General features: G+C 47.8%; 4 protein-coding genes across 9 annotated transcripts in view; 1 reads left to right on the forward strand and 3 right to left on the reverse strand.

Moving 5' to 3' along the window:
* The window catches only part of PLD4 (phospholipase D family member 4), a 15,513-nt gene extending 1,765 nt beyond the window's left edge, over nt 1-13,748 (reverse strand). Inside the window, exons 1-10 of the mRNA XM_009944456.2 lie at nt 12,981-13,748; nt 9,727-9,816; nt 7,866-8,074; nt 7,005-7,188; nt 5,473-5,593; nt 4,979-5,106; nt 4,620-4,820; nt 4,087-4,226; nt 1,365-1,530; nt 224-320 (exon numbers count right to left, since the gene is read on the reverse strand). Coding sequence (XP_009942758.2) covers nt 224-320; nt 1,365-1,530; nt 4,087-4,226; nt 4,620-4,820; nt 4,979-5,106; nt 5,473-5,593; nt 7,005-7,188; nt 7,866-8,074; nt 9,727-9,816; nt 12,981-12,983 — 1,339 coding nt within the window. The 5' untranslated portion in view covers nt 12,984-13,748. The remainder of the gene's footprint in view (nt 1-223; nt 321-1,364; nt 1,531-4,086; nt 4,227-4,619; nt 4,821-4,978; nt 5,107-5,472; nt 5,594-7,004; nt 7,189-7,865; nt 8,075-9,726; nt 9,817-12,980) is intronic.
* A 4,745-nt stretch (nt 13,749-18,493) lies between these two features.
* CEP170B (centrosomal protein 170B) lies at nt 18,494-80,475 on the reverse strand. 6 transcript variants are annotated; one of them, XM_075426961.1, is made up of 21 exons: nt 80,393-80,475; nt 78,350-78,485; nt 66,310-66,399; nt 63,146-63,226; nt 58,699-58,755; nt 57,237-57,375; nt 49,111-49,212; nt 46,388-46,864; nt 44,083-44,145; nt 42,470-43,233; nt 40,208-40,396; nt 39,905-40,013; nt 36,669-38,441; nt 33,166-33,415; nt 30,799-30,958; nt 27,356-27,394; nt 26,650-26,793; nt 25,017-25,105; nt 24,360-24,453; nt 23,384-23,435; nt 18,494-22,652 (listed from the first exon to the last, which is right to left on the reverse strand). In XM_075426961.1, exons 2-21 carry the CDS (start codon nt 78,452-78,454, stop codon nt 22,414-22,416), a joined length of 5,016 nt encoding a protein of 1,671 aa, XP_075283076.1. In that variant the 5' UTR covers nt 78,455-78,485; nt 80,393-80,475; the 3' UTR covers nt 18,494-22,413. The 6 variants fall into 6 exon arrangements, with proteins under 6 accessions (XP_075283076.1, XP_075283077.1, XP_075283078.1 ...); XM_075426962.1 differs by having other exon boundaries at nt 80,381-80,464; XM_075426963.1 differs by lacking the exon at nt 80,393-80,475 and adding an exon at nt 79,765-79,833.
* Nucleotides 80,476-102,085: 21,610 nt separating this feature from the next.
* On the reverse strand, nt 102,086-109,255 carry LOC104338422 (THUMP domain 2 tRNA and snRNA guanosine methyltransferase). Its single transcript, XM_075427170.1, is given in 9 exon segments — nt 102,086-102,249; nt 104,003-104,117; nt 104,742-104,813; nt 105,433-105,464; nt 105,467-105,516; nt 105,827-105,879; nt 107,231-107,308; nt 108,512-108,926; nt 109,248-109,255. Coding segments are annotated over 9 exon segments (987 nt in total).
* Nucleotides 109,256-130,834: 21,579 nt separating this feature from the next.
* Nucleotides 130,835-132,165, forward strand: LOC142362051 (uncharacterized). Its single transcript, XM_075427171.1, is given in 3 exon segments — nt 130,835-131,038; nt 131,040-131,110; nt 131,112-132,165. Coding segments are annotated over 3 exon segments (1,329 nt in total).
* The last annotated feature ends 11,126 nt before the right edge of the window (nt 132,166-143,291 follow it).

The following is a 143,291-nucleotide window of genomic DNA, read 5'->3' on the forward strand; positions in this document are numbered from 1 at the left end:
ATGGAATCATCTCTTACTGAACTTGACCGACATTATTTTCTCTCCCTCACATCTCTTCTTCTTTACCCAGGGCAGACATTCTGATAAAACCATGTGCTTTGATAGGTTTGTCTGCTTTGGACGGCAAAATGAGGTCTTTTTTGATATTGTAGCCCATCCTATCTCAGTCTCAGTCCTATAGATCTGAAGACACTGTCAGTGTTTGGAATAATGGAATACATACCAATATAGGCTACTTTATCAGTGACCATATATTTGTTGTGATTCACTCTCCCATGAGGAATGTTTGTGTGATTCAGAACGGGAACAATGAAGAGTTTCTGGATGGAGAGAAAGGAAAAACATAAATAGAAATACCAGAGTGAGGAACAGATTGAATAATTGGACGACACAGATTTTCTATATTTTCAGAGAATAGAATAGTACAGAAAGAATGGAAGATAATATTCCACACACTGTTATTAAAAGTACCATAAAAGAGATTTTACTCTTATCCAAGAAAACTAACAAATAGTACTTCCACTACACATAAAATTGGATAAGCAATTGAGATCAGATAAGGATTATGTTAGCTTCACAATGTTCCATTAGTGGCACAGCTATTATCATTACAGGGCAGACAATTAAATGCAGTTTTAGGCAGCTGTTTAATAGATCTTCATTTACCACTGATTGCTGCTCTTATTTTGTGCTGGAATGGGCTGATCACAGACACGAGGGGAACTGCAGGCAACAATAATGCCTAACTTTTTGTGTTGACTCTTACTAAAATCCACATCTCTCTTCCTTTTTTTGGTTTTTTTAGTTTTTGGTAAAAAATATTCCTTCTTACTTCTTTGACTTCTCTCTGTCGTGGTAACTGCATCATGTTGGGAGCTTCCACACCATCCCCACTCCACCTGAAGCATTCCAGCCTAGTGCCTATGGCCTGTGTGTAACATTTAGTGTTGAAAATTGGGTCCATTTGTATAGGCAGTCAGCAGAGCTCTCAATTGTAAACAACTGATAGTAATTAGACCCATTTAAGATACTCCATACAGGAAGAGGTCTATGAGAAGAGTACTATCTTGCCACATAAACTGTTACTGTCATGGTGTTCAGCAAAAGCAACTGCCTGGATAATGTTGCAAGGGCTGCCGCCAGGCACATCCCTTGGTATCATTAGTAGTTTGCGATACCTGCTTCTTCAAAGATTATCTCTCAGGCCTTATTTTCTCAAGGACCTGAAGCAGTCACTGCACCAATGGACAATCTGCTTCTGTAAAACCTGACACTTGCACACGCAACTGGCAGCTTAGACTCAAAACTCAATGCGGGGCCCCTATCCTCATGCTGTCTTTCCAAAATCAAGTTTCTTATCATACCACATCAACGCTGATGTTGGCCTGTGGGTTGTTGAGAGCACGCAGGGACCTCAGATAATAGAGCATGGCTGGGTCAGAGTGGATCCAGCAGCTGACCAGAAGCCAGATTTGTACTCTGTGGTTGAAAGCTGCACGTCTCAGAGCATTGTCAATGGCTGGCCAGTATCTAGAGAAAAGTAGATGGGTGGAAAGGGGATATCTTTGAAACAGTTCGGTAGAAAGCTGTAACAGTAAAACTGAAAACACAAGTGATGCCATGCATAGATGAGATCTCTGATGTCTAGTAAGAAGAGCACTTGCATCTTCACTGGATGTGTAAATAAAATTTCTGCCTTCTACTCAGCCAGTTCTTTTCCCGGTGAGTGTTGAGACCTCCAGTCTCTGCCAAATCGGGTTGAAATTGATCAAAAAGTTTGAAGCTTCACAAAGTGCCAGTACACAGATACACACTCTGCATGGTGCCATCATGCTCATTTCCTTAGGAAACTACAAGTGACAACAGTAATTCCAATGTAAAGCCGGATCACACAGCACGAAGTGAAAAAGACAGTGCAGAGCCAGAGGAAAGCCTAAGAGCCATTTTGCAGAATGTGGTCATTTCAGGATCCTGGAGACTGTTTCTAGTGTCCGCAGAGGCTCTGTGCCATCGGCCAGTGTGGACAGGCTCTGTCCCTCCCCATCCCTCCTTGCCCTCTTTAGTATGCCATGTGCCCCAAGGTGCCAAACGCAGCTGTGCTCTCGGGGGCTGTCCATTTGCCTGACATTTGGGCTGGCAGTAGCTTAGGGAAAATTCTGTAGCATCCTTCACACCGCTACACGACACTAAGAGCTGGACAATGTACATCGCAGGACTAATAGCTCCAAATGCCCACATAGCATTTTAATTCTGTAGATTCAAACAAGTGCTGCACGGAGGAAGACAATCATCTTTAGCACAGATCAGAGGACCAATACAGAGGTAGGTCCGGCACTCGCTCACAGTCCCACGAGCAATGATGAATTAATTTGCCTAACTTATGCCTATTGGTCTTATGTACAAAAGCCTGAATTCTCAAATCCTCCCTCACACATCATCCTATCATGAGCAACAGACAGGCCATGTGCTTTCAGGCTCAGGCTGACTCATAGATCCTGAAAAACTCAGAAAAACGTGCTATTTAGAAATGCTGGTTTTGAACAGTTTCCATTTTTTAACTATATCAATTTCTAGTTGATTAACACTCAGGCACTAAGCAGCATTGTTCCCTCTGCCTCAGCTGCTGGAGGAACCTAACCTGAACTAATCAGCCTCAATTCATTGCACTACAGCTGGTTGCTGTGGAGATAGCCCGAGGCCCCTGCACTTTCCCTAGGCCTTTCAAACTCTTGTTTGCATCAGATTAGGCCCTAGATGTCAGAAATGGTGGATTACGGCTTCAGATGAAGAATGAGGAGTATTAACATACTCCTTCCTAGGGGAAAAAGGACTTTCTGTGAACCTACTCATAGCTAAAAGGAGGAGATGAGAAACCCAGAGATTCAACCATACGACATAGAAACCTAAAATCCTCTGTTTGATTTATAAAAAATATCCTCCAAGTAGAAGCTAGTCTTTAAGATGTTGTTCAAGGGCAGTAGAATTATCTGTGTCTGTCTATTATCCTACACTCTTCCTGCTAAAACACACACACACGCCCAGCTAAAGAACAGAGGCTTTATACAGTCATGCCACAGGACATGAAGCGTGATGTTATTCTGGCTAAATGGTAACATAGAGCTCACTCTGTTCTTTACAAGCCATGTTGTACATGATTATTTTGCTTGCACTTCTTTCTCAGATTATTTAGACGATTGGAAAATTCAGAAATATTATAAGCAGGTAATACTCAGAGCACTTGGTTGCATGCAGACATCCTAATTCAAGCATATCCAAGAGGATTTGGAGTCTTAGAGGTTGCCCCATGACTGACTAACTTCCTGTGTTACTCAGATTTGGGTGGATGTACAGAGTTTCCATAACTCTGCTGTGACCTTGGGCACCCCACTGGGACCATGGCAGTGGTCCACCACACACAATTTGGTCATTCCGGATCACCACCACCACCTTCTCTTTGAGAGCTGCTGCTGCATGCCCCCAGTGTGCTTCGGGAACTTGGATGTCCTTAGGTGGAACTATAAAAAAAGGAAAATATAAGCCCAGAAGTTTCTTTTAAAGTCTGTTTTAGCTATCATTGCAGAGGTCAGCAAGGACAGTTAAGAATCAGCCTTTAAACTATAGGTCAAGTACATCAAACAGGCATCAAAGCCAGAAGTCAAGAGCCTTCAGAAGTAAAGAACAGAAAGGGAGAAACAGGAGCAGAAGCGGGAGCAAAGCAATATTTTCTCTGAAAAGTCTGATGTCAGATAGATTTCTGCTATTCCCATTCCTCTCTCTATTTATGAAGATGCTCTGTTGTATTTGGAACGGAGCTGTACCGGACTGTCCCTAGCCTGGCACTTCACAGTTTTCTTGCTGTGTGAAAGGCACAGGAGGCTGCTCTGAAACACGAGCGACGCGCATGGGCAGTGTTGGATACCATCCTTCCTGTAGCATCAGCACATGCACAGTCCACGAGGCGGTCGTGAGTGCAGAGCAAAGCCTCAGTTCTCTCCAACCTGAATGTTTTCACTGCAGAAGGAGGGAAATAGTACTTTTTTCCTTTAATAGTGCAGTCAACTGATTTGCTCAGGATTAAAATTGTACCTTTCTGGATGAACAAAACGGCTGGTAGGGAAATATTCCATAACAGAAACATAGACAAATTTCTGTGCCTCGTTGATAATACTAATTATAGCAGAGAGGTCATGGGTGCGACCTCCTGGACAAAACGCGGGAGGAGAAGCCTGTAAAGAAGAAAACACACAGGTCAGTGATTTCATCCTTTTTCTATCAGGTTGTGATTCATTTATACTCAGAACTGTTTGGTTTTCACTGCAACAGCATGAAGCACTTGAGGTGGACCACTACCATTTCTCACGCCTGCCATGTCCTGATGGGTCAGGTACTTATTGGTATACTGAGCCCACAGCTGATTCAAGGAGATCTCCACCCCATCCTTGCCATACCACCTGATAGCTCAAGCTGGATCAACCCTTTTTCCTTGAGTAGTTTGAGGAAAAACCTATTGAATTAATTATTATCCAACTGGAGCACAAGTAACTGAGGACTGCTGAAGAAACTTTTCTGGCCAATGCTTAAAGATTATGGTCTATCTTGTTATTTTTAAATATACTTACAGAAAAATAGGCTTTTGTCAGGATTCCATTAAGTTCTACTTTCAGAGGCCGATACTTGTTAATGTGGGTGGAATAATTAAGAGGCCAAGGGAACGGAATGGTTGCATTATCATGTCCAAGATCCCAGTAAGTGCTGAAAGTTTTCCAGAGGTCTTTGGCTAAGCAGCTGCAGTTGTGTATCACAGCACCAAACTCTTTCACCTGCAAAGAGAGCAAGCTCTGTCACAGCCCCAGAGAGAGACACCTCCAGGGCTTTCGTTGTCATTTCTCCCACTCAGTCAACATTTTACATCATTATGATTTTTCGCCGTTATGTGCTAGGATGTGAAGATTTTTGAATATGCAGCAGCAGAGCTTACCTGAGACAAAGATCTCCAGTCCATATTTGCACTACCAATATATATGTGTTTCATGTCCACAATCCAGAATTTGCTATGCAGCACTCCTCCTGTCAAATGTCCAAAATTTATCTTTTTCACATGAGCCCCTAGAGAAAGATGGGGAGGGGAAAAAAGAGTTTAATAACAGCATGGAGATGGTAATCTATACTGCTCCCCTGACAGCCAGAGCATGTCTGGATGTCCAATACTTGCAGCCAGTAAGAACTATGAAAATCCACAAGCACGCGTTCCTGGGAAGACAGAACTTGCAAAAATATACTAAACGTGAACTTTCAGAAAAATCCTTAAGGGCATGACAATATACACAGAAATCACAAACTAGTGAACAGGCAGTGCTTGTCCTGTGAACCCATGTAAGCACCGTGCCAGAATAGGCCTTGGAGACCAGTTTCTCCCAGATGCCTTTTTGCAACACTGAAGCTCTGAGTGCATCACTGAAGTGAGATAATTACCTTTTTCCGCTAAAAGCTCGAGGTCAGATGAATTTGTAACCAAAGTTGGTATACTTGCTGCAACATACAAAGAGACATTCTCTGCAAGTAATCTCTCAAACCTCTTCAGAATATCTTCACCCTGCATGGTACGTTGTTTGTTAAGTTTTATATTTTGTTATAGAGCATTTAGTAATATATGCAAGCTCAGGGTTACTAACAGATTCTTCTTTTGAAGAACCCCAACACAAGGAAGGTCAGAAATCTCACCTATTTCTGAAGTGTTTCAGGTAGAGAAAAAAGGAAACAAAGATTCTGATCCAATGTATGAATCAAAGTTATTTTCTATCATTTAATGCTATTAGATATAAGGCTTAAAAGTACAACCACAAACATCCCAGACTTCAAAGGTGAACGCCTCGATGAAGGCCAACTGTTGGATGTTGATGCTCAACAGACATACTGTGTCATTTCTCCCTGAAGATAAAAGTAACAGAGACTGTCCTACCCTGAGCTGTCCCTTTAGCAGAGACAGGGCTCAGCCTTCCATCTGCCACTTTCACTTCTTCTCATGTGGAGGAAATGAGTCAGCTTGCAGCACCAGACCCGCCTGGTGAGGAGGACAAGGAGAGCAGTCCCGGACAGCCATGAAGGCAATGAGGAAGGTGTGCCAGGAGGGAGGCAGGGGCTCTGCCTGCAGCAATAAACAGGCCAGCATCTGGTCCGTCAGCAAACAACACAATTCCTGACACATCACTAAACTCTGTACATGCCTGAAATAGGGTGGTCTTGTCCCTTCTGCTTTTCATAAAGGTCCCCAGACCATGTTGTCCCCCAGACCCTGCTCGGGATTGCCTGGAAAGTTGGCAGCTGCCAGAGGCCAAAAGAGTGCTAAGGGACAATTACACATAACAGATTGTCACTAGGTGAGCCTGTGCCGTGGCCTCTGTGCTTTACTTTTGGTGGTGGAGCTGGAGAGGCTCCAGGGGAAGGCTGGGTATGGAGGGTGCCCATGAGGACAGCCTTGCAAAGGAGAGTGAATGTCCTCAGCTGCTGTCGTCTGACGGCCTGGTTCAGGGACACCTGCAAAATGGGCGAATGCAGATGCTGTGTCTGTGCATGGGGGAGAAGTAGCCTCTCACACAGTCAAACATCCAGTAGACTTTGCTTTGCAACTCTTCCAGCTAGCTGGTGGGAATCGGCATGTTCACTTGCGTACGTGGGATCCTGCAGGCTCTTCCACCGTGCTACTGGCTGCCCCTACCACAGCTGACCTTCTGCAGACTAAGCAAGCACGGTTTGAGACTGACCTCTGGGATGCTCTTAAAACACAGCACAGAAATATTCAGAGGCACGGATAGAGCCCAGATGGAGTCTAGCTTGGCTGGAGGAGGAAATCTGTGTGCTGCTTCAGACCAGCATGGAAAATCTTTCTGGGTTTGCAGGAAGAATCATACAATGTCTCTGGGAGACAGACCACAGTCAGTTTGCCATCTGCCACGTGTGTGTGAGACATACAGCCATAGATGTGCTTGTCATTGATTTTCTCCTACCTGCTTAGAAGATGAATCATTGACATTGATATCCTTCCCAGTAAGAGACCAGTAGTATGAGGCCACATGAAGTTTTTCCTGGGCTATATCAAGGAGTCTCATCCAGGCTTGGTACAAGGGTCTGGCTGCAGTGCTATTTATCTCAAAAGGTAGGTCATAAGGAACGTTTTCCACAAGTTCAAAGCTGCAAAGGCAATTGTATATCATGAAGCAAGCAGTTGTGACCTAAGCAGGAAACCAAGCACTTGTGAGGCCTCACAGTTGGCCATTTTGAGTGTCAACCTCAAAAGCAAACAAGCTGAGCTGGACAAACAAATTGGGAGTACTCTGTATCCCCAGTTTTTTATAGCCAGTTCTATATATACATTGTCCTCCCAAATCCAGCAAAATGGCTTCCCAGCAGCTGTTCTGAGCTTTGAATCTTAACATCCTAAAGACAAGGAGAAAGATAACCTCCTGGGGCTGGGAGTCGCTTTGGTACCCTCTCCACCCTCTGTCCCCTCCAGCCCCTGAAAGAGGGTGAGTGGAGCAGAGGCTGCACTGCCCACTGGTCGTTCTTCTGCCTCCTGCCATGGCCACGAAGGGAGGATGGATGGAGGTGGTGGAGCCCCTACAGAGCCGTGCTGAGCTTACAAGCACAGGACCAGTAGTGGAGCTGCAATGCTGCCCCTATCTCCCCTCATTATGGGCAACTACTGATGGTCCAGTTCCTAAGCAACACCCTCACTTTTCCCAGATTAGTGGTACTTTATCACTTATTATACAATGGGAAGACAACAGAAGTCATGCTGATATTGTTAGCATTGTAACTGTTTCTCCACCTGGTGATTACTTCTCCATGTGCCATTGCGCATGGCTTACCTGCAGGAATCATTACATCTATTGGTGTCCTCCTCAATTACTGTGGTTCCCGGGAGATCTCCATAGAGTCCTTCTTCCTCCTCCACCTCTTTGTAAATGCTCACAACTGCTTCTTCTCCCTTAGGATCAGCTATGCTGCCCACTCTCACAAAGTAAACAGCCGTCAGGACAACAAGGCCAAGTATAAAAATTGCCCCTAAGGTTTCAAACTAGAACAGAATCCAAAGAAGAGAAAATTTAAGCGATCACCAAGTCACTGGTACACCAGCTAATGGATGACTACCTGTCACGTGTGAGTAAACCACAACCACTGAACAGCAGCTCTGCTTGCAGCTACTGACAGACTGAATTCTTCAACACATCACTGAAAGTGAGGACCACGTGCTATGCAGGGTTTGGTTTACAGGAGGACCATGATTTTAGTCTTGTTTTAATTTTTCCTGTGCCAATATATCAAACCCCTCTTTCTTCCAAAACTTTATGACTAGTTTGACATTGATTAGTTTTAGTTTAGCACAAGACAAACAAGTGTGCAACAAAATTCCTGCCAAGATCAAAACAAGGAAATCCCTAACACAGGATTAGCTGTGGGATCAAGCCCAGCACTACCATAAAGAGGAAGCTAATGAAGTCAAGGGGGGAAAAACAGGTCTGAATATGTCCGAAGCAGAAGGACATTTTGTGATTTCTGAACATGTTCTGGTTTTGCCTTTTAACTTAAACCCCACTTAAGTGAAACTACACAAATCTCCTTTATCTGTATGGCGAGCGAATAGTATTTTCTTGTCATTCTGGCATGGTGAGTTGGCTTCCTTTCCCTTTTTCTGTACTTCCTTTTTTTTTTCCTGAACAACCATGAAAAAAAACCCCAGCCTGGCCACCTGGTATATCCAGATCTGGAGTCCAGCCAGTCAATGGTGTGACATAGAGCACCAGGCTCTATATGTTGCTCTCCTTCTTAAGAGGAAAAGACAGCCACCGGCGCAGATCCATCTCCCCCCAACAATTATCACGCCTGGCTCCTGACGGCAGTTTGTGGGAGCTGGGACCATCCCCCACCCTGCGATAGGCAATGGGCACTTCAGAGTCGAGCTTTTGAACATCCAGGCGGGAGAGCCAAGTCTGGGAGTGCGTGTGAGGCTGTAGCTATAAATGTGAGCTCCCAAAAGGGTACATATGAAAACTGCACAGAAACCAGCTGCCTCTGAAAGTATCTATTTCAGTTTCTATACAGATGAAGTTTCTTACTTTTCATTTTCTCTGCTTTTCTCAAGACCTGCAGTGCTGCTGTCTATTTCAGGCAATGATTTGAGTGATAAAAACATTTTTAAACTGGTTGTCTACCTAAATTTTTGCCCTCTGGCTTGTTCTCCCTCTCATTCACGGCAAAATAATCCCACCAATTTTTAACAGTCCTGCATTTCATCCTGTGAACACGTTGGCAGGACTTCAACATTGCACAGGTTTTAGAAGACATTTGTAAGGTGAGAGTTCTATTTTGAAGTCATATTTTAGCTGGCACCATGCTGCACACTGTGATGTCCAGGGGCTCTAAGCATGTTCAATAAATAAATAAATGCTCTGCTAATCATGGAAGTGAAGCTATTTGTATGAGCAGGATTTACTGTCCTGAGCCAGGGCTGCAGGATTAGGCTGCAGCCTACTCCCTCTCGGCAAGGTTTGATCAGCCTACTGGATAAATCGATGAGGGTTTTGTCACTCACTTGTTTACAGATAGGATCGAAACCTACATGGGTTTATAAAACAGGCAATAAAGTCATTCTTGATCTGTTATTTCTTTTCAGAAATGTCAGTGTAATCTCAGATCTGGTAAGCAAATGTAGCATATCCCAATAATTACCGTTTTGACGTCTTTTTGATTGTTCACGCTTAATTTCATGTTGGAAGACTCATTAAACATGAGGGAAGTGTTCAACACTTTTTTCACAATCTGCAAAACAGAAATGTATGCAAGGGGAAAAATAAAGCTTTATGGCAACATTTATACAAAGCCAGTTCCAGACTAGCGATGCAGGTTACTGCCGTTGCTTTACACAATGCTCTGAGATTTAAGTACGGATCTGTGCAACATCCACACAGTGTTATGGGTCTTGAGTGACATTAACAGACTGCAAAGTGAGAGAGACAGGTCCCTGCAGTTTTTTCCTGGTGCTGTCTACACACAGAAATCACTGCAGTAATTAATGTGTAAACAACTGCATCGCTGCCTCTTCAAGTTATCCCCCAACACCCACTTATGTCCTGTTGCAGGCTAACATGTTTGCCAACAGGCAATAATTGAGCGCAGAAGCCATGGGTGATAGTGTAGAGCATCAATGTCATCCTGTGGGTGACTCTTAGGCTTCTGCTCTCTTCCTATGCGCAGGAGTCGTCTTCAAGGCTGGTGTCTCTGCCGGAAAGGACTCTGTTAAGGGGACATGGACCAGGCTGAAATCTAAACTCCTCTTCTCCCCTGTTGCACCATGTCCCTGGGAAGTAAGTTCACTTCTTTTGCTCCTCAGACAGTATTGCTCCAATGTTGTGTTATCACTAGCAGAGGCAACTACAAGAGCAAATACCAAAATATGCCCCAACTCACAGCAGATGGTAGGGGAGGGGTAGTTGGCCGCTTGCCCATTCTGCCTTCTCAGAAGTTCAAACCGAAAGCTTCACACATGGCCCACACATGGGCCGTGAATCATCCCTGTGCTGGCAGAGGTGAATTTACCCCGTAGGAGTCAGCTGTTGGTTTTCATGCTCAGAAGCAAGAAGCACATCCTGAGGTACGGTGCATTTCAAAAAGCGCTGACAGATGATATCACCACCTGTCCAGTCCCCAGACTGCTGCTTCGCATCCCCGAGCCACCGGCTGTTCGTAGCCTGGAGGACGAACGTGCTGTAATGGTATCAGATACGCAACTGCTCTGTGGGTGGCCACAAGAACAATTTTTAAGTAGGAAGGATCCCGCCAGGCTTGTCCCATCCATCTTGCCATGTGTTCATAGCTATTATCACCTGAGCTGAATGGGCTCATGGTGTCACAGAATCACAGAATGGTCAGGGTTGGAAGGGACCTCTGTGGGTCATCTAGTCCAACCCCCTGCCGAAGCAGGGTCACCCAGAGCAGGCTGCACAGGACCTTGTCCAGGCGGGTCTTGAATATCTCCACAGAAGGAGACTCCACAACCTCCCTGGGCAGCCTGTTCCAGTGCTCCGTCAGCTCAGAGGGAAGAGGTGTCTGCCCTCCCACAACTGTAAGGCAGCATGGCCGTACACGTCCATGCTGCATCCAGCTCCCACCCACTCCCCCCTTTCTGTAGGGATGCTGTGACCACATGGAGCAGGTAGGAGCAGGACACAGCATGGACATAGCCCAAAGACTTCACGTGGGACCCGACTCACCAGAACTAGCGGGGCTGAAGCAGACAGGTGGAGGATGTCTCGGCAGACAAGGGAGGCGGATCTGAAACAGTGGCTTGGGAAATGCAGAGAGGGAGGTGAAAAGAGAGGACCCAAGGTAAAGAAACAAACAAAGGAGAATGAGAAAGATGGAGGGGGAAGAAAACAAATGAACAGTCGTGCTTCAAAGTGTGCTAGAGCTGTAGAGACGAAAGCTCAGTTTCTGTTTCAGGGTCTGCTTGTTATTATCAGCTGTAATCACCACAGCAGTGCCTGCTTGCCAAAGCAACTTTACTCAGAGTTCTTGCTGGTGCTTCCTTTTGCTGCCCCCAGATCCAGAAGTAAGCTCTCACACAAGGAACAGCTATAAATGACAGTAGGTAAACACCCGTGCTCCCAGCGCTAGGGAAACTGAGCTGCTGCCAGCAGCTGAAGACAGCTGGCTGTTCCCTGGTGGATGTCAGGTCCCCAGGCCCCTGAAGCCCCAGTTCACGCTTTAAGCACAGTGCAAAGACACGGCATCCCACCCCGCAGAGCTTACGGCCCACGCAGGGAGGGGGGCTGTCACACACTGTGCAGAGAAAGCTGTGTGACAGCAATGCACACCATTGCCCCAGAGGGAAAGCGGCCGAGTGCCAACCCTGAAAACTTAGTGGGACGAAGAAGAGAGAGCAAGACAGAAGATGCTGAGGAGTTTGGTAGGAAATGGAGCCAATGGGGTTTTCAAAGGAGGAGGAGAAGGAATTGAAAGCCAGCAGCAGCAGCCCTTCGGCCGGGGCCAAGAGTGTGCAGTGGGGTCGCAGGTCGTGCCCCACGGCTCGCTGCCCCAGCCAGTGTGGCTACCTGGCGCCAAGCAGACCCCTCCTGGCTCTCACCACCGAACCAGAGCCTGAGAGGTGTCCGCTCGCCCCTCCACCCCCCCTAGCCGGACGGCTCCCCACGATACGTTCGGTGACGCAGGCAGTGTCTCGGTGAGGAGCTGTGGCCGTTGGTGCACTTAGAGCCCCGTGATGGCTTCGGAAGGAGGGAGCTTGTGAGAAACAACTTGTTTCAGTTCTCTTTTTCACCAACAGTTAGAAAATGGCTTCAAAAAGTGGCATTTCTTTCAAAATATGAGAGCAAGCAGACCTCATCTGTGCCATAATAGAGTCATCTACCATTTGATTCAAAGTCCTTCTTGGTATCTTTGACCATTGATGGGTTAGATTCCCAGCTGCTACTCAGAAGTCACAAAAACTGCACTAAAATATGCAGTTTAATTTTCAAGAAAGAAAACATCACAGACTCCAACAGAATTCTGAAGAACAGAATGGTAGCTGGTCAGTAATTAACTATGGCTCCCTCGAAGCTTTCAGGGCTTTACTATCTGCCAGTTTCAATGACTAAAGTTCATCCAAGAGCAATAAAAACAAGCACAACTTAGCGTTGCTTCACAGGCTGGAAGACAAGCTAATACCACAGTCTGCTGAGTACACATGGGAAACTGTTGTTTATAACATTCAGACTGCTCTCTCCCTGCCCCCAGAATAACTTTTAGTAATTCTTTTCTCCATCAGCACAAAACTGTTTCAGATTTTGGATTTCAAACACAAGGATGAAACTTTTCAGCATACAAAACCCTCCCTGGAAGCTGATTGAAGTTCCTCAGATGAACCAAGCGCATTCATCTCTCCATGACCACCCCCAGCACTCTCAAGACAATGGCAATGTACCTACCATCCTGGAAGACCTCCTGCTGTGTGGATGTCCTCCTGTAGTCTGATGTTACTCCCAATTCTACTTACAAGAGGCAGCACAGTTGCTTTTCACCAGCAGATTTGTTTCGGGTTCTTCTGGTTTTTTTCCTCCTCCCGCTGCAGATCACTTCCTCTTCAACACTGAGTTTCACAACACGCGCTGACAGAGTCCCAAGTTATCATCTAGTTGTTGCTACCCAGTTCTTAGACTCCATGTCCTGATCTTCACCTGTTTGGCATAACTTTCTGCAGTGCCTGACCCGGCTCAAGTTCTGCAGAACGGCAAAGTTCCCACTGCCCTCAGCGGTGTACGGTTGGAGCCTAGATCAGCACTAGAAGACACCAGCTGAAAGGACTGCTCCGCTTCGGTGCAGATTGCATCCTAGACACAGAGGTATTCTCACTGCTTAACCCACCAGAAGCTTCATTATAAACAGACAAACAAACCCTCCAAAACCACCTCTCTACCCAGTTCCTCTTGCAAGCACTCTCCTGTCCAGTCGTCCTTGGACAAGCATAAGGGAGCAAACTAGCTCCTTTGAAATCATACAGCTTTTGTCTTAAACAAACGGCATCGGGTATTTGCAGCGACATTGATGAGGGAGAAGGTTACATGCAATGTTGAGTTTGAGGCAGCTTCTAAGAAATGACTTCTTCTGTAAAACTCCAAAGGCCTCACCTCAGTCGAGTGAACTCCATACGGCGATGCTGCTGTGTCCCAACCCTGTTGAACCGAAGGATGCAATTCCCTAGTTCAGTACCTGAGGAAGGCTGCTGGAGGGGCAAAAAGCCAACGGAGTGACAACTGAGAGCCAAACAGGATCATGAGGCTTTATCACACCTTGTATTAAGCTGCTGAAGATGGAAAAGCCAAGAGGAGCCAGAGGATAGGTCAGGTACGGCAGAAAGGGGCCTTTCTGTGGGAAGCTGAAGGTGTCGTGAATCCTCTGCTTCCCCTGGGGTCAAAGCACAAGCAGTAACTCAAAGAAGGCCAAAAGGTAGAGAAAAGAAGATGGTGGAGCACACAGGACACCTGTCTGACCAGCCAGCCCTCTCCTGCATTTCCTGCTGCACGAAGACCACCTCTCACTGGGGCCATCCCAGATCTCTGTTAAAACAGGGCTTAAAACCAAGGCAAACGCTGACACCATCCCTTTAGACTCAGGTTAGCAGAGAGCTGAAGGATCCTGCTTGGACAAGGCTTCATCTGCAGCCAGGGAAAAGAGGCAGTTCCAGCGAGCCACCATGCTGAAGGTCCACATGGCCTCTGGAGAGGGTCCCTGTCCCCCCGCTGACTTCAGCAGCTGAGCATCCAAGCCGAGTGTTTCAGCTAAGCGCCTTGCGAGTTGGGGTCAGCGTGTGCTGCACCCGCCAGCAAGCGCAGCTGCGAGCCCCCCTGCTCTGCTCCTCCGCGGGGCTGAAACCCCAGCACCAGCTACGCCAACAGAGAAAACCAGGGCTCCCACTGACTTCAGCGAGGCCAGGATCAAGCACCAGCACGTCCGCATGAAGTTCAGGATTTATCATTAGCTGCTCCAATATCACCAGTTTAGTTTAAACTGGGAGAGGCTGGGTTGTATCAGGAGGAAAGGCAGCTTCCAGAAAATGGAATTGTATTTCTCCTCCTCCTTGGCAGCATTCTAACCACTTACAGCTCTGATTAATCTCATCGTCCTCCTCCTCCTCTCCAGCTTGCAAAGGCTTGATTTCCTTCTGCTTATCTGTGATATCACATACCAGCCCAAGATCAGCTACGCACTTCTGATCTCACTAGCAGTGGTGTAGCAAGCAGGTTTCTAGGGAGAATATGGTTTATTTGATCAACTCAAGCAATTGGAGGGAGGAAAGAAAGAAAGACTGGCAAATTTCAGGGCAAAAAAGCAACCTTTTTTATTCCTCCCACAGAATCACAGAATGTTCGGGGTTGGAAGGGACCTCGGTGGGTCACCCAGTTCAACCCTCCTGCCGAGGCAGGGTCACCTACAGCAGGCTGAACAGGACCTTGTCCAGGTGGGGCTTGAATATCTCCAGAGAAGGAGACTCCACAGCCTCCCTGGGCAGCCTGTTCCAGGGCTCCGTCACCCTCAGAGTGAAGAAGCTCTTCCTCGTGTTCAGACGGAACTTCCTATGCTTCAGGAAGTTCCCCTTCTCTCAGACCAGGCTCCTTCTACCAGCTGCTCCGGTTGGCTTGCCACCTTCCCACACACGGAGTAAACACATCTCTCACCGCGCAGTTGGATGCCAGGCTGCAGTTAACGTACTCCTTCTGAAAAGCATGCTTGGACTCCAGTTTCTTACAAGGGTGCATAGAAAGATGCAGTGAAAGATCTTTTAATGCCTATGTGGGAGGTTCACCAAGCACAAAGTGCCAGTGTAACACGCTTTCTTCTCCGAGAGCTAATAATAGATGAAAACGTCGCTACCGCTGCAGAGATTACTACAAAACTACGCTTTCTGCTTCACGAGGGCTTGGCGGCTGGGCTCCGAACGCCAACAGTCAACAGAAGGATGGGAGGCAGGAACAGTCAGGGTCCTCACACTTGGAAAGAAAAATGCCTTATTTATACTTTGTGCCAAAAGATTGTATGCGCAACTAAGCTGGGGGGTGGAGGGGAAGTCATTTCAGGCCAAGAACTGGAAAGTCATTCAGACAAGCAGCCCAGAGAAAATTTCAAAGTCTAAATAAAATTGTGATTTTTTTTTTTTGATATGGAAATATTTTTAAAGATATACTCAATTTCCACTTTTTAAAAAATTCAATAAATTCACCAAAATACCTAACCCTAGACTTGAAGTATTTCACTTGAACCATTTAACACTTACCTAGAATCATTTTGTTCAACCCATAATTCAATGCTTGTCAGCTGTATTTTAGTTAGGAAAAAAATGTTTTATATCCTTTTAAAGCAAAATAATTATTAATTTGCATAGCTCTAATGATTGGTCTCTCAGAGAGCCCTTTGCAGTCCCAGTCACTCCTCTTGTGTGGCACTCGCCCTCCAGCCCCACCTCGGAAAAATGACCTACCAGGATTAGGAAAAGCTTCAGCGTGTTCTGTCTGCCTTGAATGCATCTGGCTTTGTACTACAAAACTCACACTCCTTGGCTTTGCAAAGCATCTGGGGACCCAGGAACCCGCTGGCCTGGCCTGGCCACTGTCCTCGCATCCTCCTGAAGATGCAGAACATTTTTCTCGCTCACAGGGAGGTCGCTTTGCCTGCTGTGAAGGTGTGTCACCGGCTGCGACGGAGCCATCCTCTGTGCGCTCGCCCAGGTCCCGGCACCCGGGAGGGTGACGCGGTCCCGGGGAGAGACGTGCCACCCAGCTGTGTGACCTGCTGTCCGCCATCATTGCTGGGCTAACGCCGCGCAGCCTCCTGCTGAAACTGGATTCCATCCGTGCCTCTGGGTCTTGCCTTGTCCACGAAGCATCCCCAGGGCCAGGCAGATGCCACATTTCGGGTTTGTATTTTTTTTTCCCTTTCCTGTGGTTCCTGTGACTTGGATGTTGACAGAGGCAGAAGCGTTACTGCTGAACAAGCCTTTTCTGGCACCAGTTCTTCTGGCAAGTACAGTATTTTCAGTAATTTCTGTTCGGAGGAGGAAAAAAAAAAAATCTTAAGCAGGGTAAAGTCCTAGTGAGTACTATTTTCTTTTGTTGATTTTTCTTGGCTTCCCTTGCTCAGCCCATGTCATTCAGAGACCTAAGAAGTCAATGCATTAAAATAAAACACTTGTCCTAGGTAACTGCAGGAAGCGTGCTCCTGCGCACGGGTGCCCCAAGCCTCTGCAGGTCTGCAGCCAGATGTTTGTTCCCCTCCTCAGGAAAGGAACACAGGCCACAGCCAAACCGCCCGCTGCTACCCCACACCGACCCATCGCACCAGAAAAAGCTGAGACCTGCAGGGCTTCGCTCTTGAGCAGCCCACAAATGTCCTCATTGGAAAAGGCATGGTCCTCTCACACCATCGTGCGGGCAGGACCCAACTGATGAGGGTCTAGTGGTAGATCTTCACATGACACCAAAAAATGAGCACTGTCTCTCCGATGAGTTACAGTTTTCCTTGAAGGAAGGATCCTGCAAACCCTGCTCAAGGCAACACGTTCCGGTGTTCCCTTCTATACATACATGGAAAACCAGGCTGTTTCTCAGCGCAGATGAGGACGTTGCAGACCCAGGCAGGATTGCAGCTGAACTCTCAGCAGGAAGATGCACAGAGGAGATCATTACTTTTTTCCATCAATCCTTCATTTGCAAATTCTGCCAGGTAGCAGCTCTCACTATGCTGCAAATAGTTTTACTGCCTCTTACATTTATTCAGTCAGACTGCCAAAAAATTAATGCAGTGGATGCACTACTGATTTCAAAAGGGCACTTCAGTAGCATCCCACCTCAAACACCACTCCGCGCTGCTGGGGAAGCCTGCGGAGAGGCCATACCCAGCCCCGTGCTTCAGAGAACACAAAGAGCCTTCTCTGCAGACACAGCATACACAAACTAAGTTTAAGAAAGGTTTTTCAGTGAGGTGGAAGAATTCCCGCCCCCGCCTTTTTTATTTAAACACAAATTCCCTCCCTAAAACGTTAAGCATAAGTAGTCTCACATTCAAGTATCCAATGCAAAGGTCACGAGGGGATGGGAGTTCTCCCACTGATCCTGGTTAGGTACTAATTTCCCTGCCTCCCCCTTGCCTGCATTTTAGTTATGGCTGGCAAACGATGCAATGCTTTTATCAGCTACACACGTTCCACTTCCCACAGAGGCTGTGCCAGGGCAGAGGACGTGGAGGCAGGGTCCCAGGCAGCACCGAGCAGGGTGGGGGAGGCTGCAGGCACCCGAAGGCTCTGCAGAGGGGAAGAGGAACGAATGCTATTTCAAAAGTGCCAGGAAGAATGCAAAGGTCAGACAGAACTGCAGGAGGGAAGGACAACGGTGATGGAATGGAGGGAAAAAATCAAAAGAATTTCACAGACACAAAGTCCAATATATGTAAGTATGTATCTATACAAATATGTATATAAAAACATATATATAAGGTGAAAGCCAAAGAGTGAGTGTAATAATGTTTTTCTATAAACACATACCTGCTGGGGAATGATGATACGCAGGCTGGATTTAACTACCAGCATTAACCCAGGCAATGAAACAGAACAGTACTAAAAATTAAATCAAGCATCACCATACCATACTCGGAAGTAAGACCACCCTCAGGTGGTGGGGCCTTGGGGGCAGCAGTCCTGTAACTATGGGGGATGGGGAAAGGGGACTCCTGTACTACCGGAGAGGGATCTGCCCCGGCCGTCGGCGTCACCAGGTCGGATCCAGCTGCACTGTGAGCCTTCAGTTGCTGACAATTCTTTCATTACACTCTGCTTAACACCAATGTAAACAGGCAGTTGAAAGAGTCCACCAAACACATTCTCCCCCCCAAGTCAACATACGAAATCCAGAATCATTGTCACATGATAAAAGAATGATTTATTAGAGCAACTTTATGATAAAATTATATAAAATAACAATTTATTTTTTTAAAGACATCCACAATATCACCTTGAAACAAAATGTACATATACCGCCTATAATCCAAACAAAAATAAATTACCATTCAAAAAAAAAAAAACCAAAAGCAGAAAAAAACAGGGCAGGAGAAACAAATCAAAATTATACACAACATTTCAAGAGGGTGTGGAAAAGAGAAAGTCATTAATTGATTCAAGTTATACAAACGTGTTTCAGCTTTACTCTCAGACAGCTCAGCTTGCATTTGTGTTGCATGCAAATGGAATGATCCAGTGAACAGTTCAGAACAGCAGAATCAGCAGCGTAACAACAGCAGAGTGAAATAGGCACAATTCAGCACGGGGCACATTGAAAGTGAACAGGTAGTTCTGTCTGGTCTTCGCAAAAAAGTGATACACATCTACTGAACTTCAAAAATATCCAGTGCGATCTGCAAAACAAGAGAAAACTAGTAGAGTCCTGCACTTCAATACTTTACACTTTTAAATCGCCTGTTTGTCTCCTCTTTTTTTCAGTAGGCCGTATGTGAACATTCCACTAGTTGTACCTTTACTACCATACTCGAAGATGATGCTGCAGACGTTCTTCCCTCCTGGAGCACGAGCACAACATGACATCACCGTAGACACATCTAGGTCCTCGCTCGCAAAGCTCGTGCACATTCTCGCAGGAATTTACATTCGTGCCATCAGAACAGAGCGACAGGTTATTACATTTGAAAGCGTCGAACTGAGAACGTGGTTTTCAAGTATAGCGGCAGAGCTGAGGGCTGGGATTTTGAAAGGTGCTCACGGTGTCGGGCACCCAAAGCCTATGGAAACCCAACAGGACCTGAGCACTTCCTTCTCCAGGACTTTGAAAATCCCACCCTTCGGTACATTTCTTTCATCAGATACAAAACACAGGAAAGCAATGTGGTACGAGAGTGACCCACAAGTCGGCACCACCCCTACCTGGCCCAGCCACAGCTCACAGAAGCCAACCGGTATCTCGCACACTGATGCTGGGTCACCCAGCCACGCCACGACACGTCTGTTACGGTCACACCGGAGTCACGCGGAGGCATGTTTTCATGGTTGCATACAGTACTGCTCGTAAGAATGAACAATCAGCGAAGGAGTAACGGTCAGGTGGGTTAGCTCTTTGGCTTATCTGGAGCAGACAAGTACAAATGGGGTGCACTTCAGAAGCAGAGAATACAAGAAAAAATATCTTGCATTTCATCATTGTCTAGCAAAACTGTCTTAAATGCAAAGAACCGAGGATGAACATTGTGTCAGGACACAGAAGCACTTTATAGTTCGGCTGAGTCACAAATAAAACCTATCAAGCTGTGCATCCTCCCCCCCTTCAGACACTCATTTCCAAACTATAAACAGACACCGATTGTTGCACCCTTATTAGCCCCTTGAAGAGGGTTGGTTTAATTGATGTAAGGTGTCTGTGGGCGCCCTCTCATGTTCAGAACAGAGCAACCAAGGAAGAAAATCCATCCCTGATGTGTTCATAAATGAAAGAAGAATTAAGCATTTTCAAGTGAAAGTATACCGAAGTCCCATCACGGACATGTTGTAGAGAAACAAAGTCCACTAGAGCATAGCCATGAAGATGTGGAAACATGGGTAACAAATAATAATAGAAGTCAGATATCTGAGTAATTCACGTGTCTCCACAGCAAAACTGAAACTAACAGCAACACCCCATCTGTGAAGGTCCTTAACTCCTAGAGAGTTGGGGTAGCACCTGGTTGGTTCAAACCCTAACCAAGAAGGGCCTGATAAAATTGTGTCTGTCAGGAACGATACCACCACCTATGATATTCATCAAGGACACAGTCAGGTATCTCAAGAAAAGACAGATCAGAATAAACGACTGAATTAACACATTCAGATAGTGCATATGTTACAGGCAGAAGAATATCAAATGCAAATCCTGTTTTGATTCTGCATTCATCTACGTGAAATCCAGCAGATTTCTTCATGGAAGAGCATCTCCACACAAGCAGATGAGTCTTATAACCTACTGGAAATCTTGGAAGGGTACTTGCACCTATTGTTTACCAGCCAGCATCCTGCACGCTCAAAAGAAACTAATGGCCTGTTGGCATACTCCCATTTTGGGACCGCTCCTCTTGCTGCTGAAACTGATAGCAAGCTCCCACTGGCTTCACCAGGAAAGCAATCACGGTCTTCACTAGTAAGACTAAACACTTTGTGAGCATCCCTATTTATTTCAATTACTTTAGCAGGTTCCCACTGTTACAACATTCTAGCAGAAAAGCTCAGGTAACTACTGAAGCTAACTAAGGAATCCACTACTACCCACCCCAAAATATAAAGTCAGCACACAAGCAGCAGTCAAGCTTGGGAAACCATTTTCACTGGTTAAACTACACACTGTGTGAGGGCAAAGTAGAACTCATCTGCTCACCTTTCCCAGTAAATGTATCCTCCACAGCTACAGAAGAACTTCTTTACCCCATTACTGTTTATTGACCAGGAAGAACGAAAAAGGAATCGATACAAGACAGGAAAAAAACTGGGAGCAAACACGTCTGGAAGAGGTCCCCTCAAAAACAAACCTTTTGTTCTTAAAGCAAGAAAAAATTGCTTTGCATTTTACAGTTTAACTGAAAGACAGAACAGAAAAACCATCTTTTTTTTAAACAAGGAATTGCTCAGTGCAACTGCACGTAATCCTTAGTGTTCCTAGGATTACAACAGACCAAAAATAAAATTCAGACAAAAATCCCAAACGTACCAAGTGCTTGACACTGCTGAGTAGTTTCTGAAGAATACCACGGAACGGTGTCTTCAAGCACTTTTGCATTGAAAAAAAATTCATAACAGATCTAGCCATAAAGGTGGAGCTACATTTAAGCCATTATTTTTTCAGGGCTGTCAAATGAACACTAGTTCACAGCAACTGTGCAATCAGGTTTATTACATGAGCCATTGGAACAGATGTTTTTCTCAGCAATTAGCTGATGGCAAACATCTTCGTCTCTGGCCCAGCCAAGAGCATTTGTAGCTCCTTGTAAAAAGACTGTATATTTAAAAGAAAAAAAAAAAAAAAGAAAAAAAAAAAAAAAGAAGAAAAGCAGCATTTGTACCAAAATCGTGAACATTTGGCAATCTAAACTGTAAAATCTGACTTTTTGTACCCACCCTAAACTTTGGGCCTAAAACACCATCAAAAATAGTAACTGTATTAGTAGTCTTTACATTCATACCATTACTAACTTTTACACTATCCTACGAGAAAAACAGAAGGGTTTATTCTGTCTTATTTTGGTTTTTGGACTGAAAATATGAGGATGTACAACTTCAGTGTGGTCACCTTTTTATGACCGCTGCAAAGGACTTCTTACACAACCGTACTGAGAGTTTCTCCTAGAAACTCATGATATTGCACAATCATTCTGTTGAGTTTGCACGTGGATTCCAACAGAGTTGTAATGTTTCACTTGTACAATTAAAAAAACCCCAAACAAACCCAAAACAGATACAGTACCAACAAAAGTGTTTTTTAAATTGCGCCTCATTACAACTGAATAATTAAGAACAGGGCAACGCAAGAACACCTTAGCTTCAGCAGTACTGAATGGAGCGTATGCAAAGCCTGTTTTCTTATGGCACACTGGAAGAGTAAGCGAGTAATCTTCTAAAAATCAGCTTGCCTTTATGCTGAGTATGTGCTGCTCCACAGTGCTAGTCTTGTTTAAAAGGCATACACAGACTTTCCATTCACCCTCACAGCATAGACTGGGGTTTTTTTTGTGCAACATGTTAGCAATCTAAACAACTGCTCCACACAAACTGTCCACTAACCACTCATACACAATACTAATGCGACAGTAGATTACAATATGATAGCAATACAAAATATTCTATCAGATCACATATTTCTCTCCTTCTGGAATGAAATTTGAATCTTGTAAGCTAGAAGACCCACAGTTCGATTTCTGTACGTAGTTTCTCCTCTGCGCTGGGGACACAGTCTCCATCGTGGACCCAGAAGTGTTAGCAGTCCTGACTTTAGTGGCTGTAGATTGTTTAGCAGCAGAAGATGATGCCTTGTTACTGGCAACTACATCCAAGTTTCCAGTAGGGTCAATGATAGCATTTATGACTGGGAGGAGGGAAAAAAAAGAAAAAAAAAAAAAAGAGACATACAACAACATATTAGCAGCACTCAGCAGAGTTTCTAAACAGAAGGTTGCTGCCTTCATTTTGAAAGCAGTACTCGCATTCATTTTAGTCATGATATTCTCTTCTTGAGTACCTTCAGGCCTAGGCAGTTTTAACAAGCAAAACGTCTCCCAAACTGAAGCTACGAGGACACTCAACTTTCCGGTTAAATTGGAAAAGACAAACTATAGCAGCCAAATGGCAAGCTTTTAGCAGGAGCCTTAAATGACACCTGTATGTTTTTATACGTCTTTATTAAGCTTCTAGATGATGCAAGAGCTTGTGTTGCCTCTTCTACTGCACAGAGCTCTATGTGCAAAATTCAAGTCCAAAAAGCCTAACACAGCTTATTGACTGAACAAGCTGCTAAATATTATTTCAGCAGAACAGACCTTTGCCAGTTCACCTTATGGGAATATGCTAATTACCACAAACAAAGCATTTCCACAGCAACAGCTTCCACATTTCTCAAAAGTCAACAATTTTCTTAGAAATTGGCATCACATGATAAATCTACTGTTCATTCCATATGCACTCGTCAGAGAGCACTGAGCTAACAAACTGAACTTCTGCATCCTTTCCCAGCTTTCACTGGCAAATCAAGCCACGTTATTTAATTTTCTGCAACTTATTGGCACTTGAGCAACAAAAAAAACATTTTAAATGACCAACCTTCAAGCTGTTTTTGAACCCTCCTGAGCTCCTTCAGGATAGAACTGATTTCCTAGAAACAAAAGCATCAGAATGGAAAATTAAGCAACAAAGTACTCAACTGACACAGGAATTTAGTATTACTCCTTCTGCCTTATCTGATCAAGAAGATTCAAAGTCAGTTCCAACCTTGCTTGTTTAACAGAAAGACAAAGCTGGTAACTGTATCGAGGTGCATTTGGTCAGTGCACAGGGACCTCTGCTCTAAATCATTTCACGAAGTGCTACAAGACCACCCAGTTCATAGCCAGGCTGATTTTTAGATTTGGAACGCTAGCCAGACTAACTGCACAAAGGCTCCTCCACATCCTCCTTAATACCAAATTCATCAAGATATTTGTAAACTCAACTCCTAGACTAGGAAAAGCAATTGGCCACACATGTGCTGCTGTAGCACCGAGCTACACAGGACCTCCACAGCGTTATACGTACATTTAGCATTAACCATATTTGCTGGGTCCATTATTGTACTTAAATCCCTACTGGCAGTTCCCAAAGACGGTAAGAGGTCAGGTGAGCACAAACACCACCTTAGGGCTAAAGCTATTTTACTGCCCTATTATCAAACTGTTACGGGTGAAGAAAACAAACATTCACGAGAAACACCTGTCTACAACTGAAGCTGGGGCAACCACATGGCAGGTGATGCTTTGGCAGATGTTTAAATAATGCCTAATGACCCTGAACTTGAACATCTGTCATTGATGTCAAGATGACTCACAAAGGGAGAGAGGAAGAATTTGGTGAAACACCAACAGCTGGAGGAACTCACTTTGTCACACTTCATACAGCAATAATAAACAGTAGTTCAACACAAGCACACGGACTAGAAATTTCAGAAACGGATTTGAGAAAGGCCAGCGCTTGTTATTTTGGTTTCTTACAAAGCTTTCATGGACACAAGCCTTAGGTGTTTCACTTGTTCGCATGGTCTTACCTTGTTTGATGTCTTCAGAATTGGCACTTCGTTTTCTGAATTAATTTTGGCCTCCATCTCCTCCCAGGTCCTTTCCGAGTTTTGAAACAGAATCCTGCAGCACAAAAAGTGGAGCAGGTCTTAAAATTGCCATCCAAAAGCTTCTTGTTTAACAGACTTAACTACCACAAGATGTGGCAACAAGGGAGATTAGTGGATTAGTGACCCGACAAAGCGTCTTTCAGCTGATTTAGGAACAATCCAAAGCCCTTCCTTAACTGATGTCTTCTAGAGCAACAACAGGCTTTGAAGAGCTTTCACAAGCCCTGGTGACCTGCAGGCTTTCTGAAAGCCTTGGGACAGGGGAGGAAAGAGGAGACAATCCACCAACAGGAATACATTCTCTGCTAACTATTTGCACAGGCAACATTTCAAAGTTAAGGCATCCACAAACATTACAAATTCAGCATTAAAATTCCAAAGGCCAAACATGAAAACAAGAGACAGCAAAGAATCATGTTACCTCTCGTTCACTACACACACAGTTTCCTACATCTAGATTCCCTGCATCTTGATAAGAAGACTTTCCAAGACAGCACTGCGTTATCTTCCACAAGTAGCAAGCCAACAAACCCAGCAACAAGTCAACATTTCAAGCCAGGGCTGAAAGTTACTTACTTCATTTTTTCAGCTAGGTTTTCTGTATTTTCACGGATTGCATGTGACAACTGGGACACTGGGTTCAACATCAGATTGTCAAAGATTACCTGAAATATAAGGGTGGATCAGAGAACTTTTAGCAGAAGCGACATATTACAAAACTGGAAGTTTATACAGTAAATGATCTCCACTGAAATACCTTCATCTATAGGGATATTTGAAGTTAAAGGGAGATTAAGATTACATGCAGCTTTGTTGAAGCACTTTGGCAAAAAGACTAATACTAACTTGTCTGGATTTTTTTTTCCTTGAGAAGCGTACTGTTGTCTGCAGTAAGATAACTATTTAAGCATTTCTGAAAGAAAAAGTTTAAGACTTTCCAAGCCTCATAGGCACCTCCCCACCCCACCACCCCCCAAAAAAAAAACCCCAAAAGCCAAATCACAATGCAAGAAGTCCCACAAGCAGTCTCACTGAAACCATCTAATGTGATTTATATGAGTTCAAGCGACCTTCACACCCATGTAATCCCACCACGTTACATCGTGCTTTATTAAAAACAACCATAACAAACCAACAAACCCCAAATATTCTAGTCCTGTGGTCCAAAAGAGCCCCCAGGCTTCTGCCAGGAAAGCCAACATCAGCTGGGGGCACTCTGAACCTCCACCTTTATTCTGCCTTGGCATGTCTTTACAGGGGACCGAGGGATTGCTTCAGGTCAGTGACAGGGCAGGATCGGTGCCAGTGGCCCAGCCAAGCTCCCCTCCATCAGCCCCTCTGAGTCACAGTCCCCCTCCAGAGCAGCGGAGCCACTGTGCTGGAGCCCAGCTCTGCCCTCCTGCCCGCCCTGCCTCCCCGCAGCCTCTGCCCCAGCTCTTCCTTCTCAGCTGGAGCCGGCAGGTGGACAGGCGAGCAGCCTGCCCCTCTGCTCTCCGTCACCATCACCCCGTTACGTCCCTCCAGCACCATCCTCCAGCCCTGAGTCTCAGGCCAGGCTTCCTCACCCTTTAGCACCATCCAAGCGATTTCCAGGTTACCCTGCTCTCTCACCCCAGAAGAATTGCATCAGATTGCACACGATGGAGGGAACAACGCAGAACAAGTGGCTTGCTGTCTGCACAGCACAGCACAGCACCCCAGCTGTGCCACTGCGCTCGAGCCCAGCTGCAGAAGCTCCTCGTGAGGTCCAGATCCTGCCATTGCTGTTCTATGGGCAGCTCCGACCAGCATGCCCATTGCAGAAAAATTAGGTGCCTTTATTAATTAGGAACAACTGTTTTCATGACAAGATCTATTGCCATTAACCTATCAGTGCTGTATATTTCAGAGTTGAGATTTTTGTGGTTTTCTTTAAAAGAGCAGCAAAACAGCTTAAGTGGGCTCTGACACTGAATGCCTCCCCCCAGACAACTGACCAAACCTCAGGTTTTAGTAGAGTTTTACGTGAGAGGAAAATTCCAGTCAGTATTGGCAAGAACGGTGATTCTGCTCCTCTTTTTTTCTTTTTTTAAACACTGTTTCTATAACAACAAGTCAGTATTATTGGGAAGTACATTTTTTTGAGTAGCCTCTTTTGGCAGCTTAGAAAGAGCAGGTATACATACTGCAGCTTAAAGCAACATTATATATAAAGAAAAAGGTGGCCTGCCTCCTCACGGTTTCTTGTCCTCGTTTTTCTTGAGGGATCATCTTCTCTATTATCATTCATATTTTGGTCAAAATCCTTCAGTTCCACTGATCCCGGAGGCACTTTCTGGTAGTTCAGACTTGCTTCTGGAATGTGCTGCACCAACTTGAAAACAATGAGTAATGCGTCATTAAGAATTAGTAGGGAAGGAGGCACACAGGCACTTACTGCAGGTATTGCACATTTTCAGGCAACCCCCAGAGGAACACTGATTCATTTAAGTCTTGTTCAGACAGGTATGGGATCCCAAGCAAATTACTAGACCCCAATCCTGCAAGCATCCACCCACTGGAGTCATCCTACAAAACTCAGTGGGGCTATTCCACTTTAATTTTGAGACTTGAGCATGTAGTCGAAAAGCACATCTTTACCCTTTTTTAAATTTAGGCTAAAACTCAAAAATGCCCTGTTTTCCCATATCTTATGTTTTAATATATCAGTGCAACACATTAACATCACGCTAAAATTAATCAGAAACCATTTAGTAACACATGGAAGAGATGAAAAAGCAATACAAAACCACTGATAATGCAAATCATTAACAAGAAGAACAGAAAAGGCAAGACACCTGTTTGGTTGACTGACAGACAAAAACTCTAAAAGAAGGGGAGGAAAATAACAGTGACAAGACAGAAGAGGTACAAAAATAATGGGATGGAAAGTGCACCTGAGATGGATATGCCAGCCGAAAAGATCTACGAGCAATCTGTGTTAAAACAGAAACAAAGAGATCAATGCTAGTGAATGACTGTGACAGCAAGTATCAAAGGGAACGCGTGGTTCGGGGTTATTTTGGGTTGATACTCCCAAAAGCGCATTTCTGAGGACCAGCACTCGCTGCCCACCCCCTGCATGCACTGAAGCCCGTGGAGGTCCTGGTCACCAATCAATTCTGCAAAGGTGGTCTCGGGCAGCTCCCCAGTTACTTCAAAACAGACCGTGCCGAGTGAAATCCAGCAGCCCTCCCAGCACAGAGAATGGGCTAAACATACAGCCCAGGAGGCTCCTGGGTGGGCAAAGCACATAGCTCTTGCAAGGAAACCATGTGCCATCCAAGGTCCAGGCTCCCCACACTCCACGCAATAGCACTTGGGTTATACACAGGCAGAAGGTACAAGTTATTATGGTACTGGGGCACAACAGCCAAAATACTTAGCTAATAAGCTTCTCTATTTTAAGCATCCTTTCATGAAGTGCAGAAGAGTAAGTTAGGCTGCTTGCAGCAGTGAAACAGCGTCAGAAGAGAATGAGACATTCCTACAGTCCAGCAGTTCTCAGCACAGCCAGTTGAAAACACGGTAACAACAGCATCTGCTCCGCCACCACCAGATTTTCGCACATGACCTGGTCTGTTCTTGTGCCTTCTGTTCTGTCTGCACACCCGTAAGCATTCCCTCTTGTCATACCAGCACTCCTACTGCGTACGCTAAACACCAACTTAACAAACATAACTGGGCTTTTAGGTTTTTGCCATGCCATTATCAACTTTAAAAAAAAAAATAATCAACCAAAAGAATTTCCCACAGGGCTAAAATTTGCAGAAGTGGCCAGTGATTTGGGATGACCCACGGGACCATGCTCGCAGCAGCAGCTGAGCTTTCAGTCTGACTGCCTGGCTCTGCAGAAAGCCAGGTCCTGTACAAGCCTACACGCCCACCACCCAAGGCATCCCAACCACCCGTGGCTTTGGTAAACAGGAACCATTAGCCCTTGCTGAACTCTTTTTTGTTTTGCTTGGGTTTTTTTTTTTTGCTTAATTTGTAGCAGTACTCAGCTCAGTATGCCAACAATCTAGGTTATTATAAACTACACAGCTGAGGCTACAAAAACAAACAAAACCACCCCAAACACAACTGAAAACCTCCCCTGCAAACATCCAAGCCAACACTGTACCAGAAAGGACAGAACATAAGAATAAGGTTTAAATCTAAGGCTCCATCTTAACTTTTAAGGGAACACTCATGATTTTAATCTTTAACCAAGCTTCATAATAAAAGTAATTTAAAAAGCAATTCATTTGAGGCTGAGAAATGCTGTGCTGCACACTGGTCTGAAGTGAAGCTTCTGGTACGGCATTAAACCCTCAAAAGTGATTCCAGCATCAGTCCTTGTTTTTCTTGCATTTTTCCCCACTTTATTAGAATAGGTATAATTATTTAGTAGTAGAAAATCAGGAGCTAGCAGAACAGCATACGCTGCTGTGGCTCTTGCAGTAAGAGACAGTCACACACAGCAAACAGTTCTTATTCACATACTTCCTTTTATCAGACGTTTCAATGCATTACTGCTGTAACTACAGTAGCTATTTCTCATCACTGTATTAAATATTCTAGGGAAGGACAAAGTTGTTTAATAAACAGTCACAAAACTCACAGTGCTTAGCATCACACACACCAATCTTCTGGTATTTCCCAGCAACTCCCCTGCATTAAGCCAAAATAATTATTTTAGCACAGGTTCAGCAGAACCTAGACTGAGGGAAGCGTATCAGCTGATTCTAGTCCAGTTCCAAAGATGAGATGTGTCTTTATTAATCCCACATCAGTTTATATTGCTACCATTCATAACATGACCCCCACAATGCACGGGTCAGGATCACAAGCTATTCAGGATTCAGCTCTATGTCTCCCCATGGTAGAAAGTCCTGCTGATTTAACCTGTTCCTGCCCACCTCTAAGACAGGGCAGCTCCACTGATGCATGGTGGCATTTTGGGTGTAACTCAAGTGGCCCCCGAGCCGCCAGCCCTGCCGAAATCACAGTGCTATCCAACCCTATTTGGAGTGAATCTAGTTAAAAGCCTTTATGGTGGTTTCAGCCACCGCTGGCTGAACACACCAGAGGTTAGGGCTCCTGATTTGTCTTCACAGGCTCCTACCAGTGCTGCTTCTTTTACACCCCTGTAAGGGCTCAAGAACTGCTCTAGCAGTGGGTACTGCTGGCAGCATTACCCTACAGCGCGACACAGCCCTGCTGCAAAGCCACGTCACAGAGAAATCCCCAATTCTCCTGGGTCCGAGCAACCCTGGCTTTGTGCTCCTGCCATTCAGCATCACAACCACAAGCTTTGAAGCCCATCATTTTGCACAAACACTGTGTTCTGCAGGTGTTCTTCTAGCAGCAGAGGACATATCCCTCTGTATGAGCTGACTTACGTACCCTTCAGTGGCACTCAACAAAAAAAAAAAAAAAGCAGGTATGCTAATTTTCTGGAAGGAAGAGGGTGCTGAGTACTCATTATCAACTCACAGCAAACATTTCATTTACAAGTCAGAAGTAAGGTAGATATGTCACCTTAACTGCTCAAAAAGAATACCAGAAAGGGCAGTCTGTAGGTGTGGTACTTGCAAGGAAACAAAGCAATACAACACTATCTCAGAGCCTGAAGTTCTTGCAAAACATTTGTGCATTGCAGTTCCAAACAGCCCCAGGAAAAAAACCCTCCCTGAGCAGGCTGCAGCTGACCTCGGCTTAACACCAGCACAGCCACACTCGCCTGACCTTCTGGGTATCTCCCTAAACTTCTGCTTTGCACCTTCAGTGATGATCACAGCAGGGTCACAGGGCCTCCAAGTACTCTCTTGGCAGGGTAACAGGCTTGGTCCTCAGCTCTGAACCCTGCTTAGGATAGGTCTGCAATTTTCACAACAGTCCAAGAAAACACAGGGCCAAGAGGCCCACCTGAACAGCAGGTAAAGAGAGCTCTGTATTTTTTTAAGCCCACACTAGTAATAGACAGGAGAGAACTTGGATTCAAACAGCAGCAAAGGCAATTTTGATGGAACACTGGCACAGGCTGCTCAGGGAGGTTGTGGAGTCTCCTTCTCTGGAGATATTCAAGACCCGCCTCGACAAGGTCCTCTGCGGCCTGCTGTAGGTGACCCTGCTTCGGCAGGGGGGCTGGACTAGATGACCCACAGAGGTCCCTGCCAACCCCTACCATTCTGTGATTCTGTGAATTTTGCTCTAGCGTCTGGAGCCTCCTGGTGACCTTGCAGCCGAGTTTGCGCCGAGCTGAGTCCCTGCGCTGCGGCTGCCCTGGTCTCAACAACCGTGCCCCGCGCGCTTAGGAGCATTCAGAGGCAGACATCGCTGTCGTTTAGGATCTTACCTCTTCTCTTGCTGATATGGTGGAAGCAGGAGTGTTGGGCACAGAGCTGAGCGAGGTGCTTGGTCCCGTCCCCGATGAACTCTGTGAGTCCCCATCTCCAGCAACATCATGAATCTCCCGAGCAAGGATGGCCACATCCTTCACCAGGGTTTGGCTGAGCCTAAAGCACAGGGCATGCAGCAGAGCCATTCGGACACACGATACAACAAGCTTCATGTTCACAAAATATAACAAGAGCAGCCACAACATATTTGTGGGAACTATAACCTCTGCAGAGGCTGGGGAAAGCAGGTTTTTTGGGGTGCCTTGGCAGGGTGCTGAGGAATGCTCTGGCTGCATACAAAATAAATTCACTCCCCTCCTGAACCCAGTTTCAAAGTAAAGATTCGATAAAAAGCAAATTCTAGTGACTACACACTACCAGAAAGTATTGAGGACAATCCATAAAGAAGCTTTATGTTATTGCTTCCCCACCCATCTACTTTTTCATTTTCTGTTTTTGTTGGGTTTTTTTTGTTTGTGTGTTTTTTGTTATAGAACACAGTCAATTTTTCTTCTTGGGACTTCTTTGTTTTCCCTTAAAAAGCCCATACAAGGAAAAAAGCTTTCTTCTTTGTTACTTTAACAATAAAACCCCAGATTCTTTCCTTCTTCCTTGTGGTTTATAGACTGCTACTCAAAATATGCCTCCACGTTCTCCAGAAGGGCTGAAGGATTACGAGGGTAAGCATGGCATACCTCAGAGGGATCTGGTTTTCAGAAACCAAGTCTTGAAAATTCAAACCCCTTGACACGTGTCCAGTTAACACCCGGAGATTGTAGCACTCTGCTCTACTTGCTCTAGATCTCAGAAGCTTTTTCCTAAATCTCTGGATTGTTGCTAGCAGAGCTTAAAAATACCTCAATAGACCAAAAGTAGCTGTTATGGTAACTTTAAAGAAAAGCTTCCGAGAGGAAAAAATCATCTTACAGCTAGCCAGTTTCATCTGGAAGACACTTGGTTCTTTAAATGAAAAAACAAGCAATGTGATAAATCTGTCAGTTCATGAAAACATTTCCTCAGAAAGAAAATGCATAATTGAACTAATAAAAAGCAGTTTGATCTCCCTGCCTAAGGTGCCCCCTGCCCGCTGCTGGTTTTGACAGAGCTGTCGCCCAACGCATCCATTACGTGACTCACTCACTGTAAACAAGTGGCATTTTCCCTTTTAACTCTCTCCCGACTCCTCCAAACCCCTCCCAGTTAATTTGGGAGCACCAACGGAAATCAGAACTGCAATTACGGAGCAGACTCCGTGACCGAGCCCTGCGACGTGCAGCGCCAGACAAGCCTGACGCAGCCATTTATTTATAGCTGCTGCTGCATCCCGCAGCGCTCTCCCGCGCCGGGGACGCTGCTGGGAGGGCAGCCAGCGGCTCCCAGACGCACGCATGGTGCGGTACGGGCAACGCAGCCTGGTTCGAGGACTGACACGCCTGTCTAGCAGCCTGACAGCTATGTTCACACAAGAAAAGCCCTTTCGAGATCACTGCGGCAACTGATAATGGGTGACGTGGAAATGCTGATCAAAACCAGACAGAAGACGGATTCCTCAGTCAAAAGTATCTCAAGTATGGCCGGTACAATGGAAGACCAGTATTTCTGGAAAGTTGGCATAACACAGTTGCATATGAGAGATGTCAAACCTCAAATGCCACTGTTTAAAAAAAGAATCTATTTGCTTTACTGCTGTGGTCCTCCAGGCAACCACCAGACCACCAGTATACAATAGGTCCTGTATCCAGGGACATCAAACTAAGCAAGGACTCATTTGTACACAGGGCCCAGACAAATTTTCTTGCTTGGATTCAGTTGTGCCAAGCAAAGAGGTTTCTGCCCCGCAGCAGCTGCTTACTGCTCCCTCATGGCTTCAGGCAAAGCCACTTCAACAGTTTACATATTCAGTCTTGCTAGTCCATTTGACTTCCTCTGCAAAGAAGGAGGACAGCTGACACCAACACCAACGGTCTATGCACACACAGTGACTTCCAGCAGAAAGAAGAGACAAGCAGGTATGTTGACAGACCTAGAATTACGAGAGGAGACCTGTCCACAGCCTGACAAGAAACAAACCAAGATACCATGCCCTGCACCTTGGGATCTTCTAGAGAGAAGGTTCCACCAGCACAGCCTAGCCCAGGCTGTTAAAGCTTCACGAAAACCTTCAAGTCTGAACAAGCTCATGTTCAGATATGAAGGAGAGGGACGGCACACAAACAACAGGAGAGTGCCTCTCTTTCTACCTCCACACCTGGCTTCGATTTGAACACCAAGGAAAACTCAATCCATTTTCAACATGTGGGTCAATACGTAAAGCCCCACCTCACCTGGCTATTTCTGCTATCTCTGCTGTTTGCGCCATGAAGTTGTAGGCGTCAGGGTGGTCATCAAAATCTTCATCGTCATCCGTTTCTCTGCCATTGTGCTTCTGCTTGCTCAGCCCAGAGCCACGTATCCTCGGTGTTTGTGTGGCTGTTGAAGTATGGGAGCGTTTGTGTTTAGGGGAGCTGTGATTTGAGCCATATTCTTCCTCCGAAGTAGAAGTGTAATCTGAACCCTGTGGTCTCCGCCTTGATGCTTATAAAAAATGAATTGGCTTCAGATCAAGGAAAGTAGTAAAGAATAACTACAAAAGGACAAAAGGGTAGCACAAAACTAGCCCAAGAACACAAGGAAAGGAGAGTTTCTGTGCAGATTTTTACTTAAACAGCACATTCTCAGAGCTTATTTCAAATTTGAGAGCTTCTACAGCTCACATTCACTATACAAATTTGGAGTGGGAAATTCCAATGGAAAAGCAAAATGACTGTGTTAACAACTCCAATCTAGTAAATTATTACCACAGACTTGGCTTTCCATGCACAGAAGCTCTGTGTATTAAGTAGCACACGTTTCAGACTCCTCATAGTGCCACAGAAGTCCTTTTCTTAAAAGAGCCCAATTTTCAAGCCTGCAGACACCTTACCAATTAGCTGCAAATAAAAGCAAAAGGGTTTTTTTTGAGTGAAGAACATACTACTGTGCTTGGTGTTATTTGCAAGAGTCCACGCCCCCACATTCACCTCCTGCCTCGCCAGTCACCATTAATGACACGCTATGAGAAAGAGCAATCAGAGTCAGGACCAGCTCCAACCCCTGGAGCCGAGGGCAAGCTGCCCACTTAACCTAACCGGTTCTGCAGATCTGTAGACACCCAGGTCCTCCTTGCACGGGAAGCACCGAGATGTCGTTATGTGAAAACTGGGCTCCCGGTGCTCGCTGCCTCACTGTACTCTCTACAGATACCGCTTCACTCCCTTCCATCCTTCCCCAGAGAATGAAGACCCACCAAACACAGAACCAGCTGAGTTATTTAAAATTGCAGCACCTAAAAGCTTCACTATGTTACCAAGATTATCATAATGCTGAAACACTGCAAGCGAATTAAGCCAGCATCATAGATCATACAAACAAAAATAATGAATTTGGCATATCAGATGCAGGTAGAAACTACAGATAATTACTGCATAGTGAAAAAAGTATTCCTAGGCATTGCTATTGCAGCTACCGCTATATAAATGTCTTGGCTTAGGATTAAAAAATATTTATATACACAAAAAATGAATTTACTTATATTCCATCAGTAGAGTTTGGGGTTTTTTTTAAAAACCAGGTTTAGAATCAAGAGGTCACCCTGTCACTGAACAGCAATTTTAAAATGAAGAGCCTGATTTTCCATCCCTGTACGCCAAGGGAAATCAGAATCGACTCCCTGAGTACCATTCAAATTGCACTGAGTAAACAAACCGTGTATACAGAGGAGCAGGGGAAACAGGCACTTCGCTTTCAGAATTGATAACTTGGATTATTCTGATGTTATCTGTGCGTTTCACACAAAGTTACTTCAGATGGCCCGACAACCTACTGGCGCTTCTTGTCTTGTGGCCAGATAGTTCATTGTGTTCCTATGTTACAAAGATTAGCTTCCTCCCACTGGGAGAGCTGGAAACTACTGTGGTTAGCTAAACGCTTCAAGAAATCCTTGAACAAGTCAGCCACATTTGCTTTCTTAGTCGCAAGGCCTGACACTCCATGTTTTCAAGGGTTATTGTATCATGTTACAAAGTGTCTTGATGGCACAGTGCAGTAGTTCAGTTTACCAACGTTTCACTTTCGTTCCAGGAACCAGGAGCTAGGTGTTGCTTCACTATCATAGCATTAGTATAGGAACATGCATCACGCACTTGGTACCGCACGATGAAGCACGAAGTACACGAGTATACTTCAGAGTTTGCGCAAGGTCCGCAATCCGATCAAGGAATTAGGAGGTTAGTATTTTAAGAGCAACTAATTCGAAGAAAGGATTAGGATCATTTGCTGCAACTATGCACAAGGAAAGGTGTTAGCACGCTGCTACAAAGCTCTGGAAATCAAAAACCAATTCATTTAAACCAAGAACTGGCCGACACTTATCATTTTTCTCCACATGATTTGAAGTCTGCAGTCCAAAGGCAGAGGGAGTGCAAAGAGTGCCTCCTGTTTGGAAAACTCTGACCGCATTATTTTGTTTTAGATTTGTTATTGTTTAACAAGAAGTCAATAATAGCATCATCTCAAAAAAAGGCAAGAGAAGAGACTGTACATACTCTTTAGCTTATTTACATTCTGATTTACATGCATATATAAATGTGCAAGAAAAAAAATCATTGCAATGAAAGGGAAGCTGGATGCAGTAAAACAATCCAAATCAAAACTAGCAGCAAATAACATTTTTTAGCATGCAGTAAAAATTCATAGTGCAAGAAGGATAATTATTCCAACCATATGAAAGTATACGAAACGGATATACCCAGAACTCTAAGACTCCTCACAAAACCACAGATCTGGTGAAAACAGCACCCGTCTCAACAGGCCTGCAAATCTCAGTCAAAGGGGTCCTTCCCACTCCCTGCCCCCCATCATTCCTACAAACCTAAGCAAACCGATCTGCTTTGCCACATCCATGGTAGGTCGAAGAGTACGGGCACAGACCAGGACTTAGACCAAAGGTGTCGGGGACGATCTATGATTACCCATCACCATCTTAAGAGCGGTCATCCGCATTGTCCACACCTTTTCATTAAAGGCTGATTTCAGTACGACAAATGTTGATATGGCAAGGGTCTGCTGAATGCACAGCTAGGGGGTAAGGCAGCCCCCAAACCTCCGCTACGTGGGAAACACAACTGTGTACCCGCCTTGCCTATGGCAAAAGCAAATGGAACACACAGCAGAGGGAATCTCTTGGGGCAATCATGTGTAGGGTCCAGCCCCACATCTGCATTAACAGGAAGAACAAGGGAACAACCTTCAAAACAGGGGCATTTTATTTCTTGTTTTCCTGATTCAGACACCTTCAAAACTGCCAGCTTGGACATCAGCTGCCATTAACACCATAATAAGGTTTCTCAGAGCAGACTTTGATGTTTAGAAGTCAAAGCAAAGCAGCACATAATTCCTTGTAGCACTGGAAAGGCATTAAATTCTACTTTTTAAAACAGAAAAATGGCTAAGATACTCTTGTCAAATAGGCACTGGCTGCTCAAAAAACAGTCACCAAGGAAAAAAAAAAAAAAAAAGAAAAATAACTCTTTGCAATACCTTCACGGACAACACTGCAATAACATCTCACTGGGTATGGGAGATGCTCTGCTGTCTCCAAACCCACAGGAAATTTCAACCTCCTTAACGCTCGTTGATGCAGGCTTTAGTACTCACTCCTATTACTGAGATACCAATTCTTGGCACCCATGTGCAGCCTATAAATCAGAAAGAAGGGAACAGGGGAGAAAGATAAAGCACGAGCACTTACTGGACGAGGAGGAATACTTGACACTGCTTGAGCGGGTCCTGCTGAAAGGCTGCTTCACGGCAACAGCAGCCGCTGTTTTCCTCGCCACGGCTCTAATCTCTGAAGCACCCGTCTTCCGACAGGACTCCACGCCCCGGCTCGAGAACCCCGGCCTCGACTGCGCCGTCTCGGAGTCGCTGGGCACTGTAAACGAACCTGCCCGTTTCCTTGGCATGGCGAGGATGTCCAGCCTGGAGAGCTTCTTCGTTTCCGTGGACTGCTTGGGGCCCGGAGCAGTGGCTTCAGAGTTAGAGGCCGTTTTCTCAGTATCAACGCACTCGTTGTCCGAAGCATCTCCCAGCCGGGCGCGACGTAGCTTTGAGGCCCTGGTGGGCCGTGGGGTGGATAAACTGTTGGAGCGGGTGAGGACCTGCTGGATCTTCTGCACATTCGAGGTCGTTTTGCTGTGGTCCTCCTTGGCAGCTGGAGTCAAAGGTTTCCTTCTGGGAACTGGCCGGGTTACCGAGTGCTCGTGGTCAGACACAACTGCGTCGGGGACTGGCAAGTAGGGCGAGCTTGAGCTTCTCTCGTCATCCGTGAAGTCAAGCGACCCTCGAGCCCCAGCGCTCCGCTTCATCTGGAAGCGTTTGGTGGCCTCCATGCGGTTTGATGCCTCTGGTGCTTGTGTCTTCCTCTTCTCCGTCAGCCTGTCCCGAGCGCTGGGCTGCCCACACTGGTCCTGGATGGACGGTGTGGAGGAAGATTTCTCCTTCTGCAAGCTTGCAACCACTTTGCGTTTCGGGGCGCCCGTCGGGACGTTTTTGCCACTCACCAAGCTGACCGTGCTGGCAGTGTCCACGTCCGAGTCCCCTGACAAGGAGTCCTCCAGCTGACCAGCAGTTTCTGAGGGCTCCAGCTGTTGGCTTTGACTAAGTAATTTGGCTTCCAGTGCTGCCAAGGCAGTTTCAGTGTCCTTAAGGAGAAGATGAGTCTCCTGACCAAAGTCCATACGGGTCGACCGAACAGCCTCTAAATCTTTAAGCAGAGGGTGACTTGAAATATGCGGGAGTTTATTTTGAGGAACTGCGCTGCTTGATTTCTCTTTGGTAAAACTTTCCTGCCTAACAAAAGATGATGCTTCCTTTCCTGCCACGTTTTCCTGATCTTGAGGAAGACTCTGATGAAGGGAAATGACCACTTTTCCTGCTGCATTAATGTAAGCGCTGACATCTTTAACTAGTGGCTTTCCAGGAACTGGCGGGCCACCAGACTTGAAGGAAAACTCTTGATCCTTGCCGTCTTTGTCTGCTCGAGCATGGGACATGCTCAGAGAGATCTTGGAGGGAATCCCCACGTCATTGCTGTCATCACCAATGTAGAATGAAGTAGAAACTGGCTCACTTACACCTCTCACGTTTGAGACCCGGGAGGCTCCCAGCTGCTGGCTCTCTGATTTTGTGTCTTCCTCCATCTGCTCTAGCATTTTATTGTTCTCTTTATATTTCTTGCCTTTTTCTGTACTGAAGCCATCATCAGATCTGCTGGCATCACTGAGACTGTCTGGATCCAAGTCTTCTTGGATGAAAAGGCGGCTGCTGGGATCGCCATAGGCTTCCACACAGTGGTCCTTCACGATGGTTCTCTTGGTAACCTCAGAGTAGGACTCCTGGCAGACCAGCACCGTGGGCGTGGGACTGTCTGATTTATCGCTTGGTGGGAGCTGGGGGAGAAGGCGCCTTGTTCTCAAGGGCACAGCATTTTCTGGTTCTCCAGGTTTTGGGGCTACACTGCTTTCTGAAGAGAGTTAAGTGGACAAGAATTAGCTGTTGTACAACTATACTGCTTTTTTTCGTTAATCTAGGAAGATGTTGATCCTGCAAAGTGCAAGTCCACAAAAGCACTCAAGACACGTGCTTAGAACTAAGCTTTTATGTAATATGAAAATCAACAGGGCCTGGCTCCTGCTGAGTCCCTCAGGTTTATCAGCACAGACACTTCAGGTAAATTGTACCTAATTCCTTCGCTGGACCAGAGTGCTCAACACCTTCCCTCCTTCAAGGAAGAATTTCAGATTCATTCTCCCATAATCTACCTCTCAGTACAAGCACATATGTTTAGAGGCTAACGGTGTTGCTGGCATCCATCTGCCATAAAAATCAGGTCATGGGAAAGAGATCAAAAGCCATCAGACAAACCATTGCAGTGACGCAGCGTTTTAAGCATCATTCTGCACAACATAGCCCATTTGACTAAATAGATGGCATTTTTCACAGTACGAGTTCTCATAGGATCATATCCCACAGCAAAGTCTCAGAAGAAAGACCAGTAACATTGAAGAGGCTCTGAATTAGAGCTTACTGTCCCAGCGTAGGCAGGCTTATCAGTACGGACACACTTCACAGAAAGAGTGCTCTTACTTCTCCCATGCTGCTGACAGGACTTTGTATCTGATACTGCCTTTAAATACCAGGACAACTGGTTATTTGACTATGGTAATATTTCAAACACTCTGGGAGTCAGGTTCTCACACAGTGTGAAAACAGCGTCAGTGACCTCTGAAACAAAGGTTTCTTCTAGTCTTTAACAAGTCTCTCTATAGCTGTTGATGGCATGAAGGTAATGACAAATATTTCCAATGAAAAAAGGGTCAAAACGTTTACAAAAGCCAATGAAGGGCTGTTTTGCCTTTCTCGCATACCAACAGGACCAGGGGGTCTGTAAGCTGTCTTGCCAGCTACGATGGGAGCCCGATCCCCTCCCACTCCTCCCCTCCATACCCAGTTTCCTACACTAGTTTCCACATTTCAAACCTGCTACCTGACAGCAAACCCCAGAACAGCCTAAAATTTTCAGCAGCCAGACACGGGAGAATCACAAAAAAAAAAAGCCTGTTAGCAATGAAGTCCAACACAACTGGCAAAGAGCTTTCTCTGGCATCATAAGGTGGTCTAAACAATCGCTGCTCAGGGATAGTTAACACCCAAGGCCTTTATGATGTCTCTCCTTCCCAGGTACCCTTTAGTCATGTCAAACGTAACGTCTAAGAACTTCTTGGATGACCCTGAAATGCAAACCAGAGGCGCTCTCCATGTTTATTCCACTGGGAAGGACTCACTCTGTCCTTCCCATCCCCAAATACATTAGCTACACCAGAAAAATAAGCCACAGCCAGGTGCACAGAAGCCCTAATTCCTGCTTTTCATATCATCTGCTTAGATTCAGCCACCTTCAAGCAGTAATGTCAGAATGAGACTTACCTGCACCTCCATCACCCTGCCCAGACACAGATCCAGAGTCAGAGTAACTGTCCGCAAGGCTCGCCCACCTAGACACCCACTTCTGACTCCCTTGAGATGCTGCAGACATCTACAACAAGGTGGGGAAGGCAGTGTCAGAAAAAGGGTTTGTAAATCAAATCCTAGCCACAAAACCTCTTCTCTCATGCACACATCACTCAGTCTCCTCAAAATGGAAATCAATATATGCACCACATTTCCATGCAGACAGAAAACCCATCTACAGTTCCATCACCCCAGCAAATCCACCTAGACTGCCCATACCTGCGCATCAGCCTGAGACCCACTCACAGCTTTTGAGGCAAATGCCTGGAGCAGGGGTGACTTCTGACTAGTGCCATTTTCACTGATTAGATGCTGATGAGAACCGGAGTCGTCTTTTTCACCTTTAATTATTGGTCTAAAGGCTGAAGAGATCCTGGAAAATTCAGGTGACTCAAGAACACCAAAAACCTGAAAAGGTGTTTGCATGGGAAAGATTAAAACCCAAGAAAAGAGGGAAATATTAGCCCAAAATCCAAATCCATGAAGCGTTAGTCACACACAAACTACGATCCCAAAGGGCAAGAAACATTTGCCAATGCTTCCATACAAACTAAATAACTAATTTTCTTCTCTGCTGCTCAGTAGCAGCTTTAAATACACTTATTCATAAGAATCCCACTCACGCCCACCTTTTCTCTCACCCTCATTATTTCAGTGTGTTGCCTTTAACAGTGGTAACTTTCATTGAAAAGGAGTCCCTTTTCAGCTCTGAGAAATTTAGGATGAGTGTCAGGAAAGCTATGTACCAGTTAATTCATGGAGAATTAGAAAAAGCTGGGAAAGCTCCATCTCCAGGGTCTTTCATAGACTGTAGCAGCGAGTGGGCTGAGCAAAGCAGTCTTGCACTGCCTCTTGAGGACCTGGGAAAGGATGTACCTCAGAGATGGGCAAGTGTTGGAGCTAGCTGGCCAGATTCCCTCTGGAGATAAACAGGCTTTCCTGGGGATGACCAAGATCCATGCCTCAGCAGGGCTTGTTTCTCTTCCCTGACTACAAGTAGCTCAGAGGAAGATGTCACCACGGATGGTAGATAGGCTGGGCAGAGACAGCCATGAAGTTCTCCATTCTCACTTCTATTAAAAAAGCGTGTGCACGGTGGTGGGGGAATAAAAAGCAGAGTCACCTCAAAACCTCAGCAAGTCCAGAATTCATATCATCTTTTTTCCTGGACAGAAACACTGAGGTCCAGTTACTAGCTGTTTCCCAAGTGGCAGGTCTGCACCACACCAAACTTATGGCAGAGTCAGGAGCAGAACTTCGCCAGCTTGCCTGCCCAAGTCACACAGCTGCCAAGACAACTCCCCAGAAACAATTGTATTTTTGTGGCACTTTTCCTTGTATTTCCCCAGCAGAACAATTAACCAGCTAATGTCAGGACTGGGGCCTTGCTGTAGCTTAAGCGCCCTGCCCTGAAAGCTTCCGATCACATTTCAAACAAAACGTAAGGAACAAGTGTAATAAACAAACAAATGAGGGAAGTTAGATCCAGGCTCACAGAACACTGTCTACAAAGCTTTAAAGCCAGGTTCAATTAAGGCTTCCTTTAAACCTTCACCATCCTCCTGCCTACACTTCACCAACTCTTCACAGCAACTTGCCAGTTTTGTTTTCATAATAGACCTCAGATGAAAGTTAAACCTGAAAATCAGCCAAACTTTGGTTTGCCCCGAGGTTGCTTAGTTGGGTGGGTTTTTTTAAGCCTCTCCCTCATCTGTGTGGTTTCGGTTTTAGGCTATCCTTCACCCTGCAAAATGCAAACAAATATAGGTCCATCTAGAGACTGCCTCTGCCCCTCACCACACCCTTCGCTATCTCAACTAGCTGCCACTTGCCCTGCCAGCAAGCACTCCCCGTCTAACCAAGCACAGCCAAATACAGAACCACCTACCACCACGGCTTGTGAAGGATCAAGAGCACCAGCCCCTGGCCTGCATATCCTTTGGCCTACCACGGGATGCTGCATCAGTGATGGGCTGCAGCTCCCATCTTTGTAACAGCGGGCAGGAGGCGATGCAACGCCAAGGCAGAGGCTTGGGAGCAGTTCTAGAGAGCAGAGCTCCTCCCAGCCACGGCGCTCAGCAGGATCAGCCCCATCTTTATCCTGCTGTTGCCTTTCCTCTAAAGAGATGGCAAGCCCACTCTTGCACTTTTGCATCCAAATCTCATTTTGGAAGCCAGGCAGCTTTTGCTGTGGGTTTATCTGGCCTTGCACTATGTGGGTTTTTTGTTTGTAATTTTGTTGTTTTATTGTTTTGGGTTTTCTTTAAAGACCAGCCTCTCCGTTTTTTCGAGGTCTATCCTTAACACAGGTCACCCAGGATGATTTCCCATCCCTAACCACAAATCCCCATTGCATCCAACTCAAAAGGGAGCGGTCCTTCACAGCAACAGCTAATGAAGTCAGGCCCTCCAGCACAAGGTGCAGAAGCCCAAGCCTTCAGCCCTCAGCTCGCTGGCCAAGCACAGAAAAGCAGCATTTACCTGATCTATCATTTTTCGCGCTTCCTCCACCTCTTTATCCTGCGACTCTGTCTCGATGGTGTATGTGCCTGTCTCGCTCACGCTGTCTTCCTCATCGTTCCTCCTGACCTGAGCAGACTTTACCTCTGGAGGTGGAGCAGAGACAGGCTCTGGTTCTGACGATATAACCACGCGTGGAGCTACCAGCGTGGGCAGAGGTGCCGGTTTCTCAGCGCTCTGCTTCCCAGACTGAGCAGTCTCCCGCAAGTACTCGGCCATAAAATCCTGAGCCATTTTAGACTTCCTCCCAACGCTCCCGTAAGTTTTGGCTGATGCTCTGGAAGCCGAAGAGGATGAAGAGCTGATCCGATCCTCTGTCTTCTCCCTCTTGAAGGAGCCAGCTCTCTGGGTCCCAGTGGAGCTGTTACTGGGCTTGCTTGCCTGGCCCCCAACATGGGATGGTGGCACTGCGTTTCCCACTTTCTCTGCTGGCAACACATTCTTGCGCTTTTCAACCTTGGTCTTCAGCCCCGGATCGGTGTCGCTCTGGGAGGAGTGAGCGCTGTGCGTAAAGGACTGCGACCGCTTCTTCCGCGGCGTGTCCTCGAAGAACTCAATGACGAAGGCCTGCTTGTTGTGCAGCATCTCGTGGGGATCACGCCTCATCTGGCGCTGCAGCTTGGTTTGCTCCGTCACACGTTCGCTGCCCGTTGTCGTCTCCTTCTCTGCCTTGGGTGCCACGGGGTCTTCGGAATCGCTCTGCGTCCCGTCCTCGTGCCTATTGCCTGCAAACAAGGTACGTAGATTTGACTTTCATATTCTCAGTTGCTGTGGCCCTGTCATTACCTCCCAGCTGAAATTTATCTTTTCAGTTAAAAGAAAAAAATCCTACAGGATTAAACAACTCCAAAGACATCTGCCGTGGCACAGGGATCGCATCCCATCAGAGGAAACAAAAGAGAAGACAGCTGTTGTCTGACCCCACTTTTCACAACTGGTTGGCTATCACGTTACTAAAAAACAACTCAAGAAATCATTTCAACCCCAAGGGTTTCTGATTTTGTAACACTGATTATTTTAGATAACTAATGTTTTATTTCCTTTTTTCCTTTTAAATAAAAATTATGTCATTATTTTGCCATTCTGCCCAATTACTGTAGTCCAAGATCACCTCGTTAGGTTCTCTGTTACAGAGCAGAAATATCTCTGCAGGATCAGTCAATAAATCCAACATGCTGCACCCCACAAAACCAAATCCCCACAATGAAAGACCACATCAGTGCGTTCCGAGTGCATGCACCTCTAAGCACCCACGTTACCCCACTCTACAAGGAGGAAATAAACCAGAAGCTAACAGAAAAGGGAATCTGCAGGATTCACTTTTCCTGAAGATTTAAGAATTGCACCATGACACCCCCATGAGTTACACCATCCTATCACCAGCCAAGCAAAGGTTAAATCATTACTTAGAGCTCACTAAGCTTAAATAAGTTTGTAACTATTTTCACTTACGTTAGCGACAACCATCTTTACAACCTTCTCTTTGCATCAGTGAGGCAATGCCCCTCAGCACCTTAGTTCAGGACTCTCCAAGTCAGTTAAACAAAAAGTTAAAAGTAAAACAAAAAACAAACCTTTTTTTGGAGAAGGAAACGGGTGTGAAGGCACACAACACGATTCAGTCAACGACCAGGAACCTGTCATCGGGAGAACGGGGAAAGAGGTCTCTGCGCTCTAGACTGTAATATGCAGCAAGATACACTGGCTAAAATACCACGTGTTTGAAAGGAAAACTGCTCAAACCTACTTTGCAAGTTCTCCAGACACATGGGTGAAGACCATTTATTACCTCAAGTTAGCTGTGAAAGATTAGAATTTAATACAAGATCCATTCAACCCGGGAGTCAGTTCTCTGAAGAGTTTCCTAACACCCTCATGAAGGAAGCCAGCAAACTTTGCATTGTGCTCTGAGGGCTGATAAGCTTTGTCCTCTGAAGTGAGAGTTCTTAAATTAAAAGGTCTTGGCTAAGAACTCTGCTGAATGCAAAACAGTGAAGACACAAGGAGGAACACCCACCGTGCCCATGGATGTCCCAGCAGAATACCATGCACATCCCCTCAAGCTGCTAAGACCTGAACTCTCTAGTCTTGATATCACAGGCTTTACATTCACCACACTGTTTCTGAAAGCAAACACATGTGACTAATGAAGCCCAATGGTGGGTGTCTCTGATCCTGAAGACCCAAACCTGGTAGCCAGCCAGCGGTAGCCTCCAAAACATCTTCAAAATAAGCCCTGCCAGAAGAACAGGTTACACAGCTATCGCAGATAAATGACACCCTGTCCTCTGCCAAAGCAGAGGTGGATAAGCTCCTCAGGCCACCAACACTGTATGTTTTAGACAAATGTCCAAAGACTTGATTTCTTGATATGCAAAGTACGCATTAAATCACCTCAGCTTTTTTCCCAAGCCTTATGGACTGTAAAGGAGCAAGTGCTGTCAGTCTAGTATTTCTGTTCATTGCTCAGGAAAATCCTAGGATGGGCAGCAGCTGCCTAACTCTCTAGTCTTCTCCAAGAGGAAAGAGAAAAACTACTGAAGCACATCTCTACCCCAGAAAATGTTCTCCAGCAAGTTAACAAAATCCAGTATCACAATAACAAAAAACCCCCAACCCAAACACTCTATCACACAGTCACAGTAGACTGAAAATAAGGTCCTAAATAATCAAGCAGGGCACCCCAACACTGTCGTTTATTGGGAAGAACCAGAAACAATCAATGACAACAAAACAGTTCCATTTCCATGTCATGCCAAACCCCAGGGCTGGATATGTGAAAACTTTTTGACCATAGGGGCTTCTCCAAAAACTGTACACCAAACAGCAAGTTCGAGGTGCAGCAGGTAAAACCCTTCATATTACAAGGAGTTTTTTTCCAACAAGGACCAAGCAAATACTCCTTTAAGAGAAATCAAGGCATTGCTCTCATTTAAGAAGGTCCTCAAGCACAAGTAGGTCTGGTAACCTTCAATATGACTTCATCAGATAAAGCTGCAGTTCAAAATGACAGCTGTTCCAGAGGCCTGCAAGGCAGTGAGAATGCAGGAATCAGTTGTCTCCTCCTAGCTGTTCAGTGCATGGCCCAGGAGAGACACACAAGCAAAACCAAATCTTGCAAAATATATTCAAAATTGCATGAGAATCACATGAGGCCCAACAGATGCACTAAGAGCTGGGCTTCAAACTACACTAAAGACCTTTGAAAATACCCAAAGAATTCCTCAGTGACACACTTAAGAGGACAAAGGTCCACGAAACGTTAAGTTTTTGAATGGAGCAGGATTTCAGAGAAGCTTTAGTTTCAGAGAAGAAACCTTCTTCTGCAAGGACAACTATTTCCTCCACTGGTGATCATGTGTATCTCAACTCTACCACCAGTCCCCATGCCAGGACCCCTGGTCATCCAACCAAGTGGCTCTGGTCATTACAGCCATCAAGATGATTACACTTAGCCTCTTCCGGACTATAGCTAAAAAGAAAAGTCATTGCTTCATTTAGGAGAAGCCAAGAGAAGAAAATCCACTGAAATACCTATGTTTACCAGCCTGTCTGACCACATGGAAATTATTTTAGACATTTAAAAATCAAAATCCTTTTTTCACTCACAGGTACTGCTGAGCTGGCATTATAGATGTAGAGGAACCAGATTAGAGTGTCCCCAGGCCAGCATGACACATGACATCAGGGCCAGGTGAAGAGCCTGCTAGCCGGACTCAAAACCATTAACAGTCATTAAAGAAATACTATTCATCTTGCAAATTCGGAGCAGAGATAATTAAGTCCAGTTCTTGACAGGAGAAGGGCTTTCCCCCTTTATTGTGCTGAACTTGCATGGCCAACAGAGAACTATGTCCACATGACAAGACATTCACTCACCTTTAAGCGTCCTCACGTGAACCGGCAGGTCACTCTTTGTGCTGTAGACATCGTCTCCTGGAGACTGCCGTCTCATCAAGCTTGGGTCATTCTGGACAAGCCAGTCAGCCACTTTGCTCTCTGCTGACATCACTTCTGTATGAGCTGGTTCCTTACTATATGGTCTTCTCTGTCTGAGTGAAAATTTAGTCACGTGGTCTTTTATCTTTATTTTACCAGGGGTACCATCATCAAATTCAATGGTGAAAGAGGCATGACTCTGTACAACAGGGGCCACTACAGCATCAACATCCTTTGTTGGGATCTCATGGACCTGCGTTTCTGGAGATTTTGATGGCTGATGAAATTCTTTAGTTGGAATCTCAAAGTAACTTGGCTCTCTCCGGAAGGCAAACACAGACTGTTCTTGGGCATCTCTATAAGCAGAAATATTACCATTCAGTTCCTCTTCATGTTGGGTTATCTCTTTTGATCTTTCTGCAACAGGGGGAAAAAAAAAAGGCAAGAAAATCTTAAATTCACAAACATTAGCTGAAATGCATTAAAGAAAAACTACAAGTTCTGTTTCAGACAGCTTTGTACTCTGGCCTCATCACTGAAATCGGTGCTTGCTGCACTGCTGCGGTTTGAGCAACATTTGTTATATTCACTTTGCCCTTTCTTCCCTTGCTCCCCAAAGAGAAGGCTCAGCACACACACACACACACAGAGGTGTATATTTTGACAGAATCTGTGTGGTTGGACATTCTAAGGTTTCTGTATGCCTGGCCTAATGTGGAAGGAAGATCCTGTTCCACTCTGATAGACTTGCTTACATGCACACCAACTCAACTCCCCACAGTTCAAAGCAAAAGCTTGAGTGTGCAAAGCTAATTACAGGCATGGTTTTGCTGGATCAACACCTAATTCCGTAACAGCACCAAGGATAAAACTACATTTTATCAGCAGTACCCAAAGCTCTTGGCTAGAAGGTCGCTTACTTATTTCAATCTCTTACGAGGGCTGCTAATCACAACCCCTCTCTGCTAGAGAACAGATACACTGCACATCCATCAAAATAAAACACTTCTTTGTGCAGTAAAGCATATGCTTGACAGAAACATCAGGTTTACTGCACAAGTGAAAAAAGATGCATCTTCCATGCCTACAGATTCACAACAATGGGAGTGGTAAAACTAAATACCTTCCAAGGATCAGGAGGTGACAAACAGGCTGTTTCCACATTAACCAAATCCAGTCAAAGCATCAGCACTTAAGTGCCTCTTAGATACCAAACTCATGGGAGACACAGCAGACAGTTTATTCAGGTGGGCTGCATGCAATCACAGACACAGAGCTGCTGTATAACTAGGTCTCAAACAAGCTTAGCAAGGCCTTTCTCATCTGTACTGAATTATTCCACAGCTGCTGTTTCCAACGTACAAATATCTTAGGGGAAACATTTTAATTTTCCATTATTCTGGTCTCAGCAGCAGCAATCTACACACAGGAATTGTCACGGGTTTGCGGGGCAAGCTTTTGGTAGCGGGGGGGCTATAGGGGTGGCTTCTGTGAGAAGCTGTGAGAAGCTTCCCCCATGTCTGATAAAGCCAGTGCCAGCTGGCTGAAAGACGGACCTGCTGCTGCCCAAGGCCAAGCCAATCAGTGACGGTGGTAGCACCTCTGTGGTAACACATTTAAGAATGGGAAGAAAAAAGCTGCAGTGAAACAGCAGTGAAGAGAGAGGAGTGAGACGAACTGAGAGAAACAACTCTGCAGACACCAAGATGAATGAAGAAGGAGGGGGAGGAGGTGCTCAAGACACCAGAGCAGAGAGTCTTCCCTTGCAGCTCGTGATGAAGACCATGGTGAGGCAGGCTGTTCCCCTGCAGCCCATGCAGGTCCACGGTGGAGCAGATCTCCACCTGTAGCCTGTGGAAGGGACCCCACGCCCAAGCAGGTGGATGCCTGAAGGAAGCTGTGACCCCGTGCGGAGCCCGCGCTGAAGCAGGGTCCTGGCAGGATCTGCAGACCCATGGAGAGATGAGCCCATGCTGGAGCAGGTTTGCTGGCAGGGCTTGTGATCCCATGCTGGAGCAGTCTGTTCCTGAAGGACTGCACCCCTTGGGAAAGACCCACGCTGGGGCAGTTTGTGGAGAGCTGTGTCCCGTGAAGGGGACCTCACGCTGGAGCAGGGGCAGAGTGTGAGGAATCTTCCCCCTGAGGAGGAAGGAGCAGCAGAGACAACGTGTGATGAACTGACTGCAGTCCCCCCATTCCCCATCCCGCTGCGCTGCTCGGGGGCAGGAGGGAGAGAAATGGGAGTGAAACTGAGCCCGGGAAGAAGGGAGCGGTGGGGGAAGGTGTTTTAAGATCTGGATTTATTTCTCACTATCCTATTCTGATTTGATTGGTGATGAATTAAACTCCCTTTTCTCCCCAAGTTCAGTCTGTTTTGTCCATGACAGTAACTGGTGAGTGATCTCTCCCCGTCCTTATCTCGACCCTCGAGCCTTTCATCATATTTCCTCTCCCCTGTCCAGCTGAGGAGAGGGAGTGATACAGTGGTTTTGGTGGGCACCTGGCATTTCTGCAGGCCAAACCAAAACCAGAACGTACAAATACGAGCACAAAAAAGTGGTAATTAAAGCCTTGAAGCAGGATGGCTTGACACAGCAAAGGTCAAAAGCGTGCAGAAATTTTGTCCCCCTCATCTTCTCCCACCCCAAAATCACCCTCATTACCTGAGTAATGTTCCTCTTGCCTTCTGTCCTCCTTGTTATTTGCATCATCTTCCCCCCACCAGGAGGGCTGCCCATAAAGAGGGGTGCGGTAGGTATTGGTTTCTAGGAAGAGGATAAGCAAATACTTTGACACAGAAAACATCAATTTACCAGGTTCACAGAAGTCATCCACATGCCAAAAAGGGAAAAACAGCAGGGTCACATGAGATCGTGTACCTGTTACATTGCAGTTGTAACAACAGCAAATTATACATAACAATGAGTATGTTCAGGCTTTGCTTTTTTCCCCTCACTTTTTCTTTTTTTCGTTCTGTTGCAAGACGCTGACTCCACCTCCCTTCACTGTCTTTCATAGCTGTGCTTCCCAAATACTGGCTCTTCTCCCTGTCCTGCCTCATTATTCACAGGAAGTGGAGGATTTTTGGCAGGACAGACTACAGAACACTAACCACAACACTGCCTGCAACTCACCTGCAATTCAGGTGAAAATCAGACTTTTTTCCTGATCTTAACTGGGAAGGCATTAGCTCTGCCCTTTCTTGCCCCACCATGCCCTTGGACGTTGTGAGGCCAGGGGTTTTTTCCAGCCACTCACCACTCCCAGTCCAAGTGACACACATCCCACAACAGGAAATTCTTGAGGCGTTACAAATTTAGGAAAAATGGTAAAACCATTCCCTTACATATATATAAAGATGAAGTAAACTCCTGCTCTCTAAAGCTTAAAGTAAACCAAGTGGATTCCAGAGTCACTACAGGACGGACGTTTTTCTCACGGAGAAGCTTGCCCTGGAAGAGCCAGGCTGCTCTCATTTCTCTGCTCAGTGAGCACTCACTGGAAGATCAGGGCTTTGCTGTAACGATCGGTAGCCAAAGGAGCTGATCGGCTGCTCCTCTTCTTGTCTCCCACAAACAAGATGGTGTTCTGGCAGTGCCTTGGGCTGCTGCTGTTTATGCAACAAGTAAAAAGAATATACCTCAATTTACCTGTGGTATAGTTATTATGTTTTTATAATAGTTTAAGAGAAGCAAATAAAGCAGCTTTTGTTCTTTCATCTAGAGGTGATAAAAACTCCAGGATAGGTCAGGGGCTGAGGTTAAGCTCCACCTTTGTTAGCAGCTTCTGCCTCTACCTGTGATGGCCATCTGCACACGCTTTACCGGCCACGTCTTCAACCCTGGCTCCAGCTACAGAGCCACAGCCCGGCTTCGACCGCCAGCTGCAGCTCGGCTTCTGGTTTTAAAGCCACACACTGCTCTGTGCAAAGCAGCCCCCAAACAGCCCTGCCATTCTGCATTCCCTGCTTTAATAGCAACCCGACAGAAAGTAGTCATTAGCATAAGGGAAGTACGGAGAGGAAAGGGAATTAAATAAGTCAAAAGAAAAAAAGAAGCCTGATTTTATGGTGCTGTTTCTAAAGCAACGCAGACCCAATGGCCACTACTTCAGATGTTTTTTTTCTAGAATAGTTCCAGAGATATAAGCTCATACACAGAGTCCACAGGCAAAAATTTTGATTTACAGATGCAGCCCACAGGCCCTTTTCAAGGGATCTTCTTCATGTTTCAAAATTAACCACGCTGCCTCCCTTCACACTGAGGATCAAAAGAGGCTGAAAGTATTCCTCTCCTTCCTGCCTAGAGTGTGTGGACGATAAACTGTGTTCCCATTATGTCGGCGGCCTTTGAAAGTTCAAAGGAGGAAGCATTTCTCACCGTGAATAAATTGGAATTGCCAAGCAATATGTTTCATAACTGAGGACAGGTAAACCACTCAAGGAAGAGGTGAAGAAGAAAAGAAAAACCCCATTCACAAGCTTGTCAATGAAAAGAGGCACCCAACTGTATGGTTTGGCGTCTGCTAAGCTGAGACCTTCTGCCACACAGCCTAGCAGAAACCTCCCACCCTCTCTTCATGCCATGACCTGCCCACTAGACCCCCACCCCAACCACACAGGATCTGCTCTACCAAAATCAGACACTTCTTTGGGGCACACACCGCAATGGATTACCACCCTCTGAATTGCAGTAGTGATCTTAGGGTTGATGGCCAAGAGGCAGTCACAGCTGGGAGAAAGAGAACTACACTTTGGGGCGATGGACACATCCATTGGGAGCTGGGCTTGTTTAGCCTGAAGAAGAGAAGGCTGAGAGGGGACCCTATAAATGCCTACAAATATCTTAAGGGTGGGTGTCAGGAGGATGGGGCCAGACTCTTTTCGGTGGTGCCCAGTGACAGGACAAGGGGCAATGGGCACAAACTGAAGCACAGGAAGTTCCGTCTGAACATGAGGAAGAACTTCTTCCCTCTGAGGGTGATGGAGCACTGGAACAGGCTGCCCAGGGAGGTTGTGGAGTCTCCTTCTCTGGAGATATTCAAGACCCGCCTCGACAAGGTCCTGTGCAGCCTGCTGTAGATGACCTTGCTTCGGCAGGGGGGTTGGACTGGGTGACCCACAGAGGTCCCTTCCAACCCTGAACATTCTGTGATTCTGTGTAATCGGGCAGAGTTCACCTAGCAGTCCTGCACACCTTTACTTCTAAGCTACCCATCATGTGGATATCTAAGCAATAACCAAAATTATTTCTTTCCCTTAGCTCACGCACAGGGAAAACTGCACACTGAACACAAGAGCTACTGCTTTTGTCCCCCAAGAGCTTCTCTACTACAGCGAAAAGGCAGCTAGGGGAGCAAGTGAATCTTGGTCAGACTTTTTCTGTTGATGGGGAACTTTGGGATTGCAAGGAAAGCTGAAGGAAAAAAAAAGAGTATTTATAAAGAATAATGAGTCAGCTCCTCTGCCTTCTAAAATTTTCCCCTCTAGGGTAGAGCGCCCTAATAGGTGCTTGGAAATTCCCCAAATTCCCCCTCTGACAAAAGCTAACACAAAGCCAAAACCCCAGGGCACCTCAAGGAGCACTTAGAGAAAGGTTGGCCAGCGTGCACTGACCTGGGGGCACCATGGTGGGAGCCACTTCCTTGAATTCGCTGTAGTCGCTGCATGGCAGCAGAAGGTCCCTCCTGCCCCACGACACAGAGCTCTCAGAGCTCTCGTGGCCCCACCTGCATCTACTCCCTTCTGTGGGATTGGTTTTTGGTTTGTTTTTTTTTTAATCCTTCCCTCTCCCAGCCTCCACAATAAACTGGAACTCCATTTTTAAAACCGCAAAAAGCACAGATGAAAAGCTGAGGAGTCAGTATGTTGCAATTAATGTTTCCACTGAGTCTTCATATTGATAATGTTATTCAAAGTGCAAATTAAGTCTCATTCTCAGCTACTGCTGGAATTGGCCAGATCCTGAGCCAGAGTAAAATTTCCCTAACTTTAGAAGACCTACATGAATTAGCTGCCCTGCTCACAAAGGAAGTTTCTGTCCCCTCTAATTCACCAGCACAACCAACCTGATGACTCTCTCCGCTCCAGCTCTAACACAACAGTATTGTATAAAAAAGGGAGAGAGGAGGAAAAGAAAAGCACACTAGAAAGGCAGCTAAACCAGATGGCTGTGACAGAAGCGGACCAGGGAGCAGCTACACATGCAGTTGTGCCAGGGGGCTTTGCTCTTCACCAGCTGGGATGCACGTGGGTAGCAACCTCAACCCGGACCTGCAGCATCCAGAGCAGTGTGTCTGCTGGTGTCCCGAGACACACACACCACCCTGAAGCCACTGCCTGCCTGTTACATTTTAGCATAAAATGGAAATTCTGGGTACAGCAGAGACACTCAGGGTTTGCCTGAGTCAGCCGTGAAGCGAGGAACACCAATGAAAGCTAACTGCTCAGTTATTTTAATGACATGAGACTTCCTCCAATCGATGGCAGCTCGTTACCACCTCTCTCCACTCCGTGCCAGACTGCCCAGATGGTGTCAATTCATTTAGACGTATTTCTTGGCTCATCAGTTCAGGCAGGCAGCCCAAAACCCATCCTTTTAGATAACCGAATTGAGGTCAGCGCAAGCATTCAGCCAGATAAATACTGAGCTACCTGTGACAGTGTAATACAGGGGAGACCACTGACATACACACGTTCTGCTCCTGGATTTCAGTCTTCGGGGCAGTCACTCAAAAGAAAACATGAAGGCTGCTTTAGAGCAGAACAAGGGAGGTCCATTTGTTTAGCAGGTCTGACAAGAACGTGGCCAGTTCAATTAATACAGAACTATTGATCATCTGACGGAGAGGCACCGCAAGAAGAGAAGATGAGACACGTCAATTCAAAGGATGTATTTATGGAGAAGTGAATCACACAGAACACCACAACAGCAGGACAAAAAAATGCAGTCCAGGTGATGAAAGGGAAAGGAGAAAGCCTGTGTTAATGCTGCTTTCTATCAGCAAGTGGGCAGAAGAGCTTTCACGGCAAGCACACAGCTCCCACCGCAGAGGGGTCTGATTTCCCTTGAAGGTGTTCCCTGCGGTCAGGACAGGACTGAAGGCTGCGCTTTGCCCACGTCCTCACAAAGCTTCAAACCGTCACGAGAGACACAAGACGGCAATGGCAAATTTCTCTGCTGACAGAAGCACACACAGCTTTGAAGCTGTCTACAGCAAGTCATAACAAAAGTATGAGGAATCCAGCTTGCTTTAAGTCAAACCGTTTTGATTCATTATTAATAACAATAATGCCCATCTTCAGAAGATGCAGAGTAGGCTTCTTACAGCAGAGGTCTTCAGGGAAAAACAAAAAAAAGATGATCTAGCTATAAGATTTTAAAATGAATTCCTTACATCTCTGCTTTTTAACTCCTCTCCAAAACAGAGGATTCAGACCTAGTAGCAATAACCATGAAGCCATTCTCTGACTCTTTGCTGCAGTATTTATTTCACATGTGTGTGGCAAACCTAAGCCCTGGTCTTTTGTACCTGCTATGAACATACACAGATCCCAGAGGCTTTCAAATCAGGCTGATCTGATTCATACAAATTTATTTGTATGAATTACACGGTCAAACCTTTAACGTGCTGCAGGTACCACCAGCCTAGCTGAGGCGAAAAGCAGATACATCACCACCACTCCCCTAAATTAAAGGCTAGGGTAGAGCTGTGCATCTAAATAGCTATTAGCATGATCTCATGGGGAAAGCAGCCAAAGACCATGGAAACCACTTCACAACTGGGCACAACTCCCACCGCCTCCATCCACGCTGTCTGCCGGCCTCAGCCCTGGACGCCAACAAGACTTTCCAGTTGGCGACTCTGTTGAGAGGGCTCCCTAAGGACACAGACGCTAACCTGGCAAGCGAGCCTATTTCACAGCTCTCGGGAGAAGCTCAAGTCCTGCTCCTGCAGTGGGCAATGCCCATTTCAGCTGGATGCTGTGGGCAGCCTCCACCCCTGGAAACTCAAGCCTGCAGCAGTTATTCAGAGGTTAGTCAGATTCAGCATTATATAGTGCCACCAGCCTAAGAGGGCTTTAAAAAAAAGAAAATAAATTAAGATCAGTCTGAGGATTAACTATGTGTTCAGAACAGAAGACCACAAAGTAGCTTATCTCATCCAGTACACCTCAACTCAGGTAGCAACAGATGGGGATTGTGACAGTCTTAAAATCTGCTCAGCTCAAGGCTGCACCTGGCCTCCTGATCACTTAAGGCTTCAAACATGAGAGCTGATGGCTATTTTTAGCATTAACTAGCTGAACTGTGGGCACTTTTCTTCTTCATATCCAACCCACAGGGCTTACCCAGCTCCTTGCCTCAAACATTTCACAGAGACTGATGATTTTCTGCTTACAGGCAACATACGCCCAAAAGCTGCAAGTTCAACAGCATGAAGACTAAATGGCTGAGCTGTTTGCCATTCACTCCGCTGGATCTCTTTATCCTCAGCCCCTCACCTCCTCCCATTTCTAAGCAGCTCTAATTGTGCGCATTGTTTTGTTAAACCTCTTCCCTGAAAGTTTGCATTCCCTCTGCCTCTCTTCCACCGGGCCCTGGGAAGCGATCCTTCTAAAGGCTTTTGTCACCCCAGACCTTGCTTTAATTAGTCAATGCAAATTCCTAAATACCTACGGGCTTAGCAAAACAGCTCTTTCCCCAAAGCCTCTTTCTGCTGCCACTAAGCAAGCCCACTCCCCGTAAGACTACTACATTCTTCTTTCCACTAATCATTTTCAATTGCTGCCACTCCTCCGAGCAACCAAGGAGAAACTGCGCCTGTGTGCAGCTGAAGACAAGGTGAATTAGTCACATCGCAGATGAAAAAAGGGACCCACTGATCATTCTGCTCACAGGACAGAGATGCTTGCTGGAGAGGGAGAAGCTGATTTAATGCTCAGACTACCCCCTCTTGCTTCCACAGGCTTCAACCCAATCCAGCAAAACACTTCCAACAAAAAGTCCTGAATGCCTCCACCTTTCAGGGGGGTTTGCAGGGTTCTTATTGGAGGGTTGCAGGTTCTTCACAGGTTTTTTCATATCTGCCCGTCAGTCCCACTGCACGTGACATACTTCAGCACTGGCCCCCAGCAAGTACTCACAGCCCCTTCTGCCTTTGACCTATGGTCCGTGCCCGCTAACGACGGCAGAAACATAACGCAACGATCTGTGAACCCCACGCGACAGAAACTGTCACCTTGCTGAAGAGTCACTCAATGCGCTGACCTTGACAATGTTCCAAACATCAACTGCTTACGCTATGTAGGTTAAAGCCAAGTAGTGCATACATTGGAAAGCGGCAAGAATAAAAAACCAGAATGTTCAAGCAATCAGACAGCAGCAAACGCAAACTGGTTCCAGTTACTGGCAATGCTTTTCAAGACCCCAATGCCCCTTGCAAGGCAGCTGGAGAGCTCTCCCTCCAGTGAGGTTCACCTCTTCTCACCCTCTGCGGTGTCATGGTTAATCACCACCAACTTCATCCCTTTAGCTGCACACCTTGTGAGGCAAAGTCACAAACACCCCATCCACAGGGGAGGCCAACACACACAGATGAAGCAACAGAAAGAAAGGTTTCGCTGTGTGGAAAATGGGAGTCAGGCACACGGGTGCAGGTGCTTCCACGCACAGCTGGAGGCAACGACGAGACCAGGGAGAAAAATTACGCTGTTTTAGTACACTGTGTCAGCTTAGAGGGATTTTCATAAAGACAATATATGGGAGATTAAGGTCAGCCAACCCATTCCAATTAGTTATCCTGAAGCCTTAACGGATTTGCCCAAAGTTGTACACATTTCTAGAAAGCTGCTGTGTCCGTCTCTAGGTCACCTCACCCAAGATGCTGTCTCACTCCTATTTGCCCATCCTCTTCCCCCCAGTCACCTCCCTGCTCCTTCCTCCAACAGTCTCTCTGCTAACCCCAAAGCCTTCCAACTGCTCCACCATCCTGGTGCGACAAGAGCACCGCTGGCAGTCATCTACCACTGCGATGCTTTAAAACCATAGTTGTTCCTCCCGTGCATCATCAGGCTCTAGAAGGCCACCAACCGATACCTGAACAGAGCTGGGGGTGACCTGTCAGGGCAGTACGTACAGGAGGTAGGACACTCACATGGGCGAGACAAGACTGCTGGGGAGGTCTTGGCCCACCATGGTGGGGAACAGGGAGGAAGGAGGTATGACAAAGGGTCTTCAAAGGAAGGCAGCAGTGGGTAAAGAAACGGAGAACACAAGGAGTTTTTCAAATGGAAAAGATCTGCATCCAGGGAACAGCAAACCTGAAGCAAACATCTCCCAGTTCAGCAATCGCTTTCAATCCCACTTCTTGGCATGTTAGGAAATTTAAGCCCATACAGGGATTTCTGAAAGAAATGGCTTGTGCTGCTTTGTCATCATCATGCATTTTCCACTCTGAATCACCATCTCTGTTCAAACACCAGCTCACGATTAGGAAATTAAAAATAGACCAGACAGGTGCCAGAGAACTTACCAAACCTGCTCAGCGCACAGGTTCTCCAGCACACACACAGCACCAAGGCATGCGTGAGCCATCACGTCAGCTGATTTTTTTCTTGAAGGCTGAATCTCCAAAAACTGAGAGTCTGAAATACTCAGAGGTTTAGAAAGACGACTGTTCTGGACCTGCTCCTAGACGCAACCCAAACACTGTACTTGATTCTGACCCAGCGCAGGGATCAAGCCGCACTTTGTTCTGAATCTTGATTAACTGGTTCCCGAGCAAGTACCTGTAATTGCTTTCCTCTCTCCTTTCTCCAGCTTCCCTTGCGGGGACTCGGTGTAGACACCGTGCTCCATGGGCTGCTCCACCCTCTTCATCGCCGTGCCTTTGTAGTTCATCTGCAGCTGGCTGGTGTACTTCTCGTGCTGCAGAGACACAAGCGGCAGTCGCAGGGTGCCCGTGCGACCTGTGCGCTAGCCCACGGGAAAAATAAACCGCCCTTCCCCACACACGGGTCACGCAAAGGCAAATACTGCAGCTATGCTGTGCAACAAAAAGAAAGCACACCTGAGTAAAGTCTAGGGACCAGCTGAAACGCCAGCTGAGAGGCTTTTATATACCCCGTTTGGAAGACATTAGTGACTGTTCTAGTCCACGAGAAGGTCACCATGACTTAGCTCTGCAAAATGGCTAATTAGGAAACCCTTTAAAGAGTAAACTGAGAAGAATCAGAACTTAGGCCATTTTCCATTCAGGATTCAAATCCTGAAATCTCCTTCGTTCTTAAAGCAACATTATAAATTCTTTCAGGGCACTCATCTGCATTATCTCAGTTTTTCAGCACAGGCAATTAAGATCTATTTTAATTATTTCTCTCCAAATTCTCTCACCAGCTAGGAAAGTGTGTGCCTTCAAACAGGCTCCACATTAATATAGTAAATGAGCTATTTAAAAGTGGGTTTATTACAAGTAAATTAATAAAAGGGTGTACTCATCCATATTACCCCTGAGTAAATTCAATGAATCACTTGCCCAATTCTAGCTGTTACATTTCCAATCCTCTCCAAGTCCTAAACACGGAACCAGGGCACAGAGGACAGTATCTGCTAGCCAAGGGGTGATGCTTGGCAGTGACAGCCCAGGCCCTCAGCTGAAAACAACAGCTTTCCAGCCCAGAGCAGGTTGCTTTTCTGTCTTCGGTAAGAGGGTACTTGACTATTTTGTACCTGCCACTGAACTTTGTTTAAAAAAAAAAACCTCACTGAGGACTGCTCAGTAAGTAAAAACTGGGAGCTTGAAGGCAAAACTGAGATGATATACAGGAATAAACTAAACTTCAGCCTGCTGGAGGAAGTGTGATGGAGCTGGCCTAAGTCACCATGCTCAGAGAAAGGCATCTTGCACTCAGCCTCTGGGAGGGAACAAGTTCTGCTGTGCTTTACCCACAAGCTAATGTGCTGACTGTTCTTTAATACATTACAGCTTTAGTAACCTTTTTAGTTGGCAGTCATGAAATCATAAATAACTTCATCTACGTGTTAGCACAGGGGTAAGAGAGATCAGAGCCGAGATAACTGGGAAATCTCTCTCTCCTCAAAGGAAGGTTTTGTTAAGTCCCAACCCAAGGAGAGCCTTACATTGTGGAACACTTCACTGCCATCAAGAGTATTTTAATATTTCAGTTTGCTTGACCACGAATAGAACACTTAAAAAAAAATTTTAAAAATGCACCATAAAGACACACTTACCTTTAAAGCTTCTTCTGGGACTTTGTGTTGAATTTGCTCCAGGACATACATGTTTGAATGTACAGAACTCATTAAGGAAATGGCAAAGGAATTGGATGGACAGAGAAATCCAGCAAGCAGTCACAGAAAGAAAACAAGATCATAAAACCAAAGCAGCTTAAAACATGGAGGGCACTAAACATTGCCTGTATTGCATCCCACCATGGTCTTGTTGTGCAGAGCATGGAATCATGTCTGCTGGCCAGACCCGCAACAACTAAAGGGTGGCACAGGAGAGGAGCAGAGCAGGAGTATCTCGGGGGAGCACCAGCAGCTCTGTGCAGGTCCCAGGGGAGCAACCAGAGCCCTAACTCAACTCACACCCCGCTCACAGCTCCGGGCCAACCACACTCTCCCCATGGTACCCTGGCCAAGATGGGGCAGTCTTGTACGCTCGGGACAAGGGAACAGCAGAGTTCAGCTCCCTGCAGCGGTGCCTGGGACCATGGTACTTTCTTTCCCTGACAAGGCCTTTCAGCCACCGCGGTTTCCCGGATGAAAAGTAAATCAGGTCATGAGCTGCCATGACCTCTTAGGAAGGGAGGCGTTCAACGTGGTTGAGCCTAGGCAATAATCCTCAGTGACACCACACTAAAAAAAAATCAGGGAAGCATCTGGCAACGTCATCATGAACAACCCAATCAGGACAGCTCAGAGAAAAGGGGAGAGGAAAGAAAAGATGGAAAATGTTGGACTATAAATAAACCGAGTGACATTGGCACAGCAAGGAAACTCCGCACTGTCTGCAAGTGAAACTGTAAATGGAAAAGAGACAAACGCTCTTAGGCAACAGCGCACGGCTGACTCGGAGGCCTCGGGAGATGCTGCCATCCACACCGAGTCGAGCACGGCGTGCACCGAAAGCACCGCTAAAGTGAGTGGCACCGAAGCAGCACAGCAGAGGAACAGATTGTAACTGCCATAGCAACCACGCTGAAGTGAAGTGAGTGTAAAACCTACATTCTCTAAAGTTGTTCTGTTGATGGCAATAATTTCTACAATTCATGAATGCAATCATTCATTTCACGTGAATATCCATGTAAGGGCTGCAGGACTAAACACTTCAGCTCAGCTGCTCAGTGTTCAGAATTGCTTTCTATAAAAAGTTTAAACCTGTATCGCAGTCATTAAAACCTACCCAAGCTCTAGGCACTGGCTTCTGCCTTCTCTAGGCTGGAGTTCACCTCAAATCTACAAGTTCCCCCACAGATCTAGAGAGCAGAAGACACGTGACCAGCTACATCAAAGGGACACTTGCTAAGTTGCAAAGAAAAGCTAGAACTGATATTTGAAAAATTTGGTATTTGAAAAGTCATGGCAGTCAGGCGAAGTCCCCAGTGACTGGAAAAAGGGAAACATTGTGCCCCTTTTCAAAAAGGGTAGAAAGGAAGACCCTGGGAACTACCGACCTGTCAGCCTCACCTCTGTGCCTGGGAAGATCATGGAACAGGTCCTCCTAGAAGATATGCTAAGGCACATGGAGGCCAGGGAGGTGATTCGAGACAGCCAGCATGGCTTCACCATGGGCAAGTCCTGCCTCACCAACCTAGTGGCTTTCTATGATGGTGTAACAACAAGGGTGGACAAGGGAAAACCAATGGACGTCATCTATCTGGATTTTTGTAAAGCCTTTGACACGGTCCCCCACAACATCCTTCTCTCTAAATTGGAGAGCCATGGATTTGATGGGTGGACCGTTTGGTGGATAAGCAATTGGTTGGATGGTCTCAGCCAAAGGGTAGTGGTCAACGGCTCAATGTCCGGATGGAGACCAGTGATGAGTGGAGTCCCTCAGGGGTCCATACTAGGACCGGTGCTGTTCAATATATTTATCAATGACATGGACAGCGACATCGAGTGTACCCTCAGCAAGTTTGCAGATGACACCAAGTTGAGTGGTACGGTCGAGACACCAGAAGGACGAGATGCCATCCAGAGGGACCTGGACAAGCTGGAGAGGTGGGCCTATGTGAACCTCATGAGGTTCAACAAGGCCAAGTGCAAGGTCCTACACCTGGGTCGGGGTAATTCCCGGTATCAATACAGGCTGGGGGATGAAAGGATCGAGAGCAGCTCTGCCGAGAAGGACTTGGGGGTACTGATAGACAAAAGGCTGGACATGAGCCGGCAATGTGTGCTGGCAGCCCAGAGGGCCAACCGTGTCCTGGGCTGCGTCAAGAGAAGCGTGGCCAGCAGGTCGAGAGAGGTGATTCTGCCCCTCTACTCTGCTCTGGTGAGACCTCACCTGGAGTACTGCGTTCAGCTCTGGAGCCCTCAGCACAAGAAGGACATGGAACTGTTGGAGCGGGTCCAAAGGAGGGCTACAAAAATGATCCGAGGGCTGGAGCGCCTCTCCTATGAGGACAGGCTGAGAGAGTTGGGCTTGTTCAGCCTGGAGAAGAGAAGGCTGCGGGGAGACCTGATTGCAGCCTTTCAGTACTTAAAGGGAGCCTATAGGAAAGATGGGGACAATCTTTTTAGTAGAGACAGCAGTGACAGGACGAGGGGTAATGGTTTTAAACTAAAACAGGGTAGGTTTAGGCTGGATATAAGGAAGAAATTCTTTACAGTGAGGGTGGTGAAACACTGGAACGGGTTGCCCAGAGAGGTAGTGGAGGCCCCATCCCTGGAAACATTCAAGACCAGGTTGGACAGGGCTCTGAGCAACCTGATCTAGTTAGCGGTGTCCCTGCTCGCTGCGGGGGGGTTGGACTAGATGACATCTATGGGTCCCTTCCGACCCAAAACTTTCTATGATTTCTATGAACTGAGGTGGCCTATGGGATTATGACAGGTGCTATCCCATGTACACTGAGATGCCACCTCTAATGACATGATCCCAGACAACAGTGTTTTTTATTGGGCAGCACTCAGTAAGGGCCTATTCAGGACTTTTTTCCCCCCATGTACGCCTGAATCCTCATCAACTGCACCCTGGTTGTCGGTTTGAAAGCAAATAATCGGTCTCCTGTCTTTAAAATATGAAAAAAAAAAAAAAAAAAAAAGAAACAGCAACTACCTCCCTTTTTAAAAAAAATAAATACCACTGTGAAGCAATGATTTGTTTTTTTCTAAAATGGCAAGAGACAGAGTGAGACCAAGACCAAAAGTATGATCTTACACAAGCCCTAGCAAACCCTCTTTCGCAGCAGATCCAACATGGCATGCACATCAGTTTAAGCATCCTGCTTGCAACAGTGAGTTGTCCTGCACTGTCAGTGCTTAGAGCCGAGGTACTCTGATCCCCAGAAGACCAGGGAGGCTCAGCCCTTCCTCACTGCTTCTGCTTTCTGGGCTCCAGCAAGGTTTGGAGTATTTCAAGGGCTACAGCATGGCCAAGCACAACCTGATCATCATGGGGACAACAAAAGGCACAAGAATGTGGCCTTGGGGTCAAGGATGCACCACAGTTTTCCAGCCAAACACTTCCTCCCCCTCCAACGGTGAAACTTCATCTCTGCCTCTGTTCTCAGAAATGTGCAGACAGTTTTAAGTGACATTTTCCCACAGAAGAAAAAAAAAGTCTTGAGAAGACATCTGCTACTTCTAAACTCAGCCAAGTCGGTAAGGTTTGGCAGACAAAGGACACTGAAAATAAGGATTCGATTACACGAAAAGGCAGCAATAGGAGCCTCTACTTACCACTACTGCTCTGCAGGCTCAGAAGCGCATTCCAACATCTATGCTCACAGCCAGTCATACAGCGACACCAGGATAAAAAGGAAAGGGATGAGGGCAAAGGTGTTTTAGCAGACACTATCAGGATTTGTGACTCTAAACAAAGCAGCAACTGCAGCCTAGCCTGCCTCGATAGAGATGAAATCTGCTACTGCTAAAAAGAGATTTACTCTTGCATTTTGCGGCAGAAGCAATTTGCACCAGCAAACTTCAATCGATATAGAGTCAAGGGTCTGACCGCAAGCCCCAAAGCTAAATGTTTAAGGCTGAAGACCTGCAAATTGTCTGAAAACAAGCATTTGGGTGAAATGATTAATAAAACCACCCAAGTTGGGTGGAGAAAAAAAAAAAAAAAAGGAAGATGTTAGTTCATACAAAAGCATATGAAATATGTTTGCTCCCCGGCTGGTACGAGTAACAGTCGTCACCCAAAGAAAAAGAAAAATTGCAACCTTTCTTTAGGAGATTGAAGAGGCACCTTCACAGTCACCCACTGCCAGCATAGAGCCTGATTCAAAGTGCAATGAAGGCAGCAGGAACCATGATTAATATGCTCTGAATCAGGTCCATGGTGGAGAAAGAAAAGCTCACGAGTCATCCAAAGGCTCCAGGAGGCAAAACAAACACCCTTACTCAGTAGGCACAATTAGCACTGTTAACTGTCCAGGCAGCAAGCAGCACAAAATCCAGGCAAAGACCGCGTCCCACTCCATCTGCAGGCGATAAGGATATCATAGCCAAAGCGAATGACATCGTTCAGTTTTAGGGTGATGTACTTCTGGTCCGGAATCCTCACGTCATTGACGAACGTCTGCAGGAAAGAAGCACAGGAACGGTTTTTGACTGAGGGTATCAAGGTGATGCATGTCAGATGGCCGGGTTCCTGGAGGGCACCCACACCCATCTGCCCATGGCACTGCACACATCCAGGGTGCACTAGCACAAAGTCAGCCAGCCGAGGAGCTCAGTTCCCTAGAAAAATCACCACCAGCAAGTAGCTCCCATGGGCAAATTAGAGCACCCCAATTATGCTTCAAAGCAAGGCACTCTGAAGGGACCTCTAAGGGAGATTTACCTCTCCACCAACTGCAAATGAAATTTTAGTCCCCGACTTGTACACATAAATGAGGTGCCTGAAGTGAGGAACTTCAGATGCTCTCGGTTCTCTCCTGCCCTTCACAACCAGCAAGAGCAGCAAATGGTGCAATAAAAGCTACAGCCACTCATACTCTAATTACTGAGCTGGGAATCAGCCTTCCACTGGATGTCAAACAAGACCGGTGTCACTCCCAAGTTCTGATAATTTAACAAGCAAAGCCTCTCACAGAGGAAGGGGGAAACAAAAATGCACAGGAAAACAAGCTTTTGCAGTGGCATCACCACGATGTCTGAGGCCACATTGTCCAAGACACCATGTATGGGTACAACAGGCCCCTCGCTCAGAAGATTCGCCTGCTCTTTTTTCCTATGCTCCAGGCAGTTAACTGAGGCCCAAAGAAACTAAGTTATCCTTATAAAGGTGCAAGAAATGTATTTCCGAGCTGTGAATGTCTCAGACGCCCGCTTCCTGAGGGGACCCCCGAAGGAACAATTCTCACCAATGGACGAGCAAACCCAGTGCTCATGGCCATCTTTCACAAATAAACACATGTACTTTTGTAATAACCCAGACCAAACAAAAATAAATCAGGAATTCAGCCGAAGAAGCACTGGGGTGCTAACGGGGACTAGGCACCCAGTTGCACTCAGAGCAATCACAGGCACCAGGAGTTACCCTACCTGCAAGGTGGGATTCACCCAGCCTCACAGACCAGGAACCCGCTGCTGGGTCCTTGTAGCCTCAACACAAACGCAGCTACGCTCTGATGAATCAAAATTATGCTAGAAAATGAATTTACTTGCTTTCACCACTCAGGCAGTCTTCTCCTTCTGCCTTCTCACCTCAGCCAAGCCAAACATGCATGATAAGACCAAGTATTAACCACAGGGGAAAAATAAATGCTAAAGCAGGAAACTAGAACCTCAGCAGACAACAGCCACAGCTTCCTGGCAATTTACAGAAGAGCTGGGGAACAGGCCTGTAATTTCACAATAAAAGCAGTGAAGCTGGTTAAAAGGCATGGAATTCCTATTTGCATGAAATTTTTTAATATTTAAAAATCCCACAACAGTCAGATCTGGAACACGAATAATTATTTCCTGAATTTTCTGCAAAACAAAAGCCTGCGAGAAAACCCATTTTCATGTTGTTACCTATTCATCCACGGTTACTTCAAATAAAATAACCCAAGAAAACTGCTTACTGCAGATAGAAACGCTACCTTCAAAACCAACAGACCCTTAACAGAGAGTGCAGAACCAGCTGAACATTACAGTCAAAACAATACAAAACACTTCAACAATTAATATGAACCAGATTATCCAGTAAAGCCACATAATGCATTGTTGACATGTCATAAAGTAAATGCAAAATGAAAGCAAATTCTGAAAATGGAATTAAAATCAAGGTCCTCAAAACTGATTTCATTCATTTCCAGGGGGAAAACAAGTCTTCATGCAAATTTTCAAATAAAGACTTATGTTTCTTTCATGCAAAATACATTCAGTTTGGCTACAGTAGTCTTCAACAGAAGTGAGTTTGACCAGCTGCAGAAGACAGGCACTGCTATAACCCCTTTCACTCCACTGCCCCTCTGAGCACAAGTCTATTACTAAAATAGTGTAAATTCATACGCTTTAGCACGTGAAGATAGAAGAGAACTAGCGGCACAAACCTCCCCTCTCTTGCAAGCAGAATTTTCAGCTGCTATTTTGCCACCATGAGTTAAATGCCACAGGTTTCGAACCAGGGATCCAGGTAGAGCCCAAACCAGCTACTGGAAACATTCCCATTTCAGCAGGGCTCTGTGCCTCCAGCTATTAGGCTGAGAAGGATTAACACTCATTCTCGCTGTTTTCAGATGCCAGAAGAGGCAGAACAGTTTAGGTCTGCTTTAGCCACCGTTTTTGTATAAGTTTCTGGGTTCATCTTGTAGTTTTGTGCTTGTGATGGCAGAGGGCTTCTGTTTCTAAGCCCAATAGTGACTGCAGTAAAACCCATACTGGGAAGACAATTATGTGAATCTAGCTTAGACCTGCTCCAGCAGAGGAATAGCTCTGCTGGTAAGAGGAAACAGTAAAAAAAAGAGGCATGCTATGATATCAGGACAGTTTTAACTACAACGGTGTATTTAAAAATCACAGAGTTCAGGTAGGCAGACAAAGCCCTCATGGAGCTGCCTAACACCACTGTGTTAATCAGGATCAGAGGAAGGGGGAAGATTCAGGCAGGCTCAGCTCCCTATTCTGGGCTCACATTATCCCTCGGTCTTCACATAAACCGGGCTCAAGGCAGGCAAAGGAGCAATTTTTATTATAAAAAAAGAGAGGTGGTTTTAAATAGTTTCTACCCAAAGAAATTAAATGTCTCATCATCCCATAAATCACTGCATGCATTGACAATTCAATTGCCAAAAGGTGACCCTGCTCATGCCGAACAGCTGCTCCAGAATCTTCACCAGTTTAATGTTAACGTCCCCAAAATGAGACGGAATTTATTTCTTTCTCCTTTGCAAAAGGCTCAATGATTTTGTGAGCCCTGAAGCATTCTGCAAGGACACCAGATGAAAGGGAAGAAGAAATACAACATTCACCAAAGCTTTGCTCTTTTCACATGAGATGGTATAAGTCCTCCATCTCAGGCCTTGCAAATCGTTATGTATGTTTAGCTTAATTTATGCCAACAGTTGCAGTGACCCAAAAGCGTCCAACAGCAGAATTAAGTAAAGGCACAAGCGCTTGCAGACTCAGCAGGCCGCGTGTTCGCCTCCACCAGCCGGGAGGTTTGCTACTTACGCCGTTTAAGCTCCCGAGATCCTTCACCCAGTGCTCATCTTTCTCCTTGTCATAGTTGATTACAGCGTGCTGCTTATCGACACTGCGGGACTGGCAATGAAAGCACAATGAATGTGAGACCGGTCGGGCGTAAGAGACACTGTTAATCAAAGCAACATTTAGACATTACACTAACTTAACAGGGGGGTGGGGGGAGAGAGGGGGAAAAGCAGGAAGGATTAAATATTATTTACTACTAGAAGTCACCAAAGAATAAATAGTAAACACTTCCAAGGTTGTTTAAACAGTTCACTGAAGACAATGCACTATTTGCATGGGGGGGTGGGGGAAAAAAATCACTGAAGGTTGTTAAGACTATGCCATAATTTCAGTAAATTACATCAATACACGATGAAAACAAAACCAGTCAAACTGAAAGCCCGGGGGGCAGGATCTCCGCCAGTGCAAACGAGAAGAGCTCCATTTTTCACCAGCTGAAGCCAGTGGCCTCATCACTAGGGACATTCCTATTTGGGATGCTTTCTTCCTATTTTTCAAAGAGAAAAATATAATTTTCTTCAGTTACCAACCAAACTTACTCACAACCATGTAAACTGTTCCCAGGACTATAAGCTGGAGTTGATTTAAATTCTAGGATGTTTTCCAAGTTGGAGGGAGGTTAGTAAACTTGGGGTAAGAAAGAAAGCAAGGCTATGAAAATTCAAATTTAAAGCTAGGTTCAATAACACTGAACTGGACAGCAATTTGATGCCACTGGCTTTGCCACAATGCACAAGTACCAAATGCACCTTACCTTCAAAACAGTATGGCATATCAGCAGGATTAGTGTCACACTTCTGAGAAAGAAGTGCTAGACCAAAATCTCTGAATAATTTTGAAATACGGTGTTAGAGCTATACAGACACGAGACTGTCTGTGTTTAGACCTACTGCCTCTCGTAACTTGAATTCCTGCTGCAGCTGACCTCAGCCGGTCACTGGAAGCGGTCTCTCCATCCACAGGCGACGACCTCCCTGGTACCTCAGGCCAAGGGAGGGCAGGGCGTGCTACCAGAGCAGGGAGAAGAGCCAGGCTCTAAGCCAGCTAATCCTCCTCTTCCTTGGTGAAAAGTCCTTCCCTTTTCCCAAGTATAAACACGCTGGTTTCCACAGCATTGCTCTCAGCAAGCTGTTAACTGCTTCCTTGCAAGCACGCAGAGGCAAAGATTGTTTCAGGGGAATTCCTTGGTGAAAACACACAGGCTTTTTTCATACAAACTGCTACCATTTGCAGGATTGCTTCTGCCCCTGCCAATGTCAAGCACGTCAGCACTACCCCAACAGCTGATAAACGGCATCTCCTCCCCCTGCAGAGCATGTGTCAGCCCAGGAGACCTGTCCTCCAGAATAACCCTGAAGCACCAATATGAAGCAAGCACGTACTTGGCCAGAAGACTGCCCTTCCACCTTCCAACGTCCCTCTCACCATTCATGACATGCCACCACAAGCAGAGGCAGTGAGGAGAGAGACAGGTGACTCCAAGCCTCCAGCTGCCTCTCCAATACAGTTACCCACACACTGCTGAATTTACAAGGTGTCAGCTCACCAGTCCCAGCTGAAAACCAAGGCAGCACTGGATGCTTTGCTGCCCAATTGGTGCTGCTCAGACAGCAATCGCTCCCCAACGAAAACAGACAGCTGGTGGGACGGTCGGAGACAATGTGGTCAGGAACAGCCCGCTGACACCTCCTGCTACGCCGAGCCCGAAGCACGGGAAGCCACGCACAGCAACGCCCGCCCAGGAGGGGCCCACGCAAACCTCTCGGCCCCATGCAATGCCCACGCTGGGTGTCTGACCCCGACCTCAGGGCAGGACAGGCCTTCAGCGCTGGCAGTGCGAAGCCGCTGCTTCTCTCTGTTACTATTCGTGTTAGATGCAGCCCCTCAGCCCAATTTGCAGCCGCCCAGGTGGCCGTGGCAGGCAGGCGCAGCGCAAGGTAAGGATGGTTGAGAGATGCTGCCCAGGACCTGCACCTCGGCACGCGGCCCTGAGGATGGGGACGTCTCCAGCCGCAGCCTCACGTATCGCAGCATCTGATGCTGCATGAGCTGGGGTGGTACCTGACCTGCCACACGGCCCCTCGCACCCTTTGGGAGGACGCGAGAGGGTCTCCTTCCACCCCTCTGCCTGCCAGGGTCCATCCCCACAGCCATCGGGCTGCGTGGGCACTGCGCCTGGGCTGGGGCTGCCGAGGGGCTCACCCTTACCTACAAAGCAGGGGTGGGAGGAAGAAGACCATCCCCACTCACAGCACAGGTAGAAATCCGCTCTCCCCATCCGTGGGCATTTATACAACTACGTTTCATTCTGCTGGACTCAAAGACACAGGGGTCCTGCCTGCACAGCACAGATGCAAGGTCTTCTCCGGGCCCTCTGCTATCCAGAATTGTGGACATCACGTTGCCAGCGGGTTGTGAGGGAATGTTGATGAACTGGTGCAGCAGTGTTTGCTTTGGCTTTTTACCTCATGTCATAGAGACTCATTTAAAGACTAACAGATTTTAAAGGCAGAACCATCCCTCTAGCCCACCTCCAAGGGCAGAAAGGCTTCCACCCAAAAAGCTATTCCAGACGAAAAATTAGGGTAGATTTTATCTGATAGCTGATTTTAAATGAAACACAGGTGATTTAAAAAGTCGTTTATTTCTGGGAACCAGCTGTCTCCCAAAAATTCAGTTTGCCCTGCATCTGACCCCGATGTAAGCCAGCATAGCCTTTGGGCTGCTGTGTTTTACAACAGCTGACTACAGACACTCCAGGGTCCCAAACCAGACGAGGGTCATCACAGGGAAGCAGAGATGTATTCCACCAGCAGGATATTCCCTTACATAAAAGCAGGAAGAGTGCAAAGGAACCAATTTATGCCAAAACTTCCCATCTTCCAAGGAAGTTTCAGCCGCGTTAAAGATGGCCCTTTGCAAAAGGAGTAAAAATGATATGTAAAATGTGACCCCCAGTCTCAGTACAACCTCTCAGCATCTCTTTAACGAGCATATCAAGAACACAGCACACTGTTACACAGATCACACTTCTGGGAAATTTTCATGCTTCTGTTGAGAAGAGAGCAATTTTCTTAGTTTTGTTTATGTTAAACCAGCAAACATCACAGGAACTGGCAGCAGGAGTTCCTAAGGGCCTGTCTCCAAGGAAACCCAACTTAAAGTAACTAAAATCACACCTTATTTATTTCGATGCAGTCTTGCCAAAGGTCACTCTTACTTGAGAACCGAGGTGTGGTTTATTTCAACATCAGTCACATTAAACATAAACTGCTCTTGTGTGCAGTGACAGCAGCAACCCGGCAGCTGATCACGCTTTTGTTCTCAGAGAGGAGCAGACTGCCTCAACCCCACTTCCAAAGAAAAGACTAACCAGTTTCCAGACCGGTAACAGCCGAGAGCCCAAGAACAGCCCTGCAGAAGCCACTCCAGCCCAGCAGTTTCTAACGCATGACCCACCGAACCACAGAAAGTGATTTAAGAACTCTGAGTCAACACACGTTACAGAGCAGCCCATGGGTACAGAGATCCCAACGGTCTGCAACACCACCAGAAAGATTGTAGGCATTTTAGATGGAAAAACTGCAATTAAGCTGACCCAATCACAAATATCAGAGGACTCCCTCGCTTAAATGCCCACTTGCACGAAATACTGAGCCTTGTTTATGATCAGTCACAAGCTCCATAACAAAACACAAGACCGACCCATCTGTCAGGAGGGGATACGGGGGTCCAAGTGGAAAAAAAAAGTGAATTTCCAATAAAGTGGAAGAAAATCCTGAACTGCCTATACCCAGATGTCAAAGGTACACTCTCGCAGTTAATCTGTTTAACTGGAAAAGCACTTGCAATGGGTGAGGGGCTCATAGCTCCTCAGCTATGGCAAGGATCACTGAGATTCTGCTTGAACCCAAACTGCAAAACCAGAACTGGAGCACCTCAGATGAGATCGAGAAGGGGAAAAGAAGGCAGGGAAGTGAGGTCTCCTCCTAAGCACTAGTGATCTGCAGGCAAGAAGTAAGACTATGCTCCAAGAGGCTGCGAATGGAGAAGAACACAGGGGTCTCAACATGTCCCGACGCTGGATCAGTTACCAAATGAAAACAACTCTGCAAAACACAACGTGTGCTTTTCTGATTAACAACATTGACCCTTCTCTGAAGGGAAAACATGGACACTGATTTGTTACTACACTAAGCTCATCCAGGGTTATTATTTCCAGACATTCAAATCACTTCCTAATATAAGGCTGTCCTGCTTCTCCATCATACTATCTACAAAGCATCATGTTTTAAACACCTAGGAGACAAAATGTACATGCAGCATGTATCTGAAGACTGAGGGATTTTATAGCCCTTCTTTATTCCAAGATCATATTAAACAGATAGTCCAAATCACAGATAGGAGTGGCACCTCTGGATCTGCCAGTCCCATACCGGTACCAACTGGTACTTGGATTATCAGTCTCCAATCAGACATGCAACCAGGCAGCTCGCTTGTGATTCTCAAAACTGCACACATCAAATCAGCAAAAGCGCCTGCTTAGCATGGGAGCAGCAAAGGCAGCTTCAGGAGCACGCAGGAATCTCCTCGGACGTACGTATCACGCCGGCTATGTGTGCTGCAGGTACCCCATAGCTTTGTGTTCGGCAAAGGGTCTGACACATGGAACAGGGCTCTCGGGATGAAAGCATGAGCTGCAGAGATGCCAAGCAAAACCCACAAGGGAACAAGACCTGCTTAGGAAGGCAGGAGGAGAAATACAGCCAGACAGCCCGCGTTTCCCCACAGGGCCGGGGAGCAGATGCAGCTCAGCTGTCTGCGTAGGTACAGATGCCGCTTTTTCCCCAAGGAGAGTTACCATGGGCAAAAACCTACTGCTCAGGGTTGAGCTCTGGGCCTCAGCCCTGCCAGCGCCGTGAGGCATCGTGGTATTGGAGACAAAATAAACAAACGAGAGCAGTTCCCCTGTTCCTCAGTGCAGTCTGTTGTGCACGTCTGGCACAAGATAACTGCAGCATTCTGGTGGCAGCACGCAATAAACATTTGCTCAAATACTTTCCATAGTGAACAGGTTACATTTCTGACTTCTGCTAGTACTGTGCTCTGCACAAGTGTCCCAGTAAGGAAATACAAGCCTCTCCCAGTGTCCCACTTTAGAAGGGAGACAGACAAAGCCAAATTCAAAAAAAAAAAAAAAAAAAAAAAAAGTCCCTTGCATTCTGGCCTCAAATACAATTCCTGCTCCTCAAAAGTAAAACCCTGGATAACATTTAATGACAGCTATGAACACGGGGTCTCCCTCTTTCACCACGATGCATTTCACAGAGCTGTGTACATCGGCCACTTCAGCACTTTTCCAGAATATCAGTGAATGGTCTGTGCTGCTTCGGGCTGGTTGACAGCCCCACAGGAGGCAGCCGATCGCTCCCAGGGGCACGCGCTGCCGGTTTCTAAATGACTCTGCCGAAGCAGACAAATGTCCCTCTTCAGCAAGCGTAGCCACCTCATCCTGAAGCTGGACTCACATTACAGCCCCCAGGCTGCACAGACTCCTGCCTTACGCTTCGCTGCAGTCAAGATCATGGGCTTAGTGGATCTGCGGCAGGACCAGGGCCTGAGTATTCATGCAAAAAATAAGGCACTGAACAAAGGAGAGAAATCCCTCAGGAAAATGAAACTGTAATCCCCACAGCTTGGCAAAGGGATTTGGAGGCTGGCATAGTTCCCGCAACAACTTAACCCGTTATTTTGAGGTAGAACAGGGTTTGCTTGCTGGTTCCCCTTTCCCAAAGTGAAGCACCGGTTCAAGGGACCCAGGGTCAGATCCTGATTGCAGGCAGGGAACACGCTGCCCACACATGCACCAGCTTTCCCTTTGTTTTACACAGCCACCCAGGAGGCACAGAAAAGCATCTTCTTAGGTGGGACAGAAGCCTGGTTTTCTACAGCGCAGCCAAGCTGCATTCCTGAATCAGGATCCAGGACAGGGAAGGGTCCCCTTTTCCCCTGCCTGCTCTCAAGAGGGACAAACTCTCCCTCCACAGGCCAGGCTTCCAGCACCTTGCCAGCCACGCACAGCCCTCTCACCCCTAATAACCACCTGCCTGCAGTGCCACCATCACCTCGCTCCCTACCCTGCCTCCAGCAGTGAACTCCCCTCCCGGGTTTGCTGGTCCTGCCATGCCTCCAGCCTCCCCAACCCACATTTCATCAGACATCATCATCTTCCCCTCAACGGCACATTAACAGAAAACAATGGGAGATGCAAGAGCCAAAAAAACCAACTCTAGGCCTGGAAATACAGGATGTGTATCCTTCCTCCCAGCGCTGCTGCCCAGGCACCTGGAAACATTACCTGTCCAAAAGCAGAGCCTTCCCAAGGCTAGATCCTGCCGCTTCTGCCTGTAAGACACCCACTGCCCTTGTGACACCTAAGGAATGACTCTGGGGATCACCGCAATTCCCAGCGCCCAGGGACTACCTTAGGTGCTAATTTACACCCTCTGGATAACTGCAGCAAAACAGCACGAGTGGGGCACGGCCCTGCCCTGACTACAGCTTCCCACTCCAGCCCGGCGCTTCCACGGGGAAGGAGACCGGCATTCAAAGGCAGCAGAGATTCCCCATGGCTTCTGCTGGGAACTCCCAGTGCAGGAAACACCCGAGTGATGGAGGGATACGACTTCTGCACCACAAGGAATTCATCCAGAAGTACCAGGAAAAAGATAATCTACCAAGTTTACACCACCTGCTTCCTCCCAGCACAATGCTGTCGACAGACTACACCACACCTATTTGCACTTGTTTATGTATACACTTACTAACTACACGGCAGAGACGTCATCTTATCAAGTACGGCCCGGGGAAGGTAGGAGACGTCAGGTCAATGAAACCTTAATTTGACCAGATGCCACATACACACAGAGTTCACCACTGCACTGTATTATTTGCGGAGTGCGCCGTGCACCCTGTGTACTGAACACAGAACAGATCCTGTGGGGAAAAAATATCCGGTAACAACACAGTCACAGATCGCATCTTCATGCCTGTGTACACAGGATTACACGGGCAGTCTTCACACTGGTGTGTCGTAACTGCTCCGCAGCTACAAACACTTGACTCAGCAGCCGTAAGCATGTTCCTTCAGTGCCTAGAACGCTTGTAATTCCCTAGCGTTTTACCAAAGCGAGCTAAAAAGAGGGAAATGCCTATTCAAGCAGTATCAAGTAACCACTTACCCGATTCACCAGCAGAACGAACTTGTATGTTCAAGTGCCAGTGGCTTGTGAGCTGAACTGACTAATTGATACCACAAGCAGCAGGCAATGTCCCATATGGACCAGTGACAGATGGTTGGCTAGTAGCTTTCACAGCTATCTGCTGACACCAGAATAAAAGCAAGTCTTGAGCCCATCTCAGGCCTAAGGGAGATAGATGCTGCTCAGCAGTCAATGCCTGCAATGCCAGCTTTCCCCACACTGAACAGCTTCTGCCCTATATGCACCACCCTCCACTTCTCCAAGCCTTCGGCCTCTCCTCTCACTCCGCACGCAGGACAGGCTCCTTGTCGTGCCTCCCTGCTCAGCCAAATGTTAATCTCCTGGTGAGGCTTTACAGAGCAGAAATCCAGCGACTAAATGCAGAGATCCAGCCTCTGGCTTCCTGAAACACGGGTCAAGAGGCTGAGCAAGTACTCTGGAAGTATCATTATACTCTTGGCTGGTCCTCGTGCTTTCCTCGACAGCTGCTTTGACCACTGTCTGAGTCAGGATACCAGGCCAGATACACCATGATCTAATCTAGCACAGGTGCTCTTACATCTAAACCCCAGCCTTGTGCATCCCTGCACTTAGCTCCTCTTTGCCCAACCTGTGACAGTTCTGTCCTCCAATACGTCCCCTCACCAACCTCACTCCCAAATGAAACATGATTTAAGACAATAATATCAAGCAAGTCTCTACTGACCCCATGCAAGCTCTCACTTTTTTTTTTTAAGGTTTCGAACTTGACCACTTGATCAAACACATTTAGATTATGGGGGAAAAGGGAATATTAAAAAAAAAAGAAAAATCACCTCTAACCTAGGCACTCACTCTTGAAAAGCATCACCCCCCAGCTCTTCAACACCAGAACTTCAAAGAACAGATGAAATAGTTTACATCAAGAAAACGGCATTTTTCTCAGAGTTGCTCACAGCAAAGACTGAAGCAGAGAGCTGACCGCGTCCAGAAAATACTACCTAAAACAGATGCCTGGAACATAATCTCTCATCCCAAACAGTTACAGAGTTTAGCAGAGTTACAAGCAACTGAAAACAGTACTTCCTGATAAAAAGTGTCAAGCTGTCTTAAAAGGCACAGAGTACAAAGGCATAAAACAGAAAGCATCATGGCATCTGCGCCTACTCTTGCTGTAACTCACACCCATGTGTACAACCTCACCCGGCGCTGGACAAGAGCCTGCCCAAATCATCGCTCTAAAGAGAGGGAAATACTCAAGGGAGCACTGGTTAAACATTTTGCTTTTCCAAATTTTCCAATAAACATCTCTCAAACATTCCCTCTGCTAAATATTTACATCTAGCAAAAATGCAAAAGAAGCTTTCTTTAGGGGCAGAGGGGAAGGTTTTAATAGTTAAGTGAAAATGTTGAGTTTGAAAAATGTTTGTCCCCTGAGTAAACACCCATCACGTTAAGCAAATGGTCAAAGCTGATAAAAATGGCAACTATATTTCCCAAGAAGAATGAGGGGGGGTGGGGGTGGGGTGGAAATTACTTTGTTCAAGATGCTCCAGAAACCCTCCTATTTTTGGTTAAAAAAGGAAGTAAATCTTTTCAGAGAATTACTTCCTACCACCACCAAGCTTCACAGAGAAAAACACGCTAGTGCAAATTAGCAAAGGTCTAGATTTCCACACTCCTGCTGTTTGTTGGCTGTTACGTGAAGGCAGCCAGGGAGACTTTTGAAGAAATCAAGCACTGTTCTTCAGAAAAAGGGCAGAACTGAGCCCTTGACTCTGCGTAACACCACTGTGCATGCCAAGTTATGCTACACAGCATTTTCACCCATGCATTAACATTCAAACTCCATGTAAATCTTGCACTTACTTGTATTAGAAGCTTTACAGTGCTGCAAAAACATTTTAAATATTTCTAATCCTCTTACTAGGTACAGAAGATTTCAAGGTAGATTATGTTTCCCCTCTATCAAACCTACTTAATTTTAAGCTTAAAGTCTCTGGTTTTCTTCACCTCTTTTGTTAACCAGAAAGCAAATCTAGCACCTGTATGGAATAAGCAAACACAGCTGAAACTAAAGCTTGATTGTTTGGTGACAAAGCCATCATTTTTTGGTGTTCAGGGCTCTGATGCCTTGAGACAACGTGGTCCAAGAAAATATCAAAGGACAAGACAAAAGACACTCCTAAAAGAGTAATACGAGAAAGGCAAGGTTTCAAGGTCTCCAGGACAAAGGTTATCTCTGTGTTGTATGTTTGCACGCCGTCTAATACACATGGTCTCAGCACGGAACCACACACCGCATCACGATGACATCACTAAGCAGTAACAGTCTTAGAGATAAAAAAACCACCGACCAGATCATCCAGTCCATTTCCCAGACACTGCCACTCTGTTCCCAGTCGTGTGCTTTCAGGGATTAAATGCCAGTATCTTGAAATATATAAGCAAAACAACTGTGCAGTGAAAGTTTCAGGGTCAGCACCACAGAAATACTACAGGTGCAAACATTGTCACAAGACCTCTGCCCATCTGCTCTGATAACTGCCTTGGCTTCTTAAGCTTTCCCCAAGACAAATGACTGTGCCAGTCTGTGCAACAATTTTGTGGCATGGACAGTCACAGCAGGAAAAAAGTCTATTTTTAGATCTCATCCTCCATCTGCTCACACACAACTTTGCTTGAACATCAAGTCTCTGTTCACACTCTCTCTTCCACACTGAGTCTTACTACAGCCATCTCATTTGGAGCCCGAGGTAGCTCTGGAAAACATCTTTATATCAAACGACTAGGAAAATAGTGTGCTGTGCTGTTCAAAATAAGACCTTACGTGTGATCCTAGAAAAAGCTTTATTACTGCAGGTTACCACAGAAGAGAGAAGACAGTAAATTAATACATATATAAAGGGCCACATGTAACTCATCCCACTAACATCAGCAGCTGGCTTTCACAGACAATCCAGAGCCTTCACTCTGGTGAACTAACAAAAACCTCCTTTAATACCATCACCACCCCCCCACAAGCCCCCAGACACAACTGCTTCGCTCTCACGGATACTGCTGGCTCCCCCAGTAATCCCAAATCATTTACCTTGTAAAAAAGAGCATGGCAAATGTAGGGCATCACAAGGTTGCTAGTCCACACGCAACACTGACAAGCCAGCTCAGACTTGCGAAGACGCATGAAATACTCCATGTTATATGGAGTGGCTTCACAATCCATGCTGTCCAGTTAACCCCATAAATAACCAGAGAAATAAGCAATGCATTTTAAGCATAACTGATATTTGGGTACTTTCATTTCAGGGTGCACAACTTGAGACGTGTGATTCTCAGAGTGCTGAACCCTGACAGTACAAAAACCTCAAGTAGCTTCAAAAAATACTAAGATGAGCACCCTAAAACACAGGCCATTTTTTGAAACCAAGACCACTGTGTACGTTTTCTCCCTTCACGTCGTGAGAGAACACTTTTTTTATGTCTCACCTTTACAAGCCTCACCAGTCAGACACGTAGAAACATGAAATAAAAGATAGTGTGATTCATGGGAAAACCCAAACAAACGATCTGCTGTCAAACAGGAGTACGCTTCAGACTCTGCCGCTGCAGCACAGCCATGCCATCCACTGCCAGCTAGCAGAGCAGCACAAACACTGCAAGCTCTCCTTCTGTGGACACTAACATCTCATCACAGCAGGACAACACCTTGCCTTCCAAATACACCTCGTACAAGAGCTTCGACGCCCCTAAACAGCCCTCCAGCTAACACATCATACAAAATCCCTGCAGTAACTACAAACACAGCCTGCCTGGTAGAACATCAGCAAAGCATTTAGGGCATAACTGTGACCAGGTAAGCAGTGGAAATTATGAGGAGGGAGTCCCTGTTGTGCAGGCAGCTTCCTAATTTTGCCACCAACAGGCACATTCGTCACCTTTATAAAGGGGCAAAAGGGAGGCAGACAGGTGCAATCAATCACTTTTTTGCATTTAGGTATTCATGGCATGGGTCTAGCAGAAACATAAATTTAATTCTGAGCTCCTACAAATTTCTGAGCTAAACTGCTCCTGTCAAATCTCTTCGCGAGATTCCAGCTCCATTTGTTTGGAGTGACATCCATTACATTAGGCTGTCAAATATCAGACCACAGCTGACACTTCAGACCCGTTGGATCAGGTCCAGCAGAGACGCATGCTGGTATGGGAAGCGCTAACAGAAGCTGCAACTCTGCCCGAGTAACACAATTACTTTGGGAAGAGGTCACCACCTCACTCACCTCACCAAAACAGCTAGTTTCTCTGCTAAACATCCGTATTTCTTACCATAATAAAAAAAATTTAGCAAGAAATACAAGCACTGACAATTTAATCAAAGGGAAAAATAGGTAAACAAAAAACCCTGTCACCCTTCTAAATCACCCATACTGGTAAACAGTGCACGCATTAAAAGCTACAAAAACCAGCAGCATAGTCGCAGATTAGGACAGAATGGTATGTCTTTGCTTACCACTTCAGCAGCCATCAAGACAGTTAATCTATTTGATTAATTTCCCACCACTACAGCTCCTATCCATCTGATGACACGGCAATTTGAAAGAAACCTGACTTGCACTTTCATAAACATATGAAGTCACCATGGAAGTTCCTTGCAAAAGATGTCATTTGAAGAAAGCATGCAACATCTCTACCAATCCCCAACGCTACGTTCACATCTACTGCATCTTCAGAAGAAATAACAACAAAAAAAAAAGGCACGTTACCTGGAGCATCAGTTCACAGTCATCTCTGCCAACAAAGATCATCTCCCGAGGGAGCCGATGGCGAATGCCAGTGCTGCTCACCAAGAACCACGAAGTCACGCTCATTTTGGCGCTTGGCACTTAATCTTTATACATCCTGAACACAAAAAAAAAACAACAGAGCACACAGTGAGCTATTAATGAAGCGTGGAAGTACACCGGTGCGTAGCTGCCGTTCCCAAATTTCCCTGTGCCCTGGGACCCAGCGCTGCTTCTTGCCCTTCGTGTACATCTTCAATTTCTCGTGGCAGCAAGCAGTTGTGAAATGCGTGCCCAGCTGCCATGTGCAGGAGCTCTGCAGCCCCGGAAATATTCCCACAGCAAAGTAAGACCACTGGCCTGAAGAAAGGCTTGTTTAAAAAATGAAGCACGCAGCTGAATCCCATCAATGAAATGATGAAATATAGGGGGGGGAGGGGGGGAAGACATCTTTTCCAGAACATTTCCTCATCACTAGCACTGTGCACGCACCGCAGCCGGAGATTCCCCCGTCACCCCAGACCCGTACCAGCACACCTGCGCGGGGACACAGCCTGGCAGCGGTACTCCATCACAGAACCACAGAATGGCAGGGGTTGGCAGGGACCTCTGTGGATCATCCAGTCCAACCCTCCTGCTGAAGCAGGGTCACCCACAGCAGGCTGAACAGGACCGCGTCCAGGCGGGTCTTGAATATCTCCAGAGAAGGAGACTCCACAACCTCCCTGGGCCAGGGCTCCGTCACCCTCAGAGGGAAGAAGTTCTTCCTCATGTTCAGATGGAACTTCCTCTGCTTCAGTTTGTGCCCATTGCCCCTTGTCCTGTCGCTGGGCATCACTGAAAAGAGTCCGGCCCCATCCTCCTGACACCCACCCTGCAGATATTTATAGGCATTTATAAGGTCCCCTCTCAGCCTTCTCTTCTCCAGGCTGAACAAGCCCAGCTCCCTCAGCCTCTCCTCGTAGCAGAGATGCTCCAGTCCCCTCACCATCCTTGTAGCCCTCCGCTGCACTCTCTCCAGTAGCTCCTCATCTTTCTTGAAATGGGGAGCCCAGAACTGGACACAGCACTGCAGGTGGGGCCTCACCAGGGCAGAGCAGAGGGGAAGGAGAACCTCCCTCGCCCTGCTGGCCACACTCCCGGCACGCTCCCAGGAGCGGTCACACCGGCGCCGGGAGGAGAACGGCCTCCCTATTGCTCACCCCGCTTCCACAGTGCTGTCAGCTGGGAGCCCGCAAACCCTCCCTGCGTGAGCCGCTCCAGACCCCGCACCGCGCTGCTACCCGGGCCGGGGGGCACAGCCCGCAGCTCCCACCGGGGCTCCGGCCCGCACCGCGCCCCCCCTCTCCCGCCGCGGCCGCAGCCGGCGAGGGCAGCGGCGCTCACCGGGAGCTCACCTGCTCCCGCGGCCTCTCCCGCGGCACCGCGCCTTCCCCTCCCCGGCCGAAGCCGCGCCGGGGCCCTCGCCCTCCCCTCAGCCTCCTCCCGGGACGGAAGCCGCGTTTCCAGAGGCGCCGCGGGAAGCCGAGCTCCATCTCATCCGCGCCGCGGCCTGATCGCCGGCCGCCGCGGGGACGGCGCAGGTGACGCGGCGGGAGGCCGAGCGGGCTCCCCCGGCGGGGCACGGGCCCGGGCGGGGCGAGGAGGGACCTCTCTGCCGCCGCCGACACGCAGAACCGCCATAGGAGCCGGCGGCGAGGGCTTCCGTGCCCGTGTCGCGACAGGCGAGCGGCCCCCGCGGGGAAAACGCCGCCTCCCCGACAAAGCGCCTGGGGAGGGGAACCGGGAGCCGCCGGCCGAGCCCCGCAGCCGCCCCGCACCGGGTTCTCCAGGGCCCCCGCCGGGCAGGGGAGGCCGGGCAGCCCCGGCCGGCGGGGCCGCGGCGGGCCAGGTGCGGTGCGGTGCGGGGTTCCCCCCCCAACGCGGGGCGGGCCCGGCCCTTTGTCTGCCGGGGCCCGGCTCCCCCCCCGCCCGGCGCGGCCGGAGCTGCCCGCCCGCCCCCCGCCGCCCTACCTGCTGCCCTACCTGCTGCGGCCCCGGGCGCGCTAGCAGGCCGGGCGCCGCGCCCCGCCAGCCGGCTCTGCCTGCCCCGCGGGCCGCTCCCGCTGCCCGCCCCGCCCCGCGCCGCAGGTTCCCGACGTCAGGAGGCGGCTCCAGCCGCGGCCCCGCCGGCCCGGCCCCCGCCCCGCCGGCCCCTCCCCAGCGCGGCCGCGGCACCGGCCGGGACGCGCTGTGTCCCGGCTTCGAGGGGCCCCGACGGGGAAGCCGAGTGCCGCGGGGCGGGAGGTGCGGCCTGCGGGAGCCGGCCCCGGCCGGGCTGCGGGGCTGGGGTGGGCATCCCGCTCCCCGCGCACCCCTCGGGCCCTGCTGCAGGGCCGGACCCCAGGGCGGGTGGCCGGGCTGAAGTCATCTCCAGGAGCTGACCCCGAGTCCGAAACGAGCTGCGCAAGGACGGGCCGTTTTGCGGCTGCTCTGCTGTCGTAGGGAACTGGAAAACTCCTGAAGAGCCCCAATGCACAGAGCAACGGCCGCTTCTTTTCCCCACCGGGAGGAAGACATCATGGTGGCGGATCAAGCCAAGCTTCTTCAAGAAAGCCCCCGGCTCCTGCGGAAGCTGGTGGAGCCGCCAACAGCAGCAGCTTCACGCTGGCTCCGGCTGGCATGGCCTGCAAAGGGAAGGCTGTGGGAAGACAGCAAGTCCACAGGGATGTTTTCCCAGGCTGGCGCTCCCGGTGGAAAGGCGTCTTTGCGTTTATTTGCAGTGTGTTTTGGTTTCAGTATTGTTTCTCTGTCACTTGCAGGAGCTTCCTTTGGTGTCTTTGCTGCTGTTGTTTAGATTTTGGGCTTCAGGAGGTAGCCTTAGCAGTGTCGGGTGGTATAGAAACCATAGGTCTGGCACACTGCTGGGCCGTCCTACAGCAGCGTCGCTCTGTGGGCTTGCTCCTGGCCTACAGCAAGGCTGAGGAGCCAGGGAGGGCCAAGCGAGCTGCAGGACTACTAGGGAGGAAGGAAAACAGCATTTTTCCTTTTCGGTCCTCGTTCTGAAGAGCAGTAGGACTTCATTATTATTTAATTAATGGTATTATTGCCTTCTTTAATCAACATTTGACTTCTTCCCTGGCAAATACATCATGCCCCAGGGTGATTTCAAGGTGTGATCATCTTCAAAGGCTTCAAAGCTGGCTAAGGCCGCACCATTTGTATTTTGTGGAAGTGCTCTTGGTATCTCCTCCGTGGAGCGGAGCACCGCGCCCTTGCAGCACGCCGTGTCCCTCAGATGGAGTGAGCAGCAGCCACTTACAGGGCGCTTTAAAGACTTTCATGCTGCCATAAAGTAATAGAAATCCTTTATAAATATACATGGACTTCCACCATATTTGCCAGCTTGTCCTGTCGTTGACTGATGTTTCACTATTGATTTAACTGACTTACAGCTCAAGTTTTTATAAATGTTGTTCGTTTTTGTCTCAACTACATCTAATCTGCTCTAGGAGTCGATCTGCGGAGCATCTCTATACTGCTGTAAGGAAGTAGGATAATTTACTTCTTTATACAAGCCTGCCATCTAGGCAAATCTTTGTTATAAGTTACTATAAAAAGGTTAATGTTTGCCTTAGTCTCTCTTTCAGCCCAGTTTTACTGTTCATTTATAGATGTGTATTTATCTGAGCAGTCAGTACTTCACTATTTATAGAGAAGAAAAATAGTTCCTGTTCCCACCACGTGTCTCCTGTCCCGTTGTCCGACTCAATTCTTTCAGGGGTGCCATGTCGCCACAGGACTTGTTTTTCCAGGCCCAGGATGGTATTCCGGGCGGTGGCATGGGGCACAGGGTAGGTTTCCAGCCATCCGGTGGTGGCCTCCACCATTGTGAGCACATAGCGCTTGCCTTGGCGGGTTTGTGGCAGTGTGATGTAGTCAATCTGCCAAGCCCCCCCCATATTTGTATTTTAGCCATCGTCCTCCATACCACTGAGGCTTTACCTGCTTGGCTTGCTTGATTGCAGCGCATGTCTCACATTCATGGATAGCCTGTGCGATGGTGTCCATGGTCAAGTCCACCCCTCGGTCACGAGCCCATCGGTATGTCGCATCTCTTCCTTGATGGCCCGAGGTGTCATGGACCCACCGAGCTATAAACAGTTCACCTTTATGTTGCCAGTCCAGATCCACCTGAGCCACTTCAATCTTAGCAGCCTGATCTACCTGGTGGTTGTTTTGATGTTCCTCAGTGGCCCGACTCCTAGGGACGTGGGTGTCCACGTGATGGACTTTTACAGCCAACTGCTCCAGACGGGCAGCAATATCTTGCCGCAACGGGGCAGCCCAGATAGGTTTGCCTCTGCGCTGCCAGTTGTTCTTATTCCATTGCTGCAGCCACCCCCACAAGGCATTGGCCACCATCCAAGAGTCGGTGTAAAGATAGAGCACTGGCCACTTCTCTCGACTGGCAATGTCTAAAGCCAGCTAGATGGCTTTCACCTCTGCAAACTGGCTTGACTCACCTTCTCCCTCGGCCGTTTCCGCGACTTGTCGTGTAGGGCCCCATACAGCAGCCTTCCACCTCCGCTGCTTCCCCACAATGCGACAGGACCCATCCGTGAACAGGGCATACTGTTTCTTATCTTCTGGCAGCTGGTTATACAGTGGGGCCTCTTCAGCACGTGTCACCTCCTGCTCTGGCGATGCTCCAAAATCTTTGCCTTCTGGCCAGTCCATTATTACCTCCAGAATTCCTGGGCGACTGGGGTTTCCCATTCGGGCGCGCTGGGTGACCAGCGCGACCCACTTACTCCACGTAGCATCGGTGGCATGATGCGTAGAGGGGACCCTCTCTTTGAACATCCAGCCCAGGACCGGCAATCGTGGTGCTAGGAGGAGCTGTGCTTCAGTGCCAACCACTTCTGAAGCAGCTCGAACGCCTTCATATGCTGCCAGAATCTCTTTCTCAGTGGGAGTATAGCGGGCCTCCGGCTCCAAAACCCCAGGGGCCGACCTCGAGTCTCCCCTGGTGCTTTCTGCCAGAGACTCCAGGTTGGGCCATTCTCCCCGGCTGCGGTGTAGAGCACGTTTTTAACATCTTGCCCTGACCGGACTGGACCAAGGGCTACGGCATGAACTATCTCCCGTTTAATTTGTTCAAATGCCTGTCGTTGCTCAGGGCCCCATTCAAAACCATTCTTCTTCCGGGTCACGTGGTACAGAGGACTCACAATCTGGCTGTAATTTGGGATGTGCATCCTCCAAAAACCCACAACACCCAGGAAGGCCTGTGCTTCCTTTTTGCTGGTTGGTGGAGACATAGCTGCTATTTTGTTGATGACATCCATTGGGATTTGACGGCGCCCATCCTGCCATTTTATTCCCAAAACCTGGATCTCTTGCGCAGGTCCCTTGACTTTACTTCGCTTAATGGCGAAACCGGCTTTCAGAAGGATCTGAACTATTTTCTCCCCTTTCTCAAAAACTTCCTCCGTGGTGTCACCCCATACAATGATGTCATCGATGTACTGCAGATGTTCTGGAGCTTCACCCTTTTCCAGTGCAGTCTGGATTAGTCCATGGCAAATGGTGGGACTGTGTTTCCACCCCTGGGGCAGTCGATTCCAGGTGTACTGGATGCCCCTCCAGGTGAAAGCAAATTGTGGCCTGCACTCTGCTGCCAAAGGGATGGAGAAGAATGCATTAGCGATGTCAATTGTCGCATACCACTTGGCTGCCTTTGACTCCAGCTGATACTGAAGTTCTAGCATGTCTGGCACAGCAGCACTCAGCGGTGGTGTGACTTCATTCAGGCCACGGTAGTCTATTGTCAGTCTCCACTCTCCAGTAGATTTTCTCACTGGCCATATGGAACTATTAAAGGGTGAGCGAGTTTTGCTGATCCCTCCTTGACTCTCCAGCTGGCGGATCAGCTGATAAATGGGGAGAAAGGAGTCTTGGTTGGTACGATACTGTTGCCGGTGCACCGCTGTGGTCGCGATTGGCACCTGTTGTTCTTCAACCCTCAGCAATCCCACAACGGAAGGATCCTCCGAGAGACCGGGCAAAATGGACAGCTGTTTAATTTCTTCCGTCTCCACAGCAGCTATGCCAAAAGCCCACCGATACCCCTTTGGGTCCTTGAAACACCCTCTCCTAAGATAGTCTATCCCAAGGATGCACGGAGCCTCGGGGCCAGTTACAATGGGGTGCTTCTGCCAGTCCTTCTGCCCCCCCCCCCCCCCCCCCCCCCCCCCCCCCCCGGCTGTGCCCCTTCCTGCAGTCCGGTGAAAATTAACCCTGTCCTGGCCGAACCCAGGACACCCTCTCAGCCTTCTCTTCTCCAGGCTGAACAAGCCCAGCTCCCTCAGCCTTTCCTCGTAGCAGAGATGCTCCAGTCCCCTCACCATCCTCGTAGCCCTCCGCTGGACTTTCTCCAGTAGCTCCTCATCTTTCTTGAACTGGGGAGCCCAGAACTGGACGCAGTACTCCAGATGGGGCCTCACTAGGGCAGAGGGGGAGGAGGACCTCCCTCGACCTGCTGGCCACACTCTTCTTAATGCACCCCGGGATTAACCATGCTGAAATCCGGTGTGCGCTGCTGCATGCACATATGTTCACAGGCACGCGTGCAGCTCATGAATCCCTAGCTGCTTTGCATCAAAGAGACTGCAGAAGCAGTCATCAGGCACCATTCCCCAAGATTATTTCATGTGCTCTTTGCTAGCTTACTTCAAGATGCATCAGGAGAGGTTCACAAGTAGGTCACATGGGGTTTCTTAAGCCCCTTCTTCACCCAGATGGATTCTGCTCCCCTGTGATGACTTTCTTTCCCAGAAAGTCAAAATTACAGCCAGGCCAGTTCTGCAGGGAGCTGCGTATGCTCCTGATGCATGCCTGCAGCGTTCTCACTTTGGATCAGGATTTCTGCGTTGATTTTTAATGTGAGCAGGAAAGCCCTGTGGACTTGTGGAAGAGGACGCTGCAGGTCTGAACCTCTGTCCTCTGTACAGCTAATGGTGCGATTGCCTACTGACAGACAGTGTGGGATTGAGCCCTCCTCTGAAGAGCCTGAGGCCAAAGCTTTTCATCACAGGTTCTGGGTGTTGGCACGAGCTGGATCATCACAAAATGCAAATAATCCCCCTTCTGAATATGTGCTTGTGAAGTGCTGTTTTGAAAAACTTCCCCTTTATTCTTTTTGTTTCTTGTTGATTGACTGATTTTTAAATGACTAGGTATCTGTCAAGAGTATGGATGTTTACCTTAATTTTAGTTAGACTGGTATAACGATGTTGCTGAACTGAGTTTGGACTGACAAAAGCAATCTGCCCCTCCTCTCTGTCTAAGCATCAGTCTTTCACTCTGCCCGGTATCTCGGTTGTGCTGGTGGCCAACATTCCCGTCTCCTGTACAGCTGGGAACAGGCCCCAGTCCTGCCCAGTCAACTGGAAAACAATAAGACCATTCATGTGCATGGTTATTCACTTGCATAAATGTTTGCAGAGATACAGGCTGACTGGGACAGGCCTCTGTCATTTGGATAGTTCTACAAGATGGATTTTTACAAGACTAGTGTTTTTAACCCATTTTTAGCCATCTATAGAGACAGATTCTTAGCTAGAGTGTAGTAGCATTGCGCCAAATGGCTTCAGTTTGGTGTCCTTGTTTTATACCAGCTGGAGAGTTTTTCCTGTATTTTTTTACCCACAACATAGTTGCATGTACCAACATGACATTTAATTTTACTGCTATGGAATATACTAAAATAAAACCCTATATTCTTTTCACGTTGTGCAGTATGGCCTTCTCCATTCATCCTCTTTTACTCCCCTGCTATGCCACAAAAATTATTTTCTTTTTATTATGTAGCCAGAATTGTACATCTATTTTTAATTTATGACCCTCATAACTGGGGGGAGGATCGGGGCAGAAAGAAATACCAGTGCAATAAGAGTGGAGCTGGTGTAGCCTGAGCATTGTCAGAATGTCTCATCAAGGATTTGTGTGGTATAAAACTTCACTGAAAGAATTAAAAACACACACTTAACTGATCTCATTTTTGGCGTTTTTAATTAGTAAAAGCTCAGCAATGCTGATGTCGTGCTGTCTGATGAGATTAGGTCAGATGATACATCGTTGTATGGTGTGGCATCTTAAACAGAAATCACCTTATGGCAAGTCAGAGCCATTTCGATATCACATTTAAAGAAACAGCTTCTCAGGGAAAGCTGATCGGTTTGATAAGAGAGCAGGGTTTTGAGGACTTCTGTGTGGGAGAATGGGAACAACGGGCAGTTTGAGATCATCTCTGTTTCATTTTTTCCTCTTATTCGTTCAATGTATTTTTTGTGTGTGTGCGTATTTCTTATGAGCAAGGTTGGAAGCCTCCTTAGACAGAAAAAAATTATTTCACGTGGCCTGGAGAATCCCATGCAACAAGCATGGCCAGAGGGCTGTACTTTGCCCTCCAAACTGGGAGCAAATTCTTTCTCCCATTCCTCTGTTGTTGTTGTTGTAATGGTAAGGCAAGAATATTAGGTTGAATACTAGAGATGCAAGGTTTCCTTAAGCAGTTTTGCTCCAGTTTTCTTTTCCTTCCTTTTAACCTAGCACTCCGCTCGTGCACTTGGGTGTTTTCAGACCCAGCGCAAGGTTTCCTTTGGGGGTGTATTCACTGCAGCTGATGTCCCAAGGTTTTGGTTGTTCAGAAGATGCTTTATGGAACTTCTCCCATCGGATCAATTTCAGGCCTTTCTAAGAAAATCCACTTGATATTTAGTTCACTGGGGCCATTTGATTTATATTCATGAAGAGGATGAAAATCCTGGTTCGAATTTAAACATCATTTTACACTAAAGAAAACCAGAATTGTCATTGAGCAGGAGCTCACTGATTTATGAACTGCACAATGTTACTCCTTGCCTGAGACTTATTACGACAAGACTTAGAGACTCAGCAGTGAGTGAATGAGAACTCATGAAAAAGAAGCCGTTCCTGTATGTTTTGATCAAATTAATGTATTTTACTGGAAATCCAAGACTGCTGAACTTTTTTTGCTGGCCACAGAAAGAAGGAAAATAAAGAAGGAAGATTTTGCGTTACAGTAGACAGTTGCATCTCTAGAGGAATCATTACTATTGTCTCTGTACCCAAGTGTTTGCTCTGCTGACCAATACTGGATCATAACATTCTAGTTAAATGAAAATGTCAGTGCTGCTTGAAACTGTCTTCTTGGCTTCTCACATTCTATTGCATTATGGTTTTTACCTGCAAGATGAAAAGCTTTGATAAAATATTTAACAGATACATTTTAAAAAAAGTCATAGTTCCCTTTAAATTGAAGGATACGTCTACAGCAATATTCAGTGTAGCGGTGAAGGCCTTACAGAAAGAGAAGGTTCATAATTTGCTGGCCTGCAGGGAATAATTTACTAAATCAGTTGGAGATTCACCTATTTTTTGCGCTGTGAAGTTAAAACGATATTCCACTGTGTGTGATCTTCAGCGATGTTCTTCCTTCACTTGAGAATGGTGGAGAAGAATGTTGTGAATCTGGATGAAAAGGTCAGTAGTGTCAGGACAAGCCAGCCTGCTTCGGTGGGGTCAACTGTAGGTGCAGCTTTAGTAATTTATAGTATACAAGCCATCAGCTGGAGATTTATGTGCTGCCAGGCGTTTTATAAGAACTCACCAGAGCGATATTTATTCCTTTGGGGAAAACAGTCAGATTAGAAGCACCATAGGAGAGTAAAAGCCACCAGAAGGAGACTGGCAGAGCAGTATTTCTGAGATGTAGTAGTAGTGGATTCATTACATGCCGATTCTTAAAAGCTTCAGGATACTTTGGGATAATCTTCTTTAGTCAGCAGGTGCATGAACTCCCATGTGTTCTACAGGTATTAAATCATCTTAAAACCCTGCAGAATATGCGTGTTAGCTAACTGCGCGCACGTGCTTGGGGCTGTCCTTCTCACCATTGATTTCATAAGCAGAAGCTCCCTCTGTTTCAGGTAAACAGAGCGACCCTACTGACACAAGCTCTCAGGTAAGCTGGGAACAGATCATCATGTCATTTCAACGCTCCTGGCAAGTCTCAAGTTCCAGGATATTTCCATACTGGTGAAATTAACTCCTGAAAACAAGTTGTGGGTAGGTGAGATAATTGATTGAGGAAGGCGAAGTGACATCTGAAGAAGAACCAGAGGTACCACAGTGTTGGTTATCTGCTGAGCACAAAACAGCTGTGTACTTCCTACTGCTTTGTTTGAATTGTCCAGAAGATACTCAGAATACCTCCCACCTCCACTGAGTTTCACTGTCTTGCAGTATTTTTCAAGATTAATAAAATTCTGATCCCTTTCAATACCTACAAGATGGATGCCTGCTGGGAGATAACAGCCCCATCCGACTGCCATTGCTAATACCAGCTTCGGTGTTTAGGGATGAATTGCATTTTCTGCAGGAAAAGCTTTTACAGAAACAGCTCTGAACTGATCACATCTGGCTGCTACAGGCAGGAGGACCATGTGTTGTAGCTCACTGGCCAGATCTAGTATCAGGGGGGGTAGGAGCTTTCAGAGGAGGATCCAGTCATCAGCTCTGGCTGGTGCCTCTCCTTCCCCTGGGGCACAGCAGATTTGTGCAGGCTTCCTATTTTTCACTGAATTGGACTCCTCCATGACACCCGTTTCAGAGCAAAAAGGAGGCAGATAACACCAGCAAATGGTGCCTTTAGGAAAAAACAGTGACTGTAACACCAATCACTGCTGGTCACACCAGCCTGACAACCGAGTACTTAGGGATGCGAATGGATTACACTGCTGAATCTCACTGAGGGTCTGTAGCCATCTTTTTTTGCACTGGGACATGCAGAATAGCTTCAGCAGCACATCACAGGGCAAAGCCTTCTCCATAGCACATCACAATCTCAGTCACGTCTAGCTTAATTTTGCCTTTGCCAGTAGCTGCTACAGGTCAAATTTCTTCTCTCAGGATCTTGAAGAAACATCCTAGAGCTTTCCACCCACTCACCATGAGTGGAATTTAAATACACAGACATTAATTAGCACTGTATTTTATCTTAATTTCCCATTCATTCTCAAGGGTTATTTTCCCCACTCTACCTCAGCCATTTCTCAGTACCTGGGCCTGCATATGCATCAGCTCAAACACCTAGTGCAGAATGGAGCAACCAACACAGCAGAGACTTGCCATGAAGAGGTTCTCCAAGTGGTGTGGTTGAGACTGGGTGGTCAGGAAAAAACAAGTGTGAAAGAAAATGCAAGGAGAGCAAGAAAAATGCTGACTGGTACACCTAGTTGTTGTACCAGACCGAGAGGTAGAAACAGCAGGTGGGACATGAGAGTTGTCCTGCTTTACAGCTATTTTCCCTCCTGTTGTCTTTGGTACCCAAGTGGACTGCAAGCATTTTGAATCAGGGACTGTCTTCAGCAGTTTTTCTGTACTATGCATAGAGCTTCTCAGCACTCCTCTAACACAAATAATCGTTCAACAGAAGCCAGCGTATAACTGGCAAGGTTGAAAATCAGATCCCTTTGTGACCCTTGGTAAACTGGAGATAATGTCTTACAGGAATTCAACAACGAAGACAATGAAGTGAGGAGGGGAGAGAGATGGTGGTACAGCTGAGGTTGATGACGTGGTCTCTAATTTCTTTCTTTGATGGACTGGTAATAGCTGAGCAGAAAAAAAGAAAATGAGCAACGTCTTTTACTCAAACGATCACATTTATAACAACTCATTAACACAAGGAAAATACGAATAGGCAATCCTCCAGTGTGTAGTTCGACTGGTCCTGTGATCTGTTGTTCAGCCATAAGCTGATTGCTTGGGACATGTCTGGACAAGGAGAGGAGCTGAGGTTAACCGCGCTCTGCGGAGAGCTCGTTCTGCCCTTTCACAGTGAATTCAGCAAACTTTATGCAAATGTCTTGTGCAAGTATTTGAAGGGAGAAAATAAAGCAATACAATACTGTCCCGGTGGCACAAAAGGACTTTTGAAATTTCCAGCTAATACTTGAAAGCATTTTGCACTCTGACTAGTGCATCGGCCAATTATTTGCCGGGTTTCTCTGTTCCACCCTGCAGGATAAAAAGTCATGCAGAAGTATGGCTTAGGCTTCCTCACCTCTCCAGATCAGCCTTTGCAAACAGAACCGGGCACAACAGCTTTCAGAGACGACACTTCCTGCTTTAAAGCAAAAAAAAAAAAACAAACTGTAAACCCCCACCCAAAATAGCTCTCTTTTAAAATATACTTTTTATTTTTCCTTAAAGAAAAGGGGGATGGAGTTGGAGAATGAGAGCGACTGTATCATTCCTAGCATGCCACAGAGCCCCACGCACAGTGAATAGGAGGAGAGGCCCTGCGCTGGCGGGGCCGGGGGGCTCCCACCGCAGGAACCCTCCGAGCGGCAGGAACACAACCCGCTCCCCACTGCCCCGCTCAGAGTAGCGCAAAGCTTGAGCCCAAGAGTGCCCAGGAAGAGACAAATCTGCCTGATGCAAGATAACCCACGTGAAGTGATGTCAGTACCTTCAGAGCCCTAATCACAAGGTCAGGTCATAGACTGTAGACGTTGACAGCAGCAGCGATGGTGTCTTTGGCCATTGGGTACTTCCTCGCAGCGCACTTTTGTGGCTCTGTGCCATTTCTGCTCTGTGCTATCAGAGTTAGGACATTTTCTTCTGTCTCTGCACTACAGCTGGTTAATTTTTTACATTAGAAGCCTTTAGAGCAGATGGTGCCTAGAAACCAGGTTTTAAAAACATTGTATTAAAGATGCCCGCTGTTGTAAAATAAATTTAAGAATGTCATTGACTTGAGAAAAGTGCTGTGCTGCCCTTCAGACTAATTTAAATCTTGAACGGCAGCCATTTTTAGCTTTAACAAAATCAATAAGACTGTATGCTGTGTCAGTCATTGCCCATTTCAATCTTTGAAGTCATTTCGGCAGGCAGCAGCAAAGATACTAGAGAAGCTGTGGCTGTCCCCTCCCTGGAGATGTTCAAGGCCAGGTTGGACAGGGCTTTGAGCAACCTGGTCTAATGGAAGGTGGCCCTGCGCATGGCAGGGAGGTTGGAATGAGAGGATCTATCAGGTCCTTTCCAACCCAAACCATTCCGTGATGCTATACCAACATCCTGCGAGATTGAGTTCACTACTGAAGATCCTTTAGGATTTCAGGGGGATTTTCATATTGCTAGTCTTGAACCACGAGGTCCTAAATCAGTCACAAGTACATTAAATAGAACAGGGCAATAAGCTGGCATTTGGCCCTAGCTTACATTTAAGACGATGCTCGCTTCAAAAGCACTTGCATCACTAGATGGAAATGGTAAACTTGTTGGTGATAATGTGAAAAAGACAGAGGTGTTCAATAAATATTTTTGTTCTGGATTAAGAAACAAGAAGAATCATGTACTGATGTCATGAGGACAATGCCCTTTCCACCCCATTAGTAACCAACGAGGCGATCAAACAGCATTACTAGAGATAAACATTATTACGTTAGCAGGTCCAGATGACTGGCACCCTCACAGCTGAAATGAATTGGCTCAAAGGACCTCTGACCTACTCCCACCTTATCTTGGACGACTGCAAATCTTTTAGGGGACTGGAGAAATGCTGCATCTTGAGCAACTTATTAGAAAAAATATCACTAGGGTAATCGAAGTAGTTCTAAGCCAGTCAGCTTAGCAATTCTGGACAAAGTGATCAAACACTGGTATAGAAGTCAGCAAAGAAAGAATGTCAGTGGAAATAAGAGGGGTTAACACGATTTACAGGGAGAAAGTCATGTGAAAGAAACCTGATTTTCTCTTTTCCTTAAATTATTGGTTTAGTTGGTTACAGCTACTAAATGGATGTAAGATATTTGCCTTTTGTAGATTGCTTCATCATTTGTAACACTCTCATTGTAAATTACCACAATAACTAATAATGTAAAAGTATCAGGTAAATGCATGAAGAACTAACAAACTGGCAAGTCTTAAGTAAAATACAGACTTTGATAGAGACTCCGCAAGAAACAGAAGCGTAACCAGGTCCTGGTACTGCAGCCAGCATCACCCCGCTGCTTTTTCTGAGGTGAGTGGTTGCTGCAGTTCATGTAAAACTGACTCCAGTTAAAAAAATGGGGATGTCAGGGTTTGTAGGAGTGCCAGCTGAAGCTGCTTTTGTACCACTGCTTCCTTTGCAACTGGCTATGAAAAAATACCGTGGTATGACTGGGCTGCAGCTGGTCCCTCCACGTGTGCGAAACCCAGAGCGTGTGTGGGGCACAAGCTCAGCCCTGGGGCCTCTCTCCCAGTCCTGGCAGAAGGGACGAGTGCTGTGGTCAGATGCAGAAGCAAGTCAATCTGAACCACTCCACTTCGGTGCCCGTGCGGGGACCTCCCCAACCCCCTTGGACCAGGAGATAGCCCACTGGCCAGAGACAGGCCATGTCCTCTCGTGCATCGCCCCTGGAAACCTCCCAGCCCTGCATGCCGGCCGCCATCCAGCTTCACAGACCCACAGGAGCGCAAGGGGCTTGGCGCCTGGGGTTCTGGTTTTCGGTCACCAAAGCAGTCGTGCTGGGAGCATTTAGCACAGCCGAGTGCTTCATCTGTGCTCTGACTGTTTTTGCTAGACAGGGTAAAAATAGAAAGCTGAGAAGTAAACGTGGGGATGTTAACATCCTTACGCAGTGAGATCTCACATCCCTGAGAACTTACGCTCCAAATTCCTCTTCTGGGGAAGGAAGAAGGGCAGGACAGGCTTTGAACACCCTCATCTAGTAGGAATACATCCCTCAGAATCTATTTACGTTAACAGAGGGTCTGATCGCGTGTTTTTATTCTGCTCTGTGTAAGTACCGCTCTTGCCTCCTGGTAATTATTTTACTATCCATGGAGCGTTACATTAACCTGGAAGAGAAAAAGACAAAAGTGGGGAAGACTTTGAACACCAAATTCATTCACCAGTTAGAAGCAAAAGCGTGTGTTCAGAAGGTTAATTAACAAAAAGTGTGTCTCAAGGCAACTTCTGCTTAATACTAATGGATACCATGAAAATTTATAAATTTGCTGCTCCCAACGGGAGCATTTGCTGACTGCAGACTGCTGCATGGGACTGCACCTCTCCGCTCCTTCATGATGGAAAGGCAGGGGATGACCAGAGAAGCCCCTTGTTCAAGTGAAGGGGTAAACTCCTGCCGACTTCAGCAAGGCAAGTTTTTACATGCCATGTCCTTGTCTGTCAGGGACACACATTGCCCTGTGCTCAGGGAAAGGTTTAAACTGCAGCCTTTGCTATTTGAAGGGAAAATTAAAGCTCTTGACCTAAAATTAACACTGCCGGCTGTGTTTCGGGCAGCACACCAGCTTTTGCTTTGCTCTTGACGTGAGGCAGGAAGGCCCAGGCTACAAAGGCTCCTGATGCCCCAGGGACCAGCTCCCACCGAGGGCAGCCATGTGCAGGCAAAGCCAGACGATCATTAGACCTAAGAGCTCACACTTGCCCTGAGAAGCGACGGCTTTCCTAGGAATGGCCATACACCGTCAGGCAAGGGGCCACCTGGGCACCAGTGCCTCTCTGGCCACAGCCAGAGTGAATTCCTGGACAAAAAATGCAAAAACACCTACTACTTGCTCTGGGTACGGCGCGGCCGCCAGCCGTGCACAGCTCAGGGGCTTCCTGAGGTCTGTGTGGTCTCCCTCTGCTCAACAGCCTTTTGCGAATCTGCCCACCCTCTCCTTGAACTCCAGATAATTTTTGTCATCCACAATATAATATTGCACCAAACAGATGTAAGGCACATGGGGCCACATTTTGCCTTCCTTGACAGGGTTCAGTGGGCTCCCCGGTACCGGTGGAGGCAGAGGGGGTGTAGGACACCTGTATTCGAAGGGCTCACCGCATTTGAAGGCTGCTATATATCAGCTTGCACTGAGTTTTCCTTCAGGCCTTTGTGCAATCACTGTGATTTCTTGGCACTGAGCGCTAATGATTCACCTGAGTTGAGTCATGCACAAGGCCATGTGGCTCTGGAACGCTTCCCACCGCGATCGCGATCGCTGTGCTCAGCAAGTCCGCCAGGTGAATACAAAGGATCTTGCAACTGCTAAGCCTTCTAAGGAAAAGGAGAGGTCTGAAAGAAGTTCACACGTCGCCTGCACTGATCACAACTGTAGACTTTATGAATCAAGCTTAGCTGCTTTGCTGGAGGAAAGCAGTTTTTGAATATCTATGACTTGAAGGGAGATGGTGTATCTAGAAGGCTGGGTTTGGGGGGCAAGGCTGGATGTTGGGAAAGTAGGACCGGTTTTCACAAAAATGACAGAAGCCAAAGAGCCAAAGAGCAACAGAGAAGTGACTCCAGACCCCAGCCTCCTACATCAGGCATGGGGCACGTAGCGTAATCGGAGGAATGGGTAAAAACCTGCTCAGAAAGACAAAAGGCAAAGAGATGCCAAGAAAGCAGGAGAGACACAGCACCACTCAACATCTAGGGAGCAAAGCAGTGGTCAGTGCTGCAGGTAGCATTAGCAGTTAAAACAGAGCAAAAGAAAATACGGCATTCACCACCACCCAATCCAGCATCCGTTTCGATCGGCGGCTGAGCCGCTGCTCTTTTCAGCAGGGTGCGATGGGACGTGGCAGGGGTTTGCAAGGTTTTGCATGAGGTTGGATGAGTAACTCCAGCAACACCTCCCTTCACCACTGTTACGCAGCAGCTCTACAATCTAAATCAAGTATAATTAAGAGGCTTTCTATTGACCAAATGACACATCGTTTGGCCCCGCCTGTGTCTATTAATGATATACATTTGTTGCAATGCTTCTGCTACCCATACTGTCCGGCTGGAACCACTGCCAGTATAAACTGAACGCTGCCTGTGTGCTCTCAAGGTGGGGTTGCAAAGGGTTACCCAGAGGATATGGGAACAAGGCAGGGCAGGAGGGGAGCGATCAGCCCTGCAAGTCCATGGGCAAATGTTCAGACACACTTACACTCCCAATGGACAGAACCACCCCACCTGCAGATGGGAGGGCATCAGTCCACAAAACCCAGCAACCTGTGATTCAGTGTCTTGAACAGGAAAAATCTAGAGTGGCCTTGGTGATCTGAACATTTCTGCTTTGACTTTCAAGATCTGTGTTGCTTGAACCTGTTTATCTTGTGTTTAGCTCCATGACTTGATTAAATCACAAGTCAGCAAAAGAAGTAAGCTCAAAATTATGGTGTATGCCCAGCAGTTCTCTTTAAGGTATCAGAATAGAATAAATTGGTGCAGTTGGAAGGGATCTACAATGATCATCTAGTCCAACTGCAATATTTGCCTATAAAAAGCTATGCATGTTCTCCCCAGAGACACCTGACTAGTAGATATGCCCAGTACCTCCCAGTAGACTGGGCTTTACTCAGTTACTTGTAGTTTCAGTACAGGAAGCATTTATTTTAAAATTCAACATGCCAAGCATGTACCTTAGACTGAATTTACTTAGGTTCCTTGATGCCAGTGAAGATGGCTTTCTGGAAATCCTGCTTTATCATGGTTTGAAACGGTATAAGAGTATATGGGGAATGGAAGCCTGAGGTGTAAGAACTGGGCCATATTCAGATGCTCTGGGTTCTTCCAGGCGCTGTTTTGCTCCTTCATGATCTCAGAATCATTTAGGTTGGAAAAGATCCTTAAGATCATCGAGTCTGCTCTGAAGACTCAAGCAATGGGAAATGGTGGCTGAAGGGGCAGAGGTGGCAACTTGGCCATCTCCGTTTGGTCATATGTCAGTGTGTCTGGGTGAGGAAGATGGGTCAGACATGGAAGAGAGGCAAGCATTCAGACCAAGCTCCTGCCAGATCTCACCATCTTGTTGAAACACAGCACATTGCTACAATTTCCAAAAAGAGTGGGTTGCCAACATTTCATTTTCCTTCTACTCTGACTTAGAAATAACTAAAAAGAAACTTGGCTTCGGTTCTGAGCTTGAGGCAAAGAGAAGATGAAGGGGTTTAACCCAAATGGCTAAGCCTTAAACCGAATATAACCAAGTGAAAACGGGTTTATGAGAGGAATTTAGAAGTAGCACTGCCAACCTCACCTATAAAACGTATTATGTCAACTGAGCTCAACATTTTGTGGTTTTAGTCCTCTCCAAGATTTGTAATAGGTTGTGAACTTGTTCCTTCATATATTTGATCACATCAAAAGATATTCGTATTTAGAAAATCATTTGGAGAGTATCTAAATGAAATAAGGGATTTTAAGATCCCCTCATGTATAAAGGACTTTACAAGTTCCCACTTTTGCTGTGATTCCTTCAGCTGTTTCAACACCGATTCCGTACAGGGCAGCACATCAATACCACAATACAAATATATAAATATTTGTATACACTAGTGTGCGCTTGATCGAAAGAAAACCTCAACCTTAAGGAATGTTTGAGAATGTGATCTCCACTTTTTGAAAGCTAAATAAACTTATAATGCAGCCCACCAGCGTAAGGCTGGCTCATACCTTCCCTTCCAAAAGTGAATAAAAGAATTGTCACAATCCCTTGAAAACTGTGCCCGCATGAAGGAGGGCGATGTGTGAGGAATTGGCTCTCATGTTGATGTCAGTATAGTTAAAGAGGTAGAAACAGAAATGGAAATTGCTTCTGCACCTGAATTATTGTGTCTAGGATGTGATACGGAGGTGACATAGGAGCAGGGAATGCCTTAAAATAAGCCCTCCTGTGACAGCCACGCTTGCTGTGGGATACACAGGTGATCAGAGCACTCACTCAAAATTGCCTTACTTGACTTTCTTACTGCTCAGTATTTCATATTCCTCCCTTGAGAAACAAATGCTCTCAAATCCCAGGTCCTTTTTCCTTCCCCATTTCTCTTTTTTAGCATAGACTTCCTTAGGTCTATTATAAAGCTTAGCTAACTCCCAGGTTGTGCCTGGTCCTCTGTTAGCCTCAGGCAACTCCGTCACAACACTCCACATATACACAGATCAGGCTCTACCTTGAAAATCCCTCTGAGCTTCCCTTCCCAATATTCATCTCCACAAGGACACTTTTCCACCCCAGGAGTTAGAAGCTGGTTCATTCCCAGACAAAACTACTCATGGGACATCCTGGATGTGCTGATCCTGGTGCCAGCACTGAAACCAGAAGCCAGTCCCTTCACCCTTCCCAGTACATGGTCCCTGACCCACACCGCACCCCAGCAGTGTGGTCAGAGACATGGCCACGGCCCTTTCAGCTCCAGTTTGCTTGACTGGGCCCCACTGGCCATCTTCAATATCTTTTTCAGGTGAGGTAATGGTAGCAGAGTGTGTACAATGCTGTGCAGTGTGATGCCATCCTGGAAACAGTCGTCCCTTCTCTTCCTCACCAGAGCTGCTGCTTCCCACCCCAGATACTCTTTGCTCGTTCTGGTTCAAAATTCACATTGGACATATAACCAAAAAGAAAAAAAAAAAAAGAACTAAACACATTGTTTTATCCTGAGACAGGTCTTCAATGGCAGGACTGCTCCTTTCAGTGGCCACACCACCTTCAAGTGCTCCTCTCCCATTGCCTCTTCCAACATTAGTCTTCTTTCACACATAGGACCAGACTGAGCATGGTATCCCAGATGAAGTGTCATCAGCCTCTGTACCGTGGCCTTTATCCCACCTTGTATCTACTGGAAATACATCTCCACCCCCTACATCCTAGGAGTGAACACACCACTGTCAGGGCCATGGCATGGTGGTGGATCTCAGTCCTGCTCTCAGAGGAAGCACTGAGGTTTTCTCCTTCCCAGTCATTCCCATTTCATGGCAGAAACTCTGTTGTTAGTCCATGAGCTCATGCTCACAGCAACTGATTTCATCGCCTTCTCCTACTCTTTCCATGTGTGCCCCACTGGGATACAACAGCTCCTCTTTACTGGCAATGGTTTCCCAGTCTCCTCCTTGAGGAACTGCTTTAGCAACGTCCCCCAAGGGCTTCCCTGCTACTCACATTGTCCTGGCCAGTTCCCCACCAAAACACTCCTGTTAATTCCCATCTTAATGCATAATTTCCCAAATGGCGCTTTATCAACTGCTCTGAGAGACAAGGTGGGTAATGTATGGCTGCAGTAGATCTTATCTGGAAAATCAGTTCTCTTGTCAAAGAAAGCTAACAGGTTAGGCTGGTACGGTCAACTTTGGGTAAGGTCTGTTGGGTGTTATCTCATTTTCTATCTGCTTCCATGTCGGTAAGTGCTCATCCCTTCAAAGTTTCTTTCAAAGCCTTTCATCCCACCGAGGCAAGATTAATCTAACCTGCGGCTGTCCTGATCTCACCCTTCCTCTCTACTCATTTCAAGTTTGAACACAAATGGAGTGTGTTGCTTGTCCTAATAGCTGCACTTCTTCAAATATGTGCTGCCTTCCTGTCCTGCAGAAGTTTTCAGCAGTTTTGCCACAGGCAACAGCAACAACCAAAAAAACCAACCGTGCTGATAATGGGATGGTTTTGGTACTTAAAGGGGGCCTACAGAAAAGATGGGAAGGAACTCTTTGTCACGGAATCTAGTGACAGGACAAAGGGTGGACAAGGACACACAGTGTGTGTGCAGTGTCACTGCGGCTGGCTGGGGGCTTTGGACAAGCCTTCAAGGCACTGGTAGCGCTGCCTGCAACAATGGAAACCAAAACAGATTGCCAACATCGTAGGCACATAGGCGTGGAGACAATACGGAAAAGATCCAAAGGGGTTAGGTGCAACAGCCTCTGTTGTGGAAAGGCTATTATCCATCCCTCTCTGCTTTTTCAGAACATATCAGTCGTGTTGTTATCCCCCACAACAAAGCTTCAGCTGCCTGGTCTCCAGCAGCGGGCCTGGTCTGCCACCCCATCATCAGGAAAGCAAAGGTCATAATGGATGCAAAGCCTTCTGCTGCTTCTGTACCTGAGGATCTAGCACGTGTTTAGGGGACTTCTCCAGGGGTTGCTGCGAAGCAATTTCCCTTTGCGGGCGACCAGTTGTGGTACTCCAGTTCAGGGCTCCCCAGTTCAAGAAAGATGAGGAGCTACTGGAGACAGTCCAGCGGAGGGCTACGAGGATGGTGAGGGGACTGGGGCATCTCTCCTACGAAGAAAGGCTGAGGGAGCTGGGCTTGTTCAGCCTGAAGAAGAGAAGGCTGAGAGGGGACCTAATATATGCTTATAAATATCTCAAGGGTGGGTGTCAAGAGGATGTGGCCAAACTCTTTTCAGTGGTGTCCAGCGACAGGACAAGGGGCAATGGGCACAAACTGAGGCACAGGAAGTTCCAGCTGAACATGAGGAAGAACTTCATCCCTCTGAGGGTGACGGAGCCCTGGCCCAGGCTGCCCAGGGAGGTTGTGGAGTCTCCTTCTCTGGAGATATTCAAGACCCGCCTGGATGCGGCCCTGTGCAGCCTGCTGTAGGTGACCCTGCTTCAGCAGGAGGGTTGGACTAGATGATCCACAGAGGACCCTTCCAACCCCTACCATTCTGTGATTCTGTGGACATCGCCAGAGGGTTTAACTCGCTCTAGCTCCGCACGAACCTGGTAGAGCACCAGCTTGTTGGGCACTTCCCAGTTCCATTACTGTACACTGCGTTCCAGCCACCGGGGATACAAATGAGACCGTTACAGTAACAGATGCCAAAGGCTCACTACACGCCCGCAAGCTGCCAGCACGCTGAAACAATCAGCAATGAAATAAAGCCTGACCAGAACAAGCACGTCTCATTTGGCTGCAGGCAGGGAAGGTGGTCCTCCAGCTGCATCTTCAGCCCCCAGAGGCCTCTGCCAGTTGGAGAAACAATGCCCAGATGGCAACAGCAAGACATTACGGGCACCCACCCTCCTACCTGAACTGACAGAGCCCAAGCTGGCAACAGCCTTCCTGGCTTTCAAGGCTCTCCTGCCATGTGTGACACGAATCTAGGAGGTATATTCTGTGGCTTCTGAGAAAGCCTGTCTCACGTTTGAAAAGGGTGTTGGACATTGTTAAATCACACATTAAAAACCCCAGTCAGGATCTTGCAAAAAACGTGTTTGAAAGTGTTGCCAAGGTTATCATGGACGAGTCAGGAATGCTGGCAAGTCATGAGGGCTCAGGACTTGCTTCTCTTCCAAGAAAAACAGGTAAAAGGAAGAGCACCCTGTCATGCGCCCAGAAGGAACGTCCTCCCAAGCCCTTGAAAGGGAAAGGTAGAAGGGTGCCAGTCTGACCAGGGCAAAAGAAGAACAGGAACAAGAAACCAGACTGAACGGCGCAAAAGAAAGGGAGAACCCCTTCTAGGGGAGCTCCTGTTCTACTGCTGGAAAGGAGCAGCAGCGGGCAGGGGCAGGGGCAACCACGGGCCCCGACCCTAGGTGCTGCGCGGAGCTGCCCCAAGTGTCGCCCCTTCCCTACTCTACCGGGAGACCTGGCCAGGCCCCGGCACCCCCCAGCCAAGGGTGGACACAGGAGGGCTGGGTGGGCAGGAGGATGCACCCCCCCAAACCCGTGCACACCGCAGCGGTCACTAGCATACAGACTTCTTTCTTGAGCTCGCAGCAGGGCTCGCAACTAGCCACTGCCTCCCAGCTGCCTCAGCCCCTCTCCTACCTGTCCCCAGCTCCCTGCGGCTCCCAGTCCCACTCCCACCCTCACAGCCCCACTGAACCCCTGCTCTCCCTCCTCCTGCAGGCCATGGCTGCCATAAGGTTTTTTTCCTGGATTTTGCGTAGCCTCATCCAGCAGGCACGGATGGTTGGTGAGGAGCTGGATGAGGCCACGCACGAGTGCATGCAGCAGCGTGCTGAGCAGCTGAGCCAGGAGATGACTTGGCTGCTGCAGGAGATTGAGCAGAAGAGCCAGGAGCAGAGTGGCTTTGCCTGGGGAGTCCTGCTCTTCGCTGCCTTGCCGGTGGGGCTCTCGTGGTCAAGGTCCCTTTCTCACCTCCACCTCTCCAAGGAAATACTCTGCTTACGATGGCCCAACAGAGCAAGTGACACCAGAAGACAAGCACGGCCAAAGGAAGGAATGGTCAGCACAAGCCACTCACTGGAGCTACCTCACCTTCCTCACCATCTTCCCACCGCATTCCTGCATTGGATGAGCAAGACCAACGCCCATTGAAGACCAGTCCTACAGAGAGGGCTTGTTTTCAGCCAAGAAAAGAAATACAGGGGCAGATGGTTCGAACTGCCCGTTACAAGCAGCCCGCTTTTAGCTTGGCTCAACCCTGCCACAAAATGACAGGGTGAGAGATGAAAGGAGGCATCTAAAAGCAGACCAGGTGGGTAGCTGGACATTCCAGTACAGGCTAACAGAAAGGAAAATGCATACGACCACTTTCTGGTCTGAGATCCTTCCTGCCAAGGCAGGAAGCTTGGTAAAAGCTGGGTTGTGAACCCAAAAGGAAAGCCTATGATTTTATACAATCAGACCTCAACTGAGAAAGGACTGCTGCTTTATTCACCTGGCCATGCTTTAAGTTTGTCTAGGTCATTCTCTCCTCCTTCTCCTGTCTGCCTTGTAGAGAATATTTGTGAGTGTGGCTCACACAAGCAGCTCATTCCTTGTCAGCTTGGACTACCATCAGCACTTCCACGGCTTGCACAACAAGCCACCACAGCCTCTAAGGGACAAGGAAAGGACTCGGACTCCCACAGCCTGCACAGGATCAGATTACAGAGCTGGAGAGTGCTGGGAATAAAGCAAACATAAAGCTGACTGAATGGTTAGGATCGCAAACCAAACCCCAAGCATGTCAAAGGCCACAGGTACCTCTCCATTTCCTGGAGAACATCCAGTAGGAGCTGTATGTCTTTTGTGATCTTGAGCTTCTTCCCAAACGGAATACCCGAAATCACAGCGTCAAAGCTTTCTGAAGGCAACGGCAACACTGCAGAATAAAGGCAGGTCTTCACATCTGACTATGGGGAAAAACGAACAGCAGCTACGCTTCCATTCGCCTTACAAAACTGTCTGCCAGCTCTTTCACAGGTTATGCACCCAGATTCATGGCTCCTTCTGCACCTATCCTCACCAAAAGCACGAGGAAGCCACCAACCCAATGCAGACTGGGAAGAAACAAATGCATGAGAGCGTGGTTTAGCTTGCAGATTCTCTGTTACTGGTGATAAGTTTGCCCCAATAGCACAATTCTCTAAACAGGGGACTGCATGGGTCCAAGCTAACTGCCTCTTCTCAACACACAGCACATCTTTACAAGCAAAAGGCAAAAGAGGATTTAAGCTTGCAAGCAACTTACTCCAGATGTTCACGTGCACCTGTATGAATGGCAAGGAAACACATGTTAAATTCCTCTCTGTCCCCCTTTTTTCCCCCCAAGAGTCTGGTTACAGCCAGAATCACTTGGATTCTCTCCGAGCTTGTGTCTCTGAAGCATCTCCCCAGAGTTTGTGCACCCTGGAACAGTCAGTTCTCTTGACCGTGAGGCAGCACTGCATCCTTGTGGTGATGAAGGCCGGTCACATACCACGCTGTGCTGGCCAGAGCATAGCCAGCACGTGAAAGGACGAGTCTATGGGTTCTCCATCCCTCAGCATGCTCAAAACTCGACAGGACAACGCCCTGAGCAACCTGATCCAGCTTTGGGGTTAGTTCTGCTTCGAGCAGGTGACAGGACTAAAGACCTTCGGCGGTCCCTTCCCACCTAAACCCTGCTGTGATTCTGTGCCAGCCTTTCTAGATCTGGATGGAGATGCTTCTTGGACCACCCTTGGAGCACCTCTTGCAGCATAACAGTTCTGTAACAATTTTATCTACAAATGGAAGGGCAAGTTGCCTACAGTCCTTCTCAAAATATGCAGAAATAATACTGACCAGTGACAAAGACACCAATTACTTGCTCAGTATTAGAAAAGCTTGACATCAAAGCACCTTCCGTTATCCTAGAAGCCTAGGCCAATCACAGCTTTTCAGTACAGAAATAAAGCACTATATATTTTCTTATCAATAAGAAATAATATTCCTTACCATTCTGGTAGGAATAAATATTGCAAGGTGAAAAAAAATGTATACTTCCATCATCCGCGCACAGGGAAAAACACCCAGCTTTTGTCTGTCAGAAATTTCATACAGGACTAATTTAGACTCAGGCTTTGAGGTCCCAAGTAAGGTCATAAAATTACTACGTTCTCCCCAGACTAGCTCAGGAACTGAGAGTAAACACATTCCCTCACATCCAGGAAAAAGGCATCGTCATTTACTACTGCAAAACATTAACAATTTAACACTGAGCTTAAGGAGTCCCTGCTATTCTCCTCTGGTAAATTTAAGTTACAAGCCACATTTTATCTGGATTTGTCCTTGCTGTGTTCCCCTAAGACACAAAAAACTCTCACGTGGTAGGTACTCGTAGTGGTATTCCCACATTTACCATCAAGACAGACAACTACTGCCCATGTCTGACAATTATTTTCATTGTCTTCTGCTGAGTTTATTCTTGCCAAAGTTCAGAGGGGGAGAGAACAAATAATTACCCGTTTGCTAGCGCTACAGCGTCTCTACTCAGCTACTGGTTGAGAGCTAGCTCTACCACACATCGCCTCAAGAGAACCTACATCAGCTGTATAATCCCAGAACCACAAAAAACTTCCAACATGTCTTGCCTGGGAAGCCTACAGCCATACCTTTCACAGAAGCTTTGAGTAACTCAATCTCATCCATCAGGCCTGCAGTCCTTATATTCACATCTGCGCCCTCTAACTGTGAATCACTTACATCAGCACCCCAGTAACAGGCTTCCTGTTCAGAGAAAAAACAGAAAAGTCATCTAGTTGCCAAACAGATGTATTTATTTTACAAACCCTTCTCAGAACTGCCTTGTTGCACAGCCCTTCCACCATGAAATCCTCGCTGGGAGATCCACTGCCATTACACAGAGCAATCCATAGACCCAGCGGACAGATGAATGGGTGAAGTCTGTGCTATCTTCACTCCTTCCATGCTCTGGTCTGCTCAAGACACTTGTAACTTTCAGAAATAATGAGGCTATGTCCTAACAGCAAGACCCCAGCCAGCTACAGACAGCCACGCTGCCTCTAATACTGACAACCGACCGTACTGTCCCACTGACACCTCCATTCCCAGGATAAACCCCGGCAGTTTTCAAAGTCCATGGCTGCCTCACACAAACCCTGCGGTACAAATCCAGGGCTGCCAGCACCTGCCTGCACAACTGCGCAGGACCTTGGTTTACGTTCCTGTGGAGGAACATTTGTACTAGGACACTTCTAACAACTGGCTAGAAAGATCAGTTTGGTTCCAGCTTTCCAGTCACACACTCTGGTATCCCTGTGGTACAGACTTTTCTTGATGCAAGTACAACGCGTCTTGCAAAGGTCCTGCCTGTGCCACTGCCATATTCACGGGCCACTCTTTGGCAGCTTCCAGCAGTACCGTCCCCAGCCCACACTTGGGATCCAGCACAAAGGCACCCACCTGCAAAAACAAAGGGGTTATGGCATCCCACGCAAGACAGACTCCTCTCCCAGGACAAAGCCTCCTCAGGGATGCACAGAACACCTACAAACTCCCACTGAATCCAGTCTAGGTAACAGCAACCACTGGTTTACCAGGCCAAACCTGCCTATAAGAGAGCAGAGTAGAAAGCATCGATAGTTTCACTAAAGACAATGCATCAATGCATCTAGCCTTGAGGTGACACTTAGGAAAACAAATTACAAGTGGACTGCAGACGGGTATTGGTACCAAATTAATCTGTGGAAAACATCACACTTGCTTCTGTTTTCTTTTGGGAGAACAACCCCAAACAAGGTTTGAAGCCTGGACAGTGAAAAAATCTTGCCATTTAGACATATATATCCATACAAGGACTAATACCTCTCCTGAGGAGGACCCGGGATTACAGCAGATACCTGGTTGAACAGCAGGTGGCAGCGCACTCTGACCACAGACGAGGCAAACCCTGCCCACAGCCATTAGAGCACGGGGCATTAAAATCACCACACTTCTCCCAAGCTTCCAGCACCAGCTGTGACAAGCAGCAATCCCCTCCTTCATTCAGGACTCTACATCTTTGCCATGAACACCCACTTACGCTGATTTCAGCCAGAGATGCCATGGCCCAACTGTGGACCGCAGCCCTGCGGTTTTGATATACTCTCTGTTTGCCAACGGAAGCCTGCAGACAGCAAAAAACCAAGGTAAGATAATGGTACAACCACCCAGAAAAGCCCATGTAATAAGAACGAACAAATGAACTGGACAGATCTGCAGACAGACAGATAGAAACCACAGTCTGCTTTTATCCATAACTCACTGCAAAGTCTGGGCTACGTGCTCAGCTCAGCTCCAGACAGACCACAAGACTAGTGTGACAGTCCAGTGAATATTAAACCAGAAGACAAATACTCACAGTAGACAGCAAGAGCATTTAGAAATCATGCCTGTTCTGACACTGCCTAGACACATCCGGTGAGGAGAACGCCTACCTGAAAAGAGTAATCCCCACCACAGAGTGAATGTCATTAAGATGTACAAAGATCTGAAAGAGGAAAAAAAAATACATCAGAAACCCACAACCTGAAACTACAATAGCTTTAACTCATTTAAACCAGACACAGAAGATGTTTCTACAAACTTCTGATCCTAGTTTTTCAGAACAAAAAGGCACACTTTCGACAGTTATGATTAGTTGGAAGAAATCACACTAGGTAATCTGAAGGCCACTTTAAAGATGATTTAATACCCAAGCAAGCAGGGAGGGGAATTTTGTCAGCCAGGAATCAATCAGCAAGCACTTGAATCTAAGGGAGCCAAGTTTTATAACACCAAATGGGTATTTTTAATTATAAAACCACTCACTCTAAGCAGGAGAAGATTCTTCACAGTATACTAGCTACTAGCACTGAGCTGTTCACACATACATCCCCTCTTTAAAAAAACGAACAAAAACCCAAAACAAACCCCCATCAAAAAATGAGTGCCACTAAGCCATATTTCAGATGGAAGGCAGATGTGGGTAATACTTCCAGAAGAACAGGCACCTCGAAGAAATTGTCCTCCTGTGCCATTCAGAGCATCCCAAAAGCAGACTGAGTTCCCCAGCAGGTCTTGCATGACCGCAATCCCTCCCTGGGAAGCCCACAGAGAAACATGATGCTTTTGAAATATCCCAGTCTTCAGCACCTGAATGGTTTCAGAACAAAAATGTGGACAAGAACAAGAGCCCCACTTCAGGCTCAACAAAGCCGTATTTGATGCAGAGCCCGGGAAAACTGGAGTCAGTGGATGAACTCAGAGCTTCCACAGAAGGCCGTAGCATCAGCGCTGAGAGCAGCTTCCATATGCCAAGCACAGGCATGGAGAAACAGCTTGTAATGACCAGCCAGTCCTCTCCAAGGTCTCCAGACAGCTTTGCACCATGGAGGGCTCCTTAAGCAAGCTCCTTGTCAGGGAGAGGGTCTAGGAAGAGGCTCTCCCATGAAGGGCATTCTCAAGTCCAGTTCCTCGAGAACATGGCCTTGCTGCCCGCTCTCTTTCCCTACAGAGGCTGAACCAGCTGCCCAAGGGCTCAGGCGATCTCCGTTTTCAACGGAGCCCAGCAGTCCACAAGCGGGCCGGATCCCAAGACATCGCCTGTGTGGATCCTGCCCCTCTCGTACAGGCCCATGCTGGGCGGTCTGGTATTTAAGGGCTCTGGACAGCACGCACACAGTGGCTACCACAAAGCTTTGCTCACTGCTACCAGATCATTTCTAGCTAAACTCAGCGGCAGAAAGACAAACAGGGAGAGGCCACGGTCCCGCGTGCAAAGGGAGAAGAACACACAGCAAAAGATGTCAGGGACAACTCTGGAAGCAGCCACAGGCCGTCCAGCAGACAAGCACCACGACCTCCAGATCGGGGTCCCGCAGGTCAGCCCGCCACCCACACTGCTTCATGAGTGCTACGCCAACAGCTCTTCCCATCTCCTGCAAGGGGGGAGAACCGTCACAGGCAGTAGAAATAACGGGATTAAGAAAACTACAGATCACAGCCTTGACTGCATAATCCTCATAAATACCTGGGGAAAGAAAGGGTCTCTTTCACCCCTACAAGAACAGTTTGTACAAAGACCAGAAGAGGCACCACAGGGCACAGCAAGCGAGCGAGGGGCAGAGCAGACGCATGGCAGGACAAAATGACTATCACTCGGCTCGAGTGCGGGAGCCTGAAGTTCAAGTGCTGCCCAAGCTACAACAAAAGTTGTCCTCATTTTAGAATTGTATATCACGCACAAAATGTAAACTGTAAACTAGATAACCTAAGAGCAAACTTGTGAATGCATAACTGCAACTCACAGTTTTAATGCTTTTATGGCATCTAGAAAGCTCTGAACACCTTCAGAGTATAAGAGTTCAAACGAACAGCACAAATTTAACCAAACATTCATGTTGGCAGGCTGATGTGTCTCACCTTCCCAAGGCACTAGCTTTAGCAGGAAAAAAAGAAATATCTAGCTAAGCTACTGTTATCTTCAAGTAAGAGAAACCTGCATAAATTGCAGCTACACAGGGTTTCTTTTTGATTTTTTTTTTATTTTCCTCACAGTAGAAAGATATTGTAGATGGGAAGATTGCTGCATGGAAAGGGCCCCTAGAGGTCTCTGTGCCATCACCCTCTCCCAGGGACCAAGATCCACCCCCAGGACACCTCCCAGGGCTGCACCACCCTCCTGGGGAACAAGTTCTCCCCATTACCCAACTAGAGCACAGCAAAGCTGCAAATTCTGTCTTTTGCCCCATCTTCTGCACTGTCTGCCACAACTGAGAAGAGTCTGGCTCCATTATCTTTGCAATGGCCCTTGAAGCAGCTGTAAACCACTATCAGATCACTCCTCAGGCTCCAAAAGCCCAGCTACCTCAACCTCTTGCCTTTACTTATCCACAATAACGGGCATTGATTTGAAAAATATTCAGGGTAACAGTGCCCACAAATTAACAACAGCCCTTGTATTTCTACTTGTTTAAGGTAAATGCAGGTTAAGGGCTCTTCTGAGAAAATACAGCAAAAGCTTCAATCCGTTTGCTGTTCTGAAACAGACAACGCACAACTGAAACGACAAATAAACTACACATCTCTCTTCACCTTCGCTAACTTCTTCTAAAACATAGATACTTTAGCATATAGCATACCTGTGAAGGAAGTAGTCTGGCAATCGCTCCACTACAACGGCAAGAAACTCTGAAACTGAAGCTAAGCTGCCCATTCACAACAGGTTTCTCCCCATTGCTTTTGGAAGGGTCTTCTAAGGAAGTCTTCTTTTCAGTCCGGCAGTCCTGATCACTCTTTCTCTCCGGTACCACACACCTCTCTCCAGCTTCCATTCGACATTCCTCAGACACAGGCTCTCTCACTTGTTCTGTTTTCTGCCTTTCCGTTGCAGTATTTGTCTCTTCTTCTGATTTCCTCTTCAGAGGCAATCAACCTTCTGGAGAGACGTTGTCTTTCTTCCCCTCGTGCCCATAAACGTTTCTCCAGGTGGAGAGAACATCCAGACAATACTTTGACTCCTCAATGACAAGGCTTTTAATCTCCTGCAGCATTTCCCTGGAAGAAAAAGCAGCTTCAGGTTAAGTAGTTCAGTCTCAGCATTTGGTTTTCCTACAGACTGAGAACAGCTGTTAGCAGACTGTGTTCAGATTTCATTTATGTGTGAACCCAGGAACCACAGCAGCAGCCATCACAGGCACAGCTGAGCTCTCAACACCCACCTACCCCACCAGCAGAGACCCAGGCCTCTCTCTGATTACGAGCTCTGCAGAGCCAAGAGTAAATCGTGCAGGACTTGAAGTCTGCAGAAGAATTCAGCAGCCCTAGAAAACGAGATGACCCCTGAGAGTCATTCCCAGCGACGGAGGACCAGCCTACCACGCCATCCTCCCCGAAAGCCCTTGATCCAGGATTAGAGATGTGGGACACTTTCCAGGATTGAAACACGGACATGAACGTGAATCACGCTGATCCAGCTCAGAACAAAGGCCACAAGTTTATAAAGGAAATCTCTCCTTGCTCTTCATCAACCTGCCTTCAATCCCGCAAGGTCTCCTTGACCTAGCTGTGACAAGAGAGGCACGAGGAGTATCCAGGCCAATGCACTTAAAAACCGGGGAGCTGGTCAAAGGGGAAGGAAAAAAAAAGGTATTTCTAGTTCTCATTTAGACTCCTGGTTAAATTTGATCGTCAAAGCTGAAGGCCATCCATGATCTCCCAAATAAAATCCCACCAGCACGCAGATATCAATCTGTTTTACCTGAAATTCTTATTCCAACACCAACCAAGAATGTGACCCGAATAGCTGAGGTTTACAAGAAATCTGTGTACTGAGCAGTTCAGTGACACAGGACCTGCTTTGCCTAAAGGGAAGTGACTCGTCCTTAAAATGCACACCAGGGCCCAGAACTGGACTTCAGTTTCGGGGTGGGGTGGGTGGGTTTTGTTGTTTTGGGTTTTTTTGTGGTGGGGCGGAGAGAGGGGGGCAGGCGGGTGGTGGTGTTACGCACACACACGTGTGTACAGTGCCGGCAGAACACAAGCTGGTAAGGTATCCATTCCAAACAATTTTAAAGCCATTTTCAGCACGGAAGAGAGCACTGAAAACAGACCCGGGTGAAAGACGCTTCAGAGCTGGTTACTGTCAATTAGAACTACAGCGCAGAGCTGGGGTGGGCACCCACGCCGCTGGGGAGGGCGATCCGCAGACACCCCCCCCCCCCGCGCCGGGATCGAGTCAGCAGCCGCAGCCCGGGGGGGGGAAGCGCCGGGAGGGCAGGGGGGGCCGTCAGCTGCCCCCCACGGGCGACCTTCTCTGCTGCTGCCGCCCCCGGGGCTGCGCAGCCTGGAGAGAACGAAGGGGGTGCCTGCACCGAGGGGGAGAGTCGTGGCCGTGGGGCGCAGCCGGGGCGGTTCGGCTGGAAATCGGGCAAGTCTCTCCGATCGCATAGAGGACGAGGGTCTGGCTGTTTTAAAAGCAGGCGAGAGAAAGGGGTTAGCGTTGGTAACACAGGGAGAGGGGCTAGGTGACTTTTCCCCCCTCTTCTCTTGGTCTTCAGTCATTTTACTGTCGTTGTGTCACCGAAAATCCGGGAATAAAACCTCGTAGCACCACTGTAGTGTTAACAGGCAGCATTCTTTATTGCAGCACTGGATGCACGGGGATAATTCCACCAAACGTGCATACCTCATACCTTTTCCATGCAGTTTATGTAGATCAAAAATATACATATTTATTTTATTCATGCATATTCAGTATTATTCTCTTTGGCGACTGGTGTAAACTTTTCTCACTTCCTACGTAAATGGTTGCGCAGACTCAGTCACCCTCTTCCGTTGTTCCTTTTTGGGTAGGTGGTGTCACGTGAGTAGGGGGTCAGGGACTCGGTGGTCGCCATCTCCCCCTGCCGGAATCACCTTTTACCTGCTGGGCTCTCAATCTCGGCAAACCTGCTCAGTTTCTTCAGCCCGTTTCACAGAACCACACTCCATCGTTTCTCTTGACAAAAACACAATTACCCGCTAGGGTTCGCGTTAGTGGTCACCTAGAGACGAGACCCTCTGTTCCCAGACCTGATGTCCCAGTGGGTCGGGCTGTACCAGGGACATAGCAGCACTGTTCATGTTTATGGTCAACTGATTCTATCACCCTGGTTACAGTTGCAGCAGTGAACTTTTCCCTTCGCTTCTTCAGTTGCCCACCACCGAGGGAGCCCAGCCCTGGGCTCGCCTGTTGGACACACTGTGAAGCGGGCGGATGCAGGACCAGCGAGCTGAGTGTTGCTTCTCCCGTCCGAAATGTGGAGCCTCGTCCACCATAAGAGTCAGGCGTTAGCCGCTCACATGCAGCCCTGTGGATGGCAACGAGGAACGGCGTGAGAGCTGCTGCTTTGCTGGGGGCTGAGCGCAAACCGCAGGAGGGACAAACGGGTGCCCACGCCGCAGCCTCCAGCAGGTACCTGCGATGGTTTGGCTGGGGGCCATCGGTGGTTTGAAACCTGAAGGAACAGCCGCTGGAGGTGAAAAAGGAGGGGATCCGCATGCGGGGCAAGCACCAGCACATCCGTCAGCAACAGATAAACACCACGAGCTGCATCAGTAGTAGCGTCCTATACAGTGGTGGGTAAGCCACCATCCCTGGGGCCAAATCCACTCCTGCTACTGTGGCAGAGTGGCGCAAGGAACAAATTCAGCTCCCTTGGCCAGCAGGGGAGTTGGGTGTGAAGGTGTGTGCTGGCTCGCTCCTCCTCTCATGTCTTTAATACACAAATTTCACTCCCTTCCCTTCACCCAGCTCCACGTGAACTTTACCAGAGGTTTATCACAGCAATTAAATATCTTGTTATCCAAGCACTCATCTTCAGGAACTTTTATTCTCCAGACTACTCTGTTATATGGGGCAACGTTCTCATCCTCCTTCCCACTTATTTACAGGGGACAGAGCCAGAATGTGAAGTAACATAGGTTTCATGAGTCATGTGTAGTCCGGTCTTTGTGTGGGCCCAAAAGGAAATGCTGCAACAGCAGGAAAAGTGAAATTCTGTCTCGCCTACCACAGCTCATGCATCTCTGGGTTAATTAAAAACTGTAGCGGTCCTTTGGCTTGAGAACAGCATCTGTGCTCCAGACCATGCCAGTCTCCAAGAAGCGCTCAAAATCCAGAGGCAGACAGAGATAACAGATTTCAGTAGAAAATTCAGACTTAAAGTTACTTGTAGTCTTGGTTCCCTTCCCTCAGTCAGCTGGGGATCACAGAATCACAGAATGATAGGGGATGGAAGGGACCTCTGTGGGTCATCTAGTTCAACCCTCCTGCTGAAGCAGGGTCACCTACAGCAGGCTGCACAGGACCTTGTCCAGGCGGGTCTTGAATATCTCCAGAGAAGGAGACTCCACAACATCCCTGGGCAGCCTGTTCCAGGGCTCCGTCACCCTCAGAGTGAAGAAGTTCTTCCTCATGTTCAGCTGGAACTTCCTCTGCTTCCGTTTGTGCCCATTGCCCCTTGTCCTGTCGCTGGGCACCACTGAAAAGAGTACACCCACCCTTGAGATATTTATAAACATTTATAAGGTCCCCTCTCAGCCTTCTCTTCTTCAGGCTGAACAAGCCCAGCTCCCTCAGCTTCTCCTCATAGGAGAGATGCTCCAGCCCCCTCATCATCCTCATAGCCCTCTGCTGGACTCTCTCCAGTAGCTCTTCATCTTTCTTGAACTGGGGAGCCCAGAACTGGACACAGTACTCCAGATGGGGCCTCACTAGGGCTAAGTAGAGGGGAAGGAGAACCTCCCTCGACCTGCTGGTCACACTCCTCCTAATGCACCCCAGGATCCCATTGGCCTTCTTGGCAGCCAGGGCACACTGCTGGCTCATAGTCAACCTGTCGTCCACCAGGACACCCAGGTCTCTGTCTGCAGAGTGGTTCTCCAGCAGGTCCACCCCAAGCCTGTACTGATATATGGGGTTGTTCCTCCCCAGGTGCAGGACCCTGCACTTGCCCTTGTTGAACCTCATCAGGTTCCTCTCTGCCCAACTTTCCAGACTGTCCAGGTCACGCTGAATGGCAGCACAGCCTTCCAGTGTGTCTACCATACCTCCCAGTTTGGTGTCGTCAGCAAACTTGCTGAGGGTACATTCTAACTCTTCATCCAGGTCGTTGATGAAGAAGTTAAACAAGGCTGGGCCCGGTAATGACCCCTGAGGGACACCACTAGTTACCGGCCTCCAACTAGACTCAGCGCCACTGACGACAACCCTCTGAGTTCTGCCATTCAGCCAGTTCTCAATCCATCTCACGGACCACTCATCCAGCCCACACTTCCTGAGCTTCCCTAGGAGGATATCATGGGAGACTGTGTCGAAAGCCTTTCTGAAGTAAAGGTAGACAACATCCATGGCTCTCCCTTCGTCTACCCAGCCAGTCATGCCATCGTAGAAAGCTATCAGATTGGTCAGGCATGATTTCCCCTTGGTGAATCCATGCTGACTACTCCTGATAACCTTCTTTTCTTCCACTTGCTTGATGATGACCTCCAGGATAAGCTGCTCCATCACCTTTCCTGGGATGGAGGTGAGGCTGACCGGCCTGTAGTTCCCTGGGTCCTCCTTCTTGCCCTTTTTGAAGATTGGAATGACATTGGCCTTTCTCCAGTCCTCGGGCACCTCTCCTGTCTTCCAGGACCTCTCAAAGATGATGGAGAATGGCTCAGCAATGACATCCGCCAGCTCCTTCAGCACTCGTGGGTGCATTCCATCGAGGCCCATGGATTTGTGGGTGTTCAGATCACTTAAACGATCCCTCACACAGTCCTCCTCGACCAAGGGAAAGTCATCCTCTCTGTGCGCTTCTTCTCTTACCTCCGGGGCCTGGGATTCCTGAGGGCCAGTCTTAGCACTGAAGACTGAAGCGAAGAAGGCATTCAGTAGCTGTACCTTCTCTGCATCCTCCGTCACCAGGACACCCGCCTCATTCAGCAGCGGCCCCATGTTGTCCCTAGCCTTCCTTTTGCTGCTGATGTAGTTGAAGAAGCCCTTCATGTTGTCTTTGACATCTCTTGACAGATTTCATTCCAGGTGGGCCTTAGCCTTGCATGTTGCTTCCCTGCGTGCTCTGACAACATTCCTGTATTCCTCTCAAGTGGCCTATTCCTCTTTCCATGTTCATAGACCTTTCTCTTCCATTTGAGTTTTGCTAGAAGCTCCTTGCTCATCCATGCAGGTCTCCTGCCTCCTTTGCTAAGCTTGCTACTCATGGGGATGCACTGATCCTGAGCACGGAGGAAGTGATGCTTAAATAGTGACCAGCTCACTTGGACCCTCATACCTTGTAGAGTCCTGACCTACGGGATTCCTCCATGTAGGTCCTTGAAGAGGCCAAAGTTAGCCATCCTGAAGTCCAAGGTTGTGATCCTACTTACTGCCCTGCTTCCTCCATGCAGGAACCTGAACTCCACCATCTCATGGTCACTTTACCCAAGGCTACCCCCAACCTGCACATCCTCAACCAGTCCATCTCTATTTTTCACCACAAGGTCCAGCAGAGCACCTTTCCTCGTTGGCTCCTCCACCACCTGCATCAAAAAGTTATCATAAATGCTCTGCAGGAACCTCCTGCACTGTGTGTGCCTGGCTGTGTGGTCTTTACAGCAGATATCAGGGTGCTTGAAGTCCCCCATGAGAACTAGGGCCTGTGGAGTATATGCGAGGAGTATAGTCACGATCTCAAATTTTAGGAAAGCCAACTTCCAGCTCTTCAAGGAGTTAGTCAGTAGGACCCCCTGGGAAACGGTTCTCAGGGATAGGGGGGCAGAACAGAGCTGGCAGATCTTTAAGCATGTTTTACATAGAGCGCAGGAGCTCTCAGTGCCCAGGTATAAGAAGTCAGGCAAGGAAGGGAAGAGACCAGCATGGCTGAGCTGAGACCTGCTGGTCAAACTAAAGGGCAAGACGGAACTGCACACACAGTGGAAGCAGGGACTGGTATCTTGGGAAGAGTATAGAGACGCTGTGCAATTGTGTAGGGATGGGGTAAGGAGGGCCAAGGCACAGCTGGAGCTCAATTTGGCAAGGGATGCAAAGAATAACTAGAAGGGCTTCTACAAGTTCGTCAGCCAGAAAAGGAAGCTTAAAGAAAGCATACCCCCCCACCCCCCGATGAACAAGAATGGCGACCTACTATCAACAGATGAGGAGAACGCTGAGGTACTCAACTTTTTTGCCTCACTCTTCACTGGGAACCTCTCTCCTTGCCCTTCCCCAGTTGATGGACTGCAAGATGGGGTCCAGAAGGGCAAAGCCCTTCCCACTGTAATGAAAGACTGAGTTTGGGACCACCTGGGGAACCTGAACACACAGAAGTCTATGGGACCTGATGAGATGCATCCTAGAGTCGTGAGGGAATTGGCTGATGTCATTGCCTCGCCACCCTCCATGATATTTGAAAGGTCACGGCAGTCAGGCAAAGTCCCTGGTGACTGGAAGAAGGGAAACATTATGCTCGTTTTTCAAAAGGGTAGGAAGGAGAACTCTGGGAACTACCGACCTGTCAGCCTCACCTCTGTGCCTGGGAAGATCATGGAACAGGTCCTCCTAGAAGCTATGCTAAGGCACATGGAGGACAGGAAGGTGATTCGAGACAGCCAGCATGGCTTCACGAAGGGCAAGTCATGTCTGACCAACCTAGTGGCTTTCTATGATGGCATGACTAGATCAGTGGACAAGGGAAGAGCTATGGATGTGATCTGTCTGGACTTCTGTAAAGTCTTTGACACGTTCCCTCACAACATCCTTCTGTCTAAATTGGAGGAATATGGATTTGATGGGTGGACTATTTGGTGGCTAAGGAATTGGTTGGAAGGTGGCAGCCAGAGGGTAGTGGTCAATGGCTCAATGTCCAAGTGGATGCTGGTGACAAGTGGTGTCCCTGAGGGGTCCATACTGGGACAGGTGCTCTTTAATCTTTTCATCAATGACTGAGACAGCGAGATCAAGTGCACCCTCAGCAAGCTTGCAGACAACACAAAGCTGAGTGGTGCAGTTGACATGCCAGAAGGATGGGATGCCATCCAGAGGGACCTGGACAGGCTTGAGAAATGGGCCTTTGTAAACCTCATGAGGTTCAACAAGGTGAAGTGCAATGTCCTGCATCTGGGTCAGGGCAACCTCTGCTATCAATACCGGCTGGGGGATGAGGGGATTGAGAGCAGCCCTGCCGAGAAGAACTTGGGGGTACTGGTGGATGAAAAGCTTGACATGAGCCACTAATGTGGGCTCGCAGCCCAGAAGGCCAGCCGTATCTTGGGCTGCATCAAGAGAAGCGTGGCCAGCAGGTTGAGGGAGGGGATTCTGCCCCTCTACTCCTCTCTGGTGAGACCCCATCTGGAGTCCTGCATCCAGCTCTGGAGCCCCCAGCACAAAAAGGATGAACAGGCCCAGAGGAGGGCCACAAAAATGATCCGAAGGCTGAAGCACATCTCCTGTGAGGAAAGGCTGAGAGAGTTGGGGCTGTTCAGCCTGATGAAGGGAAGGCTGCAGGGAGACCTGATTGCAGCCTGTCAGCACCTGAAGGGGACCTATAGGAAAGATGGGGAAAATATTTTCAGCAGGGCTTGTTGCAATAGAACAAGGAGTAATGGCTTTAAACTAAGAGAGGTTAGATTTAGACTAGATATAAGGAAGAAATTTTTTACGGTAAGGGTGGTGAAACACTGGGACAGATTGCCCAGAGAAGTAGCAGAGGCCCCATCCCTGGAAACATTTAAGGCCAGGTTGGACGGGGCTCTGAGCAACCTGGTCTAGTTGAAGATGTCCCTGCTCACTGCAGGGGGGCTGGACTAAATGACCTCTAAAGGTCCCTTCCAACCCAAAGCATTCTATGAAGCTATGATTCTATGGTTTGTTATCTGTCGGTTTTGCTGCACCCCATGATGCAAGTACCAGCCCCATCTTAGTCGCTTGAAAAGTTTATTACAGCGCGGAGAGAATTGTTAGTAGCACTGTAAGAGCAGTGAGGGGTTGAGATCTTATAATGAAGCAAGCTGGACTGTGTGCCTATCTAAAGTCCTTTTTACTCTCAGTCGAGACCTTGAAGGTTTTGTGTGGTAGCTGTGCCTTTCACAGGAACACCTTCCTTACCCGATTGCTAGATCCTGCGTGTACAGTTCATGGCAGGTGGTCAGCCAAGTGTGGCTATGGATGGAACAGTGCTTCTCTTATAAATGCATAAAACTTTAACATGGAGGTGAAATTCAAAGTGTCGATTTCAGTTCCTTACTGAGTAAGGACCACAGAAAAACTGATATTCTGTGCACAAGGGAAAGAAGGGAATTCATTAATTAAAGTGCTGTTCATATTTGCTGATTATTTTTTCGCCGTCTTGTTGACTGGCTTGCTTAGTTCTTCTGAGGACAAAGCCTGTAAAAGGTTGGGCTCAGCAAGCTCACATCTGAGACAGTCGTACCAGGCTGTGCAAGGTTGCACAGCCAGACAGGGATCCATTAGCCCTGATTTCATGCTGTTTGCCATGCCTGTGCTGCTAAGCACAGCAGGATTAATTTCCATGCAAGTGTGTTTAAACTCCACCAGCCAAGAACAGAACGGTACTGTCTACACAACATTTGACTTGCTTGGTTTTTAACACCTTTAGTCTGATTGCTACCGGAAGGATTGCAAATTGCATGTGGCGAATGTGCTCTATGTTCTGAGAAATCAGCTAAGGCTAATTACTGGGGGAATGGTTGTACGGGAGGAAGCAAACGCAAAGGTCAGAGTTATGCTGTCATCAAACTGTAACTACTGAATGACCTCACTACATTGTTGCTACCTAGATGAATGACCTGCTGCGGCTACGGACTACGCAGGATTCTCCGACACAGTTCTTTGTAGGTTTTCCAGTAAGCTGATCAGCTCACTTCCAAACATCACTCTTTGAAAGAGGTGGTCAGAAAGCTTTTTCTCCCCACATGGAGCAGATGGTTTCAGAGAAAGTTTCAAGGTCATCTTGACAAATACGGTGCCAGAGAAAAGACAGAATTGTGCTCAATGAGCAGCTTTAGAAGCAGTGGAGCTGAATTAAACTGTACCAGAAAGAGGTGGAGTGGGAAGACGTGGAAAGAAGTGCATGATTCACTGCTGGAATCTAAAAGTGTTGATGTATGGGGAGGAAAACTATCGTATGTTCCTCCTACATTTGTAGGAAAACAGGTAAACATCTAAAAAACTAACTAACTAACTAAAAAAAAAATAGTTTGACAGAAGTAATCAGTATTTTGCCAGACTTCCTACTTCTGTTGTAAAAATACAACCTACAGTGCTTTGAAAGTGAAGAAGAGCTTTTCTTTGCTAAGCAGGTCTTGAGCTTATTATTCTTGTAAGCTTAGCCTAAGAAAAGGCATTTTGTTCTTACCACATTTAGCATCTTTGTTTTCACCTCTCCTCTCCAAGACACCACTCATTCTGCAGGACCACAGTCTGTGATTCTAATAAGAAATTCTGCTGGTACGGGTAAACATGGATGTGATTTCCTGTGAAGTCTGATAAGAAATAAACTAGCAAGCGTAATAGTGGATTATAGCTCCAAGTGGCAGCTGGCATTTTCAGGATTTTCCCCTAGGTGGTGCCCAGTCGGTCCTTCAAAGAGTATCGATTGCCACCCAGAGGACTCTTCTCAATTCTATTATTGCCTGCGTCACACGTGGCTGACGTTATTCTAGGAGGAGGTCGTTCAGTGTCTCTGTAGCACAATTCACCCATAAAATCGTTTATCTTTGAGAAACTTGGCTAATGCTGTAGATGTGTGAGAAAATCTTGGGTGAGGGTTACTGTAGAGTATAAAATGTTAACCAGAGCATAAGATAATTTTGGAATTCAAGTTCAAGCTAATGGAAAAGTGTGACAGATAGAGGATGTGATGGGACCACATCAGTACTGGTGTTCTTGTTTGTTCACCCCATGCATAGCCTGAGTCCCTGGGGCTCTGACCTGAGATTGCTGAGAAATACTTATGGCTAATACAAAAGCTGATGATTTGGACTGGGGTCTGTAGCTGAGGAAAAGCATACGTTTATAGTTTCATATGAAAGATGATGACAAGAATTGCTCAAAAGATAAATTAGCTGTAAGAAATCACTGACAGGTTATCTCTGGATGAGGTAAGCGTGCAAAAATTGGAAGCTTGCAAGAAGACGAATGAACATGGTTTTACTCAGAGGTATGACTTAAGGGAAGAGTAATGTGCTTGGAATGTTAACAGAATGTGGCTAGTTAGGAATTGTGGATATGTAAGAAAAAGGGAGATAGTGTAAGCTTGTAGAGCTTATCCCAGCTGAAACTAGGACAATGGCTTACCTACATCATTAATGCCAGTGTCAAAGGGGTTGGGACTTCCAGAAGAACACAGTCTAAGGAGCACTTGGAACTTTCCACACACTGAGATCCAGATTCAGGATCTCTCTTGAAAATCTTGTCTACCGGATGCGGTCCTACAGACAGGAGAAAAGAAGGGAAGTTCTTGCCTTCAGTGAAGAAGCCTGGGAGTTGTTCACTAATCAACTTAATCTCTGCTTCGGGGGTGAGGAGGTCTGATACTCTTTTCCAAGCTCTTAACAGAAAACGTGCTTGCAGTTGAGTGAAACAAGCATGGATCTGTGACAGTTCATGAAGAATTCTGGTTAGAGATGAACTGAACATCATGTCGGATAATGTGGCATAGGGAACGGTGAGTATGGCTGTTACACTGCTATTAGAGTCTGTGGGCGGGAGGAGTCGGAGTGCCCCTGAGGGGATAGAGTAGGGACTTGGAATGATCTCAAGTTGGAGAAATAATCTAAAATAAATGTAGATGAAGGGAAGCATAAAGGTAGTGTAGTCTAGGCTAGAGAAACTTTGGGGAGAAAGAGGAAATAGAAACAAAAGGTGTTGCAGAGAGACAGGTAAACACCTTGTGCATCCTCTGTAACAAGAGGCTGGGATTAAGGCCAGGAAGAAAAACTTTCTGAGTGATCAGACGGGTAGGCACTGCAGGAGGGGTCAGAGAGAGATGACACAGCTTTTCATGAGAGTCTTGAACATCAACACCCAAATTGTCAGCATTGCGTATGGGGCTTTACTTGATCCTCTCTCCTCTCGAGGAGAGAGGCCAACTCGATGGTCTCAGGAGGTCTCTTTCATTCTATATTTATGATTCATGAATAGATGACGTTTTTATCCCTACAGGAAAAAGGACTGTGAAGAAAGACAGTAGGAATGATGATGATGACGAACCCAATGAATAGAACCTTAATGACAGCTTGACAGATGATGAGGAAGAGGAGCATGAGCCTACTGATTGAGACTCTGACTGGGAACCAAGTTCAGAAGACAAGGATAACGAGGATGTTCCATCTGAACATGAGGAAGAACTTCTTCCCTCTGAGGGTGACGGAGCACTGGCACAGGCTGCCCAGGGAGGTTGTGGAGTCTCCTTCTCTGGAGATATTCAAGACTCGCCTGGACAAGGTCCTCTGCAGCCTGCTGTAGGTGACCCTGCTTTGGCAGGGGAGTTGGACTGGGTGGCCCACAGAGGTCCCTTCCAACCCCTACCATTCTGTGATTCTGTGATTCTGTGATTCTGTTTACGTGCTTTTGCAAGGAACACATAGATTTGTTAAGACCAAAAAGGAGCTGCATGGAGCAACACTACGATCTGTTGTTCCTCCGAACACAGGTCCAACCTGTCTGTGTTAAGACATGGATGCGCAAGGGGAGGAGCTGCTTTGAAAACTGTTTTTTCCTCAGTGATGTAGGCACTGCAAGAAGATTGTAATGAGGGCGAGGGGATTCAGCAGTCCCTTTCTTGTCCATATGTATTATTATGGTGTTTCGTTTTTTTTTTTTTTTCCCTTAAGAGACGGAGCCAGAAGATGGCGCTCTGGAAATTGTTTTCTGGGCTACTTTCTATTCTAGCACCCTTGGTGGGTCATAGCTTGAACTAGTATTTTAAAGGTTGTTAATGCTTCATCCTCTAGTGTTCGAAATAAAGGGAAGTCTTTAGTTTTGCTGAAACGCAATATATACTCTGTTGACTGCAAAGAAGTTACACTTCACACCTGCAGTATCGCAGACTAATTCTTGGCCCTCACTGGGGAATCATCTGTCTAAAATATTTTGTAATGTTGTTCTGAGTTAATGCAGTCTCAAACTTCATTAGTCTGCTACCAGCTTTCCTTTCGGGTGTACCTTTGATTCTCTTGATGTGTAGTAGTTAAATAAACATTGTCTAAATCTCTTGAGAACAGGCTCTCTCTGTACTGAACCACTGGTAATGTCACAACAATTACGGTATATTTGCTCTCATTACAGTAGTACCTCTTTCCATGCACCTACATTGCTGGAATTGTCTTCAGTTCACAACAAAGCTTAAACAGGGCTGAAATATAGCTGATGGCTGTATTTTTTCACACTTAAATGTGTAACAGACTGTGGGAAAAACGTGTAACTATGTCTCTGTGATTTCTAAAGACTTTGTTGGAAGATCTTGCCTTCACTTCCCTGAGCTTTCAAGAAAGAAATTTGGTCTGCCTAGAGTTAAAACATTTTAGTATGTTTGAGTGCAGATGACTGGAGCCATGTGAATTTGTCATTCTTTTGGCCACTCAAGCTTTTCAATTGCATGCCAGATGTTCTCTGCTTAAAATAAGATGCACATTGCTGCAAACTGGCATCAAGCCGCTTTTGGCTGCAGGATAATCTTTTGCCAATTGTGTGTCAGACGTTTCTCTCAAAAATTGTACATATTGAAAATCTAAACATTCACGATGGGCCACTGTTCCGCATTTGGAGAACATCAGCTTCTGTTGGCTAGTGGCTTACAGTTTGCCAAACCTATTTCATACAGAAAGAATCCAGACGGTGTTTTTTACAGGCTCTGATGATTTCTGTGACTGTAACCTTCCTCAAGAAGAAACACTCTGTATCCTGTAGTGGTATCCTGTGGACGGCTCTTTAAGCTGCTCTCAGGAGCTACCAGCCTTTACTTTGAAAGCAGAAAGACATTTTTACCACTGGGGGTTCCCAGTCAGATACATAATCACAAAAGCAAGATAACCTACATTCGACACGTCCAACTTCTGCAGCCACTCCACAGCTCAACTGCATGAGGTGTGAAAAACCACATCTGTTTTTTTCTTTTCAATCTACCAATGGATAATTTAATTTAAAGTTCTCTGTTCCTTGCATGATGAGGTACAAGCCATAATTACTTCTTTTCTCCTTCTTTTAAGTCATGATACCATAGATGTCTTTCAAACTGCCTCTGCGTTCTCCTTCCATAACACCTCAACTGCATTTCAAACATTCCTCCTTGTCCGCAACATGGTGCATGGGGAGAAGTTGTGAAGGCATGACTCTGGGAGAGGTTTTCCATCAGTATTGGACAATTTCTTTTTTCGAGTATTGCTGTGCAAGTTATGGTTGCACCCTCAAAAGAAGAGAATACCCATGATTTCCACTTTGTTGTACGTCCTGTCCCAGTTTGACAGCAGCCCTTCTGGCCACACTTCCCTACCAACCCGTGCATGTAGCAACTACTGGCCAAACTGCCATAACGTCCCCCTGCTAAATTCAACCTTGAGGAAAGACCGTGCTCTTTGCGGCAACCTCTCAGAGAGCCGGGGTTTGCTCCCGGGTTTTCCTCAGGGCTGTTGGACGCTCGGCACTGCCACAGGACTTGTCTGTGCTGGGAAAGAGCAAACCCTGGGAAACAGCAGAATGCGGGAGCCTTCCAGAGCCGTTTCTGGCAGAACGGAAGCTCCAGTCCTGCAAGCAGCTGAAGCCAACCCTGCACGTCAGTGGGGGTTTTGAGCAGCATTTTCCCCGTGTCAGTACTGAAGGGCTGAGATCAGCTGCCAAAACGGTGAAATGCTGCACTTCGATATTGCATTCATGATCGGCAGAGCTCAAAGGCGGCTGACAAAGATCATCATTTCTAGACATGGGGTGTGTTAAAGGTGAAGAGAGGGCTTCTGGATATGTATTTTTTCCTCTAGCACCGTGACCGGTTATTAGTGTGTCTCCCGAAGAAGGCATCCACGAGACACTGTCCTTGTGCATCCTGCAACGGGTATTTTGCCTTTGCTGCACCAAAGTTGTGTGTGGAGAGGAGATTTCGGCACACGCTGCTAGGGAGTTTTACCAAGTTTGTTTCTAGTTTATTCCTTGGTGGTTTTGCTCCAGGGAACCAATACGAACGTTGTGGAGACTGACGTGGAAGGGCGTTACAGGGCTTGGCCGAATCCTCCGTCAGGGGCGAGGAGGTCTTTGTGGACGTGGTGCCCTCTGCCAGGCCCAGGCCGTGTGTTTTGATGGGCTCGTGTGCCCGTCTTGTTGTTGGAAAGAGGCTCATCTGGGGGGGAAAAGCCAAGGGGCAACCGAACCTGGCACCGCTGGGCCTCACCACTCCTGCACCGAGCTGTACGGGGGCTCGGCCCTCCATGCAGCCCCGAGCCCTCCTTCTCCCCCCATGTCGTGTCTGTGTCAGGCTGAGCAGCGCCGGGTGGCTGGGCCAGGCCTGGGAAGACCGTAGGGGGTGTTCTAACCTATTCAAGTCACCAGTAGTTGTGACTAGTTTGTTAGCAAGTACTTCAGCATCTATACTGTTTAAGACTCCCAAGCTTGTTCCTAAGATACCAGTTACATCTCTCTTCAATCGTTGCGAGGAGGTAAGGGTTCTTCATGTAACCACGTGTACCATCCCGCATAGGATGTACCTCGGAAAGGTGAGCAAATAGGTTTGATGGCAGAGACGTTAATCTGCATTTATAGTTCCACTCGCTTGAGAGAGTAGGTCGGGTTAAACAGTATTTGTTGTTGACCAGGATTTTTGATAGCGTAAGGACCAATGTTAAAAATGTAAGGATTTAGACTTGTGGGTGTCTGAATGGATTACTTCTCAAAATTTTGTTGGGGTGACATTGTGATTGGTACAGACATAGCCGTAGTTGAAGTCTTTTCCTGTGATATGTCTAATCCAAATTTAAATGATAGTGCTCTGTCTCCTCTGCCAGTGATTCCTAAACAGACAACAGATACTGATTGAATTATAGTAAAATTGAACCAACAAACATCAGATGCACAATGCCTCCTACCTGTCATGGGTTCTGGTTTTTGTTCAGGAAATTTCCTGATAGTAACTTGGGTTGAAGGAGGGAAATCTCTTCTACTGCTAGCATTAAAGGTTCGACAACCTATGTGGATTGTTTTCCTTTTATCGACCTTCCATTTATGCATCGAATGTTTCCATTCTGATTCATGTATTTGCAATTCCTGGTTGTCGTATGTGATGGCAGTTGCTAAACTCATTCCTGTTAAGTCTTTTCCCATAATCCCTGTATATCCAAAATAGGCTTTTGACCAAGGGTCATCAGAGGTTGTGGTGTTAAGGGGTAGATTTTTAGATGCACCTTGCAGGGTCTTTACGAGATCATTGTCAGATGGTTCAAATGAAGGGAGTGGAGTTGAACTAGGTTGTGTAGTCGGGTCAGGTTTGATTGCATCTATTTGAAATTCGAAGTGTAATGCCATTGCACACTGTTACCACCGACAACTTATAAAAGTGGGTTTTACAAGAGTAAAATTGTGCCAGCAATCCCATTGTTCAGTGACGCAGTACGTGGTTGTCACTTGAGTGAGTGAGTTCCCGGAACAAGATATCCCTATTCTTGTAACTTTCTCATGAGCTGAGCCATTGACCACTCTACATCCTATATGGATTTCTTCTCCTACCTTACCTCTTAGGGATGGATACCAGCTATTCCAAACCCACTCATGTTTTGGAAACACTTTGTTGTTATGTAAGACCACAGTTGCCAGAGTTATTTTTTCTTTTGACACTTCTGTCCTTGCATTGTGTCTAATAAAGGCCTGAGACCATGGCCACTTTGGGTCCTGTTGACTACAAATCAAAGGGAAATGTATTGGTAAGATCAAACATAATATAATGGAATTCATCATTCTAAAACTTGGGTTTACAAATGATTATGAATGTGAAAAATAGTATTACAGCTAGAATGAGGGACAAAATTCCATGGATGCACTTGAGGTTAGCGTAAGCCAATGTGTCCATCCACGTGCAGTTCATCCAGAATTCCTGTGAACACAAAAAAGAAGAAAAACACCCTCGGTCTTTGTTGACGACGGGGTTAAAAGGTAGGTGAAATCCACCGCGTGCTGATCCGGTGTATTTTTCCTGAGCATTCTTTGCCTTCCCATGCATAGGGATTTTTAGGAGTGACTAGTACCATTGGCACTGCTCCAATTTGAGGCATTTTTACTAGCACACGTTGTCCTGCATAAAAACCTGTAGGGTATTCTCCCGGTTGGGTATGTATTTTTGGAGTAATAGTGGTAGCTGTTACACAGAAAGCCTTCATTTTGGGGCAACCATCTCCACTCCATCTGTTATTTAATTGATAGATGACATTAGGTAGTCGCAGGTGCCATTCAGGCTCGTGAGATTTCGCAAAGCGTTTAACCAATCCATTGGTGCGCTCAACAATGCCATTCGCTTGAGGATAATAGGGAGTGTGGAATACTCACCGAATCCCTTTCTCTTTGGCCCAATCTTGTATCACTGTAGCTGTGAAGTGTGAACCGTTATCACTTTGGATTTCCTCTGGAAGGGGGAGTGTGCTGAACCACCCCTTAAGGGCCTTTACTGTGTTTTCTCCTGTGGCTGATCCTACGCTAGTGGCCATAATGAGGCTAGAGATGATTTCTGCTCCTACTAGGATATATTATATATTTGATATATATATAACAAAGGTAAATGCAGGGTCCTGCACCTGGGGAGGAACAACCCCATGCATCAGTACAGGCTTGGGGTGGACCTGCTGGAGAGCAGCTCTGTGGAGAGGGACCTGGGTGTCCTGGTGGACGACAGGTTGACCATGAGCCAGCAGTGTGCCCTGGCTGCCAAGAAGGCCAATGGCATCCTGGGGTGCATCAAGAAGAGTGTGGCCAGCAGGACGAGGGAGGTTCTCCTTCCCCTCTACACTGCCCTAGTGAGGCCTCATCTAGAGTACTGTGTCCAGTTCTGGGCTCCCCAGTTCAAGAAAGATGAAGAGCTACTGGAGAGAGTCCAGCGGAGGGCTACAAGGATGGTGAGGGGACTGGAACATTTCCCCTATGAGGAGAAGCTGAGGGAGCTGGGCTTGTTCAGCCTGAAGAAGAGAAGGCTGTGAGGGGACCTAATAAATGTTTATAAATATCTGAAGGGTGGGTGTCAGGAGGATGGGGCCAGACTCCTTTCAGTGGTGCCCAGTGACAGGACAAGGGGCAATGGGCATAAACTGAAGCACAGGAAGTTCCGTCTGAACATGAGGAAGAACTTTTTCCCTCTGAGGGTGACGGAGCACTGGAACAGGCTGCCCAGGGAGGTTGTGGAGTCTCCTTCTCTGGAGATATTCAAGACCCGCCTGGACAAGGTCCTGTGCAGCCTGCTGTAGGTGACCCTGCTTCAGCAGGAGGGTTGGACTGGGTGACCCACAGAGGTCCCTTCCAACCCCTACTATTCTGTGATTCTGTGATTCTGTGATTTGTGAACAGGCAGTTCCTATTTGTTCATACAGTTTAATTGCTATGGGCCATCCTCGGGCTAAACCTTCCTGATATAAATCTGCTCGTCCGGTGTGGCCACGCTTAATGTGTAACCATTCAAGCAAGTGTTTCCATTCTTGGCCGTTGTCCATGATGTTAATTTGTTGTAGCCGTGTGAGGATATCTACCTGTTGATTTAACTGAGCAGTAATCGTGTTGGAGCAATCATGACCTTTTACCCATCCGATGTGTAACAGTCTCTTTTCTCATATTTCTAACAATTGCTTCCAGCTATCAGTTTCCCAAACTGGAACCCTGTTTACCTGCCAATCATTGGCTGCTCAGTGACCTATCCATTCGGTGGCTCCCTTAAAGACAGCATATGAATCAGTGTAAATGTGACTAGCTCCATACTGTGCAGCTAATAGGACTGCTTTGAGTTCCCCCACCTGTGCACTACCTTCACCTGTTTCAGACACTCTTTCTCCTGTAGCTACCTCCAGAGCTACAGCTTTGTATTTCCACTTATTGTTCTCTCGATGAGATGAGGCATCTGTGAACCACACTCCCGTGAGATCACTGCCTTCCTGTAAAGAAGGTGCTTCATGGATCGGCGATGGTTTGTTTGGTGAAGGTTGGAACAATAGGGTACTATCTATGTCCTTTTGTAGCTTGGATACTTTAGTACTGCCTTCAGAAACTGGCATTATTTCATTAATACCTTCAAGATAAGCATACCACTTCCTAACTGTGGGTTTCTGGGCAAAGCCAGCTGGTGCTGCGGTTCCTTTACGGACTACATCTAGGAGACGGAAAGGGCCCTGGATGATTACACTCTGTTATTTCCTTATTTGTTCTGCTTGTTCTAATGCTCCCACCAAGGACAGCAAACCTTTCTCAAGATCTGAATATCTTTTCTCAGTATCATTAAAGGAGTGAGAGCTGAACTCCAAAGGTCTTTCTGGTCCTGCAGGTCCCTTTTGCCATAAGTTACAATGGGAACCATGTTCACTGAACCCCCATTCTACATGGATAGGGACAGTTGGGTGTATAGGGCCAAGTTGTTGGAATAACCTTAACTCCTTTATCAATGATTCTAGGGCATTAGTATGCTGATTAGTCCATTCCCATGATTTTCCCTTTTTGAGTAAATTATAAAGGGGGCGAGCAATAATGGAGAAGCCAGGAATATGTTTGCACCAATAACTTAGAGCTCCTAGAATTTGCTGCAGCTCCTTCACTTTAGATGGATTTTGTCCTCCTTCTATTTTTTTAGGGTGTCCTGAGGAATAGAAACAGCTCCTTTAATCCACCAGACCCCCAGGAATTTAACTTCCTGGGCAGGTCCCTGACACTTTGAGTCTGGAATTTCCAGTCCCAATTTAAGCAATGTTGTCCGGATTATTTCCATGGTGTCTTTTACACTCTCTTGATCCTTTCCCCCTATCAGGATATCATCAACGTACTGGTATACTGTACATCCAGGGGAAACAGGGATTTCTGCTAAAACCTTAGCTAAAGCATTGTGGGCGATGGTGGGGGAATGTTTATACCCCTGTGGAAGTCGGTTAAAAGTATATTGTATGCCTTTCCAAGTGAATGCAGACTGTGCTTTGTCCTGGTCCTGGAGGGGAATCATGAAAAACATGTCTTTAACATCTAAGGCAGCCATCCAGGAATGGGCAGCTCCTTGTATTGTTGTTACCACTTCAGCAATATTCGGAACTGCAGCAGTTAGGGGTGCAGTATTGGCATTTAGGGGTTGATAATCTACTGTGAAACGCCCTTGTCCGGTGGGTTTCTTTACTGACCACACCGGTGAATTATAAGGTGAATGAGTCCTTTCAATGATACGTCTTTTTTCTAATTCTACTACCACCCTGTCAATATCGGCAAGTGCCGCTGCTGGCAATGAGTATTGCTGAACATTAGTGATTTTAGAGGGGGGTAATGGTATGGAGGTTTTTAGCAGACTCAGTGTTACTGTGCCTAATCCCTTTTCATGTCCTGCAAAGCTCCACACAGTTCCATCGGGGAGTTTCCACACTCGCCCATGCAGCAAATCAAATCCTAAAAGATTAGTGTGTGCAGCACCCACTAACACTTCTTTCCTGGTCATTCTCTGTTCTTCTGGTAACCAGAGGGTAATTTTTGCAGTGGGGCATGTTTTTATCACACCATCAATACCCATAAATGTGACTTTGCGTCGGGTGCGTTTTATGCCTAAAAGTAGTGCTGTTTTATTAGTGATTACTGACTTTTGGGCCCCGGTATGGATAAGAAATTCAGTTAATATTTTTCGGGGTCCAATGGGAAGGGCAATAATAGGTTCGCTGATTTTACCAGGGAGCCATTGAATCGTTAGTACCCGCCGGGCAGGGTGGCTCACTGCCCTCCCTGGGGATGGGAGCTTTTTAGCTGGGACTTTGACAAATCAATCAAGTTAGATTCTGGTGCAGAAGGCACAACACTGTCATAACCAGAAGATTCTCCGGTTAGATGCTTTACCCCAACTGAATTATTTTTTCTAGTTAAGGATTGGACCAGTGCACGGAGATCTTCTGTAGGGACACCGTGCAGGAGCCGTTGAGGTACCCCCAAATCCAGGGCTTTACGCCACAACTCATTTTGCTCCTTATCAGGTTTAAATCTCCCGTCAGGTTTAGGGTTGTGAGTATGCATCAGATCAGATTTGGAGTTGTTTATGTGGAACTGGCGAATCCTTCGGGTAGGATCAGGGGGCTTTTCACCAGTTAGGGTAGCCCAGCCCATTTGGCATCTGTCTTTGTCTATTTCCTGTACATATTCATTCCAGATGGGTATATGGTTACACCGAACCCGACCGCGGTTAGGGTTATCACAAATCTCCCGTATGCAGTTTCAAGTTTCGACCATAAATGGCTTAAGGCAATTAGGGAGACCACAGATGAGAGGGGCTAGTCGGTCTGGGTCAATAGGAGCTAACGTCGGAGATTTTCAAAACTCCTCCCTGTCATACATAGCTTGCAGACAAGCTGCTTCTCATACTGCTGCAGACAGGTCAGAGTAGCCCTTAGCTCTCATCTCTAGCAGCTCTCCGCTTTCCCACGGATCCATACCGCCTGCCCAGTAGGCTGCTCTAGCGGTTAGGGAATAACAATGGTCTCCTGGCATAGTGATTAAAAACACTCCAAGTCCCCAGGTGTCTCCTGCTTCATCCTCACATGCATAATTCTATCTCTGCCCTCAGCAGAAACTCACCACACATATTCAACAGCTGACTCACTTGGCCGCCTCGAGTATTTCTCTTTTATTCTTTCCAACTCTGTTGGTGTCCAAAGCACAGTACGTGTAGTGGTATGGATTTCATCATCAACAGCTGTTTCGGTTTTAACCAGAGGTCGCAAGGGAATCACTTGGGATTTAAAAGTCCCTTCGACTTCACTGACCTCCTCATCATCACTGTTACACCAAAAGTCTTCAGTCTGCATTCCTGAGCTCAGGTAACACATTAACTTATGAATCTGCTGGACCTGAGCAGAAGGCTGCTTTTTATCTAAAAACCCATTCATCTTTTCCAACAACATCCTAAGCTGCTGAGCCTCACCCCTGAGTCTAGCATTTTGCTATTCTAAATTTCTGTTTTCCCCCAAGAGCTCATCAACTTGGTTTGTAAGTTTACTAACCTGAGTTTCTAATTTTTCTCCTGTCTCCTTCTGGAAAGCTAATGCTGATTTCAGCACCTCATTTTCTGATTTTAGAGCTGCCTTTTGCGTCGTTGCACCGCGTCACAGAGGATGTCTTTGCGTCGTTGTGCCGCAGAGGATGTCTTCGCGTCGCATATTGCACCGTGTCATAGCCGGTTTCTTCACATCACGTCGTTGCACCGTGTCGCAGAGGATGTCTTTGCATCGTGTCGTTGCACTGTGTCGCAGAGGATGTCTTCGCGTTGCGTTGTTGCACAGAAGAGGATGTCTTTGCGTTGCATTGTTGCATTGCAGAGGATGTCTTTACATTGCATTGTTGCGCCGCGTCGCAGAGGATTTCTTCTCCTTGCGTCATTGTGCCACGTCACAGAGGTTGTCTTCACGTCGCGTCGTTGCGCCGTGCCGCAGAGGATTTCTCCGTGTCGCGTCTTTGTGCCGCGCTGCAGAGGTTGTCTTCACCTCGCAACGTTGCACTGCGTAACGGCATCAACCAATCTGATGTTTGGTGAGGGCATGGGGGGGCTTCTGTCTGTGTTGTGAAGGGAGCCTCTGGGAGCCCCGTCCTGCCGGGGGGGTCTGTACTTTGTCGGTGTTTGGGCTTTGGCTACCCGGGCAGCTGTGGGTCGGTGGGGTGGGTCTGATGGCCAGCAGACATGCCTGTGAAGCACTATGACACTTGTGACATCACAGGGGATGCGTAACAATGGGGGCAGATGTATCAGGGCACCGGTCGGCAGCGCTGCCCCAGTGCAGCCTGGGCAAGGCGTGAGTGCGTGTGCGGGGTGAGGCTGGGCTGGGTGAGGGCTGGGGCAGGAACGCGGGACTCTGCGGCTGGGTTCTCAGCCTGCACCCAGGGTCCAGCTGCTGGCAGGAGTGCCTTGGTCAGGGCACAGCGCTGGCAGCAGCGGGGCTGGGCCCCAGCCTTGCTGCCTCCCAGCTGCCTCAGCCCCTCTCCTACCTGTCCCCAGCTCCCTGCGGCTCCCGGCCCCACTGCCTCCCTCACAGCCCCACTGAACCCCTGCTCTCCCTCCTCCTGCAGTCCATGGCTGCCATAAAGTTTTTTTCCCGGATTTTGCGAAGTCTCATCCAGCAGGCACGGATGGTTGGCGAGGAGCTGGATGAGGCCATGCGCAAGCGCATGCAGCAGCGTGCAGAGCAGCTGAGCCAGGAGATGACTTGGCTGCTGCAGGAGATTGAGCAGAAGAGCCAGGAGCAGAGCGGCTTTGCCTGGGGAGCCCTGCTCTTCACTGCCTTGCAGCAGTGTCAGTTCTGGATCATCACTGGTGTTCCGCTCCTGCTCTGTGGATTCTGCTGGTGGCTCAGGAGACGGAGTAATGAACTCAACAGGAGAGGCAAGGAGGGCAGTTCCAGAGATGAGGCAGATGAGCATCAAGAAGTGAAACCCAGCGTTGCATTGAACGTGGGCAGAATTTCGGCCAAGAGCCACCTGGACCTGCTAGAATCCTTCATGATGCTGCAGGAGCTAGTGGATGGACTTGTCCTCATCTGCCAAGATCTTTCCAGCAACAGTTTCATGCCACGACTGAAGCCAGCCATTGCGGTGGGCAGCGCTTTAGAAGGCTGGAATCCCCCTGAGAATGAACCTGTCTTCTGCTTGCTCATGCCCCTCCATCCCCCCCAGGGGCACATCTTCCACCTGGAGCTAGGCACCACGGAGGAGAGGCCAGCCAAGAATTCCAGCCTGCGCGTGGAGCTGCAGTGCACCTGCCAGAGGGATGACATGCTCTGCTTCCTCCACTGCCCTGATGAGGAGCTCAGGAGATGTCAGAGTTCCAGCCTTCTCGGCACCCTCTGCACCGGCCCCTACCTGGACTTGGAGAAAACCACCCGCTGGTTCCAGACACTGGTAAAAGCAGCCTGGGTGGTTTTGCCTCAGTCGAGACACTGCCGCCTAACAGTGCTGCCCTCCAGGCGCTCCTGCAAGCTGCGGCTGACGAACGCTTCAGACACTACTACCATCATGCTGGAGATGATATTTGGGGTGCAGCAAGGTGACTCGGACACATTCCTGAGCATTGAGTAGGCAGAGGCCAGCATTACCAGCAGCAGGACATGGCCCAAGAGCTGTGCTACGGCAGAGGTGCAGTTCTTCAGGCACAGGGCCAGGTCAGAAGACGCTCCCTGGGCAGCTGGTGCTGCAGAACTGAGCACGCTGCAGACAGAGATCATGCTGTTCTATCAGCAGTGGAACTGCTGCCGCACTTTTCCTGCCCAGTGACAGCAGACTCTGGGGAGTGGGACCCGATGCAGCTGAAGGGGCCGTTGCAAGGGGCCTTGCAACAGAGACTCCCATCACCACCTGGACAGCGACCGCCCTCCCTCTTCAAGAGAGTCCGTGCCCTGCGGGAGCTTTACCCTGCGCAAAGAGCTCAATCAATGGCATGTTTGTAAGCAAACGCTGTGTCTGCGAGTGTCTGTGCATCAGTTTGGTGGGGAGGGCGGGCACAGGGTGCTGACCGCTCAGCTGCCACAGCGTCAGGGAGCATTTGGGAGAAGAGCTGATGCGGTGGGCTCTGGTGTCAATGATTCTGCAAGTAAGGGTCCCCTACCTGTCCGGGCTCCTGCACTGGGGCAAGCGGAAAGACTGGGTTGCCCTCCGCAGCTGTGCGCATTGCCTGTGTGCCACAGGGAGCCTGAACTGGCTTTCTTGGGAGCCACACACAAACCAAGCCCTGGGAACCCGACAGCATTGCCCTTGGGCGATCCAGCGAGGGGAGCACCACGCTGTCTGAGTGGGGAGCCCTTTGCAATGAGGACAAGTGCCACAGCTGCAGAGCAGTGCTCTGGGTACATCAGGCTCCTGGACAAGCATCAGGCTCCTTCAGCATGCCCTCTCGTGACCCACAAGCTCAGGTTCCCACCACCTTAAAGGGGGAGATGCAGCACATGCAGCAAGGTCAAAGAAAGGGATAAAACCTTTCTTACCAGCGATAAGCTAAGGGACGGCATGAAAACGTTGGAGGGACTGTGTGCTACTGAGAGCTTTCACTCTGTCCCGCGGTGTACTGAGTACACTGGAGCGCATTGGAAATCTTTGTACGCTAATGCACGTGGTGTGCGGAATGGGCAGGAGGAACCAGAGGCCTTGGCTCAGTCCCAGAGCTACAACATCACTGGCATGTGAGACTTGTTAGGAAGAGTCCTGTGACTGGAGTGATTTGATGGACGCTTATAGGCTCTTCAGGAGAGAGGGAGAGGCAGGGCAAGCGAGGCAGCAGAGTGGCAGTGCTCTATGTAAAGCAGAGCTTGAACAGACTGTAGAGCGCTTGTCAATGGGGATGACATGACTGAAAGCCTCTGCGTAAAGGCTAGCGGGAAAGCTAAGGAAGCAGATGTTCTTGCAGGAGTCTGCTACGCATCAGCCAGCCAGGATGATGACGCCGCTGTATGATTCTACAAGGAATCAAGGGAAAGCTCTAGATCAGTCGCCCTACGTCGTCCTTCGGGGCGAGTTCAGTTTCCCGGCTGGTAACTGGGACTTGTCCTACAGAAGACGTGAACAGGCCCAGGAAATTCCTGAAGCCCATGTTGAAGATAACTTCTTTGATGCGGGTACTCAGGGAGCCACCTAGCAAAAGTGCCCTCCTACACCTGTTGTCTAGGAGACATAGAGATGGTCTTGTGGGTGAAGGGAGGACTGGTGGCTGTCTTGCCCACAGTGGCCAAGAAATGGTTGAATTTAACCTCTGTGTCGATACAGGACAAACTGTCTGCAGAGCTGCTACACTGGATTCTGGGAGAGCAGACTTTAGGCGGCTCAAGGAGCTACTTGGTAAGGCTTCCTGGTAATCTGCTTTCAAGGGTATTGGTGGTCGCAAATGTTGGTTGACTTTCTATGAGCCATTTCCTAAGAGCGCAGGAGCGGAAAATGTCGATGTGTTGCGGGTCAACCAAGAGGGGCAGAAGGCTGCCTTGACTGACCAGGAATCTCCTTGGGGATCTCAAGCGGCAAACAAAAGTGTGCGGGCTTTGGCATGGCGTTTGGGGATTCTGGCTGATGGTAAGCTCAACAGGAGTCAACAAGCTGCGGGCAAAGGGCCAGCCATCTCCTGCGGTGCATTAGGCACAGCACAGCTAGCCGCTCCAAAGGAGGGATTGACCCACAGTACTCCGTACCAATGCGGCCTCACCTCGAGTACTGTGTGCAGCATGGAGCTCCACAGTATAAGCAGGATAGAAAAGTGTTGGAATGCACCCAAAGGAGGACAACAAAGATGTCGGATGGACTAGCAGGCATGTCCTTACGAGGCAGGGCTGCGGGCGCTGGGTTTGTTCAGCTTAGAGGAGAGGAGACTGAAGGCTGACCTCGCTGCTTCCCCAGGATGTTGAGCAGAGAGGGAAGTGCTGATCTCTTCTCTGTGGGGGTCTGATGATAGGACACAATGGAATGGCTTAAAGCTGCACCAAGGGAAATTCCGACTGGATATTCAGAATAAAGCTCTTCACTGAGAGGGTGGAACAAGCTTCCTCCAGGCAACGGTCATGGCCCCAAGCCCCTTGGTATTCAAGAAGCAAGATGGACAATGCTCTCAGGTATACGATTTAATTTGAAGGTTGCCTGGTGGGGGGTCAGCAGTCAGACTCGATGATCCTGCTGCCTGATCCACCAGAAGGCTGTGCTGCCATCCAGCAAGAGACCTGGACAGGCTGGCAAGTTGGGTGGAGAGGAACCTCATGAAGTTCAACAAGGGCAAGTGCAGGGTCCTGCAGCTGGAGGGGTATAGGCCCACGAACCAGTACAGGCTAGGGGCTGACCTGCTGGAGAGCCACTCTGCAGACAGGAACCTGGGTGTCCTGGTGGACGACACGTTGACTATGAGCCAGCAGTGTGCCCTGGCTGCCAAGAAAGCTAATGGGATCCTGGGAAGCATTAGGAGGAGTGTGGCCAGCAGGTAAAGGGAGGTTCTCCTTCCCCTCTACTTAGCCCTAGTGAGGCCCCATCTGGAGTACTGTGTCCAGTTCTGGGCTCCCCAGTTCAAGAAAGATGAGGAGCTACTGGAGAGTGTCCAGCGGAGGGCTACGAGGATGATGAGGGGACTCGAGCATCTGTCCTATGAGGAGAGACTGAGGGAGCTGGGCTTGTTTAGCCTGAAGAAGAGAAGGCTGCGAGGGGACCTAATAAATATTTATTAAGCCAGGTAATAAGCACCCCTACCCAAGGGGATGCGATACTAGACCTGGTGGTCACCAATGCGAGTGAGCTCGTTGGGGATGTCAAGATCAGAGGCAGCCAGCACTGCAGTGACCACGCGCTGGTGGAACTAACGCTACGGAGGGAAATGGGAATAACGAAGAGCATAGTCAGGATCCTAAATTTTAGGAGGGCAAAATTCCAGCTCTTCAAGGAGATAGTCAGAAGAACTCCCTGGGAAATGGTCCTCAGGGACAGAGGAACAGAACAGAGCTGGCAGGTCTTTAAGGATGTATTCCACAGAGCGCAAGAGCTCTCGATCCCCAAGTGTAAGAAGTCGGGCAGAGAAGGGAAGAGACCGGCATGGCTGAGGCAAGAGATGCTGGTCAAACTAAGGAAGAAGAGGGAACTGCACAGGCAGTGGAAGCAGGGACTGGCTTCCTGGGGAGAGTATAGGAAAGCTGCCCAATTGTGTAGGGATAGGGTCAGGAAGGCCAAGGCACAGCTGGAGCTGAACTTGGCAAGGGATTTGAAAAATAACAAGAAGGGCTTCTACAGGTATGTCAGCCGGAAAAAGACAGTCAAAGAAAGCGTACCCCCGCTCATGAGCGAGACCGGCGAACTGGCAACTGCAGATGAGGAGAAAGCTGAGGTACTCAACAACTTTTTTGCCTCAGTCTTCACTGGCAACCTCTCTCCTCACCCCTCCCGAGACGATGAATGGCATGAAGGAGACCAGGAGGGTAAAATCCCTCCAGCTGTAAGTGAAGACCAGGTTCGGGCCTCCTGAGGAACCTAAATGTACAGAAGTCCATGGGACCTGATGAGATGCATCCCAGAGTCCTGAGGGAACTGGCTGACGTAGTTGCCAAGGCACTCTTCATGATATTTGAAAAGTCATGGCACTCAAGGGAAGTCCCCAGTGACTGGAGAAAGGGAAACATTGTGCCCCTTTTCAAAAAGGGTAGAAAGGAAGACCCTGGGAACTACCGACCTGTCAGCCTCACCTCTGTGCCTGGGAAGATCACGGAACAGATCCTCCTAGAAGATATGCTAAGGCACATGGAGGCCAGGGAGGTGATTGGAGACAGCCAGCATGGCTTCACCAAGGGCAAGTCCTGCCTCACCAACCCAGTGGCTTTCTATGATGGTGTAACAACAAGGGTGGACAAGGGAAAACCTATGGATGTCATCTATCTGGATTTTTGTAAAGCCTTTGACACGGTCCCCCACAACATGCTTCTCTCTAAATTGGAGAGCCATGGATTTGATGGGTGGACCGTTCGGTGGATAAGGAATTGGTTGGATGGTCGCAGCCAAAGGGTAGTGGTCAACGACTCAATGTCCGGATGGAGACCAGTGACGAGTGGAGTCCCTCAGGGGTCCGTACTGGGACCGGTGCTGTTCAATATATTTATCAATGACATGGACAGCGACATCGAGTGTAGCCTCAGCAAGTTTGCAGATGACACCAAGCTGAGTGGTACGGTCGAGACACCAGAAGGACGGGATGCCATCCAGAGGGACCTGGACAAGCTGGAGACATGGGCCTGTGTGAACCTCATGAGGTTCAACAAGGCCAAGTGCAAGGTCCTACACCTGGGTCGGGGTAATCCCCGCTATCAATACAGGCTGGGGGATGAAAGGATCGAGAGCAGCCCTGCTGAGAGGGACTTGGGGGTACTGATAGACGAAAGGCTGGACATGAGCCGGCAATGTGCGCTGGCAGCCCAGAGGGCCAACCGTGTCCTGGGCTGCATCAGGAGAAGCGTGGCCAGGAGGTCGAGAGAGGTGATTCTGCCCCTCTACTCTGCTCTGGTGAGACCTCACCTGGAGTCCTGCGTTCAGCTCTGGAGCCCTCAGCACAAGAAGGACATGGAACTGTTGGAGCGGGTCCAAAGGAGGGCTACAAAAATGATCCGAGGGCTGGAGCACCTCTCCTATGAGGACAGGCTGAGAGAGTTGGGCTTGTTCAGCCTGGAGAAGAGAAGGCTGCAGGAAGACCTGATTGCAGCCTTTCAGTACTTAAAGTGAGCCTATAGGAAAGATGGGGACAATCTTTTTAGTAGAGACAGCAGTGACAGGACGAGGGGTAATGGTTTTAAACTAAAACAGGGTAGGTTTAGGCTGGATATAAGGAAGAAATTCTTTACAGAGAGGGTGGTGAAACACTGGAACGGGTTGCCCAGAGAGGTGGTGGAGGCCCCATCCCTGGAAACATTCAAGACCAGGTTGGACAGGTCTCTGAGCAACCTGATCTAGTTAGTGGTGTCCCTGCTCGCTGCGAGGGGGTTGGACTAGATGACCTCTAGGGGTCCCTTCCAACCCAAAACTTTCTATGATTCTATGATTCTATGTTTATAAATATCGCAAGGGTGGGTGTCAGGAGGATGGGGCCAGACTCTTTTCAGTGGTGCCCAGCGACAGGACAAGGGGCAGTGGGCACAAATTGAAGCTTGGGAAGTTCCAGCTGAACATGAGGAAGAACTTCTTCACTCTGAGGGTGACGGAGCCCTGGAACAGGCTGCCCAGGGAGGCTGTGGAGTCTCCTTCTCTGGAGATATTCAAGACCCGCCTGGGCAAGGTCCTCTACAGCCTGGTCTAGGTGACCGTGCTTTGGCAGGGGGGTTGGACTAGATGACCCACAGAGGTCCCTTCCAACGCCTACCATTCTGTGATTCTGTGATCTTGTGAGACTCTGGGGAGTGGGACCCGATGCAGCTGAAGGGGCCGTTGCAAGGGGCCTTGCAACAGAGACTCCCATCACCACCTGGACAGCGACCGCCCTCCCTCTTCAAGAGAGTCCGTGCCCTGTGGGAGCTTTACCCTGCGCAAAGAGCTCAATCAATGGCATGTTTGTAAGCAAACGCTGTGTCTGCGAGTGTCTGTGCATCAGTTTGGTGGGGAGGGCGGGCACAGGGTGCTGACCGCTCAGCTGCCACAGAGTCAGGGAGCATTTGGGAGAAGAGCTGATGCGGTGGGCTCTGGTGTCAATGATTCTGCAAGTAAGGGTCCCCTACCTGTCCGGGCTCCTGCACTGGGGCAAGCGGAAAGACTGGGTTGCGCTCCGCAGCTGTGCGCATTGCCTGTGTGCCACAGGGAGCCTGAACTGGCTTTCTTGGGAGCCACACACAAACCAAGCCCTGGGAACCCGACAGCATTGCCCTTGGGCAACCCAGCGAGGGGAGCACCACGCTGTCTGAGTGGGGAGCCCTTTGCAATGGGGACAAGTGCCACAGCTGCAGAGCGGTGCTCTGGGTACATCAGGCTCCTGGACAAGCATCAGGCTCCTTCAGCATGCCCTCTCGTGACCCACAAGCTCAGGTTCCCACCACCTTAATGGGGGAGATGCAGCACATGCAGCAAGGTTAAAGAAATCTTTTGAGATATCTCCAATCCAACGCATGCACTTGTGCGGTCCATGCCATATTTCTGAGAAGCAGTGGCCTGACACTAGCTCAGTGGCAGGAGAGAGGCACTCATACCTGTATTTCGGAGACCTCCAGTGGAAATTCAGCGACAATAGATGGGCGAAGATTTGCAAGTTCTTCAGTAACTGTCACATCAAAAAGACTGTCTGTCTATGTCCGAGTACTAGCAAAGCCCAGGCTTCTCCCCGTTTTCAGGGGAAGAAGTAACGGTGTTTTCAGTTACACGGTGCAGAACATGCCCACTTGTCTCATGATCACAGAATCACAGAATCACAGAATGGTAGGGGTTGGAAGGGACCTCTCTGGGTCATCTAGTCCAACCCTCTTGCCGAAGCAGGGTCACCTACAGTAGGCTGCACAGGACCTTGTCCAGGCAGGTCTTGAATATCTCCAGAGAAGGAGACTCCACAACCTCCCTGGGCAGCCTGTTCCAGTGATGCACAAAGCTACCAGAACCTTCCTTGCCTCAGGATGGATCTTTAGAAAAAGAAGTTCAAACTGAGATGAGATGCTATCTCTGCACCTTTCACACCTGTGGCTTTCACCCTATGGTCCAAGCTGTTGCCAAAAAAGTTTGCTTCGCATAATGTCACTGCGGTTACCATGCATCTTTCCTGGTTCAAAGAGGTGAAGCACATTATGGTTTTGGTATGGGAAGGCAAGAAGAGAAACATATGATTTGAGAAAGATCTCCCATTTGAATTCTTTAATTTGAACACTTCCATGCTCTTCTTTAGTGCTTTGTATCCCTCCAGCTCCAAAGAGCAAGCACTGAGCTACAGTTCATGGCAGTTTGCTGATGTCTGCTCTTGAACCGGGTGCTGGTCACTTGGGGCTTTGTTTTCCTTTTGCGTACCTTGGAGCTTTGGAACCAACGAAAATGCTGACCTAGCAGGTTCATCTCATCAGGTCCTTTGGATCAAGGACAAGGCTGCGAATCTGAGGACAAAGAAGAATGACAGGCACTGACTGAGACCACGAAGACCATACAATCTGCTTAGCCCTTTGCATCCCAACGGATTGTTACCACAAAGTCAGGCTTGGCAGTGACCCAGGCTTCTTTCATCACATTAGCTGCTTCCCATTCCAAGAGGCTCCAGGTTTTCCAGGCTCTTTGGCAGTTGCCTGTCACTTCCTCAGAGCTGCGTACCCTTCTGCAGTCTCTTCTCGGAGACAGGTGTCCTGGATTGAATTTTCTCTTTTTCCTATTCTGTGAAAATCACGAGCCATTGACAACTCTGGTCACAGCAGTATTATTAAAAACTTTTCTTGACCGGTCTGCTTTCTGACTCCCAGACGCTAACTGGCACCAAGGGACAGATGCTGCAGGATCTCTGTCCCAGCTGTACAGTCTCTGGAGCCAGCAGTGCCCCCGCCAGCAGCTTCCTCTTGCCCAAGTGCCTGCTGCAGGACCTGCCTGGCAGCTTGCTGCCAGTTGCCACCTTTCCCTGAGTCCCTTGGCTGTCATGCTGCAGAGATGTGATTCCTCTCAAGACAGGAGTTAGGACAGTCTAGGGCTAGGTCCTGGGAGTCCCAAGATGCCAAGGAGGGAGGGCTGTCAGGAGCTACGTAAGAAGGAAGGTAGAGATATGGAAGGGCTTATCTGTGGGCGTGATGGGCGTGGGAAGGAGCAAGAGCAGGACTTGGCGTAAGAAAACCCTGTCCCAGTACGTCATGTCACGGCCGGGACATGACCCCTGCCCTCCATTACCACCGGATCTCACTACATGGGTTTTCCTGCAACAGACCGGGTAAATGACGGAGGTGCAGTCCGTCAGCATCGCTTCTCTTTGCCTGGTCCCACAGCTGCCTCATGGGTCTCTTCTCGCTGAGGAACAACAAGCACTCAGTAACGGCCTCATCAGACACCTGCCAGCCCCCCAGCGCGTCCCTCCCCTCTGTCCGTGGCCCAGGATCCCCCTCCAGCCCACACCAGGGCTGTCGGTCCCTGTCCCAGTGACCCTGCAGGTTCTCGGTTTCCAGCCTCCCCCAGCCTTGCCTGGCCTGGCCATGGGCCCCGAAGAGCCAGGCCCACCGGTGGCCTAACAGCCCGGCCCGTCCTCAGCCTGGCCCCCTCCCCACAGCCCTGCCTGGCCACCCCTGGCCACCACTCTGAGCTGCAGGCTGACTGCCCGCCTTCAGCTCCTCCTGCTTCCTCACTGGGAGCCCACTGGACCAGCTGCAGGCGGGACTGAACCTGCCGAGGGTCTCCAGGCCGGCCCCGCTCCCTGGGCACGGGGGTGGCACAGGCCTTGGTGCCAGCACACTCTGCTCCCGACTCCCAGGCCCTGAGGGACCTGCTGGCCCTCGCTGCACCCCGGCACAAGTGCCCACAGAGCTGTGACACCCCGGTTCTGCTGCAAGTCCTTGCCGGGAAAAAACACCCCCATGCACTCACAGCCTCCTGCGCCCTAAGAGATCCTCCTGCTGCTGTAACTGCAAGCTACAGATCAGGTGGCAGTGGGGCAGACCCAAGGGAAGCTCGAAAGGGGCCGGCAGAACTCCTCCGGCCCATTTATGAGTTGTGAAGAAGTGGTACTGCTGGAGAGCTGGATCTGGTGGTTTCCCACAACTGACAACTACAGTGACGAGGCCTTACGTCCACTTCTTCAGCTCCTTCTGGACGAGTGAGCAGCGTTGAATAGGTCTGTCAGTCCACCTGGCCCAGGGTCTTGAGGAACATGTGAGAAGAGCTGCCTTCGCCAGCGATTTGCTTTGATTAGCTCGCACCTATGACTGTTGTACTAACTTGTGTCTGGGTGGGATGTGTTCAGGATCCCCCCGTGCATAGGGATAACAGTGGCTGGCTCATCAGATAGACTGTCCCCGTTTACCTCCCCAGCTCTCTAGACAGATAATCATTCTGGTTAAGAAGCAGGTGTGAGGTGCCAGCATCAGCCCTCGGATGAGGATGTTGTACCTACAGCAGCTGCCAGCACTTGCAGAGTGCTCAGTCTTCATGACTGGGATGAAGACTGTCAGGCTAGCCCAGTGTCCAGACCCCTGGGGTGGGAAGGAGGCAACGGCAATGCTTGGGCTCAGCCCAGATCCCCCTTCACTCAGTGGCTCTCACTCCATGACAATCCTCTCAAGTCAGAACATTCTCCAGTGGTTATTGAAGACTAGGCAGGTACGAAGAAACAGACAGAGAAAAGATGACGTGTATTCCCTGTTCCAGAGCTAGAAGAAGACAAAGGTCACCAGTCTTCTGAATGCTTCCTTGCAGTCAAGGGCTTCTGGAGAAGCCCAGCTTCGTACATACACACTTGGCAGAAGACAGCAGGAGAAAGAGAAGGTTTCCCGGCACCATAGCCACCCTGATCAAACCACTGCAGCTGAAGTCAATATCAAAGTTCTTACCGTCTTCCACGAGTTTCTTGGGGTTTTCTATCCATTTTCCTCTCAGACGTTCTTAGGGGAGAAGCCACCTGTATTATCTTCATGTCTGCTGTGCAGACAAGGAAATGCTGCACTGGTACTTGTCCTCTCCTCCCCTCTCGCCTGCTCTCCTCGCCCCTTCCTTTTACCATTTACTCTTCTCCCCTCTCACTGCTCTTCTTTTCTTCACCTCTTTTCTTCTCCTTTTCTTCTCCAATTTGCTTCCTGCCTTTTTATTTATTACCGTTATCCTCTTTTGTCTTTCTTTTCTAGCACACTGCAGTCAGTACCAGGGCTGGCGTGTTTAGGGGGTGGAAACTTTTTGAGGGTGAAGGTCCCAAAGCTGTGGCAGGCTCATATATGTCGGAACATACCCATAGGCTACAGACCCTTCTGTGCAGACCACTGCTGGTTTCCCAGTACAAACCCTCTCAATGCCCAGGGAAGAGCTCAATCCATTGAGCAGGACTGAGAGACTCCCAGGCCTGGGCCCAGCCCAGCAGAATGGCCGTGCAGTGTCACTGCGGCTGGCTGGGGGCTTTGGACAAGCCTTCAAGGCACTGGTAGCGCTGCCTGCAACAATGGAAACCAAAACAGATTGCCAACATCGTAGGCACATAGGCATGGAGACAATATGGAAAAGATCCAAAGGGGTTAGACGCAACAATCTCTGTTGTGGAAAGGCTATTATCCATCCCTCTCTGCTTTTTCAGACCTTATCAGTCGTGTTATTATCCCCCACAACAAAGGTTCAGCTGCCAAATAGGCAGGGAGACAATACGGAAAACGATCCAAAGGGGTTAGACGAGGAAATGCTGCATTGGTGCTTGTAAAGGGAGTTCTCTTGTCTCACAGGGCTGGGATTCTCAGAGACACAAAAGGGTGAAGCCATAGGTGTCATTATTTACATGAAAATAGTTTACATCGGAGTAAGAAACACACCTTTGGCACTCCTTAACTTCAAATGATGTGAAAGGAAACATGACACATCTTGTTTCTACAAACCGTTTTCCAGCAACTGTCAAGAAAATCTTTAAACTCTTCAGGGTCTGCAAAGCTACTTACCTTCATTCATTGTTTTCCTGTTTTTCTCTCAGGTCAAGCAGATTTATGTGTTAAAGGACAACCTGTCCTCCTGAATAGGAGCCAGCAGTGTGCCCAGGTGACCAAGAAGGCCAACGGCTTCCTGACTTGTATCAGAAATAGTGT

This window comes from Opisthocomus hoazin, chromosome 7, assembly GCF_030867145.1.
Source record: "Opisthocomus hoazin isolate bOpiHoa1 chromosome 7, bOpiHoa1.hap1, whole genome shotgun sequence".
NCBI classification, from domain to species: Eukaryota; Metazoa; Chordata; class Aves; order Opisthocomiformes; family Opisthocomidae; genus Opisthocomus; species Opisthocomus hoazin.

What these genes read in the sequence shown, in the direction of transcription:
- CEP170B (XM_075426961.1), bottom strand. Translation starts at nt 78,454, where the DNA reads ATGAGCGTGACTTCGTGGTTCTTGGTGAGCAGCACTGGCATTCGCCAT. An exon ending in TCATTCGCTTTGGCTATGAT is followed by an intron (nt 58,756 to 63,145) that starts ATCCTTATCGCC and finishes AGTTCTGTACAT; the next exon opens with TCAAACATGTATGTCCTGGA. An exon ending in AACCTAGCTGAAAAAATGAA is followed by an intron (nt 24,454 to 25,016) that starts GTAAGTAACTTT and finishes TTTGTGCTGCAG; the next exon opens with GATTCTGTTTCAAAACTCGG.